The sequence below is a fragment of the Pelophylax lessonae genome, assembly GCF_965119305.1.
Source record: "Pelophylax lessonae genome assembly, chromosome: 7".
NCBI lineage: Eukaryota > Metazoa > Chordata > Amphibia > Anura > Ranidae > Pelophylax > Pelophylax lessonae.
Window position 1 is genome coordinate 73,537,179 of NC_138774.1, and position 144,179 is coordinate 73,681,357.

The following is a 144,179-nucleotide window of genomic DNA, read 5'->3' on the forward strand; positions in this document are numbered from 1 at the left end:
TGTTTATTGAAGGACTATGTTAGTTGATACCGGCATGCACACTCAGGAGCTGAGAGACAGTGTGTGAAGAAAGTTGTATGCAGGGCAGCAACTGTCAGATGTCAGGTGATCTCTTATCCCTGATTATCAAGCTGAAGAGTCAAATACAGGCAAAGTAGATAAAACTAAATAATTCAAAAATAAATCTTTAATTATCCACTCTGCATATTTTGAATATTCAGATTCCTGTAAAGGCTCAGTTCTGACTTGTTCACATTAAAGTCATAAAAGGTAGCAGAAGCACTGAAACATTACAGAAAATATAGCACCAGGATCCCATGGTGGCTAACAAAGATCATGCAATCCAATACAAACAATTCTTTGCACCGATCTTGAAGACAACTGCTTGCAGAGAATAGCATTACAACAATTTGGAAAATTATTTTGACCTCTCAGCAAACTTTTTCTACCTAACATGCTGGAAATGTCTTTGGGTTCTATAATTCTTGTAGAATTGTCTGAAAAAATGTCCATTGGAAGACCATCCTCAAGCCCATGACGCATCAGCACTCTGCTGCCAGAACATAATGTATACTTCTAGTGGCCAAAGCCACCGGCAGTAATCACATGCCAAAAATCCAACTAGGTGGTTGTATCGAAGTCGATACATGGATCAACTTGGGTACAATCAGTCTGCCTAAACATTGATCGAAATTCAGCCGGTCCCTGCTGAACGAGCAAAGTTTCGATCCATATATGGCCAGCTTTAGGCAATCATGTATGATGCACCCTTCTATACAGACACCACCCCTTTTTAACCAAATATATTATAAATGATAAAAGAATGCCTGTTTTGCTCTTAAATACTTTCTGTGTATGGACCCACTGTATCCTTCTTACCCCCTTCAGAAGTCTTTCTCAAACTTTTTAACACTTAAACTCTTAAAATAACTTTCTGGTCTCAGGGAGCCATTGGTGACAATTACTATATGTACAGCTCAGAGGGTACATTAGTGTGATGGTCACTGGGAAGAATCCCCCCCCCCCTTCCTTACATATATATAAAAAGATCATTGGTATCAGTGATTACCTATCTGAGAGGCAGAAATTGCTCAATGCTCAAGGAACCCCTGGCAACTCTTGGAGGGACCATAGGGTTCCACAGAACCTTGGATGAGAAAGACTACCCTTTAGAGCATGGGTGTCCAACCTTTTGGCCTCTCTGGGCCACATTGAGTGTAGAGAAATTTTCTCGGGCCGCATATAAAATATATACTATAGTTAAGGTATGTAATAAAATGCCACCGCGCCCCCCTGCACAAATTTAACACAACTAGAAGATGATCAAATTAAATGGAATTAGTATACAGAGGTTTACTTCTTCTGAGAGATAATAAAGGAACACTCTAACCACCATGACCACTTCAGTGATTTGAAGTGGTCATGGTGGTAGGAGTCAGAAACACTGCACATGCTCCCCCCCCCCTCCCCTCAGCCTCTGCCTACCGTTAGTTGGAAGCTGCTGTGGCTGTGCCCCCAACCCGACTTCCTTCCTCCCCATCAAAAAAAAATTGTCAGGGGGCAGTGGGCCGCATTGCCTGCGGTTCTGGGCCGCATGTGGCCCTTGGGCCGCAGGTTGGACATGCCTGCTTTAGAGCAAGGGCAGATGTCTAGATTTTGCTAGATCTATAAAGAGTCGTGTCACTCCCTCAAAACTTATGTTGTATTTAAATTTTGCCCACTCTTATGTTGGCAGGCAAAGTACAGACCCACATGTGTCTTTGTAATTATGACCTTTATCCCATCCCATGGCCACCTTCATGTGCTTGGGTTGTGCAGTCATGTCATTGTCAGCGGGAGGAGCTATGTGGCATTACTGTTAAATGATGTTAAGCAAGGGTGCTTAGTAAATATGCCACATCTGTCCAGAGGGGGATACAGAGCCTGACATATGGATTACAAGGGATTAAACAGAAGAGATTTGTATGGGCAGGATTAACCCTCTAGAGCGTAGGAGAGCTTTTAAAAAGCAGCCACTTGACATTTTTAGGCAAGATGTTGTCACAGGCTGTATAAGATGAACAAATCCATTAGGAGTATGTGTGTTCAATTCTAAAGGGCAGGTCACTTAGAGAAAGACATTGAGGATTTGATGATCCCCCCAGAAGCTTGCAGTGTTTGTCAACAGGAGTGCAGTATGGTAGAGAAAGGGTTAGTAGCAGCAGCACCAGCGCAGCATCTTTTACTCCCTCCCTCCTTTGCTAGCAGAGAATCAGAGACACTGAGAGAGGAGGACAGAGTACACAGCAGATCCCAGCATCTAGGTATGTGACGGGGACCCGCACACAGGTGAGGAGGGGTGAGGGAGTCTGGGTTCTATTGGACTCAGTTGGACTTGGGCAGAAGGACTAGATATGTATTCTTCAATGTTCTGCACAGTCTTTATATTCTACACTTATTGACCCTACTGATCAAGAGAACACTTGTTCAGTCAACTCTCAAATCATATAGTTTGTACCTGACTGTTAATCCTTCAATGTTGAGTTTAGCTCTAATATTTAGAATGTTAACTGCAATATTCTGCATTGCTATTACGTATCTAACCACTGCATACAATATTGTCATACTTAACCACTTCCTTCTGCCTTGAATTATACTCTTATACTAACATGTTTTGTATATGACCAATACTTACTCCAGCTCCAAAGACCTGCCATGCCATGCTTAGCCCTAATATATATATAACCTAACTGTTATATCCTCCAATTTTACATCCGACTGTTACATCCACTTAATTCACTGGAGTATATGTAAATAATTCCTAGACGCTGTACTTCAGTGAAAAACAGCCAGTATTTCTTAATCCAGCTACTAAATGCTATAATGTTCTGCCCAAGCCTTACACAAATTCCAACTTAACTTCTATTGTAGATTTTGCAATATGCAAGACCATTCTATCCATCAGTACTCCATTTAAACCATTTAAATTGCAGATGATCCTATTATCTTATGCTGCAATTCTTAGTATAGTGCTTTAGTCGAACACATATAGAAGTTATTATACTTCCTAAATTGTGCATAATTCTTTATTGTGAACTCTCGATCTTGCAAGTTTAGGTATTATCTACCTTGTCTACCCTGTACATTATCCACAGTTTGGTCATTTAAATGAATTTGTCTGCTGTATAACACACACTACTTTTAGTCTTCTACATCCTATAAAATTCACATAAGTAGTAGTAGTAGTTTGTATACAATTTATCTACACCCAACATTATTCTACTAATCCATATTACAACCAGATGCTTATAAAGATTTTATCATCTATTGTTCTGTAAAGAATATACTATCTGTACTTGATGAATAATTCATGTGTATTTATGTAGGTTATCACTCTCTAAAAGGGTCCCCTCTGTTCTTGAACTATGCACGTCTTAACTTAGCTGCAGTAATTCAGCACCTGCTCAGATGTCAGATTTCTTGTTACATGTTAAACTTCAGTTCCTCCTAAGCGTGCTTTTGTCAGTGTATCTGTTCCGTGGAGCTCACTCTTGTTTCATCAGCCGTTACAGAGTGGGAAATAATTGTCTCGTCCAAGGTCACAAATGGGGGACAACTGAGAACAGAAGCGGAATTAGGTTTTATAACAAGAATGTCAAAGCTGTTGATTCATAGCGGTCTTCTTCAACAAGGGTTGATCATTCTTTTGTATTATCATCTGATAATATACAGCTATGTATGAATCAGGCATGTATCAGCAAAGATGCCACGATCTGCTATTTTGCTTTAATGTGTTAATAAATGATCAGATATGTTTCCCATTCCATAGTTTCATATCAATTTATCTTATATTGTACACATCAGTCTTCATTACACTGATATACTGAATGTGGAAATCGTAGACCCTTGTGTCATTGCTGGCTAGAGGACAACAATGGTGTTGTATTGTGCTATTGTCTCAGCTTTGGGATCTCATTTTTTATCTCCAAATGTGTTGACTGTCTGCTCAGATCTTCTACTCAAGCCTCCTAACTATCCTCTGTGAGTTTGCATTTCTTCAACCTTCTTTATTTCATGGTGTCTTCCCAGTCTTTCCTGATAATCCCACTCACAGATTCTATCCACCATCATTGAGTGAGTCTTCCTTTGCACAATGTGTCTTTCCAGTCATCCCATAGTGTCTAACAGCCAACAACCATCCTCTCTGAGTGTGTCTTCACATCTTTGTTCTCTAAGTGGCTTTTAGTCAAAGAACATAGTACAGCAACCCATAGCAACCAGAATCTTTATTGATGTCAAACTAGTTCAAGTAAGATCCACACTGGTTGCTATGGTTTTTGGACTTTGCACTTGGTGTTTTTTATACCTTGCATTGATTTATTGAATAGGCTGGAGTGTGAAGCTTAAGACTTTCAGTGCCTCAGTTATAGTCCATCCCTTCTCTTTCCATCTTTATCATTGATGCGTTTTAGTTCTCTTCAGTAATTATGTCACATCATTTACTCACAAGTGTTTTAATCAAAACCAGGAACCAGATACACTAGAACAGCCTTTCTCAACCAGGGTTCCATGGAACCCTAGGGTTCCCTTCTGAGGTTGCTATTGGTTCCTTGAGCTGGAATCAATGGAGAATTGATTTTCTACCTACACTGACTATCACTGCAAAGGAAAACGTCTACACTGAGCAGTAATTTTAGGGGACACCAAAATGTTTACGGTTTGCATTTTCAGTTGTTATTATTATTCATGTCATTTCCAAAAAGGTTGTTGCACAGAACAGTAGGGTCTAAAATGATCTTACCAGGATGTCAAATATACTAGGTATACCGTATTACCTATTTTTATATTTAAAATGTTCTAGAATTTACTGGTCATGCTGCTGTACCCCAAACTGTAGGTATATAAATATTTTTTAACAGGGGTTCCGTGAGAAAATAAAAATATTTCAAGGGTTCCTCCAGGGTGGAAAGGTTGAATATGCTGCAATGCCTGGAGTGTGCCTTACCATTTTTTTTCTGTTTTATTAAATGCTTATGGATTTTCTGTGCTTAATAGGAAATTTTGTGAAAGACAGCTGGATAAACAGGTCTCAAACAAAGATATAGAGTAATGAGTATTTATAAGTGGAGGTAGAAAGAGAAGGAGACAAAAAATTACGTTTTCAGGCAAATCTGCAATAAAAACTGGATTAACAGCAAAAAAAAACCCTTTGGGGTACAACATCGCACCTGTAGTTGGGTTCCAGCCAATAAGAGAGCCAATTCATTAATTTCAAGGGATTTCATGGATAAACATGACACTAAATTAAAAGAAGGAAGTTGACCCCAGGGTAGTAATCTCATCTCCTAATTCTATCTACTCAACCCTTGAGTGTTTCACTTATATACCCCAATCTACTCGAGTGTCTCCTCATTTGCTTTCTAGCTTATCTTCTGCCTCCCCATTGCCGATACATCCACTTCTTAATTATCCTGCTTTTGTTTTGCTGAATATGTCTTCCTAATCCTTCCCAAATGTCTCTCTCACAGCCAACAGGAATTTTGGATGTGCCTCTCTGCTTGTTTTATTGAGTGTGTCTTCTCAATGCTTGCCAAGTATTTCACAGATTTTCGATAGAGAAAATGTATTTGCTCAGTGTTTGCAGAAATTTTCCAATAAGCTAAAAGATTTCCGCAAACAATGATGAAGGCTTGTAAAGGTTCGTTATAGCTCACAAGGGGACCCGTAGTATAAGTAACAGTACAATGCTGAGACTATCCCATGTATAGACAAGAAATGATTGAGGCCATCAAATCAGCATGACAACTAGTATTTTTAGAGGAGGAAGTCAGCAAAGGCAGCCTTCTTATTCTTTAAGCACAGGTTTCCTTTAACACAATGCATGTCTGGTATGGACAAGCCCTCCATTTACAGTATACAGATTATTTAAATTGTCCAACTGTTACTTCTAGTATGTGCTGCCTTCTCCACAGTAATTAAAGTTTCATCACATCATCTGAGTGTGCCACCAGGGCTTCAGTTTATTATGTGTCCCTTCAAGTCTCCTATACACTCATTTAATTTGTCTTGATCTTCTTTGATTAATACATTATAGTTGATAGAATTAGTAAGTTTAATTTAAACCACAACATCCTGGTATATACATATTTGGTAGGGTAAAAGGCATTGATTATCAAATGGGCACAATTTTGCCAGCAAGTGGTAAGGCATTAATACTGAATTTCAGGGCTGCCGAGGCTTGGGAAGTAACTCATCATATTTTCATATGAGACAAGACATCTCCTGGTGACATAAACTACCATCTGCCAATGCATCTGCCCGCTCTCCATCGCACCCATCACCCTTCACTCAGGTGTGTCATCATACAAGTGTTCTATATATTATTACAGGGTGTCAGTTGTCACCCTCCCTCTATCTCTCTAATATCCTACCCATCTCCCACTATTATTATTTATTGAGTACTTAATCCCCTCTCATTTATTGTGACTCAGATACTTGTCATTCCTCTGTACTCCTACTTTCTCTGCTCATTTTTTTCTTAGGTCTTTTTAACATTCCATTATTTCATATATTCACTAGATGACTCTTGGATCACGGGTTTCGGATGTAGTCGTGTACATTATCATTCCTTTATCTAAAATGTTTTTCCTTTTATTCTTAAAGCAATTTAAAGATTTTCCCCCTATAAAAAGCTAAATGAAAACAATATGTTGTAATTTTTATGCTTAACTGCTATCTGCCTGAAATAGAGAACTTTTCCTTGAGGTTTAAAAAAAAATCTTTATCGAGCAATACTGCAGAGAGCCTCTGCATGAAAAAAAATGTTTGCATCCAGTATATATACAGTACTGTGCGAAAGTGTTTGACAGGTGTGACAAAATGCTGTAAAGTAGGAATGCTTTCAAAAATATTCATTTTAATTGTTTACTTTTATCAATTTACAAAATGCAAAGTGAGCGAACAGAAGAAAAATCTAAGGAGAAGGAGAAAGAAAACAAATTAAATGATTTTGTAAGATTAGAGTTAGGTGTATGAATAACCAATTTTACCAGGCAGATGCTAATGATCATCAATTCATATGTAGGTTGAAACACAGTAATTAAATATAACCGAAACAGCTGTGTAGGGGACTAAAAGCGGTAGTATACCCCGCTTTCCTATTTTTATCTACAGGTAAGCCTATGATAAGGGTTACCTGTAGGTAAAATGAATATCCCCTAAACCTGCACTGTTTAGGAGATATTCACTCTGCATGCAGCCGCTGACGTCAGTGGCGCATGCGCTCTAAAGTTCCAGCGTACCGTGCCGAAACTTCAGAGCTTCTTCCTGGAACAGAGGGCTCCCATGCTAATGTGTGGGAGTGACGTCATCACCACTAACAGCACCGGAGCCCACAATCCCAGAAGAAAGGATAGGAGAAGATGTCAGCCCTCTCGGTGGTTACCGGGCGCCACTAAGAAGGCTTCGTTCTAAGGTATTTAATAATGTGCTAGTATGCTATGTATGCTAGCCTATTATGCCTTTATCTTGCAGGTTTTTTGTTTTCCAGCAGGTTTACAACCGCTTTAAAACTGGGTGAGGAACAGCCAAACTCTGCTACTAACGTGAGATTCTGGAAGACAGTTTCATGTCACAGGTCATACACCATGGCAAGACTGAGCAGAGCAACAAGACACAAGGTAGTTATACTGCATCAGCAAGGCCTCTCCCTGGCAGAGTTATACTGCATCAGCAAGGCCTCTCCCTGGCAGAGTTATACTGCATCAGCAAGGCCTCTCCCTGGCAGAGATTTCAAGGCAGACTGGGGTTTCAAGATGTTTTTTTTACGCTCCTTTGAAGAAGCACAAGGAAATGGGAAACATTGAGGACAGTAGATGCAGTGACTGGTCAAGGAAACTTAATTCAGCAGATGAAAGACACATCATTACTTCCCTTCCATATCATAAGAGGTTCAGCAGTGCCATCAGCACAGAATTGGCAAAAACCAGCAGGACCCAGGTACCTAAATCTACTGTCCGGAGAAGTCTGGCCAGAAGTGGTCTTCATGGAAGAATTACACCCAAAATGCCATAACTCCCATGTGGAAACAGAGCTAAGTGACTCAACTATGCATGAAAACATAGGAAATGGGGTGCAGAAAATTGGCAGCAGGTGCTCTGGTGTTATGAGTAAAAATTGTTAAATATTTGGCTATAGCAGGAGGCAGTTTGTTCGCAGAAGGGCTGGAGAACGGTACAGTGTCTGCAGGCAACAGTGAAGCATGGTGGAGTTTCCTTACAAGTTCTGGGCTGTATTTCTACAAATGGAGTTTAAGTTTTGGTCAGGATCAATCCTGTCCTCAATGCTGAAAAATACAGGCCATACCATTAGGGAGGCGTGTGATTGGCCCCAAATATATTCTGCAGCAGGACAACGACCCCAAACATACAGCCAAAGAACTATCTTCAGTGTAAAGAAGAACAAGCAGTTCTGGGAGTAATGGTTTGGCCCCCACAGAGCCCTGATCTCCGCATCATCGATTCAAGTCTGTCTGTGATAACATGAAGAGACAAAAGGATTTAAGGCAGCCTACACAGAAGATCTGTGGTTTGGAACAACCTACCTGCTGAGTTCTTTCAAAAACTGTGCACAAGTGTACCTATAATTGATGCTGTTTTGAAGGCAAAGGGTGGTTACTCCAAATATTGATTTGACTTTGATTTCTCTTCTGTTCTTTTACTTTTCATTTTGTTATTTGACAAAAAAAAAAAAAAAAAAAAACTATTAACACTTCTATTTCTAAGAGCATTCCTAATTGACAGCATTTCTTCACACCTGCCTAAAACGTATGCACAGTAGCACATATACACAACAGTTTTAAACCACTTGTATTCCAATTCAGGCATCTGGCATGCTTCCGTACCCTGGCAAACATATAAACCTAAATAGAAGGGATGAGGCACAGGTACTCTTGCTTTTTCTTTACTTAATTTTGTGAAACACAAGAAACATTAGAACAGTTTCAAGTGCCCCTGCTCTTTCTTGGGCAGGGATGCCCGAAATAGTCGTTCTAATGTATTGGCCACGGTAAACCATGCACGAGGCAGGGACACCCAGAAACAGTTTAACCCTCCTCTTGTGTTAGGGTCAAAACTGACCCGTTTTCAGGTTTTGAATGTCTATAAGTATCACATAAATTTGTTTATTGCATCAAGATTTTTTTTACTTTGTCAGGAACCTCTATTTAAACAATGTAATAGAAAAATAATCCTTTTCACTAAATTATAAAATACTGTGGTGAAAATTAAGACGTTCATGGTGTTAGGGTCAATTCTGACTCAGTTATAATATAGGATTATAGGACACTAATAAGTTTCAAAACTGAAATCATAAACACTCTCTCTGCTTAGTAACAGTGACAGCCAATCCCCTCTCAACCCTGTGAGCTGTAGTTAGGGAGGGGCCTATCTCTTTTCCTGCTTGTCTGCTTCTCTAAATAAAGTGAAGAAACATAGGACAAATTCATTTCAGAGTTGCTGACTTTATTTTACCATTTTTTAAATTTGACAATGAGAGGTATGCTATCAAAAGAAAGGTCTAGGGGTCACACCAAAAATATTAAAACCAATCTTTTCAAGGATAAAGAAGCCTAACAAGGTAACCAAGAGGTAAGAAACACATTTGATGATAAATAATTATTCAGAGGGTATTTTATGGCTGATTTAAAACGCGGGTCAAAACTGACCCTAACATCATGGATAGTAACGGAATTCTAACATAAGAGGAGGGTTAAACAAGTTTTATTCAGCAAGAGAACAAACACAGCTTTTTTTATTTTTAGTGTTCTGTCAGTAGTCAGCCTTTTCACCCAGTAGCAGGCTCCCACAAGTGAGAGGGAGAGAAATAAAGGTCTGTGGAGAGCAGAGTCTAATATTGAGGTCTGGCTACCTGTTAAGATTTGGACCTAGGGATGGAGGTTTTATCCCACCCAAAGCTCTACAAAGCCTCTGGGTTCAGCTACCTGCCTAGTAATACATAGGAACCTTACCCAATAATAAAATTTCTTAGCCCTAACTCAGCTTCTTGAATATAGAAACTGTCAGATAAACACAAGATCCAATTTGTTTGGAATATAAAGGTGGAATTTTGATTCAGAGAGGTGCTGGAGCCACTAGAGGAATCTTTGTACGGGATCAGTTAATATCTTTGAACAGCCTTAGCTTCAATGTAGAATATTGTAAACCCTCCCTGCTGCAAGAAAACATTCATTTATACCCTTTAGGGGTTTGTTTCATTTACAGAATATGAATTTGAAAAATGACTAAAGATTCATTATTGATGTGTTATTGTATACTAGCTAAAATTGAACTTTCAGTTTAAACTAAATGTTCTACTGAGCTTCAAAATCTGAGCACCTTAAAGAAAACCTATCTTCCATTTTTACATTTATAAAAACCCTGCCTAAGAGCAGGCACTGACCGCAAGATGTCTATTATATTACATTATTTTTATTAACTAATATTTGTAATTTACTATTACAGTAAAATTTCCTCCATGTGCTTCCCTGATTTAGCTCCACTTTGTTACATGGGGTCTGGGTTTCATGATTTCACAGTTAAGCCCTACCCTGCTACCATTCCACTGTCCAATGGGAGAACTTCAATGCCTATTAAAGAGTAAGAGTGGTCTAAAAACTGTTACCCTAGTCAAACTCCCGGCCCCCTTTTTTCTGCTCTGGCAAAGATTATGCTCTTGGCTTTAATAGTAACAAGGTTATATCCAATGTATGAAGTAACTCTTAAGGAGGCCCTGTACTGTGGCAGCTGTGCCCAAAATGGGCAGGCAGAGGGCAATGGACTAGTTAACAGTATTGCCTATGATCTCCCTGCAGCTGATCTTTTCCTTTTACTGACTTACAATGTTTTGTTCTGCATGGTGGCTATGTGTTGAAGTGGCCATCTTGGTAGTATCAGCAAGGTGAACAGTGCGCATTCAACTATGGTCTGTAAACTGGAACCTATTTATGCTGTTGAGGGTTAGGGTGCTGGGCACTTTATTCAGTAATAGTCTGCAGGCAGATGGGTAGGGCTTAGTCCATAAATCTGGGAAGTCAACCCCCTAGAACAAAGTCAAACGAAAACAGAGAGGTGCAAAGAGGATCACTTTCTGTCTTATAAAGCAAATTGTTCAACAGCTAACTACTTTGCAATTCGCCAGACTGCAGATGACCTTGTTTCCCATTCATCTCCCCTTCTTTCTAAAACATGCGCTCCTTACCTCTACTTTTCACAGTTGCAGCCTCTCTCCTTAAACTCGCTTTCCTTTACCCCTCTTCTCCACCCCACCATCTGTATATATCACCCTCACTTCGGCCTTCTTCTTTTTACTGTACTCATCACCTCCTTCTAATTCTAATCCCACAATCTGCTAATAAAACCCAGGGGATGCTGAGGCATGTCCCCTCATATAAATCATATTCTCATATTACTTCTCTCACTCTTCTGCTTCTCCAAACCTCTGGAGATATACCCCCAAACCTTGGGCCTCCCTCATGTAACTGTATACAACGAACCAATCACCATCACCCCACATCTTCTGGCAGCAGTCATAGTCAACACAATTTAGTCTCCATTCCTCTTCTTCCCAAAAACCAGCCTCCCCTTCTCTTGTGCCCTCTGGAATGCCCGCTCTGTCTGCAATAAACTCACTGCTGTGTCACTAACTCCTTTAATCTACTTGCTGTCACCAGAACCTGGCTTCATGAATCCGACACTCCTTCTCCTGCTTTCCTCTCCCACGGTGGCCTTCTCTGGACACACTTCCCTAAACCTAATGAACGCAAGGGAGTTGGAGTGGGATTCCTCCTATCCCCACAGAGCATCTTCCAGGTTCTTCACTCTCCTTCCTCTCTGTCCCTCTCATCATTTAAAGCTCACTGTATAAGTCTATTCTATCCAATTTCCTTAAGAGTTGCTGTGATTTACCGAACCCCTGGACCATTATCAACTTTCCTTGATGATTTTTCTGCCTGGCTACCCTACTTTTTCTCTTCTAAAATTCCCACAATCCTTCTTGGCGGCTTCAGCATCCCTGTTAATACAAACACTCCTGCTATTTCTAAACTTCTTAGTCTAACCTCCTTATTTGACCTGAAGCAATGGGTACAAGCTTCTATTCACTCTGACGGCAATACCCTTGACCTTGTATTCCACTACCTATGCGCTCCATTCAACCTCTCCAACAATCCTTTTCCTCTCTCTAATCACCACCTTATTAGCTTCTCTCTCTCCCTGTCTTCCACCACCGTTCCCTCCAATCGCCTAACACTGACACGTAGAAACCTTCGCCATTTTAACCCTTCTCTTCTCTTTTCTGCTACTGACCACCTCTACGACAAAATCTCACCCCTGTCCTGCCCCAATCTAGCCACTTCTGTCTACAATAAAACGCTGTCCTCAACCCTGGACAAGTTTGCCCTCTTCACTACACACAGAGTCAGGCCTCGACCCCTTCAACCCTGGCAAACAGATGACACCAGGAATATCAAAAAATATAGCCGTGAGCAGTGGTGTATTTAGGTTTTGTGCTGCACTAGGCCTGACTAAACTTGGGCACCCCTAATTTAAATATGACCCACCCTTTCCTGTAAAGGCCATACCCTTTCCTGTTTATGACATGCCCTGTCATCTGTAAACCACAGACCACAACCATCAGTGCGGCCTCATCAGTTCCCATAAGTTCAGCTACATCAGTGCAGCCTTATCAGTGCTCCTCATTGCAGCCTCATTACTGCCCATCAGTGCAGCCTCATCAGTGCGGCCTCATCAGTGGCCATCAGTACAGCCCCATCAGTGGCCACCAGTGCAGCCTCTCAGTGCCCATTAATTCAGCCTATCAGTGCATCATATCAGTGCCCATCAGCGCAGCCCTATCAGTGCAGTTTATCAGTCCTGCCTCATCAGTGGCCATCAGTGCAGTCTATTAGTGCCCATCAGGGCAGCATATCAGTGCAGCCCCATCAGCTTTTTTGCTGCCCCCCAGCAAAGTGCTGCCCTAGGCCTGGGCCTTGTTGGCCTAGGCCAAGATACAGCACTGGCCGTGAGTGTCTGTGGCATAGGACTAAGTCTCTCAAAGACTTCAGTCAATACAAATCTGACCTCCAAAAATACAATTCTTGTCTCACACTGCCAAACAGACCTATTTTATCACTCTCATTAACACCTTCTCATCCAGTCCCCATCAACTCTTCTCTACCTTTAACTCCCTACTTTGTCCTCCCCTGCCTCCACCTACTAAATCACTCACTGCGCAAGAGATTGCTAATCACTTCAAAAATAAGATTGATTCAATTCGTGATGAAATCTCCACTCTGCAGGTATCTCTGCCACTTAACACCCCACGTCAACAGGTAAAATCAACACTCTCCTTATTCAAACCTGCTACCATAGACGAAATTGCTAAACTCCTTTATAACTCCCACATAACCATTGGTCCCCTAGACCCTATTCCCTCTCAAATACTACGGTCACCTTCTGACTCTTTTCTACACTCTCTAACCCACATCTTCAATCTCTCCCTCTCCTCCGGCATTTTCCCCAATGCTCTAAAACAGGGGTGGCGAACAAGTTCGACAAAAGGAGCCAAAATTTTAAACTGTGAGAGTCAGAGAGCTTCACCACGCAGTGACCTGCCAAAACAGACAAACACACATAAATGTCCCCCATCAGAGACCCCCACACACATAAATGTCCCCCATCAGAGACCCCTGCACAATAATGTCCTTATCAGAGACCCCCACACACATAAATGTCCCCCATCAGAGACCCCCACACACATAAATGTACCCCATCAGAGACCCCCACACACATAAATGTCCCCCATCAGAGACCCCTGCACAATAATGTCCTTATCAGAGACCCCCACACACATAAATGTCCCCCATCAGACACCCCCACACACATAAATGTCCCCCATCAGAGACCCCCACACACATAAATGTACCCCATCAGAGACCCCTGCACAATAATGTCCTTATCAGAGACCCCCACACACATAAATGTCCCCCATCAGAGACCCCCACACATATAAATGTTCCCCATCAGAGACCCCCACACACATAAATGTCCCCCATCAGAGACCCCTGCACAATAATGTCCTTATCAGAGACCCCCTCACACATAAATGTCCCCCATCAGAGACCCCCACACACATAAATGTCCCCCATCAGAGACCCCTGCACAATAATGTCCTTATCAGAGACCCCCACACACATAAATGTCCCCCATCAGAGACGCCCACACACATAAATGTCCCCCATCAGAGACCCCCACACACATAAATGTCCCCCATCAGAGACCCCAGCACAATAATGTCCTTATCAGAGACCCCCACACACATAAATGTCCCCCATCAGAGACCCCCACACACATAAATGTCCCCCATCAGAGACCCCCACACACATAAATGTCCCCCATCAGAGACCCCTGCACAATAATGTCCTTATCAGAGACCCCCACACACATAAATGTCCCCCATCAGAGACCCCCACACACATAAATGTCCCCCATCAGAGACCCCCACACACATAAATGTCCCCCATCAGAGACCCCTGCACAATAATGTCCTTATCAGAGACCCCCACACACATAAATGTCCCCCATCAGAGACCCCCACACACATAAATGTCCCCCATCAGAGACCCCCACACACATAAATGTCCCCCATCAGAGACCCCTGCACAATAATGTCCTTATCAGAGACCCCCACACACATAAATGTCCCCCATCAGAGACCCCCACACACATAAATGTCCAACATCAGAGACCCCCACACACATAAATGTCCCCCATCAGAGACCCCTGCACAATAATGTCCTTATCAGAGACCCCCACACACATAAATGTCCCCCATCAGAGACCCCCACACACATAAATGTCCCCCATCAGAGACCCCCCCTCCTCACCTGCTGCTGTTGATATGCGCAGGGGAAGATGTCAGCGGGCGGCTGTCTCGGCTGAGCTGAGCTCTCGTCAGTCACTCAGACACGTGACAGGCAGCTGAGGCGGGAGGGAGACACACGGGTCCCCACGCTCTCTGGCCCGTGCAGTGTTGGGAGACGTGATGTCGCAGCCTGGGGGCGGGACTACGCGCTTGGAGATCTCTCCTCAGAGGTCCCGCAGCATCCAAACTTGGCAAAGACTACTAGAGCCACAGTATACCAAATAATAATGATAACCAAAGAGCCGCATTCAGTTTGGTCGGGAGCCGCATGCGGCTCGAGAGCCGCGTGTTCGCCACCCCTGCTCTAAAACATGCACTGGTTAATCCCATACTTAAAAAAAGCCATCCTACCAATCTTAACAATCTACGACCTATCTCCTTGCACCCCTTTTCCTCTAAACTCCTCAAACGCCTGGTCTACAACCAACTGAGTGAACACCCCATTAAGAATAACCTTCTTGATCCCCTTCAGTCCGGATTTTGACCTCAACACTCCACAGAAACTGCTCTTTTAAAACTCACAAATGACTTACTAACAGCAAAATGCAACTATTCTGTACTCCTACTTCTGGATCTTTCGGCTGCCTTTGATACTGTTGACCACACCCTCCTACTCAAAAAACTGCACTCCTTTGGTCTCCGTGACTGTGCTGTTTGCTGGCTTTTGTCCTAATTATCCCACCGCACCTTCAGTGTCACTTACAATTCTACATCCTCCTCTCCTCTTCCTTTCTCTGTCGGGGTCCCCTAGGGTTCTTTTCTTGGACCTCTCTTATTTTCAATCTACACCACCTCCCTGGGTCAGCTGATAGCCTCCCATGGCTTTCAATATCATCTCTACACTGACAACACCCAAATATTTCTCTCCACCTCTCAGCTCACTTCATCAATTTCCTCATGCATCACTAACTTACTAACAGGCATATCTATCTAGATGTCACACCACTTCCTCAAACTCAACTTGTCCAAAACCGAGCTCATAATATTTCCTCCCCCACATGCCTCTTCCTCTGACTTTTCTGTCAGGAGCAATAGCACAACCATCCACCCATCACTTAATGCCAGGGTGCTAGGTGTTATCCTGGACTCTGAACTCTCCTTTCAGCCCCCCATCGAATCACTTTCTAAGGCTTGCTGCCTCAACCGCCACAACATCTATAAAATACGTTCCTTCCTAACCAATGAAACCACAAAGCTCCTTATTTACCCCCTGCTTATCTCTCGCCTCTACTACCGCCACTCCCTTCTCATTGGCTTACCTTTAAATAGGCTATCCCCCCTTCAGTCCATCATGAATGCTGCTGCCAGACTCATCCACCTTACAAACCGCTCAGCGTCTGCTACTCCCTCTCTGCCAATCTCCCATTGGCTCCCACTCACCCAACAAATTAAATTCAAAATACTAATAATAATTTACAAAGCTATCTATAACCTGGCCCCCAGCTACATCACTAACCTATTTTCAAGATACACACCAAATCGTCCTCTACATTCCTCCCAAGACCTCCTGCTCTTTAGCTCCCTCGTCACCTCCTCCCATGCTCGCCTCCAGGACTTCTCCTGAGCCTCTTCCATCCTTTGGAATTCCCTACCCCAATTTATCCGACTATCTACACCTTTATCCACTTTTGGGCGATCCCTGACAACTTTTCTCTTCTGAGAAGCCTGTCCTGCCCCCACCTAACAACTTTTCTTTTATTCTCGTCATCAGCTCATCCCCCACAGTTATTACTTTTTGTATCACTTGACCCTCCCTCTTAGATTGTAAGCTCTAACGAGCAGGGCCCTCTGATTCCTCCTGTATTGAATTGTATTGTAACTGTAATGTCTGCCCTAACATTGTAAAGCGCTGCACGAACTGTTGGCACTATATACATCCTGTATAATAATAATAATAAAGTAAAAGCAGAAATCCTGTGATGTTTTATCTTAGGTTGAATGTTTCACCTAAGCATTTACAATGTATGGCAAAGTACACCTACACCCAATAGCAAAAATGCAACTATTGCAGCGTACCTGTCCTTAGACTCTTCCTGCGTTAGTTTTCTTTTTTTTTTCAGGATTGTTTCCTTTTAATTTTACCCAGTGATCCTAACAATAACGCTCTTCCCATCCTAGGGGGTGGGGATTGCTCTGTAGTTCACAGAGGTGAACAGAGGAAGACTAATAGCAATGCTTACTTTTTCAGTGCAGCAGAGGCCCGGATCACAGGTAGTTGCATGGGCACGATCAACCAATGTTTTTGTACATGAACAAATACATAACTAAAAAGACCAAGAGGGAGCAAATAATATATATTCATTGTTAGAGTTTACATTCACTTTAGAGTGCTACAGCTAATAAAGTGCAAGTTTACATTCTTAACATTTTCCATTTATTCAAAATTCTTCACCTTGCTGTATATTTATTGGGCAACCCAAATAATCACATGTTGCTGCATGCCATGATGAATGTGTCAACACTAGTGAACAGAGCAGATGACTTATGGAATTACAGTACCTTGCCCAGAAAGTATCTGCCAATCATGGATGCTCTAACACCTTGAAAAGGAAAGCAGAACAGAAAATGATTTTTTTTTACATTAAAGTAGTTGTAAAGCCTACATGTTTTTTACCTCAATGCATTCCTTTCATTAAAGTAAAAAATGTTTAGGTGTCAGCTTCCCCCCCCCTTTTTGACTTACCTGGGCCCTCATTCCATCCAGCGCCATGCCCCTCTGCAGCTTTTCAGGTCTCACTAGCTTTGCTGGGGCACCGGGTGCCATTGACTCCTAGTGCTGTCAATCAAAGCTAGTGACGAGGGAGCAGGGGGCAGGGCCAAGTCCCGCTCTCTGTGTCAATGGACGGAGCAGCAGGGCTTGGGTGCGAGCGGCTTCCCATGGGGGAATAGACAGAGGGGAGGGGCCAGGAGAGCCGGTGGGGACCCGAAATTAGGAGGTTTGCGGCCGCTCTGTGCAATTCTATTGGTAAGTATAGACACGTTTTGTTTTTGTTTTTTTGTTTTTTTTACCTTTACAAACTTTACAATCATTTTAAAGTGTATGTAAACCCTAACAATGAACTTCTCATACTTGGCCCCTTTATTCTGTTGAATATACCATGGAAATTTTCTTGTTATATCTATTTGATAAGTAAAAAAAAAAGGTTTGATCTTGCAAGATCCAAGTGAATATAAGGAGAAAAATTTGAATAAAGAAAACAAACACTGCCCCAACATCTTAGGCAGCCATTCCCAACTAGCGTTCCTCCAGAGGTTCCTGAGGATTCCTTGAGCAGTGGCTAAAGCCCACTACACACAATGAGAAAATAAGGCAAAAAACACCACTTTCGATAAGATCATACAATAATGTGATCATTAGTACACAGCTTTCGAGAGTCAATCACGACAGTTCATGCAAAATTATCCGAAGAGACAAACATGAAAATTTTTCTCGTTCAATACCAGATTGTACGATTTTCTTTTAATCGTTACAGTATTCATCCAAATAAAATTGGAGACCAAGATGCTAGGAGATTAAAGAATACATTACAATACAATACATTACATCACTTCTGAAGTTTTATTCTGTCATACAAGAATTTTTGTAACTTAAATAACCTCTTCACTTTTGATATGAAACAGCATGCAAACAAAAAAAATGGACGATCATTCGTCCAATACTCTCATCATGTGTACGAGGCTTGACCTCCCATTTGAGAGTGCCTACATAGTTCCAGGGCCATTACATTAAGTCAGCAGAATGACACCAATGAACTTTTTAGCAGGGTAACATACTCACAATTACTCTAAAATGCATTCTTCTCAGTAGCCAGCACTGTAAGGTGCATTTTTCCCCACTAACGCCTATTGAATAGTTTTTAGCAGGAGTTCCCCAAGACCTGAAAATAATTTCAAGGGTTTCTCTGGTGTAAAAAGGTTTTGACTTGTAAGATGCATTATACTTTTAATTGTGGGTTTATATATGCTTTAGGCAATCCCACGTTATATCCAAATCAAAGAAAACTAGTATCTCCACAAATGGTATTTCAAAATATGAAGTATAAAATACATGTAAAAGTAAGAATATAGCTAAATATAATGTAGATAAAAAGGTTAATTTACACTTTGTATATTCTTAAACTAAAAACAAGTTAGGCATTTAAATATATATATATATATATATATATATATATATATATATATATATAAAAATATTATCTATTAAATTAGATTTAGTAATATTGAGTAGAAGGGTAAGTTGCCCTATAATTCTAGAATTATTATGATGAGCATTTTATAATTAGACCACAAAAATGTTTTTTTCAGTTGCAAAGTACTGCTGTTGGTTTTGCTGCCACCTTCAAACATACAAGCAGTATGGCTCCTTGCTGGTTTGTTACTGAAAAGCATTTGGCTTTGATATACAAACAAGCATTTGAACATGAAACTCTAGTCCATATGTGTTTACTTAGTTATTTGGAAGGACAGAGGTCTGTTCCAGATCTCTGTGGTCTCTCCTTTTAAAATGCCTTCATAGCACCATCACACAAGCAGTCTCCACATTTTAGCTTATGCTGATTTTCTCTATGTGTCTGTTTAGTCCATATTAGCTCCCAACGTTCAAAAAATCACAAACCTTGGCGAGAAGTCTTCTTTCTAAAGACCCAAACAACGAGCCATCTTGTGTAGTGGCAGAACCAGAAGAGGGGTCAGATGCCCCCTGAGCATATAGACATACTTCCATATTACCTGGGAAAAAATTAAAGTGGTAATTTGAGAAACACACATCTTATAATTAAAATTGCTGAATATTCCAATTACCAGCATAGATAATTAAATCAATTATCTTGATTGTTAGATAGACCAGATAATTAGCACATACATAAATTAAATGTAGCACCACCCTGACCCCAGTGCATGTAACGTACCTCAGAGGCAGGGTGGGCAAGCATTTCACCTCAGGGTATAGTCCTCATCAATAAAGGGGCAATATGAACAGATAGGTACCAGTCATTTTCAATGCAAGAAATATAGTTTAATGGCTATAACTATTCTGGAAGAAAGGGTTAGGGCACATGATACCCATGGACTTAGCAGATTCCAGACGAGGGGCAAAAAGCACTTACTGTCGTCACAGGTAAACGACCTTCAAGTCTACCTGAAGGTCCCGCAAGCCCACTCCTTAGAGAGAGGGTACCACACTTCAGTTGAGGACCAAGCTTCTGCCCAATATCTCAAAGTCCCAACCGGGCTCAAATCCCTCCATGGTGCTTCAGTTTGCTTGTTCAGCATACTATGCTTCAAACCTAGGGCTTTATCCAAGCACATGATCACCTCCCTCAGACAGCAGGCCTAGGAGGATCCAACACCCATCTCCAGCCTTCCCAAGGCAGGAGGCCTGGGGGGAAACTGACTTTCCAAGGTCATTCCTGAATACTATTACCCTCTTCTAGCCTGCATAACTGGAAACATACCTCCTAGTGTTTGGCTAGCAAGATATAAATATTCAAATTCCCCATAGCAGGCAGAAGCAAACAATAACGAGAGTCCAAGATAGACCCAAGAGCTAATCTATTAATCCAGCCCAGGCTGACTACAGCCAAGCAAATACTAAATTTAGATAGACAGTCCTGTTTAATGTGGAATTTCACTTTTTCAATCAACATTGACTATTTTAATCCTTATGCTGCTAACATTAGTAAAAAGATAGGAACATATAGCATATTTACACGTTTTTAAAAAATTTCTTTAGTTACTTCCTGGTTTCCAGGCCTAGGCAAATGATTGTCATACATCCCAGGAGTCTTCAAGTGAGGGAGGAGAGGTTTTCTCAGCTAAGCATACCCTCCTGCCTGTATGCCTGAGCTAAGGACAGATGGGTTTCAGGAAAGTACATGTTACATGTATGATTTGCCCTTACTCAAATGCTAGGGGGTGTTTTTCAAAGTGATTTCTCAGCAAAATAAAGCATGGAGACATGAATGGATGAGGGAGTTTGCTTTGAATATTATAAATGAAATAGCATTTTTGGTTTGCGGTGCTCAGATGCAGTGTAGTTCCATTTTAAAAAGGGCGGCAACATAAAACAAAGGATAAAAAGTTAAATAAAAAAATAAATCAAGAGAGTAACAACAAAAGGAAGAAAGTGGGAAAGGGGATTGAAGGAAAAGAAGAGAGAGGGGAAAGAACTGGGGAAGGAAGAATTGAAAGGGAATGACAAAAGGGGGAAGGGAGGAAATGAGGGAGAAAGGAAAGAAGGACATGACATAAGGGGAGTGGAATGGATGGAGGGAAAAAAGAAACAGATAGATAGATAGATAGATAGATAGATAGATAGATAGATAGATAGATAGATAGATAGATAGATAGAATAAAACTACCTAGGCAGAGACATAACTAGAACCTTCAGAGCCCCAATGCAAGAAACCATGAAGGGCCCTCCGGACCCCTGGCCGGGGCCCTTCCCTTCAAGCCTGGGGCTCTTCCCACTGATCCTGGGGCCCTTTACTCTTGTTGCGGGGCCCTTTATTACAATCCCGCAGTGGGACCCTTTCACAAGTTCTGCAGTCTCGGGGCCTCCCCACGGTGGTAAAATGCCAGGGCAGGGTCGCAAGTGTGACCTTTGCGATCCTGGAAGTTCACCCACTGGTGTCAGTAGTTTTTATTTTTTGGTATTTTAATTTTATTATTCTTTATCATTTAATTTCATTTTTTTACAATGTTACTGACTATGATTCAGTCCATTCAGAAAAGAAAGGAGACGGTAAATTACTTTTTTACCGACCCCTTCCTTGTTGTCTATTGGGACACATCCTCTGCAGCTGCCGGCAGGAGAGGGGAGGGAGCACAGTGGGGCCCAGGGACAGCAGAACACAAGTGAACTGGATAGGAGGAGCAGTGGGGGGGGGGGGGGTTTAGAATGCAGAGGAACCAATCTCCTCCATTTTCCTCCTGAAGCTACAGGAGGAAAAAGGAGGACAGTGATTTGTCTACATGCTGCCCCCGCCGCCCCTCCTATCCAGGTGGACAGGGGAGCTGCACAGGCCCCCTGGAGCATGGGGCCCAGTTGCAATTGCAACCCCTGTAGTTACGCCCCTGTACCTAGGCAAAAAGATACATGAATAAAGGAAGGAAGGCATCATAAGAGGAAGGACAGAAGGGGAATATATTGGGCGAGGGAAGGAAGGAAGGAATGAAGGAAGGAAGAAAGGAAGGAATGAGGGAAGTAAAGGAAAAAGGATAGAGGGAAGAGAAGAAGGAAGGACAGAGGGAAGAAAAGAAGGAAGGACAGAGGGAAATAAGGAAGAAAGGAAGGAAGGAGGGAAGTAAAGAAGAAAGTAAGGAAGGAAGGAGGGAAGAATAGAAGGAAAAGGGGAAGGAGGAGACAAGTAAGGAGGAAAGCACAGATTTCTCAGAAAGACAGACAGACAAAAGGCTGATTTTCTTCTCATATAAATGCAGAACAAAGCAAGAAGGAATTGTTATCGGTTATCAGATGCAATGATAGCTTTGCTTATGTAATGGGATTGCTATTGATTGTCCATTGCTGGGAGTGTAATAATGAGCTATGGCAGCGATGTGGATGTGAGGTGCTGCAGTCCCGCTCACATCTGTATTCCTGGGCAGAGAAAGCCGACTAATGGATTATCTGTAATGAAGCAGAAAGTCGAGAGGTCAGCTCTCTATACATCCTCCTCGCCTCTCCGCCTTCATCGTTCACAAATCCCCCGCAGATGCATGGTTAAGAATAGTAACAATAAATTGGATTTTTTTCCCCTTTTTTTCTTTTTCTACACGAAGCAGATGAGGTCGGGGAAGGAATATGGGATAAAATGAGGCTTATACTCCAAAGACAAATGAGTTCTCCATCACCTAAAACTATGACAAAAGAGCAATTTACAAAGATTAGGAGAAAATGAGGCATTACAAGGGACTTCTATAGATCTATTCTGCTGCCTACGCAGCCTTTGTACTCGGGACTGGAGGGAGAACCTGGGGCTTTGTCTTCCCTACAGAGATCACATTATATTGATCTCCTTATGTTACAGAGTGCAGAAGGGGGCTTATCCTATTAAAGTCTATTAGGTGAAACAGCATTACGTTGTAAAGATCAGGAGTTAATGTAAAGGTATCCTATTTAAGCTCATGTTGGTTGTACTGTATTAGGAGGATGGCATGCTATTCAACCACCTAGGGGCAGAAGTGAATGTGAAATGTGGCATCTTATTCAATGCCTAGGGGCAGCTGTGTTTGTTAGAGGCTAATGTAAAGATTGGTTTTGAACTGAAGCCATGTATACAGAAATAGAAATCCTATTAAAACACCTATTTGTAGCAGCTCAAAAGAAACATTCTATTTTAGCTCCTGAAAGCAGTGGTGTAGATGGTATGGAATGTGCTATTCAAATAATTATCCTACTGGAAGCACGACACATATATAGGTATCTTTTTTCTGTGCTTATGGATGGGGGTGTAGGTAGGAGGCAAGAAATATAATTTAAAGTGGTTGTAAACCACCTACATATACCCAGTGAAGTGACTGGCTGGGTGATACACAGAAATGTACCTGTTTATCTGCTGTCTTCTCTACATCCATTTAAAAATGCAGATTTTATAAAGCTTGTCAGAGCTGTCAGAAAAGAATGGGGCAGGGAGTTTAAATTACACTCTACAGAGCTTAATAAAGAGGGCTCTGAGAGCTGATTGGAGGGAAGGGACACCCCCTCAACATAGGAACAAAGAAGAGGCTGTCAGTCAGCTGGAGGTCTCTCCCCTGTCACCTTTTTTCTCTTTGTGTAAGGAAAACTTGTCAGAAGTGATTCAAGCTGATAGCAGAAGAATGGGGCAGCAGACAGAAATTACTCTTGGTGCTTTTAATTAAGACAAATCTATTTTACAGCTGATAATGAAGAACTGCAAACACAGTACAGAAATTTTTTTTTTTGTTAACCACTTCCATACAGCTGGATGTAATATGACGTCCTGGGCTTTGAGTGAGGATATTTGAATGATGCCTACAGCTGCCGGCATCATTCAGATATAATTTTATTAAGCCTTTTTTTTTTTACTCTTCACCATAAGAATAATCATAGCGGCTGTTCAGCCCCTTGATTGTTCTTACAGGCGGTGGGAGGAGACTCCACCCCCCCTTCCGCCACTCTCTCTTATTGACCCCAGATCTCTCTATAAAGAGGACCTGTCATGCACTATTCCTAATACTAGGGATGTTTACATTCTTTGTAATAGGAATAAAAGTGATAAAAAAATTTAAAGGGAAAGTGTACAAAATAAAAAATAGGTGTATCACCCTCCTAGGTAGGTGCTAGGGAAAAGCATATATGTGGCCCTGTCTGCTTATCAGGGGGACCTGATCGTTTAGTTAGGCTGTAACATGTTTTCAGGTGTGATCTGTTGAGTCTGGGGAGTCTCCCCACTGTATCCAATGAGGGCTCTTGTTGGGCAGTGGAGGAAACCTGACCAATAGCACACCAGGGCTCATAGCTGTCTCAGTGGGCGGAGTTTGCCGCCATGCACCCTGGGATGAGATATAAGTCTGAGGGGAGCATGTGACAGAGCGTCTTCGGCGGGAAGCAGAGTCCCAGGAGGAGGGTGACGGCTGTCACTCCTCCTGTCAGGGCAAGTGAGGGTGCCCTGGGCAGTTGGCCTAGAGGACCGGAGGTTGAGCTGGGTGGCAGGAAGGATCCAGAGTGTTGTGGACCGAGTGGAGCTGCTGGGCAGAAATTTCCAGGAAAAACAGTGTTGTGAGTACTCGAAAACTGCCCAGGGGTCTGCCTAGGAGAGCCAGCTAACCAGTAGTTGTGATTGATAAAGGGGGTGCCAGTGTCTAAGCCCTGAAGATTAGTGAGAGAAAGAGGGCGCCGGTGCGGGCCCTTAAGTGTACAGCAGTGCAGCAGTGTATTCAAATAGCTACCTCAGCAGGAGTGCTTAGGGGAGCTTGAAGAGGACTCTTTTACTCAGGAAAGCAGTCACAAGTCAATTCAGCGTTAACAGGCATCTGGCCAGCGTTAACCAGCGTCAAGTCAGCATTCATAGGCATTCAGCCAGCGTCAAGTCAGCGCTAAACAGCAGTATTCAAGTGTCTCCGCCAAACGAGCCTAGTTTAGTTCAAGGAGTATCCCACTCATCCCTTTTCCTATCCAAGTTACCAAATAAATACAAAACCCAAAGATACTGGACTGGTCATTGTCTCACACTTGGAGAAACATGCTTAAATGTGCTGTTGTTGCTAACAGTAATCCAGGGAGACCCAAATCCAGCAAAACGACTGAAAATTGTGCTACATAAAAATAAAATAAACAATAAAAAAAAAAATGAAGGTGTCCTCGTCCCCGCATGCTCATACGCAGAAGTGAACACATATGTACATCGCGCCCACATATATAAACGGCATTCAAATGTTTTTTTAATTCATGAAATTGCTGCACAAATACTGTGTGACATAAAAAGTTGCAATGTTGCCATTTTATTCCCTAGGGTCTTTGCTTTAAAAAATATATATATAATGTTTGGGGGTTCTGAGTAATTTTCTAGCAAAAAAATTATGATTTTTACATGTAGGAGCGGAGTGCCAGAATTGTCCCGGTATGGAAGTGTTTAAACATTACTCCACAGGCCCCTTCCCAACAATAAAAACCATGTAAGTATTTTTAAGCAAATAAAAAACACCTAAAAAGGTAAACAGACATTTTTTACTTTTTTTTAAGTTATACTATGTTAATGGGAAGATACTTTTGACTGTAAAAGTTGGAATATCCTTTAACATAGTGAAAAATCAAGAAGATAAAATGCCCATGGGACTTTTATGAGTGGTGCTAGATAAAATGGTACACCAAATGTAAAAAATTACAAAGTTTATTTCATATTACATAAAAAAACATATACAGTTCAACATTAATTGCATCATCATAAGAAGCAGATCACCAATGCACATTCAACATACCAACGTGATTACTGAAACATTAAATTCCTAGTTTTCAGGAGCAGTAATCTCTACGCGTTTCGTGGGACAGCGCCTTTAACATGGTGGTCTGATGCACACTGCTTCTATGAGTTTGTCTTTGAAAACCTTACCACAGGTTTATTTTAACACTTGAGTATATACATGCTTTAACCGGTTGCCGACCGCCGCAAGTACATATACTGCGGCGGTCAGCCCCGGCCAGGCAAAGTGACGTATCGGTACATCACTAGCCTGGGAGCCAATAGCGGGCGGGCGCACACTGTCGTAGGAGCGCTCCCGCCTCTGCTCGTTCACGGACACCTCCGAGCGTGTGACCGGCGGACCCGATGTCAGCCGGTCACTCGCGATCGTCCGCTATGAAGAGAGAAAGGCAGGCGGCTAATGTAAACAAAGCCGCCTGTCATTCTTCCCTGTGTAAAAGCACTGATCTAACGGTCCTGCTATGTAGGACCATTGATCTGTGCTGTTACGCACACAGCCACATCCCTGCACAGTAAGAAGCACGCCCCTAGGGACACACATAGTCACTGCATCTCTAATAAAGTTAACCCCTTCCCTGCCAGTGTCATTTTTACAGTAACAGTGCATATGTATAGCACTGATTACTGTAGTAATGTCACTGGTACCCCCAAAAGTGTAAAAAATGTCAGTCAAGGGTCCGATCTGTCCGCCGCAATGTCACAGTCCCGCAAAAAAAATCGCAGATCGCCGCCATTACTCGTTAAAAAAAAAAACAACAAAAATGACACAAATCTTTCCAGTAGTTAGAAAACGCAATAACTTTTGCGCAAACCAATCAAAATATGCTTATTGTGATTTTTTTTTACCAAACATATGTTGCAGAAAACAAATTGGCCAAAAATTTTAAAAAAATTTGATTTTTACATTTTTTTTTGTTGGGGAATTTCATATAAAAAAATGTGAAAAATATTGTTATTTTTGCAAAATTGTCGCTCTTTTTTTGATTATAGCGCATGATCAAAAAATCGCACAGGTGATCAAATACCAAAGCTCTGTTTGTGGGGAAAAAAGGACGTCAAATTAGTTTAGGTACAGCGTCGCACGACCGCGCAATTGTCGCGCAAATACCCCCGGGTCAGAAAGGGGGTAAAATCTTCCGGGGCTTAAGTGGTTAAAGGGTAACTCGACGTGTGTGGGAAAAAAATTGCAAATATAGAAATGTATATAGCATATACAATTGTTACACAAGCCATATTGCAATTGAATGTTATTAAAAATGATCTTTCATCTTCAACCTGCAACATTGTCATTTTATGAATGATGCAATGCAATATGGCAACCTGGAGGCATTCTGTAGACAGATTATGTACAGCCCCCAGAAATGTAATTTCCTGCTTGTGTGATTGGCTCACTTATTTTCCCAGAAGTCTGCACTAAGATACAGGTCAGATTTGGGCATCCCCTGCAACACAGATATGTAATTTTTTGTGAGATACTCCCAAAGGGTAATAACATCTAAAGGGATTCAGACCCTGCCAATTTCTCATTAGAGCCCTGCAAGGGTAGCAGCTGACTGATAATTATATAATCACTCCCATTCACATTGCACATGGACACAGACAAACAAAAACCTATTTCTTCAAAATAACAAAAGATAGCAATCTGCAACACAAAGGTTGTTAAAATCCCTGTGATGTACATAGATCACCCAGAGGGGAATGATTTTTCCCCAACAAAAGTGGAGTTACCCTTTAAATTTCTGTGCAGGGACGTCCACAGGGAAGGCTTTGCATTCAAGGCTGTGCCTCATGAGTGCTAATAAAAGGTGATTGTCCAAGAGATGTTCTATGGGAGGCAATGTGAGCAAAAGTAGATTTGTATGGAGCCCTGTATATAATATAAACTAAATTTAAAAATGCTGCATTGGAGCATCAATGTATATAGGAACTGAGGTTTAGAACATATCTCCATCTACAGTATATCCTCATAGCAATCTGCGAATAAAGAGTAAGAATAAAAATCATTTTTTGATCACGATGCTCAGAATGGCTGTATAGTAATAGTAGACATGGGACCTCAGAAGGCCATCTGAACATCAATGATCTGCAGAAATAATGTATGGAAATACATAAACCCAGATGGCAGTTCTAGGCTGGCAGGGTACCAGTGCAGCTGATGTGAGTACCAGGAGATGCTTTAGAATTATATTGGAACTCTGTTCTTTTCAGGCTGCTACATGATAGCAAGCAGAGAAGCAGTTCTATACAGAGCATCTGGTACAGGAAATACTTGACTTCCAATATATGAATATTTTATAGAAATTTACAAGGTAAGTGTTATCCTGTGCGCTGAGCACAGACAGAGTGACCTATATATTCCCAGCATCAGGGACACCATATTGATAGGTTATCTATATTAATGGGTTCCCCCCAGGGCTGCTGTCTGCATGGATTTTACACATCACTGGAGCTCATTTCACACCAAGGTGCTTCATCTGGAATGACATAGTTTAGGAGGACAACCAGTATTTATGCAGAAGATAGAGTGCTAGCTCCACTGGCTTCTAAATGTTACCTGGTTGTTTCTTTTTATCTTTAAAGCTGAACTCTAGGTAGATAAAAAAAAGACACAAATCAAGGCAGCTCTGTACTCATCACTACATCATTTTATGTATTTTTAATGCAAGCAGTGCAAGTATCTGAAGTACAGTCCCCATACTACATGGCTGGAGAGCGAAGGAAGAAGCAGTGCAGGGAACCAATCAGCTCATCTGCCAACAAGATGATGGAAGGAGAAAGCAGACTGACAAAAGGATGACCTCATCACTGTTCTGCTTCTCCTTTCACTGTCCAGTCGCAGGCAAGGACAGGTCCTGAATGACCTGGGTTCAGAGGAAGTAGGTTGAATGATGCTGGTCATCAGACTAAGGACATCTAGTGGTAGTAAAAGAGTACTGGGGAAACCTCTGTGAGTTGGGCAGCAAACACTTCTTTCATTTATGTTTTTTATAGACTGTTAATTTATTTTTATTTTTTTTAAATAAATTGTGAAAATGAGTGTCTGATGTACAAAAAAGAATTGCAGTAAAAACTATTTTTTTAGCTTTGAGAGAACTTCTTTCTCCAACTTCCCTTCCCTGTAAATTACAGAGTATACCAGGTTTAGGAGGCACAAATTGCTGGCAATATTTTAATTAAAAGATCGTCAGAAGGTTTAGGTAAATTGGCAAAAAAATTAGAAAAAAAAATGCCCACAACGCTTCATGCAATATATTAATACAGTAGATGAAAAAAATGACACATGATTGGTTCTGATTTTCTATTAATGGACCATGCAGTAGGACTATACATAAGCAAAACTCATACTGAATCAACGTATGGGTATGATTCTTTTCTTCATGTCCTAATCACCATCCCACCCACTGTAATTTGTTTTTTCAAAATTGGTCCAATGAAACTCATAAAAAAGAATGAGGCAGGCGCCTTTCTGTTTCTCCCATGCAGTCGGGAGGAAAGAAGCGTAAAGCCATCCACACACATTACAGGTTGATGGTGATGGTATGATCTGTGCTAGATTTACAGTGCAGACCAAGGGCATATCTGATTGGATATACATAGTTACATAGTTTAGTGAGGTTGAAAAAAAGTCCATCTGGCTCAACCAAAAAAAATAAATAAATAAATAAAACAACAGTAATGAAAACCCAACCATACAATCCCATATACACAAGCCTATCCTTGTTCCAGAGGAAGGCAAAAAAAAAAAAAACAGCAAATGATCTAATTTGCTACAGCAGGGGAAAAATAATTCCTTCCTGATCCCCAGAGAGGCAATCAGATATTCCCTGGATCAACTTTACCTATAAATATTAATACCCATTTATATTATGTACACCCAGGAAAGAATCCAGGCCTTTTTTAAAGCAATCTAGTGAGCTGGCCAGAACCACCTCTGGAGGGAGTCTATTCCACATTTTCAGAGCTCTTACGGTGAAGAAACCTTTCCGTATTTGGAGATGAAATCTGTTTTCCTCCAGACATAAAGAGTGCCCCCTTGTCCTCTGTGTTGACCTTAAAGTGAACAATTCAACACCAAGTTCACTATATGGACCCCTTATGTATTTATACATGTTGATCATATCCCCCCTTAATCTCCTCTTCTGAAAAGAGAATAAATTCAGTTTCTCTAATCTTTTCTCATAGCTGAGCTCCTCCATGCCTCTTATCAGTTTGGTTGCCCTTCTCTGCACTTTCTCCAGTTCCCCGATATCCTTTTTAAGAACTGGTGCCCAAAACTGAACTGCATATTCCAGATGAGGTCTTACTAATGATTTATACAGGGGAAAAATCTCTCTCTGGAGTCCATGCCTCTGTTAATACAAGAAAGGACTTTGCTCGCTTTGGAAACCGCAGCTTGGCATTGCATGCTGTTATTAAGCTTATGATCTACCAGAACACCCAGATCCTTCTCCCCTATGGATTCCCCCAGTTCTACTCCCCCTAATATGTATGATGAATGCATATTCTTCCCCCCCAGGTGCATAAATTTACATTTATCAACATTAAACCTCATTTGCCCCATAGTTGCCCAATGAAACAGTGCATTGAGGTCAGCTTGTAAGTTGGAGACATCCTGTAAGGAAGTTATTCCACTGCAAAGCTTGGTGTCATCTGCAAAGACTGAAATGGTACTTTTATTCCCAGACCCTATATCATTTATAAAGATATTAAAAAGTAAGGGTCCCACACTGAACCTTGGGGTACATCACTGATAACCTTAGACCATTCAGAGTAAGAGTATATACAGTGAATAGATTATTTAAGCAGGTCCTTACACTATATATTTCCTGGAAAATCGAAAGGAGATTGTATGAAAGTGTTACTGGATACTAAAATTTATAGGTAAAGTTGATTCAAGGAATATCCGATTGCCAGGTTGGGGCATCAAGAAGGATTTTATGTTCCCTGCTGCAGAAAATTGGATCATGCTCTATTGTTTGTTTGTTTTTTTGCCTTCCTCTGGATCAACTATGGGTATAGGATTGTGTATATGGAGGTTTTTAATTTGTGTGTGTTTTGAACTAGATGGTCTCATTTCAACCAGATTAACTATGTAACTACAGTATATGTAACTATGTAACATATGTAGTGAAGCTGGCTGTGAAGCAGGGATGCACTTTAGGCCCCTTTCACACATGCTGTCTGTTTGTCCGTTTTTCATCCATCCGTTGACGGATGAAAAACGGACACCAATGTATCTCTATGTAAAAACGGATGACAACGGATGATCATCAGTTAACATCCGTTTTCATCCGCTTCTGTCAATGTCCGTTTTTTTGAACGTATGAATGCCCTATTTTTCATCCGTCAAAAAAACGGATCGGACGAAAAACGGATGACAACGGATGAAAAACGGATGACAACGGATGAAAAACGGATGAAAAACGGATAACAACTGACGAAAAAGAGATAACTGACGAAAAATGGATGAAAAACGGATAACAACTGACGAAAAACAGATGAAAAACGGATAACAACTGACGAAAAACGGATGAAAAACAGATAACAACTGACGAAAACTGGATGACAACGGATGAAAAATGGATGGAAAAGTGATACATTTTGACGTGACTGAACTGATGAACTGAACGGACTGTATGTGTGAAAGGGGCCTAAGGCCCCTTTCACACAGGCGGACCGTTCAGATCCACCTGTTCATTTTTTTGGCGGATCTGAACGGTCCCCCTATGCATTCCTATGGGGCATCGGATGGCAGCGGAGACATGTCCGCTGACATCCGACCTGATCCGATCCGTCAAATCTGGACGGATGGAAACCCTATTTTCCATCCGTCCAGCGGATGGGATCGGATGGGATCGGATGAGAATGGACAGACGGTTGGTTCCCATCCGATTTCCCCCATAGAGATGCATGGGGAACTGACAGCTGTGTCTCCGCACACAGCGCAGAGACACCGCTGTCCTCCTGCTGCTCAGCGGGGGATCGGCGGCTCGACGGACGGATGGATAGTGTGAAAGGAGCCTTAAGGTTCGAATCAAGCTTTTGCATTGCTGCAATGTCCAATACATTGTGTTTTTGCATTGGTGTGGCGGAGTGCCATTCATTTTGAACGACATCCCAACGTACCTCACCCAACACACTAACATTGTAATACGGCATAACTATAGTCAAGAGATCGTTAGGCTTTGCTGTACGTCGCATTACAAAAAAGGGCAAGATTTTGGACATGCTGGGGTGCTTTGGCAGCCCATTTAAAATGAACATTATGCAGATGCATTGGGGGACGGCACAAATGTACATGGGCCTTTCAAATGGACAACTCATCTAAGCATTGCTCTCCCTATTTACAGGAAGATCTCCAAAATCTGTAAGCCCCAAAACCCATGCAAGATGATTGGGGTTTTTGTCATTTGCTAATGATTCTTATTTTTTTAAAGTCAATAAGAATTTGCTTTTCTTATGATTGGATAGAAGTGAATATTCACACAATTTATCGAGTGGAGATTCTTGACTCAGCATGTCATCCCATGTTTCTATAGAAAGACGTAAAGGAAAATAACAGACTACGTGTATCTGGCCTTGAGTCATGAGAATTACACTGTAAGATGTATTTTCGATTGCCTGTGATTCATAGATTTTCTGTGTATATTGCCCTACCTGACATCACCAACAATCTCTCTTTTCCTATAATTAAAGGTGTTTTCACACTACCCCACCCCCTGCTGCAACTGTTTCTTGTAAACCTCCATCTTCTCATTAGTTGCCCTCTGCTGCAAGGCATTCCACCTTCAGGTGATAGATTCACCATTAATAATTACTCTCATTATCCCCATTCCATCTCCCCATGCCATTAATCACATCTCTCTACGTCACTTTTTCTTTATTATTAATGAGGATCTGTCCCTAACCACCTACACTGCGCTGCATAATTAACCCTTTATGGGCTAGCGAGTTGGCTTAGTTCATATATGATATCACTTAAAGTAAACCTGTTTGAAGAACATAGGTAGGCTGCTATGGTTGCCTGGCTGTCCTGCTGACACTATTGCTTCAATACTATGAGTCACAGGCCTTAAAAATAAGGCAGCTAATGGCTTCCCACTTTACCCCTAAATACTTGTTCCAAGTCAGTGACTCTGGAAACCTTGAAGTCACAAGCTGCCAGGCCGGTAGCATTTCTACTTGCCAATGCCAATAATAAAGCAAGGTGTCAGGGAGAATGCTTCAGTGAAGTAATATGTTTCGGAGCATTCGTAGCCCCTTCAACCGACCTCTGCCCGCTGAGGATCCATCGAAATATAAAGACAAATGGGGCCTGGAGATGGGAGGGGCTGGATGATTACTTCATGCCTGCTCGCCAAAAGACAAAAAGGGGGAGGATCGGGGAGGGGCTGGATGATTACTTCATGCCTGCTCGCCAAAAGACAAAAAGGGGGAGGGGCTTGGAGGGGCTGGATGGTTACTTCAAGCCTGCTCATCAAAAGACAACAAGGGGAGGAAGGACAGGGAAGGGAAGGAGCAGGCACACATGTCGGCATCGTACTGTATCTGTATCTATCATGATCGATCCTATATTGACAATTTAAATAGAGAGAAAATTCTACAATTAAAAGGAATAAAAAGGAATAAAACTGAGGGATTAAAACCAAAAATATATAGGAGGCAAATAAAGGGGCAAAAAAATATTTATTTCTAATTCTTCGTTTATCCCTCCTGGCGATAAGAGGCGCCTTGTTCTTCTCCACATGTCAGGGAGAATGCAACCTAAATTGTTTATATAAAAATAAAGACCCTGTTAATAGCAGGGGAATCTCAGCACTGGGCGGATTGGGTATTTCAAGTTCAAATGGCTTAGTGGCTTAGCGATTAGCATTTATGCCTTGGGGTCCGTGGTTTAAATGCCACTGCATGGAGTTGGCATGTTCTCCCTGTCTTTTCATGGGTTTCCACTGAGCACTCTAGTTTCCACTTATGCTTAGAAGACATGCTGGTAGGTTAATTGACTCCTTTCTAAGATGGTCCTAGCATGAGTGTACAAATTAGCTATGTGCGTGGGTTAGTATATTATGCATGCCAGTCCCAAGCAGAGCAATTGGAAAGGGTTGAGGAAAGACCTGGTGATCTACCTTGTATAAAAAATTGCCTGGACAATTCTATGGAAAATGCTTTCATGCATTAGATTCTGCATGCCAGTCCAAAGTCAACCAATTGGGGAGGGGTGAGAAAACTACCTTGTGAACTACCTTGTAAAAAAAAGAAGTTCCTCAAGAAAATTCTTTGAAAAAGACTTTTAGGGATATCAGACATGGTGCCCATAGAATGAGAGAGTAGTATAGGACTGAACAGGTATTGGCTATGTGTATGTGTTATTACATACTCCATGCCAGTCCCAAGCCTAAGCAATTGGGGAGGGTAAGGAAAGACCTAGTGACATATCTTCTAAACAAATTTGCCAAGAAAAAAATGATACAGAAGAGCCTTTCAAGCATCTTATTTCGCATGCAATTTCCAAGTTGTTTAATTTAAAGGGTTAGGGAAAGACCTGGTAACATACCTAAAAAGAAATTGCCAGTAAAATTCTATTGAGAGGTTTTCAAATATCACATTTTGCATGTCAGTCCCAAGTAAAAAAAAATAGGAAGGTCAGGGGAAGACCTATGGCACTTTTCCACTGCAAGTACCGGCTAGTACCGGCTCGGCTCTACTCGGCCCTGTTTGCTTTTCCACTGCGGTACCGCATGGTATAGGGTCGGAACGGTTCGGTACGGTACGGTATAGGTTTGCTTTTCCACTAAAGTAGTACTAAAGTTAAGTGGGTGGGATAACAACGGGGTGGGTGTGATTCTCTGACCAATCAGTGGCTAGTAGTGACTGCATGCAAAGGATTGTGGGATATGGTACCAGTTTGGTACCTGTTGGAACCACAATCGAGTAGGTACTGTTTTTTCAGAGCCGTACCGTACCGTACCGTTCGGTTCCATGCAGTGGAAAAGCAAACCTATACCGTACCGTGTCAAGAAAGATCTATGGAAAAGGCTTTAAATCAGACATGATGGTCAAAGAATCAACTAGGGATGTACACAACTGAATGGGTATTGCCTATGTACATGTGTTATCCCATTCTGCATGCTGGTCCCAAACCAGAGCAATTAGGGAAGGTTAAAGAAAGACCTAGTGCCCTACCTTTAAAAACAAATTCCTCAAAAAATTCTATGGAAATAGCTTTCAAGCATTATATTCTGCATGCCAGTCCCAACTTAAGGAATTGAAAAGAAAAAGGCTCAGTCATCTATGTTATAAAAAAAACTGGCAAGAAATTATATAGAAAAGGCTTCCAGCATCATACTCTGCATGCCAGTCCAAACAGATGGGGAGGAAAGACCAAGCAACCAACCTTCTAAACAATTTTGCCAAGAAAATTATACGGAAAAGGATTTCAAATATCATATTTTGCAGGTCTTCCTAACTTAAAGAGGTTGTAAAGGCTCAAGGTTTTTACCTTCATGCATGCAGGGGTGGGGCCAAGCTGTGCTCCAAGTTTGAATGGACACACAGAGAAGCAGCTCAGGAGTGAGCCTGCTCAGGTGCCCCAATAGCAAGCTGCTGGCTATGGGTGCACTCGGCAGGAGGGATAGGCCAGGAGCCCCGGCGGGGAACCCAAGAAGAGGAGGATCGAGGCTGCTCTGTGCAAAACCACTGAACAGAGAAGTTAAAGTTGTTCTAAAGCTTTAATATTTTTTATAGAATTGCCAAGACTCATATATGACTTAGTGGTCCTTTGATACGTACATATGTTATCACATTCTGCATGCCAGTTCTAACTCGAGCTATGGGGAGGGATGAGGAAAGATCTGGTGACCTACCTTAAAAACAAATGTGCTGAGAAAATACTATAAAGAAGTCAGTTCCAAGTCAAGTAATTAGGTGGGTTTGAGGAAAGACATGCCGCAGTTCATCCTTTTCCTAACTCACCAGTGGGTTCATGAAAAGTCTATAAAGCAAAGTATAGTCCAACGCATCTAAATGTAATAATTAGAGTATTCATCAAGTATTTATTTAGTAAGCCCGAATTAAAGGCACTCAGCGTGAAGGTTGGCTGAGTCACATTGTACGCACAATACTACAGCTTAGATTGTTTAAAACAAATATGGTATCAGCAACAAGGTGTTAGTTGTAAGATCTCACTATTTTTGGGTTTCAGTAGTGTTAGCTGGACTGGTCAGAGACTGACTGGTATACGCTCTCCAATGGAGACACCAGGATGAAACAAAACAGCTTTACTGGGGGTCACAACATGTTTTGAGGTGGTGTTCTGTCAGAAAACCCTACCCCATTACATTTCCCCACCTACGTCATTTCCGGTGCAGGCTCATCATGCACCAGCTGTAGCCGCGTCACACGTCCTACTGCGCATGTGCGGAATAGGTAGGGAATTTTGATAACATCGTAAGGGGGTGAGGCAAAAGTCCTACTGCGCATGAGCGGGCGCATGCGCACCAACGGATCGGGTAGCGGCATTTCTTATAAAAAACATCCATCCGATCTCCGTGGCACACACTGCACCGAGCCGACAATGGGACAATCCTATTCCCTACCCACACGCGCACGCCCACTGTCTCATTGTCGGGTCGGCGCAGTGTGGGGGATGGAGATCGGATTGTCGGGTCGGTGCAGTGGCGGCTCGGCGCAGTGTCGGGTCAGCGCAGTGTGGGCCATGGAGATCGGATGGATGTTTGTTATCAGAGATCCCGCTGCCCTACCCGTTGGTGCGCATGCGCCGGCGCATGCACACTAGGACTTTTGCCTGACCCTTACGATGTTATCAAAATGCCCTACCTATTCTGCACATGCGCAGTAGGACTTGTGACGCGGCTACAGCTGATTCATGACAAAGCCACAGCTGATCCGCAACTGGAAATGACGGAGGTATGGAATTCTGATAGGGTATGGTATTCTGACAGAACAGTGGCACTCCACTTTTCGCTAGGTGAACATTCATTGTGTAGCATTGTGTAGTCACATTCAATCACTGGCTCTAGGTCAGGGATCTCTTTTACAAATGTAAAAAAAAAAAAATTGACGGAGTTTCCACCCTCCCCCACTCCATCTGAACTGAAAACATAGTTTTGGCTTTAGATAACAATTCATATTTTTATTATTACATTATAGGATTTATATAGCTCCAACATTTTTCTCAGCACTTTGAAATAAACGGAAACAATACAGATACAATAAAATTCAAGGCAAGAGGATTGGGAGGGTTCTGTTCACGAGAGCTTACACTCTAATGTTGTTTGCCCATTGGGCGTTCCAGCTGCACAGTATAGCCCTAAGCAAAAATAAATAAATAAAGCGTAGGGCTGGCATGACTGGGTAGACAGGGTAATCAGGGAGAGATAGGGTTAACTAAGTCGTTTTTTGGTCTCTCACCCAATTGGTGGTTTTTAGAAGGACGGAGGGGCTGCAAAGGGGTCTTCAAGAAGTTTTCACATCTTCCCAGCATCCGGTAAAACTCGTGGGGGAAGATAGATCCTCCCCACCCGCCCCTACATTGAATTTGTTCATCTGTAAGTGGTCTTCACGATTTGGCAGTTGGGGTCTTTGGAGGCGTATAAAAAAACCTGCTGTGCTTATCAGTTTAGGGACTCATCTAAGGTATGGAGTCCCCCTGTGGAATGCCAGTTAATGGTGGGATAACTGGTAGGTTACAAATTGTGAGGTATCTGCAGAAAGTTGAGGTCGTCCCCGAGCCGGTGTGGTGTGGCTGTGTAAGTAGTTACGCAGATACAACGTGGATAATTGATACTTGGTGCCTCCAAAGATCGGCAACCTTATGCTTCTTGTTATTGTATTATTATTTTGGTTCCTGTTTTAAGGAATGTTTGTTATATTTTGTTAATAGTTTATTAAATGGCCGTTACGGACAATTTTTCTCCATCAATTGTGTTTTGGTATTTTTCTGCAGGTAGTTGGGGTAAAAGGGGTTGGGTTGGTTAAAGGTTACGATGAGGTTGAGGATTACATCTGGGGTGCCTTAGTCATGTGTCCCTCCCAGGGCTTTAGTGCACCAAAAAAGGACAGGTGCAGCGTCCAGCCCCTCTGCGGGCAGCCTGTCAAAGTCTATGGCAGGCTGCAGCTGGATGGGGCTGAACATCGTACTAAGTGGTACCAATGTTTACGGCTCTGTCTGTTCGGGGAGGAGGTTCGGGAATGCTGGAACAGTCCAATGTGCCAAAAGAGTATAAGTCTTCTGGCCCATGGCTTTCATGTGTATTAGGAAGAACCCTTTCCTTTCGGGAGCTTTCATTGATTGTAGGCTTTTGCTGAGATTAAAATACACGACCCGTCATACATTGTACTAAAGCTGATTCAGCTCACATACTAGCACATAGCATTATGTGTGAATTTTGCAGGCTGCCAATAATGACGTTCCTATAAAAATGCCAGTTTCCTAGCTGTCTTTGGCTTTTGTACAATTATCACTGAAAACTGACTTAAGCAGTAATAAACCCCTAAAAGCAAATATTTAATATTTTACAGCTTACCAATTCTTAGATGTGATGACTGCTTTAGTTTTCCTTTGTAGGCTTGCTTTCCTTTATCTACACCCGGTGATCTGGTTTAAAAATCTGTTGTTTTTTAACAGAACAAGCTGTTCTGCATATGTAGCAATTACAAGGTTGAGATAAACCACTCATTTCTGACAGGGGTGCTTATAATGATCATCTTTTATTTATTTATTTATGTAAAACTCTTATCCTAAAAGGGGAAAAAAAAAACAGTTTGCTGTGTAGCACTGCCCCCTAGGGGACTGCTGAAAATTACACTTTCTGCATTCCCCTGGGTTACCCATAGCAATAGTCTATGGAAACTTACCACTTTAAATGCTTGGCTCAGACAATGAACAATCCAGGGGATGTTGTTTTGTAGTTTATTGTAGAACTGGGATAGGAGAAGGGATAAGTGGGATACTCCAACTGATAACTATTCACAATGTTGAGGACAACTGACTTAGGATGCAGGAAGGCCGCTGCTTCACCTTGCCACTGAAGTGAAGATACTTTAATACTTGAAGTGTTCCTGCTTGAATTATCTCTTCAGGGTTCTAAACTCGGCTCCTACTTTCTCTCTTACTGTGTGTGCTGACACCCGTCCACTGACTCTATCCACTGGAGTGGTCCCCTTCCTGGGCAGACCCACCGGCAAGCTTCTCTGTACTCACGGACACTGTTTTTCCAGAGTCACTCTGCTTTAAACTCCACCAGTCAGCTTTCCTGGACCTCTGGATTTAGCCCCACACTCCTTGCTCACAAGGCTGACCGCCTGTGACCACCATCCACAGAAACAGAAGGAGAGACAGCCATCACCCTCCTTCCGGGACCTGGCTTCCCACCCAAAGACCCCCTGCCTCATATGCCCTTGGCTTTATACCCTATCCCAGGATGCACCTCTTACTGTGCCAACCCACTGGGACAGTTACAAAAGCCTGTGTGTCATTAGCCAGGTTTCCTCCACTGTCCAACGAACTTCCTCATTGGATACAGTGGGGACACTCCCTCAGCCCACATGAATCACACAGTGAGCACATAGAGCAGGCCTAACTATTGATCATGCTGCCCTGATAGGCAGAGAGATCAACTATGCTTTGCCTGCTACTCTCATGATAAGCAGGCAGAGCAAAACTATTCCTCCTACCTAGTACCTATCTAGAAGGGTGCTACAGCCAGTGCCATCTTAAGAGCCTTATAGGCCCCTGGGCAATGCAGTGCACTGGGGCCCCCTGCCTACACAATCATGCACGAGAATAAAAATGCAAATTATCGATAAGGCGATATTTATTTTTATTGGTACCTCAAACAAAATCCAATATATACTACAAGAGAGTACAACTACCTGGAGTATATACCTTACTATATACATATTACAGGGACAAATATATACTACAAGAGACAACTACCTGGAGGATACACCTTACTATATATATATTACAGGGAACACTATATACTACAAGAGAGTACAATTACCTGGAGGATATACCTTACTATATACATATTACAGGGACCAATATATACTACAACAGAGTACAACTACCTGGAGGATATACCTTACTATATACATATTACAGGGAACACTATATACTACAAGAGAGTACAATTACCTGGAGGATATACCTTACTATATATATATTACAGGGAACACTATATACTACAACAGAGTACAACTACCTGGAGGATATATCATCATCGACTGCCAGACTGTGCCATCCTTTTCCTGCCCTATAGTATATATTGGTCCCTGTAGTATGTATATAGTAAGGTATATACTCCAGGTAGTTGTACTCTCTTGTAGTATATATTGGTCCCTGTAGTATGTATATAGTAAGGTATATCCTCCAGGTAGTTGTACTCTCTTGTAGTATATAGTGTTCCCTGTAATATGTATATAGTAAGGTATATCCTCCAGGTAGTTGTACTCTCTTGTAGTATATATTGGTCCCTGTAATATGTATATAGTAAGGTATATCCTCCAGGTAGTTGTACTCTCTTGTAGTATATAGTGTTCCCTGTAATATGTATATAGTAAGGTATATCCTCCAGGTAGTTGTACTCTCTTGTAGTATATATTGCTCCCTGTAATATGTATATAGTAAGGTATATATCCTCCAGGTAGTAGTTGTACTCTCTTGTAGTATATAGTGTTCCCTGTAATATATATATAGACTATATACACATTACAGGGAACACTATATACTACAAGAGAGTATAACTACTACCTGGAGGATATACCTTACTATATACTGTACATATTACAGGGACCAATATATAGTAAGGTATATCCTCCAGGTAGTTGTACTCTCTTGTGTCGATGCAGAGAGAGTGAAAAAAAAAAAGAAAATCAAGCAGCCTGGCTGCCTTACCTTTCACAACGGCTGCACATGAAGGGAGGAGGTGGGTGGAGCCAGTCTTCTAGGCGCGGAGAGGAGAGGAGGACGAGCCGACGAGGAGGATCCTCCTCCGTTGTGCATTATGGGTCTGCTCTCAGAACGTCACTGGTTGCTAGATGCCAATTGGCTGGCCTTCCTAGCAACCAGTGTGCAGTGCAGACTCAGAGCCACCGGTGGACAACGGGGGGCCCGGCGGACAAGGGGGGGGGGCCCTAGACCACCAAGTAAACTAAGTAATCTGGCCTGTTGGGGGGACAGTAATTGCCACCATGTGTATGGGGCCCCTTGGCAAGTGGGGCCCCCGGGCAACCGCCAGGCATGCCCATTGGAAAAGACGGCCCTGGCTACAGCCGTAACTGCTTATAAAGTATTACCTGGAGTTTAGCTTCAGTTTGTTAGTGTATCAAAATCTGACACTCCCCTTACCCAAGACTGACAATGCTGCTGTCCAAGAGTGGCTCTGTTGCTCCTTCATCCAGAGTAAAGGCATTTTAATACAGGAGATGTGTTACTGGCCAGATCACCAGGTGAAAACAAAGGGGGAAAAAGCCTAAAAAATAAAACCAATGCAGCAAGCATAACTAATGATTGGTAAGCTGAGATATATGACATTTTTGGTTTTGGATTTAATACTGCTATAAAGCGGTTGTATACCCTAGAAAAAAAAAAAAACCTTCAGGACAATGGTATAATGTGCTAGTATGCATTGCTGACGTCAGCGGCTGCATGCAGGTTGAATACCTCCTAAATGGTGCACGTTTAGGAGATAATCATTTTACCTCCAGATAAGCCTTATTATAGGCTTACCTATAGGTAAAAATAACAAAGCGGAGTGTGCATCCGCTTTAAAGCTGAAGTCTAGGTATACATTTTCTTGCATAGTTACATTAATGAAGCTTGGCCCAATGTTAGTATGTATATCTCATACCTGAGGGATCTCTGTAGAAGTTGAAAATCACTGTAGTGGTCGCCGCTATTACGATCACTTCAAAATCTCCACCTTGACCAATCAGAAAATGCCTTGTATTCATTAAAAAATTACAAGGTATTCTGCGAACGGCGGCATCCCTGATCAAGCGACCACCTGTGGTTACTATACAGGACAGTGCTGGGCACTAGATCTTGAAGACAGCGGTGATCACTGTAGTAGCAGCAACTACTACCATGATTCTCCGTTTCCACAGCGGTCCCATAGGTATGGCATAGGCAAACAAGCTGAACCAATGTATCTAAACTTCAGCTTCACGTTTGTTTTCAATGTGAAGCACAGTTTTAACCTGTGCGGCGTTCTTTGTTTTAGTCGTTCTAACACAGATCGATTACTCAGTTTACCCACATCTGCCTTTCAAAAAGACCCCTTGTCAGTTGCGATTTTGTTTCACGTCTTTTAAACCACAGACAGGCTCTTCCACTAATGGATTTTTCTGTGATGTATAACCCATGACACTACATTTCTCCACTCGCTCTGTACCTTCTATATTATTCACTGCTTGTCTCTAACTGTCACTGAGCATATGCACACCTGACTGTAAATTTACATCTACCGATCATGATGTCACATTTAAATGATTCTAGGAAAACCGTGTTAGTGGCACATGCTAGAAAAGTCTTAGGCTACGTTCACATGTGGGCGCAGCGGATCAGGGCAGAATCACCGCGATTCTGCCAGTGATCCAGAAATCATTGCAAATCGCGGGACGCCTGTACGATGCCCGTGATTTGCTATGGCACCCCAAACGCTGTGCAGTGTTGCCGCGATTTCCGCCTGTCGAATCGCGGTAACATCGCGCAAACAGAATCACGGGAAGCATGACGCCCAAAAAAGGTACAAGAGCTTCTTTTTTGCGTCATGCGTCCCACGATTCTGTTTGCGCGATGTTACCACGATTCGGCAAGGGAACATCGCATAGCGTTTGGGTTGCCATTGCAAATCATGGGCATCGCACAGGCGTCCCGCGATTTGCAATGATTTCCGGATCGCGGGCAGAATCACCGCTGCACCCACATGTGAACATAGCGTTAAAGTGGAACTAAACCCTTCTATCCTTTACAGCCCAGGAAGCTGCAATCTTAGCCTCTGTTTGATCTGCAGTTGCCATGGTGCTGCACATGTGTTTAGGTATGACACCAGCCATTTGATGGCCTGACAGTTTAGTTGAGGGCACAAGCAACTGTCACTGTTATCATGCTTTGAATGTAACTATTTGGGGAAACAGTAACAGACATCTCAAGTCTGCCGCGAGTGCGGGAGTCTCCCACATTTGGGCTGCGGCTCCCTGACACCTACAAGTGCCGTGCAATATCCTGGCTGTCAGCTGCCTGAGGCCATATCCCCAAGCATTATTGTGAAGAACAGAGCCGATGCTTCCTGTATAGTCCCGGCTCCTGTCACAGGCGGAGTGATATCAAATGCACTCCACCTGTGACAGGAGCCATACAGGAAGCATCGCCTATGCTCTCTATGGCAGCCGCATGCTTCCTCCAGTGCCACTCCTGTCACACTCCGTTTGTGTCTCAGAAGAGCCAGCAGTACCCGCCAGCAGTAACCACCAGCTGTACCCATCAGCAGTACCAGCCAGCAATACCCACCAGCGGTACCAGCCAGCAGTACCCACCAGCTGTACCCACCAGCAGTATCCATCATCAGTACCAGCCAGCATTACTCACTATCGGTACCAGCCAGCTGTACCCACCAGCAGTACCCACCAGCAGTACCCACCATTGGTACCAGCCAGCAGTACCCACCAACTGTATCCGCCAGCAGTACCCACCATCGGTACCAGCCAGCAGTACCCACTATCAGTACCAGCCAGCTGTACCCACAAGCAGTACCCACCATCTGTACAAACCAGCAGTACCCACTATCGGTACCAGCCAGCAGTACCCACCATCAGTACCAGCCAGCAGTACCAGCCAGCAGTACCCACCAGCAGTACCAGCCAGCAGTACCCACCATTGGTACCAGCCAGCATTACCCACCATCAGTACCCACCATCAGTCTCAAAAGGGTTGTCACAATCTCCCCTGGTCTTATGATAGCCATTAAGGAACTCGGGTACCCAAGAAAACAAAAAGCATCTTCATAGCGTAAAACCATCACAGTTGGACTTTATTAAAAGTAGAAAACTTACATTCTCTTAGTGGTTAACAGGCAGTATAGATATAAGTTAGTGTGGTCACACGGGAATCCAAATGGTGCAATGTCATGGAGCAAACTCAATGGACCCAAGGGTTATTCTGATACACATGATTGTATTTGTCTGTATGCGACACCTCATTTCATTAGGAGTAGTTGCATATTAGTGCACATTTTGCACATTGGCATGCACTTCATAGACATTGTCATTTTGATATACATGATTGTATTTGTCTTTATGCAACACCACATTTTATTAGGAGTAGTTGCATATTAGCGCACATTTTTATGCACATTATAGATATTGTTTTTTCGACATACATGACTGTATGTGACTTTATGCAGCACTTTATTTCATTAGGAGTAGTTGTATACTAGCGCAGCACCTTTGTTTTTATTTTCCAGTTCTTTACAGCATAGTTGCGTTGTGGTGTTCGCAGCTGTTTGCACGATAGTAGCGCAGTATTCTCTATTTACTTTTATTCAATCTCACAATCTGATCATTAGAAATACGATCGTTTTCAAGAACAAAGTATCTCAGTGCTGCTGATAGATGCAAAACTGTCCATAATTCTCTGTCTTGGCTGATTGACTCAGTTTGATTGAATCTAATCTAAATCAAGTCTAAACTCATTGGAAAGGAAGTGATAGCTTTTTAATGGTTTGTAGATTAAATTGCATCAATCGTATAATAAAATCGGAGTGTGGCCATTTGTGCGGCCATTCGTGCACTCTATTTATCAATATTCAAGCAAGTTTCACACCACTTTCACTCAATTCACACAAAATTTTGTTCGAAAAACTGTGTGAATGTTGGGTGAAAATATTGATAAACAACCCCTCAGACACATCAAATGACTAAAATCTTACAGAAGAGCCATTCTGGAGTTTGCAGCATATTGGAAAATGAGGTTAAAGATGGAGTTTTCCTTTAATTATTGTGTCGCTATGAATATCACTGGGGGCCAAAATGGTGCGGACTCCCGAGTCACGCTGAGGGAGCCTGGGAGGATTTGCAACCGTGTAGAAATTTAATGGCTTCCCCAGCACACTAATGATGAATGCGTGAGGTATTAAACGCTGCTGACACAACAAAGAGAATATCTAGTGAGACAGTGAATGCTGAATTATCGCATGGAACGGTATTAGAGCCGGGGACAGTGTGGGGCCAGCAGCCCCCTACATCCCCCCACCATCCCCGCCTGCGTGGCTCTGTCATGTTCCAGCAGTGAGATAGATGTTATGTGCCCACTTGCAGTTCCACGCACTGAGGAAGCCAGGGAGCCGGGGTTTCCATCACTCAGACAGCTGCCTTAAAAGCCTATTAATATTTTATTACATGGCTTGCTTGCTCTTTATGCTCCTGTGCTCTGCCTCTGACTGACAGATTATCATGTGCTCTCCCTCCCCTAACAGGGGCAGCCCCAGGGACCTCAGAATTTCCTTTGTAAGCTCTTATTTCCACCGTAGAATAAAGCGTACTGCTTTCATTTAAGATCACCACTTCTGAGGAATGTTTATATTGCCCTTTATATGTGGTGGATGGAATATTTTAGGATTAAAAGTAGAACAATACAATCATTAAGGTTGCAGTGAGGCGATTCCAAAGGGACCAAAAAGCCCGCTTCTGTCTTCTGTGGAAGGCAATAATAGTGGATTTCCTGCGAGAAAGCTTTATTATTGTAACCTTTAACCACTTCTGGACCGGAAGATTTTCCCCGTAAATGACCAGGCCATATTTTGCGATTCGGCACTGCGTTATTTTAACAAGAAATTGCGCGGTCGTGCGACGCTGTACCCAAATACAATTGATGTCCTTTTTTCCCACAGATGGAGCTTTCTTTTGGTGGTATTTGATCACCTCAGCCGTTCTTAGATTTTGCGCTATAAACAAAAAAAGAGCAACGCCATATTTTTTACTTTCTGCTATAAAACATTTCCAATAAAAAAAAGTTTAAAAAAGTTTAGGTCAATTTGTATACTTCTACATATTTTTGGTTAAAAAAATCACAAAAAGCGTATTTGAATTAGTTTGCGCAAAAGTTATAGCGTTTACAAACTACAGGATATATTTTTTGAATTTTTATTTGTTTCTGTGTTTTTATTAGTAATGGCGGTGATCAGCATTTTTTAGCAGGACTGTGACATTGCGGAGGGACAGATCGGGCCCCTAACTGACATTTTTGACACTTTTTTGGGACCAGTGACATTAATACAGTAATCAGTGCCAAATAATATGCACTGTTACTGTATAAATGACACTGGCAGGGAAGGGGTTAACGCTGGGGGTGATCAAAGGGGTTAATGTGTACCTAAATGTGCTGACTAACTGTGTGGGGGAAAGGTTCTGTGACAGACACAGAGAGATTGAAGTTTTAGCTTAGCTGAAACTCCTGATCTCTCCCTGCCTGTCTGACAGAAGACCCGCCTGCTTTGTTTACATAAGCAGGCGGTCTTCTGTCAGTTTAGCTGACAATCGCGGGAGGCCGGCAGCAATCGCCGCAGCTCCTCCCGCGGCCCACCTCCCACTGTGTCTAAACACAGCGGGAACGCAGCTCTGGCGGTGGTCGCGCGCCGCTGAGACCTCGTGCATGAAATCACGTATTTCTACATGATTTTGCGCAGCTGAGCTCCCCTGCCGCAGTAATACTACAGTGAGCGGTCGGCAAGAGGTTAATGACCAGGCCATATTTTGCGATTCGGCCCTGCGTTACTTTAACGGACAATTGCGTGGTCGTGCAATGCTGTACCCAAATAAAATTGATGTCCTTTTTTTCCCCACAAATAGAGCTTTCTTTTGGTGGTATTTGATCACCTCTGCGATTTTTATTTTTGCACTATAAACAAAAAAATTCAGAAAAAAAAACAATATTTTTCACTTTCTGCTATATAACATTCTCAAAAAAATGTAAAAATCAAAATTTTTAACATATTTTTGGTAGAAAAAATTGCAATAAGCGTATTTTGATTGGTTTGAGCAAAAGTTATTGCGTCTACTAACTATGGGAAAGATTTATGTCATTTTATTGGGTTTTTTTTTTTGTACCAGTAATGACGGCGATCAGCGATTTTTAGTGGGACTGCGACATTGCGGCGGACAGATCGGACCCCTAACTGACATTTTTGACACTTTTGGGGGGACCAGTGACATTACTACAGTAATCACTGCTAAATATATTCACTTTTACTGTAATAATGACACTGGCAGGGAAGGGGTTAACACTGTGGGCATTCAAGGGGTTAAATGTGAGCCTAGGGGAGTGATTCTAACTGTATGGGGTTGGGCTTTTGAAATGACCATAGAGACCTGTGATCCTATATAGAAGGATCACAGGAGCTCTGTGATCATTCCAGAGAGAAGAACAGTCAGCTGTGTTTACAATGTCAGCATTGATCCTGTGTATATGATGAGTAAGGCTGCAATAGCCGAAACATGTCAGCATTGATCCTGTGTATATGAAGAGTAAGGCTGCAATAGCCGAAACATGTCAGCATGGATCCTGTGTATATGATGAGTAAGGCTGCAATAGCGAAACATGTCAGCATTGTTCCTGTGTATATGATGACTAAGGCTGCAATAGCCGAAACATGTCAGCATCGATCCTGTGTATATGATGAGTAAGGCTGCAATAGGCGAAACATGTCAGCATCGATCCTGTGTATATGATGAGTAAGGCTGCAATAGGCGAAACATGTCAGAATGGATCCTGTGTATATGAAGAGTAAGGCTGCAATAGCTGAAACATGTCAGCATTGATCCTGTGTATATAAAGAGTAACGCTGCAATAGCCGAAACATGTCAGCATGGATCCTGTGTATATGATAAGTAAGGCTGCAATAGCCGAAACACGTCAGCATTGTTCCTGTGTATATGATGAGTAAGGCTGCAATAGCCGAAACATGTCAGCATTGTTCCTGTGTATATGATGAGTAAGGCTGCAATAGCCGAAACATGTCAGCATCGATCCTGTGTATATAAAGAGTAAGGCTTCAATAGACGAAACATGTTAGCATGGATCCTGTGTGTATGATGAGTAAGGCTGCAATAACTGAAACATGTCAGCATCGATCCTGTGTATATGATGAGTAAGGCTGCAATAGCCGAAACATGTCAGCATTCATCCTGTGTATATAAAGAGTAAGGCTTCAATAGCCGAAACATGTTAGCATGGATCCTGTGTGTATGATGAGTAAGGCTGCAATAACCGAAACATGTCAGCATTGATCCTGTGTATATGATGAGTAAGGCTGCAATAGCCGAAACATGTCAGCATTGATCCTGTGTATATGGTGTAGCCAAATAAAGGACAATAACAAGGAGTTATCGAGTTGCAGGCTTAAATTATGCTTTGGATGTTCAAACAGGGGAGTGGGGATCCCCCAGCCTGAGCACCAAATCTCAGCAAGTTTCTTTCTATCATGCAGTTGAGATTTGGGTATCTTCTGCGTGTACTAGAATAAATGTACACCTAAAAACGCTTGATGCATCTAAACGCAGAATTTAGGTGCGTTTAAGTGGGTTTAAAAACATCAAGAGCTCAAAAGCTCCTCTCAAAAATGCACTTATGTGTGTGAATGAGGCCTTAAGGGTTCAGAAAAAATTAAAGGTGAGCTATCACCCTACACCCTCCCCACCCCATGTTTCCCACTTTACTTACCTCCGTGGGTAAACCGTGCCCACACAGCCGGTATAGTGATCAGGGTAATTGAAAGTCCCACTCTTTTTCCCCTTCTTTCTGTAGGGCTTCTGGGATGGATCAGATCAGTTCCCATAAGTCAAAGTGAAATTAATTGCCATGCCAAACTTTTAAATTCTACGTTTGATTTCAGGATGCACACATGCATTATACTAAGTATGACTTTTTCCAGATGACATTCACAGAGAAGATTTTTCCACCTTTCTCCTTCCATCCTTTTTGTCTCTACAGTCTAAAACAGTTGCTGATTAGACCCTACTAAAGGCAAAGCTTACCTTTTTGAAAAAAATAAAAATAATTGCACATATTTTTGCAGGACAAAGTGTACATCTATTATTTTTTTCGGAGTAGCCTGCAGAGAATTGCAACATTGATCAGTAGATTGTGAGTGCAATGTCAAGCTTCTGCAGGTGCTGCCTCCAGTTTTTCTGCTAATAGCTCTGTATGGGCAGACAGTTGCAAAGCTGGAGGAAGTGTCAATGAATTTGAGTCATGAGACTAAAATTGAATTATTTGGCCTCAGCACCAAACGATATGTCTGGTGGAAATCCAATACATCTCCCTATCCAAATAACACCATTCCTACAGTAAAGCATGGAGGCGGTAATATCCTGTTATGGGGGTGTTTCTCTGCAGCAGGGACTGGAGCACTTGTCAGGACAGAAGAAAAAAGAATGGGGCAAAATACCATCAAAATCTTAAAGAAAATCTGCAACCTTCTGCCAGAAAGTTGTCAATGGGAAGGTTTGCCTTCCAACATGACAATGACCCAAAGCACACAGCAAAATTGACCACACAGTGGTGAAAGGTGAATGTCCTTGCATGGCCTAGTCGAAGCCCAGACTTAAACCCCATTGAAAATCTGTGGAATTACTTGAAGACTGCAGTCCACAAACGGTCACCATCAAATTTACTTGAACTTGAGCCGTTCTGCAAAGAAGAGTGGGCAAATATTGCAAAGTCTAGATGTGCAAAGTTAGTAGAGACATATTCAAACATACCAAGGCAGTAATTAAATCAAAAGGTGGCTAGACAAAATACTGACAACTCAGTTATTCTGTTTTTTTTTTTGTTTTTTTTTTACATGTTTGTGTTATATCTTTCACTTGGATGTTATAATTTGCACTGAGTAAATACAGCTGGATAAAACAAAAATTGTGCCTGTCTTCATTTTAGGCTGCAAAGCAACAAAATGGGATTATTTTAAAAAGGAGGGTGATTCTTTTCTATACCCACTGTATATACTCAGATGTGAACATTGCAGTTTAATGTATAGCTTTCTCCAGTGTTTCTGTAAGCCAGAGCAGAAGAGGGACAGACGTCACATAACATATGTATGAATGCGATCTCAATCACACTGTGTACTAAATATAGAGTCTGTGGCTCTGTGCTCCTGACTAAGAAAAGTGGAGCTGCCACTGTTACATGATGAACAAAACACTCTCACTGAGAATATCATTACCCGGCATTATGGCTGTGTACAGATAGAAAATGGGTGTAGAAAGAACCCTGGATCCAACCAGGCATGGCTTCTATCATCAGATATTTTGGCTAGCCTCATAAATATTTTAATTGTTATTTATGAATAAAATTTTGGACCCTAAAGGTAGGACGCAAATTAAAATATTTCCAAAATATAACTGGCTCTCTAATGGTTCAGGAAACCTGTACTGAGATAAATATGAAGGCTGCCTTTGCTGATCTTCTGAAATTGTTAGGGAACTCGGAACCTTGGTAGTCACTGATCTATAAGAAGGACCTGGATGCTGAGGTCAGGGGAAAATCAGAACTCCTGATCTGCATACTTGTTCTGGGTCAGAGTCTCAAAGTGTTGAAGCTTTTAGAGCTATAAGAGCCAGGCAACTAGCACTTTTGAAAGGAGAGTTCAGTAATGGCAGCCTCCACATTTTCTCTTTGCAGCTTTCCTTAAAACAATAGTTAGATCACATTAGATAGGGAAAGGGAATCAGGAGAGGGGCAACAGAGGAGGAAAGGGGTTTCATAGGAAGGCAGAAGGGAAAGTGAGTATACTTTGGAGAGAGTGTAGAGTATCAGCTGGTTATACACTGTACGATTTCTCTCACTCCCTGGGCTGAGTGAGAGAGATCTACTAATTTCCCCATCCATGCTAACCAACATGGATGGATGAATCTCCACTTGTAGCTATGCCACCACCCATGGTTGTCAGAATACCCACTAGAATATCTCAGCAATGGCTGCATCTGATTGGATGCGGTTACTGTTCAAGTGACAAATTTCCACCTGGCTCCATTCATTTTCAGATCAAAGAATATTAGGTGGGATGGTGCCGACAAGGCCACCCACAACTTAAATTCTGAACAGTTCATCAGGAATCGGACAAAATTCGCTCTGTTTATGGCGAGTTTTACATAGGGAGGGGAGGATGGGTGCAATGGATGGGGGGAATTGGATTAAGAATTTCATCAGAACATGTGCAATGGAGAGAAGGGTTACCACAGCCTAAAAAGTGTTGCTGATGTTTGAAGGACCCATACAAGATTGTAGTTTCACAATCAGGCTGTTTTTATTGTTATCTAGTTACCTGCAGACAATGCCGGCTTCTCAGGGAAATTGCTCTCAGGTATTGGCTAACAGCCCCAAAGTATGCACCTTACAAAAAAAAAGGTCTTCAATGGCAGCACACATAATTCAGTCCTGACAAGTTCCCTTGAATCATGTCTTGGCCTTCATGGCTATCCCCAACCACCCTAATCCATCAACACCTTCCTCTCCTTTTAAAGTCTTGTTAGTTCCCCATGTCTTTGGTAACATAGTCAGAAGTAATTTCCTAAAACAAAAATCTGATTGTTTTTTTTTTTTTTTTTGAGTTTCCTCATTCTCATCATTCTATGCGCTGCCTATTTAAAGAGTCGGGTAATGTTCCAGCTGTCACTCTGTGCCTCTCTGCAATGGGCTTAACCCAATGGACAGATTAAGCTTTGGCTTCTTATTTCTTTCTACCATGTTAATTGCTCCCTTTGTGCTTAGTATAAGAATAGAATACTAACACTGTTTTCATTCTTTTCTCACAGAAAACAATTATATGAATTGCTTGCTTGGGAAGCCTGAAGTGACTGTCTGTTGTTTGGTCCAAAGACCAATCTGTAAAGAAACATTGAGGCATGAACACAGAAGATGTAGAAGCTGAGGTAACTTCACAGATCAAACAACACCCAAGCTTTGCTTCATGGACAATGGCTTTTCCCAGAATTTCTTGGAGGCAAAAGTAGGATAGATCAGCAATGGAGTGTCTGCATGAGTTACAGCACCCCCTACTGGACAGGTCTGTGGGGTCAGGCATGCTGACCCCTCTCCTCTCCAAAGAGAGCGGAGGAGGAGGATTCATTTGGAAATGTCTACCACATCGTTCCCAGCAGGGAGCAGAACTCACCCAACAATTCCTGGACCCGGGAAGCCTGCGTAGGACTGTAGATCCTGGAAGCGGGAGTTTTGCAGATGTGGCTTTTTGGAGATCAACTGATCCCCGAATCTGGCGGGGAAAAGACTATTCCGAGACCACCTTTGTGGACCCTCAGCGAAGCCCTGATATGTGTAAGAAGTTACTGTTTACCCCAGAGAAGGACATTCATACTGTGTCATGTGACGTGAAGGAGGACGACGTGCTGGACCTTGAAGTAAGTGATTTTAAAGGTATACATTTGTAGGACACAGCACCCTGCATCTAAACCAATTGAGTCTACCTACTCAACAGCTCAACATTTTTCCTCTATGTGCCACTGGCTGCTCAGTTAACTAAATACCAGTAACCGTTGAAACCCTTTTTTCTGTATGGTCCATGTTGTAATCCTGTGAAACAGTCTCCTGATTGTACCCCTATGTTGTTACCCTGGTAGAGACTTTAGGTAGCCATGCTGTTACCCATCGCACATGAATGATCCATTGTTGTCATTATAGAAAAAAAAAAAACAGTCCAGAGCAATGATGTTCAGATGATGCTACTGTACCTGTAGGCAGGTAGCTTAAAGAGTCTGGAGAAGATCATTGGCAGATGTAATGAAGAATGAAAAATAGGTGAAAATAGAGATGTAGACTTTCCCGAGTATTATTAGCTGGTCTCTTATTTTATGGCTGCTTGGATTACCTGTTGAACAATAAAAAGAGATGAGATCCTTATTTACAAAAAAATGACAGTTATTTTCAGTCACAGCTCCCCACTGTTCCATATTTGGAGAGATGGTCCTGATTTTGGAACCAAAATCCTCTGTCCCTCTTTCTTCCTCAGAGGTCTGATGTAAAGACCTGTATAAATAATGTATTCTTTAAAAGTTTTATACTTCACTAAATCTTTCTGGGACTCAGAGTTATCCTATCCACTCTGTGCTTTAGTCCCTCCCTACTAGTCTCTAAAATAACAAGAGTGGTAAGTAAACTCTAGTGCAATAAAAAGGTTCACTTTCTAATATACGGAGGGGTAACCACTACATACATACAGTAGCACAGACCTAGCTAATTGCCACGGTGCATGTGAAATAATAACAAAGACAGAGCCGAGATATTCTGTCTGTCACAAAGATTTAGATAGGGATGGGCTTGATGTTCGAGTCGAACATAAGTTTGACTGGAACATCTGCTGTTCGTGTGTTTGCCGGACACACAAACAAATGGGGCGCTCGGCGGGAAGTTCGCCCGCCCGCCGATGAGCACCCCATAATGCACTGCGCTGGTGCAGTGAATAAATTACTGATGATTGGCCTAAGCATGCAACTGACCTGTATGCTTTGGCCAGTCACAGCACAATGTCCTGTCAGAGCCATGATTAGCCAAAAGCAGGGTACCTTTAGCCAATCATGGCTCAGGGGCTAAGTCCACGCCCCACACTATATAAGGCTGCTGCTTACATGGCAGCCGTGTATAGTGTGTGATAATAGAGGTTAGGCAGGTAATTAGTGAATAGTGAGTTGAGTTAGTTTAGTGCAGTCAGTGAAGTGTTCAGTTTATACCCCACTTTTATAATGTATAGATATGTTGTAGTCCTGGGTCCCCTCTCAGTGCTCCCCAAGTTTTGTGTCCCTGTCAATTATAGTTTGTGAGCAGTACCATGCCAAGCTTACTAAGAATTCCTATAGACGCCAATGTTAAAGACGGGGAGCAGTGCCATGCCAAGCAGACCAATATTTCCCATAGATGCCATTGAGCGCTGAAAGCTAAAAATTGGTCTAGACAGGAAGAGGGGGAAAGTGCCCGGTATTTAAGTGGTTAAGGGGAACCGTATGACAGAATTAAAAAACCTCTTGGGTCTGGTATAGATTTTAAGGGGAACTCCAACACCAAAATTAAAAAAAAAAAAGCATGGGATTCCCCCCCCCCCCCAAATCTATACCAGGCCCTTTGGGTCTGGCACAGATTTTAAGGGAAACTCCACGCCAAAATTGAAATTAAAAAAATGGCGTGGGGTCCCTCCCAAAATCCATACCAGATCCTTATATGAGCATACAGCCTGGAAAGCCAGAATAGGGGGGGGGACTAGTGAGCGCCCCCCTCCTGAACCATACCAGGCCGCATACCGTCAACATGGGGAGGGTGCTTTGGGGTGCCCCCCAAAGCACCTTGTTCCCATGTTGATGGGGACAAGGGCCTCTTTCCGACAACCCTGGACTGTTGTTGTGGGGGTCTGCAGGTGGGGGGCTTATCGGAATCTGGAAGCCCCTTTAACAAGGGGGTCCCCAGATCCCCCCCCATGAGAATGGGTATCGGGTACATCGTACCCCTACCTGTTCACCAAAAAAGTGTACAAAAAAATAAACACAAAAGGCAGTTTTTGACATGTCCTTTATTCAAAAAAAAAATAGTGTCCCCAGATGTAAATCTCCACGATGCTTGCCGCACCCGAAAAATAGAAAAAAATTTAAAGACGCTTCCGCTTCTTCAGAGGCGCACCCGACGAATGACGTTCTTGAGCTTTGACAGCTCTTTTGAAGATACTGAAGTCCTTCAATCTGGGGTTTCTGACCCAGCTAGCAGGGACAGGATTAGATGTACATGAGTACAGCCACTTACAATTGCAGACAGTAGAAGGCAGAAGATCCGTACAATAGCAATAAAAACATATCTTCTAACTTGCTCATTTGCTTTATTTGAGTGTTATAGTATGTCAGGTGTGCTTGTGATTTCTACAGATACAAGATGGTTGGCCATTTAGTCCAAAAAAAGGAAGCTTTATACAAGCAATTCTCATTCCTCTTGCTGAATTCTACAAAAGAGAATACGATGAAGCTAGGCATCCTGTCTGAGGCTCAAATGTATGACTTTGAAAGGACACCTGTGCTTTGTCGATGTAAAGCAAAGCAACAGGTTCACTTTAAAGGCAGCACCATGAAAAGCCCATACTCACCATCCTTTAGCTTCCCCTCCCACCCAAACACACACACACACACACACACACACTTATAACCAATTCAGCCATCAGTAGCAAAAGGAAATACTTGATACTAGAGATCGTCCGATTATCAGCAAAGCCGATATATGGAGTGCCGATATGCACTTTCCCTGATATATCGGAATCGGCCACCAAGGTGCCCAATATTGCCGATATTTCGGAAAGTGCTTGTACCGGAGTGATGCCTGCAGCTAGAGGCATCACCCCAGTACCGGCGTCCATGGCCGATGGTCGGCTGTCTTGTAATGACAACCGATGCGGCTGAGAAGTCATTACAAGGAGTGGGAGGGGACGTCCCCCCCCTCCCGCCGCCTTCTGCGGCTCGCTCGGGTCTCCCATTCCACCGTGAGACCTGGGGCAACCAGCCTGCACAGCCGCCGAAGACCCGATCAAAGCCGCATTCGGCTCTGATTGGGTCTCCATGCAAAAACCCAGAAGTGATGTCATGAGTGACATCACTTCCGGGTACTGTCTGGCGCCAGATTAAAAAAAATGACAGCATTCAAGTACCTGTCAAATAAAAAAAACAAAAAAAAATGTTTTTTAAATGTACGAAAATATCAGCGCATATCGGCTGATACCGATATACATTGGCCAAAATATCGGTATCAGTAACTAAAAAACTATATTGGTCGATCACTACTTGATACTACCACTTATGTGAATTGGATGCAGGTTTCCCCACATCCAATTTGCAAGACAGAAGAGTGTGACTGGCTCTCAATGGAGCTGGTTCATACACCTCAGGGGCGGCCCCGATCCTCACTGGAAAAGGGTCCTGTGCGTTTTTGGCTCAGTTTCAGGTCCGAATTCAGGCAAAATTGTATCCCAGTGTAACGATGTGTTATTTACAGTAAACCTGGATCTTTGATGTGGCTTACTAGCCGTCTACATCCTCCCATTTTATGTCCAACTTTATCTCACTCGCTAGCTGTCTGGGACAGGGCAAGGCACTGTAAATCTTTGTCTTCCCTGCATACCCCATTAGTACCTGTTTTTTGTAATCCTGAGATGAAACCAGGGCTGGTACCTGCACCATTTCAATGTTGGCTCGAAAAAGGACTCCTACAGATAAGGGACTATATTGATGGTGACCAACCATACTCCCTACAATATTTTAAGGATAAATTGCAGATGCCCCCACCAAAACATTTTGGTATAATTATATTTTTTATAAGATCTAAACTTAACTTGTTAAACAGGCCTCTTACACTCACAACCTTTGAATCATCCTGCCAGGTTTTTTGAAGGGACAAGTATCTACAGTATATGCTTCCCTCACTAATTCGAATACCAAGCATCCTTAACCCTTGATCCAGTGGGAACGGGACTTAAATCTTTCTTTAAATTATCCAACTGGCAAGACTTTGCTTATGCTCTGTCTAATATTTCTATTATTTCATCATTAATATAATGTAATCCTAAAATACTAATGCAGTGGTATTTGGTGCCTTCCTGGATCGCAAAAATGCATCCAACTGTATCGCCTACCTGTTTCCGGAGGTGGGGACAAATAGGGACCATGCATCATATGTGGTGGCAATGCCCTATAGTGCCCAGGCTTTGAATTTGGATGTTCAATTTCATTAATGCGGTGACGGGAGTCAATGTTAGTAGATCCCCAGAGTCGGCCTTCTTTCAAAAGGCCCCTGATGGGGTCCCCAAGAAATCTGTTAAATTAATGTTCTTGGTGGCAAGGATTACTAATGCAAAATATTGGAAGCAGTTGGTGGTTCCCCTTGATTATGTGAAGAACAAGTTTAACTGGATTATGGTCAATGACAGACTCACCTGTATTCTTGATATTAATACTAAGAAGTTTGATAAAACATAGGACCTGTGGATCCAATATCTGTTGGTACCTTGGCAAGCTCCTAGCTACCATCTTTTTCTTTTCGTGGTTTATAATTTTTCTTTTCTTTCTGTGCTTTGTGTTTCATACTTGATTTATTTTTACTTCAGGTTGACCTAAGGGCCTCAGGTGGCCCTGACTGTGTTTATACTCTCCCCTATATCGCCCACCCTTTGTCCCCTCCCACCCTTCCTCTCACCCTGTGTGAATTATAACTTTAATACATTTCTGTAATAAACCTGATGCTTAGGTTTGCTGTGTTCTTGGCCCCTTGTGGACCAGATATATACCTTCTGCCTCCTTTGTCAATGAAAAAAACAGTAGATTGGCTGGCGCTCAGGATGATTACTAGAGATCAGTTGATAAGGATGAAAATAAGAATAAATGTGTAGAATAAGATTAATATTGGAAATGAAAATGAAAATAAAAATAAAAATAATAATAAATATAAATAATAAAAATAAGAATGAAAATAAAAATTAATAAAAATAAAAATAAAGAAAATAAAAAAAATGTATTTTTATTTTCATTTTTATTTCATTTTAATTTTTATTAATTTTTATTTTCATTCTTATTTTTATTGTTATTATTTATATTTATTATTATTTTTATTTTCATTTTCATTTCCAATATTAATCTTATTCTACACATTTATTCTTATTTTCATCCTTATCTTTATTTCATCTCCAGGAGTATTTCCTCCTTTTTATACTTCATATTGTTCTATCACTTCATCATATTGTTAAACTGTGAGTTTTTAATTATCTTTTATAATCCTTTGTAATCATATTATTGTATTAGGACTATAAGATATTTGGGTTTATAAGTGTGTCTTTTTATCGCACATGCACTTCGTGATGCCCCTTGTTATAACCTAATTTACTCCACTGCCTAGTGTAAAGTGGCGGTGATTGCCAAGGCACTCCCCATTCTTTCTGACGATATAAAACAGTCTCCTGTCCACTATCGGCATCCACACTTGAAAAAAGAGTGCGCATGCTCGCTGTGAGCTTGGTGCATGCTCTGAAATGCGTTGTGTTCTTCCCATTGACTTTGGTGACGTCACGCGGCGTTCCAGCCCGACACGTGGAAGTACCGGATCCCGGATGACAACGGCCAGTGTTCCGTGAGAATTACCTACCCCGTGAGAAAAACCTACCCTCGTCACTTCCGGCCAGGAACAGCTGAGCAGTGCAGCAGTGCGCATGCTCACAGCCCCGGATACGTAATGGAGCAGCTGAGGAGCTGACTAGTGCGCATGCGTACTAGTATGAAATGATCACGGTGTCCGTGAAAAAAACCTACCCACGCGGCGGTTACATTAAAACAGCTGTGCTGCAATATGAGTCATCTCCGCTCCTGTCCCTGTCACTTCCCTGTTCTTGGCTAGTAAATATAAAAGCGCCTCTAGGCTCCGTGATTTATCTTTTCATACACCCGCCGCCGCTTTCATATTTACTAGCCAGATCAGGGAAGTGAGAGGGACAGGAGCGGAGATGACTCGTATTGCAGCACAGCTGTTTTAATGTAACCGCTGCGTTACACACACTGCCGTGCAACCGGAAGTGACGAGGGTAGGTTTTTCTCACGGGTAGGTAACCGGAAGTGACGAGGGTAGGTTTTTCTCACGGGTAGGTAATTCTCACGGAACACTGGCTCAGTTTGTCTTCCCGCTGTATCCTTCAGCTTCCACCCACATTCCATCTTCGGATACTGGATTCCACTACCATCTGCCGCCATCACCGTTTGAGCCTTACATAACTGTACCCATGTGAGTTGTTATATCGTATGTGTAATCGTGGATTAAAGCATACTGCACTTAGAGGCGCTCCGTGTTTCTTTTTTCTCATCCTTTGTCAATGATGATAACCGTTTTTCTATGTCAGAGTCCTTATCTATGGACATTTCCATGCTATGGTTCATTTCTCTGATGATTTTCTGCATTGTTATTGTTAGCTGTATTGAAGACCTCAAACTGCAAATGTCGACCTGAGAAACCTTTACTGTTTCATTTGCTGCATTTTTTACAATTGTGCTAATTTTAATAAAAATATTGAAATACAGTAAACCTGTGTTCTTTTACAAGGTTGAGGTATGTTCACATATTTTTCAGAACAGCTTGAAAATGCAAGGAGTGCCCTAATATGTAATTAGTAGCTTCAGGTCCACAAGACCACCCAGTTGTGCCCTATTACTGGATCATCATTATGAAGAGCATTAAACCAATGGGGAGGTGTGAGAGGAGGCAGAGCCAAGTACAATTATGCTGCTTGCATATTAGAGTGCCCAGGCTTTGGTGATCCTGGAAATACATTGGAAGGTATGTGAACACAGACATAGGAATCTGTAAATGTATGCTGTTGACATGTGTCCACTAATCATGTCTTTATGGCCAAGCTGGAATAGAAAACGGTCTTCCTGTAACCCGTTGACAAAAAGTTGGCAGCACACACATGTTTACAATGTCTTTGAAATATGTAGCATTTACAGTACCCTTAACTTTTAACAACTGGTCTCAATAATTTAAAGAGGTGACCTTATAATGTACCATTCCTTCTCAGCCCTGCTGCTTCTGGAAGCAAGAGGGAACGCCTGGTACTTTTGGGTATGGGGACCCAATCTCATAGTTACATAGTTACATAGTTACATAGTTACATAGTAGGTGAGGTTGAATAAAGACAATAGTCCATCCAGTTCAACCTGTGTAGGCATGTGTGGCTGTAATCATCTCCCATACCCCTGAATGTTCTGATCCTTGAGATGTAAGTCTAAGAGTCTTTTGAAAGCCACCATACTACCCGCAGAAACCACCTCTTGTGGTAGAGAATTCCACAATCTTGTTGCCCTAACAGTAAAGAACCCCCCGCGTTGCACAAACAAATGAATCTCCTCCTCTCATGTCTTAGCTTTGGTGCTTGGCCCAGTGCTGTCACATGGGCACAGCCAGAGAGCTTTCATGCCCATTCAAGCTTTAAGTGGCAACTAAGAGCTTTCACAGGACTTCCTCTCTTCTATCCTGATGGTCAAATAGAGTGGTAGTGGAGTGCAGGGTAGAAGGTTAGGTTATACAGCTGGTTGACCGATTGCTAAAGTTAACTTTCAGCATTGCTTTGTGTAGTCAAAGCACAGTTTTTTTTTCCAATCCAATATGTTGACTACAGATAGGTGTTGTACACAGTTTTTCGTATTTTGAAGTTCCATACCTGTGAAAGTGCAGGTAGATATTTATCATAGGCAACTATACTACTCAGATGTCAGTTATTTACTTTGCATTGGGTTTTATACATGAATACATTTATTCTGAAGACCACAATCTGTTCTTGTTCCTTAAACTCTCACTGGTTTTATGTAGCTCTTTTGTTCGTACTGTTGATATGCAAAGATGGATTCCCTATTTTAAGCGCCAATTGTAATCCTCTTTTTTAAAAACTACAAAAACTTTATGGAAAAAAAAAAAAAAGTTTCACTTTAAGTACAGGGCTTGTGGTGGTTTGCGTTTTCCTATTTTAATGTAAGAATATGGATACTAGAACAAGTTTTTGAACTAAGTGGAGGTATATACCAGACATGAATGCAACTATTTGGATGGTATTTCTAGGGCATTTACGCCTAATGCTGCCAAGAGTGTTTAGTGCACATTCTTGCCAAGCTCTCCTTGGCACCCGCTATTCTAGATCTGTGTTAAGCCTTATGGCTCAATGCACAGGGACATTTAGCAAAGTACTAGTTTTGCTTTGCACTTCATTACACTAACATGAACCTGGACTGCTGCACACAGTCCATTCACACCACAGAATCGTTAACCCACAAGTGCCATTTTATTCATGTGTTTTACTATATAAAATGAGGGAGAAAGTTTAGGATAGGGATGATGTAGAAAAATTCCAAAAATAACATTATATAATATTGAGTTTGCCATACTGTACTTATTTAATGGGCCTGTTTTATGCACTTAAAGTAGCACTATGAGCAAAACTTTTTTTTCTTTTTCATTTTGGATAGAATAAGGGAGGGTATAACCCTCAGATTTTTTTATTTTTGCCATTTGTTTTCCATTGCCGAGATTTTTTTTCACTTCCTGTCCCATAGCCAGAAGTGAGAGGAAATCCCGGCATATCAGGGGAATCCCTTGGGGGTCAGAACTAGTGTCCCTATTGGAAAATTTCCCCTCTATTACTTTCCTAGGGAAAACCCAAAATTTAGGATTTTCTTTACTTTGACTTTGGTAAACAGGACAAATAGAGAGGGTGAATCTCCTTAATGGGGGCACAGACAGCAATAAAAACTGACAAAGGGTCTAATCCCTCTCCACTCTATCCAAAACCATAAAAATGCCTTTAGTTATACGTATATACTAAAAACACAAAAATGACAAAAATTATATATTTAAAAACTTTAAAATCCCTAAAATATTTTAAAATGTGTTTAAAAAAAAAACAGCTGAGCCCCAATGCATAGACAAAACAACCCTGAAAGCAATAAATGGGATTTCTACTTTAAAGCAGAGTTCCACCCAAAAGTGGAACTTCTGCTTTAAGGTCTTCATCCGACTCCTGTTTGTGAAACCAAGCTTTTGGGTTAGAAGGAGGGGACTATGTACCTGATTTTGACAGGTACCTGCTCCCCCTTCCGTTCCTGTCACCTTAGGCGGTCAGAAGCAGAAGTTCTCCTTCCTGAAGTCTTCTGGGACACATGGCAGGTCCTAAAAGACTTCGGGACCAGTCAGAGTGCGCAGCCCCGCTCGCGCATGCAAGCTGTAACAGCCGGATGCCCATAGTAGAGATGCCGGTGTTCTGCCGAAAACTCCAACTCGCCAACATCTCCAACCATGTCACTTCCGGCGACTCTACAGCAGGAATAATTGGAGATTTTGACGAGTTGCATTTTTTTACAGACCACCTGCAGCCAATACACTCCGGTGCATGACCAGTTGCCTCTTTTCACAGAACACTGGGTAAAGAGTAAAAAAGTTGTCGTCGCCTTTGACCCGGCCATGTTGTTGGTTAGAAGCGGCTGTTGCAAACAATGTCCATGCAATATAGCATGTACCGGAGGATAAAGGCTGCAGGTGGTCTGTGAAAACAGCAACTCGTCAAAATATCAAATTAATGCTGCTGTAGATTCTCCGGAAGTGACGCGGTTGGAGATTTTGGCAAGTTGGAGTTTTCGGCAGAACACCGGCGCCACCGAGGGAGGTCACAGGGAAAACACGGCTGGGGTGAGTGCACCACTGAACTGTGGGACAGGTGAGTGACTGTTTATTAAAAACTTTTTGTAGCTGCTGAGTTTTAACCACTTGCCGACTGCCCCACGCAGATATACTGCAGCAGGGTGGCTCGGCTGCGCATATTCACGTAGATCTACATGATTATGTGCACGCGGTCGTGCTGCCGGAGCCGCGCTCCCCCTGTGCTTAGACACACCGGGAGCCAGACCGCAGGAGGAGAGGGTGTAATCGCCGCTGGCCTCCCGAGATCTTCTGGGAAAACTGGCAGAAGAGCCGCCTGCCTATGTAAACAAAGCAGGCATTTACATTTAACCCCTTGATCACCCCCAGTAATTAACCCCTCCCCTGCCAGCGCCATTTATACAGTAACAGTGCATATTATTTAGCACTGATTACTGTATTAATATCACTGGTCCCCAAAATTCTGCTTTTTGTCAGTGTAGGAAGAGGTTGGCTGTGTGCGCCAGGGACAGATAGTCAGTGACACAAATCGCTCTGTTAAGATCCACAAAAGTCCTTTTAAGGGCTGGTATTTGGTATAGGTCTACAGTCTTTTTTGTCAGTGTAGGGAGAGGTCTGCTGTGTGCAACAGGGACAGATAGTCAGTGACACAAATCGCTCTGTTAAGGTTCACAAAAGTCATTTTAAGGACTGGTATTTGTTATAGGTGTGCAGTGCACTATATAGAGGTGTAATCCACTTATAATATACTTTGTAATATAGAAAGCATATTATAGTGGATTTGTATTGTGCACTGTGCAGCATTGTGACTGGTGTGTTGAGCGTTTCTGCAGCAATACTACAAACAGTGATAAAAGCACTTTTAAAGTATTATAACTGGTGTGATAGACCAGTGGCCTCCCCCAATACCACATATTGAAGTGGGGTGTTATCTGAGTATACTTGTATAAGTGTATTTGTGTCCTGCAACAATATTGCCTCTTTTGCTGCGTTAACTCTGCTACACACAGTGCCAAACTCACTGGCCAATTTTTTGTACAACTGGTGTCATAGACCAGTGGCCCCCCAATACCACATATTAAAGTGGGGTGTTATCTGAGTATATTTGAATAAGTGTATTTGTGTCCTGCAACAATATTGCCTCTTTTGCTGCGTTAACTCTGCTACACACAGTGCCAAACTCACTGGCCAATTTTTTGTATAACTGGTGTGATAGACCAGTGGCCCCCCAATACCACATATTGAAGTGGGGTGTTATCTGAGTATACTTGAATAAGTGTATTTGTGTCCTGCAACAATATTGCCTCTTTAGCTGCATTAACTCTGCTACACACAGTGCCAAACTCACTGGCCAATTTTTTGTACAACTGGTGTAATAGACCAGTGGCCCCCAATACCACATATTGAAGTGGGGTGTTATTTAACAGTATACTTTTCTAAGAGTGTATTTTAGTCCTGCAAAAATGTGGCCTCTTTTGCTGCGTTAACTGTGCTACACACAGTGACAACAGTTACTGGCCAATTATTTGTAGAACTGGTGTGATAAACGTGTGGCCCCCCAATACCACATATTGAAGTGGGGTGTTATCTGTGTATACTTTTATAAGTGTATTTGTGTCCTGCAACAATATTGCCTCTTTTGCTGCGTTTACTCTGCTACACACAGTGCCAAACTCACTGGCCAATTTTTTGTACAACTGGTGTGATAAACCAGTGTCCCCCCCAATACCACATATTGAAGTGGGGTGTTATCTGAGTATACTTTTATAAGTGTACTTGTGTCCTGCAACAATATTGCCTCTTTTGCTGCGTTTACTCCTCTACACACAGTGCCAAACTCACTGGCCAATTTTTTCTACAACTGGTGTGATAAACCAGTGGCCCCCCAATACCACATATTGAAGTGGGGTGTTATCTGAGTATACTTTTATAAGTGTACTTGTGTCCTGCAACAATATTGCCTCTTTTGCTGCGTTTACTCTGCTACACACAGTGCCAAACTCACTGGCCAATTTTGTGTACAACTGGTGTCATAGACCAGTGGCCCCCCAATACCACATATTGAAGTGGGGTGTTATCTGAGTATACTTTTATAAGTGTAATTGTGTCCTGCAACAATATTGCCTCTTTTTCTGCTTTTACTCTGCTATACACAGTTCCAAACGTACTGGCCAATTTTTTGTAGAACTGGTGTGATAAACCAGTGGCCCCCCCAATACCACATATTGAAGTGGGGTGGTATTTAACAGTATACTTTTCTAAGAGTGTATTTTAGTCCTGCAAAAATTTGGACTCTTTTGCTGCGTTAACTGTGCTACACACAGTGAAAACAGTTACTGGCCAATCATTTGTAGAACTGGTGTGATAAACCTGTGGCCCCCCCCCCCAATACCACAGATTGAAGCGGGGTGTTGTATACCTTGTTCCACATATACTGCGCTTCTCTAGAGACTTTTGTAACAGGGTAATTTAAAAAATGACAGGCAGAGGAAGAGGCAGGCCCTTACGCAGGAGTGGTGGGGGTAGGGCAGGTTAGGTAGGTGTAGTAGTGTGAAGTTTCAGAAGGTGCGTTCGATTACCTCAAAGGACGCACCAGACTTGGTTGAGTGGCTCACTCAGCCTTCCTCTTCTGCACCCTCCTCATCCTCTCTATGTGCACCCTCTTCACTCTCTGCTGTGTGCACCCCCAAAGACACCACCAACACCACCACCACCACCATATACCCTACCATATAGACATTGTTGGCATCAGATCAGGAAGAGGAGGTAGCAACAGCCGCCACTCAGCAGTCTGATGACAGTACCAAGATCAGCCCAAGGAGCTTAGTCCCCGCTGTTGCTGCTTACTCCGAGATCTCGAATGTTAGTGGTGGGGAATGTGACGTGGATGATGACGTGTCTATGGACGTAACGTGGGTGGCCACAAGAGAGGAAGAGGAGGGGAGTTCAGAGGGATAGACGGACCAGCAGATAGGGAGGAGAAGCAGGCGGAACTTGCATTGCACAAGAGGTACAAAGCAGACTGCAAATGCATCAGGAGCGAGCCATCAACCATGTACAGTCACATCTGGCGCTCCCTGGACGCCGGCAAATGGCCCTGCAGTGCGGGCTTTTTTTAATGTGTACGCCTAGACCGACAGGTGTCCGACTACATCGGGTTAACGGCCGATGTGGACGCTCTGAGGAGTAATGAACCCCTGGAATACTGGGTGGGCAGGCTTGACCTCTGGCCAGAGCTTGCACAATTTGCAATGGAACTGTTGGCTTGCCCCTTGTCCAGTGTCCTGTCCGAAAGGACGTTCAGCGCAGCAGAGGGGATTGTGACCAATAAGCGCACTCGCCTAGCTCATGACAGTGTAGACTACCTCACATTTATAAAAATGAATGAGGCATGGATCGCTGAGGAATTCAACACATGTGACCAGTAGACCATGTTTCATTTAAATTCCTCATGACAGGCCACAAATATCCGCCAGACCGCCATCCACCCACAACAATTCATGGTCCTTGTCTTCGCTAAATACAGTGGCATAAAAGGCATTTCATGTGCATTGAATGCCTAAGTTTTGGGGCCTTTCATGGCCAACAATTATTTTTTCTGTCAATGCCTAATGTACCTCCAGCCACAGAATACTATGTTCTCAGCTGTCAGGTAAACCCATGTGGGCTAATTTTTGGGGCCTATACTGGCCGACACTTACTTCTTTATCCTGTGAATGCCTAATGTACCTTCAGCCACAGAATACAATGTTCTTAGCTGTCAGGTAAACCCATGTGTTCTAATGTTTGGGGCCTCTTATGGCCGACACTTACTTCTGTATCCTGTGAATGCCTAATGTACTGTACCTTCAGCCACAGAATACAACGTTCTTAGCTGTCAGGTAAACGCATGTGGGCTAATTTTTGGGGCCTGGAATGGCCGACACTTACTTCTTTATCCTGTGAATGCCTAATTATTCAGACTGGAATTGAAAATCAATGGGTCTGTAAACGTTCCGCCAAATTGTGGAATGGATGTGGACCCATTTTACAGATGTGCGAATGGACCCTATATGTATTTGACATGTATTTACCGGGTGCTGTCAGTTCTGCCGGATTTAGGAAAAAAAAAATGTTTTTTGCTGTAAAAAAAAATAAAAAATTTTTAGGGCAACTTTTCCAATTGCAATACTTCTGTTATGACATTGTCCATGTGGTCGGACTATTTGTGCACAGCTAATAAGTCTTTTGTGGCTGCAAATAGGACCTAAAGGTTTTTAAAGTTCGCCTCCCATTAAAGTCAATGGGGCCCGCTGCGAACTTGCGGTTCGCTGACATTTGAGAAAATTTGCGGCTGACGTTCGCGAAGCGCCCCGACCGATGTTCATCCATCACTAGTGCTGGGCAACCATTTAATTAAAGCTGAAATAGAAATTTAACTGTATCAGATAGCATAACAAAAAGCAACCTGTTTTTACATTTACTTCCCATAATACCCTGAAAATAACAAATTAGGTTGAGCATGGTGCCAATTGCAATTTACTGGCTTGTTGCTGCCATATATACATATTTCAGGCCACAGGCATGCGCACGGGGTGTGCCGGATGTGCCTGGGTACACCCTAATCACTCTGTGCGCCTGTGGCATATCATCCATGTGTGCAACCTGTACGTGGAACACGGGGCCCAGAGGGAAAGGGGTCCATTGTGCCCTGATACACACTGTCCACACAGAGTAAATAAAAATATGTCAACCACATTTTCCTGTGACTCACAGGGGCTGTGGCTGTATGGCTGCATACAGTGTTTGCAGTATATACCAATAACAGTATAACCGTTTGACAAGTAAAGTGAATATATATATATATTTATATATATAGAGAGAGAGAGAGAGAGGTAAGGGTGCTTTCAGACTAATGCAATGTGGATTCCGGCACTATGGGTGCAGCGCAGTGTATCCGCAATTTTCGTGTAGGTTAGCTGCACTTTTTCTTAGACTTCTATTAGGTGCCACAATATTGATGCGCTTTTTGAAAGTGCACCAAAGTCATGCTTTCAGTTTTTGGTTTAAAAAAAAAAAAACTCACCAAAACCGTGGGGCATAATAAAAGTCTATGGCAAAATGCAGCCAACCCACATGAAAACCGTGGGTACACTGCACTGCACCCATTATGTGTGGGAAAACACCACCTCAGCAAAGTGAAAGCGCCCTGCTAGGGGAAGGGAAGACCAAAAGCATATTTTATGGGTACAGGAAAGCTTTTGTTTTATTTAACCATGCCCCTTTAAGCCCCTCCCACTGTAGACTCAATTTGGCCACACCCACCATTCACTGCGGCTTTGGGATTTGAACTTTGGGGTGCACACCCTAATGCTATAGGCTGCTCATACCTATGTTTCAGGCACTGGGGGTTGAAGAGGGAGATACTTAGCCAGGCTTACAAAAGGGCAGAATATAGGGAAACCTTATTAGTGGGGGGATGGTCAGCCGAACGGTTGCATGCAGGCTGACATAGGAAGCTGTGGATCTGCAGATTTTGATTTGATGTCATCTGGCTAAGCAGCGTGATGGAGTTGTGTGAGTTAAAAAAATGTCGACCAGAATTTTACAATGATTTTTCCATTAATTTAGATTACATTTAACCTGCATGATAATCTTCTTGGAAAGAGTTTTGCTTTAAATTAGAACTATAGGCAGAACTTCTTTTTTCATTTTGGATAGAGTAAGGTAGGGTTATAACCCCTGCCAGATTTTTTACGCCATCTATGTCCCCATTCCGGAGATTTCCCTTCACTTTCTGTCCCCTAACCAAACAAGAAGTGAGAGGAAATTCCTGCAAATGAAGGGAATTCCTTGGGGACCCCCAGGTCACCATAACTAGTGTCCCCATTGGAAGATTTCCTCGCTATTACTTTTCTGGGGACAACCTAAAATTTGGGATTTTCTTTTTCTTTCACTTTCAACGATAATAGTAAACAGAACAAATAGAGAGGGGGAGTCTCCCTTAGGCCCCTTTCACACAGGCTTTCTGATCAGGTCTGCCTGTCAGTTTTTCAGGCGGACCTGATCGGATGCTCCATGCACCCCTATGGAGCAGCGAATGTCTGCGGTGGCATGTCCGCTGCTATCCAATCCAATCCTGTCTGTGAAATCCAGATGGATGGAAACCCTACTTTTCATCCGTCTGGAGGATCAGATCAGATAGGATCGCCTGTCCATTTTCATCCAATCTCCCATAGAGGAGAGCGGGGATCTGACAGCTCCGTCTCTGCAAAGTAAGGGGAGACGGACCTGTCATCTGCCTGCTCAGCGGGGAACGGCAGGTTGATCCCTGCTGAGCAAAACTGAGTCTGCCAGGAGCAAAGCCCTGGACAGGAGGACCCATCCTGAAAGGACGCTAACAGGAGCACACAGTGTCGGGACAAGGTCATCCAGTGCCCAGGGCAAAGATGCCAAGCTGCGCCCCCCCCCCCCCCTTCCCTTAGGGTTAGGGTCAAGGCGCCCTTATCCCTGCAATAAACACTTGTGCCAGGGCAGCTGTCCCTCCTGCCCACTCCTTGTCCTGGCCCTGGGAGCACAGACAGCAATAAAAAATGAAAAGGGGTTCTAATCCCTCTCCACTCTATCCAAAACTAAAAAAAAAAAAACTTTTTGCCTTTAGTTATACTTTAAATGTCCTGGGCATGTGTTGGTATTCATGGATGTGTGCAGGAGCTCTTAGGTTGTTCAAAAGAAACCTGTAGTGATAAACAAGAACTGCCATTGTGCAGGATAGTGCAAATTTCACCATTGCCGGCCTGTCATCCTACTGGTCCCCACACTGTCTCCCAACTTCTCATAGCTGATCATCAGCACACATCCGACTTCAGGTGACCTTTGATCTCATGACACTCCAGCTAAAGATTCAGGCTGAAACAAAAAAAGTAAGGCCCCATTCATATCTAGCTCTGTTTATATTTCCCCTAACTAAATAAAGTGGAAATAGAATTCTCTCATAAGTCTGCACAGTTACAATAATTAAAGACGGAGTTCTGTGCAAGCACAATCTTAACTGGATCTAAGACAGTCCTGTCCACCACTGCCCACTCCCAGGTCTTCCATATCTTTCCTCCCCAGCATGTGCAGTATTAAGTTTGAGCGCACAGACAAAGATCGTTCTCTTCTCTCTGAGATAAGAGGAATAATCCTGTATGGGTCTCAGAGAATAACATTTAGAAAGATTTCTACCAAAGACAACAAGCTGTTCCAATGTTCACATGGGCTTCTTTTTGTTAGGTCATTAACCCTAATCCTGCCTAATGAATGTAATTAATGCTCAGCTCTGTGTCATTGTGTACGGTATGGGAGGCTGAGTATAGGCAGACATAGGAATACGAAGGTTTTGCCATCTACTTAACAGAGTGCACACAAATAGCCAGGACACTGAATCAATAGAAATGTCAAAGTTTATTAAAACATCACTGGAAGACTTACAGAACAGTCTCCGGGAAGCACTTCAGAAGGGAAAATTGTGAAGCTGTAAGCAGCAAACACAAACCAGAGACCGCTGGGCTGGATGGCGGTTAGCCCTTGGAAGCTGCTTATGTCTTGCCACCTATTGACTGCTACTTCATGCTTTCACATAGTGGACTTTTAAGTTGTGACACAACAATCTTTTGTGAGTGCTTGAGTATGTGGGCCCTAAGGCAATTTATTTCATTTACTTAGCAGAGTGGACATAGATTGTAAATGGAAACTTTGCCCCCCCCCCCCCCTTTCCAGGGCTTTCTATTATGCCTCCTGCCATGATGCTAAAAGAGATGATTGTCTATATAAGTGCAAATGAGTTTCGAGGGGAGCTTTATGTGGGATGACCCTCTTCTCGCAGCACAGACATACGCTCACACTGTAGCATAGGGGTGACAGGAATCCTGAGCTGGCCATACGTGGAGCAAATTGCAGGAAAGAAATTAGCTTGATTCCCCCATCAACACAGACCGTGTTGATGCGGGAATCCCTTCTGCTGGGCCATTGTCTTCTCCTTGTGGGGGGGGAGCAGGGGAGGGGGGGGGGAGCAATCCCTGCTGGGAGAAAACAGTGATTATATAATGAAGATAATATAATCACAAGAGTATCAAGCAGTTGTACTCAATTGATTGATCGATCAACTTGATATATTCAGCATACCCATTAACGGTGCAAATTTCAGCCCGTTCCTGCTGAACCGGCAGAGCTTCGAACTGTGTACGGCCGGCCTTAGCCTACTAACAGCTACTTTCCTGAGTTCTTAACCTAAAGGACCACTAGACCAACCCCCCAGATGACGTCACGTATGACGAAACATGTAGAGCGTGGCTTATGGCAGTGACGACATTACGTTCCTCGTTTCTGATTTGTGGATTACAGATTCCTCTCAGAAGCCAGTTTTTTGGAATGAACTCTGCAGGAACGCCACAGCATATGATTTTATGCTTGTACCTTATGATTTGCTGTAAGTGCATTACTTTTTAGCCTAATTAAATTGTATATCCTTATTACACTATGGGAGCGTTTTTTGTCTTTTGCTGTCCATGTCTCATGAGTTGGCTGACGGCTGGTCCCTAATGCACCCATGTCTTTTGGACGGTTGATTGGCTTAATCACTTGATTGCCCATTTAGACCACCTATAATATAGAGGTCATTGTTATCTGTTAAGGAGATTACCTTATACCACGTAGGGTGTGAAGTTATTTCTTGTCTTCCAGTCACCTTTTTTTTTTTTTCTGTATACGGTTCTCCTGGGAATGCTGGTGTTATCTACCTTCTTTCTGCTGGACTACACTTTGGGAATTACTTTATCAATCGTTTGTGGACTTTTTTGTATGATTTACATGTTTTGTCATACATTATTGATTATGCATATCTAATTTACTGGTCTTATTATCTAAGATTAGCGCTGCACTGTCTGTTAATGTTAACCTAAAGGTGTCTTGGGAAAAGAATTGGGACTTCCCTTTAGGGCTTGTACGAAGGTAAATCACACTTTCATTCTCTACAGCAGGCTTTCTCAACCAGGTTTCCTCTAGACCAGGGGTGTCCAACCTATTGACCATCCTAGGCTATTAAGGAAGAAGAGAAATAGTCTTGGGCCACACATAAAATACACTAACAGTAAGGATAGCTGATGAAAAAGTCGAGCAGTTTACAAGGTAAAGCACAAGTAAACTCCGCTTTGTGATTTTTTATCTACAGGTAAGCTTATAATAAGGCTTACCTGTAGGTAAAATGAGTATCTCCTAAACGTTCACCTGTTTAGGAGATATTTGCTTGTTTGGCAGCCAGTGACATCACCTGCACATGTGTTATGAAGAACGGGATACTCATGCCATTCTTTTAGAGCTCTGTGTCGTGGCCATGACTCCCACGCTCAGAAGAAAGAACCTATCAGCGGTGACACCGCGACACTGGAGGGCTTCATTTCAAGGAAAGTCCTTCATAATGTGCTAGTATGCGATACACATTACCTTGTGGGAGGAAAAAAAAAATTTCTTCCTTAGGTTTACTAGGTTCACGATTACTGATATAGATAGTGTACCTATGTGAGTAATAAAACTTTATTTTTTTGTAATTTTTTAATTAAATAAATAAAAGTAAAAGAGAGAAACATAAAAGTGCGATATTTGAGGCTGTTTTTGATAAACAAACACATCAATATCTGGTTCGAAGGATGTAGTAACAATTGTCATTGAATTCTCAAGATGCCTATCAGATATTTTGGTTCTAATTTTACCTTTCACGTGCTTCATCCTTGAACATAGTTCCTCACAAATATAGGTGCTGCTGAAAACTGATGCCATAAATAAGGCGTGATTGTGAAGAGTGGGAGATTTTTCTTTGGGAAAATAAAACTTATAATAGCCCAGTAAAGAGGCACTGTCACATTGTGTATATACCTCTTTTGTGTATATTGTAAATAAACAACATTTTGAATAAATACTTTTTATTAATAATTGAAAAATACATATATATTTTTTTTGCCTATAAAGTCCCACCTTCGCTTGGGTTGAGGCCCCAAAAAAAAACCCTAAATATAACTTTTTGTTTGCCATCTGTATCCCATTTTTCTTCACTTCCTGTCCCATAGCCAAACAGGAAGTGAGAGACAATCCCTACATTAGGGAAATCGTTGGGGACCTCCAGTTCACCAGAACTAGTGTCCCCATTGGAAGATTTCCCCTCTATTATTTTTCTGGGGACAACACAAATTTTGTGATTTTCTTTATCTTTCAATTATAATGGTAAACAGGACAAAAAGAAAGGGTAAATCTCCTTAACAGGGGCACAGACAGTACTATAAATCTGACAGTTGTTCTGATCCCTCTTCACTCTATCCAAAACTAAAAAAAAAATTGTGCCTTATAAATATTAAATTGTTTTTTTCTCTTAGTGGAAATTGGCTTTCTGTTCTAGCTTTCCAGAGTTGTCATAGATGCTGTCATAGATAGGTAGCAGCCACAACCCCTTGATACGTTCAGATGGTACTGCAACTCTGACTCAGGGAGCACTCCACAACAGCTAGAAATTCCAGAAACCATGATGTCACCCATAGGCTATTATGGCCCAGCTGTTGTTGGTGCTTCCTCCTCTCCCCTGCAGCAGGTGCTCACTGACATAGGAGAGCCTGAGCTGGCGGATCACATGACTGGACTGGAGTGGATTAAACATAGGTAAGTACACAGATGTTTTTTATACAGCTTAGACAAGATATGTAGGAGCAGGGTATGAGGGAACATTTTTAAGAATAAACTTAGACCAGGGTTGCGCAACCTGTGGCCCATGGGCCACATCTGGCCCTCAGAGTCCTCTGATGTGGCCCTTCGACCTCAAACCAGGGAAGCGCACTTCTATTATATCCTGTGGAATTGGTGTGCCATCTGAAAGTTTACCACACCCACAAGATATAATAGAAGTCTATGTAAACATGTTAGCTTGTTTACATTTGCAGTTTGGGGGGCAGCAAAACCCCATAATTGTGTTTTTACTACACAACCCCAACCACTGGTGTAGCATCAGGGGTCGCAATGGTAATCCTGCCCCATGCTCCAGGGGGCCCGTGCAGCCTCATTGTCACATTCTGTTTTATATTCGGATAGGAGGGGCAGCATATACAAGAACTGATCCTCTCCATTTACCTCCTGCAACTGCTGAAAGCCTGCTTCTCCTTCTCTCCCTCTCACCAGCATTCAGCGGCTGCAGGAGGAAAATGTTCATTATGCTATTCAAAATAAAAAATGTGAAATTTCGAACCATTTCAGTTTATTGTGGCCCGCGACTGGTTACCAAATTACTTAGTGGCACTCGCTCTCCAAAAGGTTGAACACCCCAGACTTTTCTTCTACTTTAAAGCGGAGCTCTGGCCTCAGAAATGGTTTGGATACAAAAATACCCCCGGGACAGGGGCTAGTGCATTCCAGAATGGATAGTCTCTGAACTGTCCCGGGTCGCACTTACCTTTTAGAAGAAATACTTACCTTGAAAATTTCTTGTCCAACGCTGCCATCTCAAGTGTGGGCAGCTGAAGCCAGGGCGTCCTCTTCAGTGTCCTCTTCCGTGTCCTCAAAATGCGCCTGCACCGGCCCCGCTCGTCACTTCCGGGGCAGGCGCGTCATCCCTGCACAGCTTTTGGGCATGCCCAGAAGCTGTTTAGCAGTGAATGCCGCGCCTGCACCGGAACTGACGAGCGGGGCCGGTGCAGGCGTACTGACTCCTGGGAGCGATGACGTTCAGCTCCCAGGAGTCAACGCAAGCAGGAAGTGACGGCGCGGCCCGCGGCCGCAGAGGGAGGAAGTAGAAGGAAGGTAAGTATACTTTCTTCAAAAACAAGGTAAGTAAAGAAAAATAGAAATCTGCACTATCCATTTTTTAGGGGATTTAAAGCAAGCGGATGGCCCAAAGGTGTTTTTGAGGCCGGAACTCCGCTTTAAGGTAGGCCCTAGCCTGTGTATCAGGCACCTCCATTCTCAGTGGATTTGCAGAACATTTTAGGTGCTCCAAAACTGGGGTTCTCTATATTCAAATTAAAAAGAACAGTTGTCACACTTCCACTCTCTATTGGCTGGTTAAGGATGATGGGCAGCTTAACTGACCAATTGGGAGGGGAAGGCGAGAGTGCAAGCATGCAAACTCTGGTTGCTTGGTCAATGTTTGCATAACAAGACACTTTTCTTTAGTTCTTTTTACCCAAGGTTGTAAATATCTGTGCTTCTCCATAAAGGAATAATATAGCAGAATGTCAACAAACGAATTCACTTAGATTTGTTAATGCTATTTGTGTGCTTGCTGCATCTATTTGTGTGTTACTGGTGTGTAATGCTCTGCACTGGCATGTCATTTTGCAGTATGTTGTGTGGCGTTATGTCTGACAGACTGTATTTCTACGCTCGGCTGCCCGACAATTGTCAGCTGGTTTACAGACTCATTCCGAAGCGAGCAGGGAGCCCAGGAGACGCAGATGGAGGGAGGCGGTCGGCGCGCAGTTCCTTTCTCTTAAACATTTTCCTTGCAGCGTTCAGATAAAATACCCAGAGGGCCTAGCTGTATAGGGTGCTAGTAATGACGGGCGCGACAAACGAGATACATCAAATGCTTCACAGCCGTTAAATCTTATTAAAAAGGGTTCATTGTTACAATTCATAACAAGCTTGCTAACACTGTTAACGTCAGCGCACCTGAAGGTATGTCACACTACGGGGATCAGACTGTAATTTTATAACCTTTGTGTATTAGCCACTTGTGGACCGGAAGGATTTGCCCCCATAAGGACCAGGCCATTTTTTGCAATTCAGCACTGCGTTACTTTAATGGACCATTGCACGGTTGTGCGGCGCTGTATCCAAATAAAATTTATGTCCTTTTTCCCCACAAATAAAGCTTTCTTTTGCTCTATAAACAAAAAAAGAGCGACGATTCTGAAAAAAATATATATTTTTTTTTCACATTCTTTTATATAACATTCCCAAAAAAATAAATATAAAAATCAAAATTTTTTAACATTTTAGGCCAATTTTTTTTTTTGCTGCATATTTTTGGTAAAACAAAAAAACGCAATAAGCATATTTTGATTGGTTTGCGCAAAAGTTATCGCGTCTACTAACTAACTAAAGATTTATGTCATTTTTATAGTTTTTTTTTTTTTTACTAGTAATGGCGGTGATCTGCGATTTTTAGCGGGACTGCGACATTGCGGCGGACAGATCGGACCCCTAACTGACATTTTTGACACTTTTGGGGGGACCAGTGACATTACTACAGTAATCAGTGCTAAAAATATGCACTGTTACTGTAATAATTACACTGACAAGGAAGGGGTTAATACTGTGGGTGATCAAGGGGTTAAATGTAAGCCTAGGGGAGTGATTCTAACTGTGGGGGGGGGGGGGCGTGTGTCTAACTGTTGGGGGAGGGACTTGTGAAATGATCATAGAGACATGTGATCCAACATAGAAGAATCACAGGCACTCTGTGATCATTCCAGAGAGAAGAACGGTCAGCTGTGTTTACAACAGCTGACCGTCCTTCTCTCTCAACGGGTAGTGATTGTGGGTGTCAGGCGGCAATCAGAGCCGCCTGCCCCTTGCAGCCGAGTCCCTGCTACAGAGTTTTAGTAAATATAAACTGCTAAATACCTTTTCTCATCAGCAGTTAGTGCAGTCTTGTGACTTCTATCAGTGTCTGGTTAAAGTTTTTAGGAGGAGTTTTCATTATCGTCTGACTGTCCTAAGAAGCTACATGATCCTTGACCCTCTGTCTGGACGGTGCTGATTGGCCCTGTGCTGATCACATGCACCCTCCGAAGAAAAAAAAAAACAACCTCTCTAGCAATACACACCAAACAGAACATGTGCAGCTTGTCCCCGAGTCTCTGTTCTATCAAGAGATGGATTAGGGAATGTGGAAGTAGGGGAGGAAGAAGAGAAGACAGGATCAAACAGCCTTTTTACACAATGCAGAGGATTAACCTCTTAAGTTCCAAAGTGATTATAACAAGTATGCTTTACTGCATATACTGACTGATTTTCCTGTTGTGAGTTTGGTAACACTTCAAGGTAAAATGTCCCATTATTTGTACTGCCCCCTCACCTCCCTATATATTTACCCCATTCTAGTCGTATCTCGATGTGTCTGTCTGCAGCAGCGCTGGTCTGGGTTCCTCTCCTCACAGGACACAAGGGCAGCAGTGGGAGCCAATCAAATCCTGTGGGGAGGGAGCAGGGGGCAGGGCTGAACAATGCTGTGTTTGTTGTCTATGGATGCACAGAGCCCAGCTTGGGATGAAGCCCCCATGTGTGCCACCATAGGAAGTGGCTTGCTATGGGGCCACACACACAGAAGAGGAGGAGCCAAGAGCACTGGCGGGTGACTCTAGAAGAGGAGGTGCGGGGCTGCTCTGTGCAATGGCATTGCACGGAACAGGTTAGTATAATATGTCCCCCACCGGCACTCCTGGCTCCTCCCCTTCGCCGAGTGCCCCTATAGCAATCCGCTTGCTATGGGGGAACTTGTGTGTGCTTGCACCCGAGCTCCGCTCTGTGTGTCTGTTGAAACACAGAGCGGGGCTTAGACCCACCCTCCACTCCCTCCTTACTGGCTGTGATTGACAGCAGTGGAAGCCAATGACTCCCGCTGCTGTCTCTGAGCCAATGGGAAGGGAGAGAGCCTCTACTCTCGTGCACATGATTGGATTGAGTTTGGGCTCAGGTAAGTTTAAAAGGGGGCTGGGGGAGGAGAGCTGCATGCAGAGAATACATTAAGGTAAAAAATCTTCTGTTTTTTACTTGGAGTTTCTTTTTGTAATCAGCATATGATTTAGAACAACAGAAACAACTTCAATAAACAAAGCAAATCAATTCCAAAAAAAATTGAGCCCATCAGAGTCCCCCTTTACATCAAGGTCCCATCAGAACCCCCTTACATTAGAGTCCCCCTTACATCAGAATCCCTGTCAGAGTTTCCATTGGAGTCCTCCATACATCAAAGTCCCCATCAGAGTCATCCCTTACATCAGAGTCTCCTCTTACAATTGCCAATAAGCCCTCAGGAGGTGTATGCTCATATCTCATTGGCATTATTTTGTATTTGTAACAATGGCCGGACATACAAGATATTGTACTATTACCAGATTACCAGCTATAGTGTTGGCTTTTAGATCTGTGCCTTTTGATGTTAGATGGATTATGTGTCTCATGGAAGCTTATGGACAATTGACTAAAAAAAATGTTTATGGGTATGAGGATGGCAAGTTGACCCTTGTTTTTTTTTTTTTTTTTTTTTTTACGGTGTTTGGTATTGTTCTTAGATTTAGATATACTTTAAATGAACCAATCACGTATTAGCTGTCACTAGTGTTGAGCGAACACGGACTGTATTATTCGTGTTCGTACCGAATAATTGGATTTTTTGTACCCGAACACGGACACGGACACTTTACTGTATGTTCGGGTAAAAATCCGTGTTCGGTCGTTTTATTTCCGGGTTTTGCATGCTTTGGCGCTCTTTTCATGGCGGGCTTTCAACAGCCAATCAACAATCGTTTAACTGGTGTGCCTTAAGCCATCCCAGCCATGCCTGCAAATGTCTCAGTAGCTGTGATTGGCCGTCTGAAGCATGTGACCAAGTCTTTATAAGTTCGAGGCAGCCGCAGCGGCGTCATTATGCTGCTTAGATTCAGGGACAGAGCACACATCAACGTGCTGGCTGCTGATTAGGGAAAGATAGGCAGGAAAAAACCATTTGTGTCCGGATAGAATTGAGGGACAGGTCGGAGTGTTTAGGCAGGGCGAGTTGTAGGCATTTTAGGGATAGAGTCTGCTGAATTATATAGGGTCAGTGTCTTCTACAAACTACAATCGATATTGCTGTGTGGGGGGTGGGGTGAATCTGCACTCAATCCTGATCTACGATCTCTTCTCAATCCTGTTAGGGACAGAGTCTGCTGAATTTTAGGGAAACTGTGTTCTACAAACTACAATCGATATTGCTGTGTGGGGGGTGGGGTGAATCTGCACTCAATCCTGATCTACGATCTCTTCTCAATCCTGTTAGGGACAGAGTCTGCTGAATTTTAGGGAAACTGTGTTCTACAAACTACAATCGATATTGCTGTGTGGTGTGGGATTGGAGATAGGCAGGTGTCAGTGATCCACATCCATTTTTCTGTGTGTGAGCTGCAGTGAACACAATCTTTTTGGGCTGCAGTGAACACAATCTTTTTGGGCTGCAGTGAACACAATCTTTTTGGGCTGCAGTGAACACAATCTTTTTGGGCTGCAGTGAACACAATCTTTTTGGGCTGCAGTGAACACAATCTTTTTGGGGTGCAGTGAACAAAATCTTTTTGGGGTGCAGTGAACACAATCCTTTTTGGTGTGCAGTGAACACAATCTTTGTGGGGTGCAGTGAACAAAATCCTTTGTGGGGTGCAGTGAACACAATCTTTTTGGGGTGCAGTGAACAAAATCCTTTTTGGGGTGCAGTGAACAACATCCTTTTTGGGGTGCAGTGAACACAATCTTTTTGGGGTGCAGTGAACAAAATCCTTTGTGGGGTGCAGTGAACACAATCTTTTTGGGGTGCAGTGAACACAATCTTTTTGGGGTGGAGTGAACAACATCCTTTTTGGGGTGCAGTGAACAAAATCCTTTTTGGGGTGCAGTGAACAAAATCATTTTTGGGGTGCAGTGAACACAATCTTTTTGGGGTGCAGTGAACACAATCTTTGTGGGGTGCAGTGAACACAATCTTTTTGGGGTGGAGTGAACAACATCCTTTTTGGGGTGCAGTGAACAACATCCTTTTTGGGGTGCAGTGAACACAATCTTTTTGGGGTGCAGTGAACACAATCTTTGTGGGGTACAGTGAACAGAATCTTTGTGGGGTGCAGTGAACACAATCTTTGGGGGGTACAGTGAACACAATCTTTGTGAGGTGCAGTGAACACAATCTTTGTGGGGTGCAGTGAACACAATCATTGTGGGGTGCAGTGAACTCAATCTTTGTGGGGTACAGTGAACACAATCTCATACTGAAGGTTTGAGGGTGCTGCCTGTTCCATACTCCCCCTACTCCTCATCTAGCCTTTTAGGGGTACAAACAATAGTAATTGGGGCCTAGTGTGGTTGTGTACGTGTGATATACATACACTTTTTTGGGATCATATTTTCTATTCCGCTATTTAATCAAAAACCTTTGGGGATCAGTTAAATTGGGGGATAGTCTGTGTTGGTACGTGTGAGAGAGATCCACCTTTCCAAGTTGTTGGGGTTCATCTCATACTTCTGAAGGTTTGAGGGTGCTGCCTGTTCCATACTCCCCCTACTCCTAGCCTTTTAGGGGTACAAACAATAGTAATTGGGGCCTAGTGTGGTTGTGTACGTGTGATATACATACACTTTTTTGGGATCATATTTTCTATTCCGCTATTTAATCAAAAACCTTTGGGGATCAGTTAAATTGGGGGATAGTCTGTGTTGGTACGTGTGAGAGAGATCCACCTTTCCAAGTTGTTGGGGTTCATCTCATACTTCTGAAGGTTTGAGGGTGCTGCCTGTTCCATACTCCCCCTACTCCTAGCCTTTTAGGGGTACAAACAATAGTAATTGGGGCCTAGTGTGGTTGTGTACGTGTGATATACATACACTTTTTTGGGATCATATTTTCTATTCCGCTATTTAATCAAAAACCTTTGGGGATCAGTTAAATTGGGGGATAGTCTGTGTTGGTACGTGTGAGAGAGATCCACCTTTCCAAGTTGTTGGGGTTCATCTCATACTTCTGAAGGTTTGAGGGTGCTGCCTGTTCCATACTCCCCCTACTCCTAGCCTTTTAGGGGTACAAACAATAGTAATTGGGGCCTAGTGTGGTTGTGTACGTGTGATATACATACACTTTTTTGGGATCATATTTTCTATTCCGCTATTTAATCAAAAACCTTTGGGGATCAGTTAAATTGGGGGATAGTCTGTGTTGGTACGTGTGAGAGAGATCCACCTTTCCAAGTTGTTGGGGTTCATCTCATACTTCTGAAGGTTTGAGGGTGCTGCCTGTTCCATACTCCCCCTACTCCTAGCCTTTTAGGGGTACAAACAATAGTAATTGGGGCCTAGTGTGGTTGTGTACGTGTGATATACATACACTTTTTTGGGATCATATTTTCTATTCCGCTATTTAATCAAAAACCTTTGGGGATCAGTTAAATTGGGGGATAGTCTGTGTTGGTACGTGTGAGAGAGATCCACCTTTCCAAGTTGTTGGGGTTCATCTCATACTTCTGAAGGTTTGAGGGTGCTGCCTGTTCCATACTCCCCCTACTCCTAGCCTTTTAGGGGTACAAACAATAGTAATTGGGGCCTAGTGTGGTTGTGTACGTGTGATATACATACACTTTTTTGGGATCATATTTTCTATTCCGCTATTTAATCAAAAACCTTTGGGGATCAGTTAAATTGGGGGATAGTCTGTGTTGGTACGTGTGAGAGAGATCCACCTTTCCAAGTTGTTGGGGTTCATCTCATACTTCTGAAGGTTTGAGGGTGCTGCCTGTTCCATACTCCCCCTACTCCTAGCCTTTTAGGGGTACAAACAATAGTAATTGGGGCCTAGTGTGGTTGTGTACGTGTGATATACATACACTTTTTTGGGATCATATTTTCTATTCCGCTATTTAATCAAAAACCTCTGGGGATCAGTTAAATTGGGGGATAGTCTGTGTTGGTACGTGTGAGAGAGATCCACCTTTCCAAGTTGTTGGGGTTCATCTCATACTTCTGAAGGTTTGAGGGTGCTGCCTGTTCCATACTCCCCCTACTCCTAGCCTTTTAGGGGTACAAACAATAGTAATTGGGGCCTAGTGTGGTTGTGTACGTGTGATATACATACACTTTTTTGGGATCATATTTCCTATTCCGCTATTCAATAAAAACCTTTGAGGATCAATTGAATTGCGGGATAGTCTGTGTCGGTACGTGTGAGAGAGATCCACCTTTCCAAGTTGTTGGGGTTCATCTCATACTTCTGAAGGTTTGAGGGTGCTGCCTGTTCCATACCCCCCCTACTCCTCATCTAGCCTTTTAGGGGTACAAACAATAGTAATTGGGGCCTAGTGTGGTTGTGTACGTGCGAGATACATACACTTTTTTTGATCATATTTCCTATTCCGCTATTCAATAAAAACCTTTGAGGATCAATTGAATTGCGGGATAGTCTGTGTCGGTACGTGTGAGAGAGATCCACCTTTCCAAGTTGTTGGGGTTCATCTCATACTTCTGAAGGTTTGAGGGTGCTGCCTGTTCCATACCCCCCCTACTCCTCATCTAGCCTTTTAGGGGTACAAACAATAGTAATTGGGGCCTAGTGTGGTTGTGTACGTGCGAGATACATACACTTTTTTTGATCATATTTCCTATTCCGCTATTCAATAAAAACCTTTGAGGATCAATTGAATTGCGGGATAGTCTGTGTCGGTACGTGTGAGAGAGATCCACCTTTCCAAGTTGTTGGGGTTCATCTCATACTTCTGAAGGTTTGAGGGTGCTGCCTGTTCCATACTCCCCCTACTCCTCATCTAGCCTTTTAGGGGTACAAACAATAGTAATTGGGGCCTAGTGTGGTTGTGTACGTGCGAGATACATACACTTTTTTTGATCATATTTCCTATTCCGCTATTCAATAAAAACCTTTGAGGATCAATTGAATTGCGGGATAGTCTGTGTCGGTACGTGTGAGAGAGATCCACCTTTCCAAGTTGTTGGGGTTCATCTCATACTTCTGAAGGTTTGAGGGTGCTGCCTGTTCCATACCCCCCCTACTCCTCATCTAGCCTTTTAGGGGTACAAACAATAGTAATTGGGGCCTAGTGTGGTTGTGTACGTGCGAGATACATACACTTTTTTTGATCATATTTCCTATTCCGCTATTCAATAAAAACCTTTGAGGATCAATTGAATTGCGGGATAGTCTGTGTCGGTACGTGTGAGAGAGATCCACCTTTCCAAGTTGTTGGGGTTCATCTCATACTTCTGAAGGTTTGAGGGTGCTGCCTGTTCCATACCCCCCCTACTCCTCATCTAGCCTTTTAGGGGTACAAACAATAGTAATTGGGGCCTAGTGTGGTTGTGTACGTGCGAGATACATACACTTTTTTTGATCATATTTCCTATTCCGCTATTCAATAAAAACCTTTGAGGATCAATTGAATTGCGGGATAGTCTGTGTCGGTACGTGTGAGAGAGATCCACCTTTCCAAGTTGTTGGGGTTCATCTCATACTTCTGAAGGTTTGAGGGTGCTGCCTGTTCCATACTCCCCCTACTCCTCATCTAGCCTTTTAGGGGTACAAACAATAGTAATTGGGGCCTAGTGTGGTTGTGTACGTGCGAGATACATACACTTTTTTTGATCATATTTCCTATTCCGCTATTCAATAAAAACCTTTGAGGATCAATTGAATTGCGGGATAGTCTGTGTCGGTACGTGTGAGAGAGATCCACCTTTCCAAGTTGTTGGGGTTCATCTCATACTTCTGAAGGTTTGAGGGTGCTGCCTGTTCCATACCCCCCCTACTCCTCATCTAGCCTTTTAGGGGTACAAACAATAGTAATTGGGGCCTAGTGTGGTTGTGTACGTGCGAGATACATACACTTTTTTTGATCATATTTCCTATTCCGCTATTCAATAAAAACCTTTGAGGATCAATTGAATTGCGGGATAGTCTGTGTCGGTACGTGTGAGAGAGATCCACCTTTCCAAGTTGTTGGGGTTCATCTCATACTTCTGAAGGTTTGAGGGTGCTGCCTGTTCCATACTCCCCCTACTCCTCATCTAGCCTTTTAGGGGTACAAACAATAGTAATTGGGGCCTAGTGTGGTTGTGTACGTGTGATATACATACACTTTTTTTGGATCATATTTTCTATTCCGCTATTTAATTTAACTGGGCCTCCATGCGAGACCTGTGTGCCTTGTTGCGCTGTTTTGAGTACTCCACCAACATGGCCAGTGGCAATGACGCCGTTCTCAGCTTAACTATCCCACTTCTATGCCTCCTTGAAAAAACAATTCGGGCGATGATGGAAGAGGATGTGGCACAGGATGAGGAGGAGGAGGAGGATGAAGAGGTAACATTTCCAAGGCTTTCAGGGCAGTCATTCGCAAGGGGCTCCGAGGGTGGGTTCCTGCACACGCAAACGCCAGGGACGCAATTGTCCAGCAGGGGCACAGTTCTGGAGGATGAGGAGGATGAGGAGGAGGAGGAGCTGGAGGAGGAGATGGAACCATGTTCACAGCAGGGTGGCACCCAGGCCAGCTCATGGCCATCACTGGTGCGTGGCTGGGGGGATACAGAGGACACGGACCATACACCTCCCACAGAGGACAGCCTTTCGTTGCCTCTGGGCAGCCTGGCACACATGAGCGATTACATGCTGCAGTGTCTCCACAACGACCGCCGAGTTGCCCACATTCTAACTTGTGCTGATTACTGGGTGGCCACGCTGCTGGATCCCCGTTACAAGGACAACGTACCGTCCTTAATTCACTCACTGGAGCGCGATCGCAAGATGCGCGAGTACAAGCGCACGCTGGTAGACGCCATGCTGCTGGCATTCCCATCTGACAGCGGGGCCACAGTGGAAGCACAAGGCAGAGGAGGAGGAGGAGGAGGTCGCCAACGCAACCAGGGCACCGCCAGCACCTCAGAAGGCAGGGTTAGCATGGCCGAAATGTGGAAAAGCTTTGTCAGCACGCCACAACAAACAGCAGCACCAGCAGCTCAGATGGAACGTCTTAGCAGGAGGCAGCATTTTACCAACATGGTGGAGCAGTATGTGTGCACACGCCTACATGTAGTGAATGACGGGTCTGCCCCCTTCAACTTCTGGGTCTCCAAATTGGGCACATGGCCTGAGCTTGCCCTTTACGCCTTGGAGGTGCTGGCGTGCCCTGCAGCCAGTGTATTATCTGAACGGGTATTTAGCACGGCTGGGGGCGTTATAACAGACAAGCGCAGCCGCCTGTCCAGAGACAATGTGGACAAGCTCACGTTCATTAAAATGAACCAGGCATGGATCCCACGGGACTTTTCCGTACCTTATGCAGAATAGCAATGGATACCGACCTTACCCACCCATTGTTCCATTTTTGCTCTTTCTCACTCTTTTGGGGTGTACCCTCATTTAAAATTTGTGAAAAGAAGCAGTGTTGGCTACCTCGTCCTCCTCCTCAGGGCCAGATTAATGTAGGGTCTATTGGAGCTGCAGCTCCAGGCCCCTACCTTTTATATAGGCCCCGGGTTGGCCATATTCACTGTTACCGCTCTTCTGTCACTTGTAAACACAGAAGTCTGGCTTCTATGCTCGCTTCCCCAGGCAGCACCCTCAGAACCTCCCCACACAGCGTGAAGGCCGGACAAGGAGGGACAGTTGGCGATGCATGGATGTGTTTATGGGCTTCAGAGACAGCATCCCATGTTGAATTAGGCATGCATGGCTGCACCCTTCCTCCTCTGGGTGCATGGCAAGGCACGGCCCTAAGGCCCTTCAAAATCCTCAGCACCAAGCCCATGATGCTGTTAATCCGGCCCTGGTCCTCCTCCACCGCCGCTTCCACCTACACCGCCCATAGGTGTGCGCAGCCTATTGCATTAAGGTGTGCACCCCAAAGTTGAAATACACATGCATGTGTTTGCCAGCAGGGAGAGTAATGTATCGGGGCCATGTACCTGTAGGCAAGGAGAAATAGAGCAGAGCAGGTCCCAGGGAGATCTTTCCCATCTCCTCACTGGCAATGCTATGTGCCCTAGGTGATTAGGGTGTGCCCAGGCACACCCAGCACACCCTGTGCGCACGCCTATGTCACCGCCACATCCACCACCACCTCAACCTCCCTCCTACTCCATATGGGCCTCGTCCTTCAGAGATGAAGAAGAACATTGTTTTATTTTTCTGTTTTTTTTTGTTGTTTTAAGTTATTTCCCTATCCACATTTGTTTGCAGAGCACTTGCCATGCTCTTAATTACGTTTTGCTGCCATTTGCAGCACTCTAGCCCTTTCCTTTGGTGTTTTAGAGCCATTTTAGTGCCTTAAAGTTCGGGTCCCCATTGACTTCAATGGGGTTCGGTGTCCGGGAAAAGTTCGGTAAAAGTCCGGGACACGGACCCGGACTTTTTTTTAAAGTTCGGCCGAACCCGTCGAACACGGACATCTAGGTGTCCGCTCAACCCTAGCTGTCACCTTTCTCCTATATGTAATAAACAAACAATTTATTTGGTTATAATTGGCAAAAGATTATGTTTCCCTGTGCTTGTATTCAAGAGCATTGTGTATTAATAAGCTATTCAATTTTATCAGTTCCAAAATGGCTATTAAAACTCTACAATATTTAAATTTTTTTCACAATATACATTTTTATTAAACTCTTCATTATTTATCATGTTCTTGCTACATTTGCCCCTGAATTACCCACATAAGCAGCCAAAGACGATTAATTTATGTAATAAATAATGTAACCTAGGACTTTCCTTTAAGGCCAATCTGTATAAATTATTATTTTTTTTTTAAAAGAGTATACTATGGATACACATTGCTAAAATTATGTATGCTAATGTGTTAGATTTATATCGGGCTTTTTCTGTGTATTTGTCATGCTGATATATATAATTAAATTTTAATACGTCTGTTCCCTTTAGTTTTTGACTACTCTTGTGAGAAATACTGTACATTTGTTTTCTGATATTCTACATCAGCGCTAATTATAGCCTAGCTTCATTAAAAAATAATTAGACATTTTTGCATTTTTGCAGATTTTTGTAAGCCTATAATGCACTTGTTTATGTATTTTACTTTTCCCCTTACAGTAATGTAGATGTTAATTGCATACCAGGTAGTTATACTCATCTGCAATGTGGAACTATCAGATAATATAAGCCTGACACATCAAGATGAGTTATCGCATATTTTATGCAAAAAAGTGACTTGGCAAGCGTTGTAATTACTAGTGACAATATTGCTTGATTCATTGAACTATTCATGGATAAGTGATCAAAGTGTTTATCATTAAAACTGAACTTTAGGCAAACAGCTTAATACACAGTTGATATATTGTATATATATATATATATATATATATACAGTATCTTTGAGAGCTGTTTTACCTGCCAAAACACTTCAATTAGTGTTATAATCTAGGAACCCCTGCCAGACAGCTTGGTATGGTTGCTGATCTCCGTTTTCTCTTCTGCAATGTACTGTAATATAGCTTGGTCACCAGACTGCCCCAACCTGTATTTGACTGACATCACTATGCAAAGCTATATACAGCTATGAATTGCTGCTAGTGCTGCCTCTTTCTCTCCCATTTTAAATCTTGTAGGTCAGGATTACTGGGGGTTATTATCATGACCTTACTGGGTCATGAATCATTTTCGGGTTTTACGTTTTTTTTTTTTTTTGCACACACATGTTAAAAAAATTATTTCAGGCCTTAAGTTTAGTTAAAACCCCCAAACGTATATTTTCTGAAAGCAGATACCATGGAGAATAAAATGGTGATATGTCCAATGTTTTATTTTGCATTATATTTGAAAAATAAAGAGTAAAAAATACACTAAAGTTAACTCTAGGGCACACAATTGTAATACATTGTTTGATATTTTGGGTAAAATATAAAAGATGAAGTTGGGTCGAGTAAATAGATACCCACAGGGCTTTTTTTCTCAGAAAAAAGGTGCAGGAACCCAACCACGACCCCCCCCCCCCCCCCAAAAACCCCCCTCCTAAAACTGGACAAAAATTTCACTTACAGTGGGAGGGTCCTAAAGAGGCATCAAATACCAGGAGTGCAGAGTATAGTGGGGTTACACACAGAGTGCAGGGTTGTGCTACGTACAGAGTTTGGTAGTGTGCTACATATGCAGTGCAGAGTTCAGGGGTGATCTACGTATACAGTGCAGAGTTCAGGGGTGATCTACATATACAGTGCAGAGTTCAGGGTTGTGCTACGTGCAGAGTTCGGGAGTGTGCTACGTATACATTGCAGAGTTCAGGGATTATCTACGTGTACAGTGCAGAGTTCAGGGTTGTGCTACGTGCAGAGTTCGGGAGTATGCTACGTATACAGTGCAGAGTTCAGGGGTGATCTACGTATACAGTGCAGAGTTCAGGGGTGATCTACGTATACAGTGCAGAGTTCAGGGTTGTGCTATGTGTAGAGTTCGGGAGTGTGCTACATATACAGTGCAGAGTTCAGGGGTGATCTACGTATACAGTGCAGAGTTCAGGGGTGATCTACGTATACAGTGCAGAGTTCAGGGTTGTGCTATGTGTAGAGTTCGGGAGTGTGCTACATATACAGTGCAGAGTTCAGGGGTGATCAACATATACAGTGCAGAGTTCAGGGTTGTGCTACGTGGAGAGTTTGGGAGTGTGCTACATATACAGTGCAGAGTTCAGGGTTGTGCTATGTGCAGAGTTCGGGAGTGTGCTACATATACAGTGCAGAGTTCAGGGGTGATCTACGTATACAGTGCAGAGTTCAGGGTTGTGCTACGTGCAGAGTTCAGGAGTGTGCTACGTATACAGTATAGAGTTCAGGGGTGATCTACATATACAGTGCAGAGTTCAGGGTTGTGCTACGTGCAGCATTCGGGAGTGTGCTACATATACAGTGCAGAGTTCAGGGGTGCACTGCACACAGAGTACAGAGATCAGCCTTCTTCCACAGCTGCTCGGATCTGCATCCCCATCCACATCTCACTTTTACCTCTCTTCTCTAGTACCTCCCCTCACACTGTAGATTGCTTCACCTCTCTCACTTGCAGGGAGATCATCCAGTGGGGGTGTCAGCATTCGCACTGAACCCCAGGCACTGGCATCTCCTTTGTCCCCATACTGCCCTTGGAAAACACAAGAAGTCAGACCTCTGTGTGTATGAGTAATAGTGGTGAGCAGGGAGCAGAGGGCCTGAGCCAAAGGTGGTGGAACTGAGTTCCACCAAGTTCCAGCTGAAAAAAGCATTGGATACCCAATATGTCAAGCTTTAAAATTGCAAGTGCCCAGAAGATGACAATGAAGTTCAGTACCCTGTATCTTTCATAGGTGGAGCTTTAAAAGCCCCTACAGGTCATCACTTTAGAGTTAACCATGAATTATTGTTCTAGAATTTTTGATCTTACTCCATCCTAAATTGTGATACAGTATTTAACATGTGTAGTGCAAGTGATCTTTGTATACATAGTTGCCCCCGATTGTTGTGTTTATGTTCACATGTGTGCATGCATAGTGGCAGGTCAGGCTCCAAATTTTTTTGAGGGGGTTCTAAGTGCTTGAATGTAACTTTTTTTTTTTTTTTTTTAAACACTAAAGTTATATATATATATATCATGTGGGGTTGATCAGCTTCTAGGTATTATTGTCAAGCTTACCTGAAGAAGCTGAAGTTAGAAGCTGATTGGTTACTACGCACAAATGCACTAGATTCTGTATGCATCCCCCATAGAGGCTAAAAAGTCCCCTATGTGATATAAACTCTTTGTGACAGGTTCTCTTTCATGAGACCAAATGGGTCTTTCAAGCCCTTGATGTCTCACCTGCTATACATTGAAGCTAATGAAGCACATATTGCACTACATCAGCTTCTTCCCCGCCTGCAATGGCCACAGTAAATGTCACCAGAAAATAGAAGTAACATTTTACTCTTTGCTTCTGAGTTCTATACAGCAAGGGAAGATCAGCGCTTGTTCATTGGTCTCCCTCCCCTCCACCCAGCAGCACCCACCAAGCATGGCATGGGGGCACAGAAAGCTAACAGATGGCCAACAGTCTGCTTGTAGAAAGGACAGCCTCTGTAGGAAGTTCCAGTGGGCACTGGGCTGACACTTCTCTTCAAACTGTGAAAGAATCAATGTAAAAAAGGGATACCCTTAGACTCTGGTGGAAACTGGTTCTCTTTAAAATTTCTCCCCGGTCAGGATCTTTTTTCACTCTCCAGTGGAAGATTAGGGCAGGCCATACACGTTTCGAATCCTGACCGGTTCAACTTGGGTACAAACAGAATGTTGGGTTTTACCTGCTACTATAGCCGCTACCAATAATCACTGTCTTCCCCTGGCAGGGGTGGCTTTGAGAATATTATGGAATGGTAGGCCGGAATTTTAAAATAACAACATAAATAATTAAGAATCAAACCAAGGGAAAGGAGGGAGGGGGACACCACAGTTCTGATTTCTGAAACGATTGAGCTCAGCTAGTTGAGGCACCCCTTTAAGTACCCCCAGAACCGGTTCTGGAATAAACCAGTGGGCATTAGGGGGGAAAAAAGAGCGGGAAGGGGGCTATTTTGACCTAAGAATAGGGGTCAACCCTAAACTTCCACAGATACACTGTCTAATTTTTCCAGATACTGGGATAAAGAGCGGGAATTTTGAGCGGGAAAGATGCTATTTGACCTCCCAAGGAAAAACGTCAGCCTGACCTCTTTCCTCAGAACGATAGCACCCTACACTGTCACAGCTCAATGAGGTATAACTCAAATTTGAATTAAACCTTTAATAAGTTTTTCTCCAACCACCATCCCATAAGGAAAAGGGGTGCAAAAAGCTCCCATTTTCCCCTCATTTCATATGGTATATTTGTGTTTTTCAGCAACAAGAGACACATACATGTTTGCAGGGCTGCTGAAAGAAATCACGGGGCCCCATACAGCCTACCTGAGAGGGCCCCCTCCTCTAACAATATCAAATTATTTTTTTCAACTCCCGCAGAAATGATACCCCCATCGAACAAGACCCATTCAAGTGAATAATGGAATAGAGACAATATCTGCACTTCCACAGTGAGCGATCGGAACTGATTCATTCAGGGTGATGTGTTCATTCAGGATAGTGAGCCCCACCCACACTCACCATCCTGAAATAACCCACCTGTGTGCCCTCAGCAGCTGCCAGCAGGAGGAGGGAAGACTGCAGCACTGCGGGGGAAAGGGGCACACAGGGGTCCCAGATAGCAGAGAGAAGGGGGTGCAGATACTAGAACCGATCCTCCTGCAGTGCAGCCGTAGGAAGAAAAGAAAAGTAGAAGCCGGTAGCACTGCAGCAGTAAGGAATTACTGCTGGCCCTCCTGGCAGGTGTCCGGGCCCCCCTTTTAAACTGATGAGACCTGGGCCCAGTACAGGAGGGCTGGCTGTACTGCCTTATCAGTGCCCCTACATGTGTGCATGGATGAGGTCCCTTTTGCCAGTTCACTAAGGAGGTAGTGGCAACTGACTTCCACTATAGGTGAGCTAAGTAGGTATCAATTAAATCCCTCCCCAGGCTGGCCTCTCATCCTAGATATTAGTAACGTGGCAGAGACCCCAGTCCATAAGCTTTAGAAAGGATAGAGTACTCTTTTTTTAAGGACCTCTCTAAATGCATTTCCTCCCATGATGAAGGCTATGTGGTTGGGTATCAGCAAGCCAGATGGCTTCACCCTTACCATGGGAAGATGCCAACCACCTGCATATCTGGTGTTCCAGGATGGTAACAGGTGGAGAGATACATTTTTTAAAAACAAGATAAAAAAACAAAACCCTCCTGGATATTACCCTGTAAGACACAGGATCAGCACCATGGACAGCGCATAGCATTCACTTTTCTGCCCTGCATGCAACTTCCTCCTCACCCTCTACGCATTGACTATCACACACTGTGAAGGTGGGGACTGGTGAAGGGGAGATACTGTCACCTGAAGCCGATTTTCGTATCGGCTCTTGGGTGCTGCCGCCGCCATTCAGCGTAAGGCAACCCGGCAGTTAAGCCTTTCGGCTTCACAGCTGGTTCCCTACTGCGCGTGTGTGAAGCGAGCTGTGCTTTCTAATCTGCCCGGTAGCGGAGGAAGAAGAAAGGTGGGCGAAGTTCCGAGGGAAAGTGCCGTGGCGCTGTCTCCCGGAAGCGGGGAAGGGTACCTGTCAAAAACAGGTACCGTTCCCCCTTCCCCCCTGAAAGGCGCCAAATGTGGCACCAGAGGGGGGAAGAAGCTGTGCATGGTGCGCAATTAGCTTCTAACTTCAGCTTGTTCAATTAATCAGTGATCGGTGTATAATGCTGCTTTCAGTGGACATATAGAAAGGTGTTGATTTAGAGCCGGTTCACACTGGGGCGACCTGTCAGGCGACCTGGTCGCCTGACAGGTTGCCTGCCATAGAGAAGCTGTGGACCCGTTCTAATAGGAGCGACACAAGTCGCTCCGACTTAGAAAAAGGGTCCGGAGCTTCTTTGGGGTGATGAAGTCCATGCCGGCCGCTCCGAGGTCGCGGTGCGAGCAGTGCACCGCAACTTGTGAGGTTGCCCCGGCAAGTCGGATCGCTCTAATGTGAACCGGGTCTTACTAAAACTGGAGAGTGAAAAATCTGGTGCAGCTGTGCATGGTGCGCAATTAGCTTCTAACTTCAGCTTGTTCAATTAAACTTTGACAAAAAAACTTGGGAGTTGATTGGTTTATCTGCAGAATTGTACCAGATTTTGCACTCTCCAGTTTTAGTAAATCAACCCCTGAGTGTCGGCCTCTTTTAACCTGCGCACTATGGAAGACGTGTAGTTATGCACAACCCATCGGTGTTGCCGGGTTCGATGTGCTGATCGACTTTTATTTCCAATTTAGCAACTAAATTAACTCGCGAATACAATCAAAACCTTCAGTCAAATTAAAAGCAGAAAATGACAGCTGTGCTCCAGCAACTATGGGTAATACTGCCATTCCTTCCTCCATTTTCATAGAATAATAGAGCACGGTTCACAGATGGTTTGTATAAAATCTGGTTACTATGGGCTACAAGACATTTCACCAGACGGCCGTGCTTCAGTAAGCCTTACATGTTTTCCTGTTGCTGAGGACAGTGAAGCATGACAAACGCTAACTGCGGCGGCGGTCACTGAGTCTGAGCGACAACAAATCAGCATGCCAAAATATTATGCCATTATCAGCTCAGCACGTCCAATGTACAATGACTTGTTTATAAAATGCCCTTTACCTCCTGTTTCTGCCCTTTATCTCTGTAGAATGTAAGCTTGTACAAGCACCGAGCGGCCTCCTAATGTATTTTCTTACTCTGGTATCAGTTTTACTACACAATTCTATATACAGGCAGTCCCCGGGTTACAAACAAGATAGGGACTGTAGGTTTGTTCTTAAGTTGAATTTGTTTGTAAGTCGGAACAGGTACATTTTTTTTAGTGTAGCTCACTGATGATCATTGCCCTGATTATCAGTGTAAATGTCCCCTGTCACAGGAAAGCTGACATTTGTTTATATGTGATGAGCTGTGATTGGATAACAGAGCACACCCAATCTGTTCCCTGAGGGTTGGCAGGGGAGCGGATTTCTGGGAGGACGTTAATATGCACCCACCCAGAACTGTGCTGTAGCCATCTTTCGGCTATAGCGAGGCCTGCAAGTTATATATACCTTATATCTATCATTAGCAAATAATTAATGTACTAAAGTATTCTGTACCCCTGTGAAGGGGGTGACAATGGAGGGTCCAGTAATGCCACTGTTGTTGTGATATAGCCTAAGGGCCGATGCACACCACAACGCAGTTCGGGAAAAGTGCTCAAAACACACAGTCTTTGTGATCTGCTGCTGGTGCCAAAAACATTTTTTAATGGCATCCCAAACAGGTTTGCAGTTCTGCAGTACCATGCGATTTTGTGCAGTGTGCTTTTGAAAAGTAGTGCATGTACTACTATTACTATGTCCCGGTCTCATTTGCAGCCTTTTCTGATGAATGGGCTGCAAAATTGCACTGCACAGGAATGCGATTCTGGTGTGAATCGGCCCTTAGTGTTAAGCTACACAAGCAATTTCTCATGTCTTTCTTTTGCGATATGTAACCACTTGCTGGTAGCCACCTCATTTGGCTGGACCTACACAGGAAATGTTTTTTCGTTTAATCGTGCTGCTAAAATCGCTAGAGACTAATCTCTGGGAGTATCAACTGATTGCTAAACAGATGGAACAAATGGCCCCCTATGGAAAAAGTTACACAAGTGGAATGTAGTGGAGATTAATTCAGCATGATTGAACAATGCGTGAGAGTAACTTCTACACGATGCCAGGAAGCAATGTGTCTCATCTATTCACTGATCAATTGCTACTCCTATATAGCATGACTAATCTACCAAAAAAATCCTCTGTATCTTTAGCCTCACTGAGATGGCTGCCAGCAAGTAGTTAATTCTCTCAGCTAGAGATTAAATTCACTCATCCCTTTTTAGACAGCTCATTTGAAGGTTTTAATTAAACAATGCCAGCAGCCAGGCAGGCTGCTACTGCTGTGCTGTCATTTTCGCTAGCTTATAGTGCTCTGGATATCCTTTATTTATTACAATCTGTACAACAAAGACTGTATAAATATAGAAAAATAACAGATATTAGACAGTTTAAAATTTATTTAAAAAAAAATGCCCCCGAAATGTGTTATAGCCTCCCTTTAAAAATGTAATATGTCATTTTAGCTAGCTTATAGTGCTCTGGGTATCCTTTGGTATTTATTACAATTCGTACAACAAAGACTGTATATATATATATATATATATATATATATATATATATATATAGTGAAATAGGCCCCTTTCACACATGCAGACCGTTCATTTCATCAGTTCAGTCACGTCAAAATAGATTAAGGGTCCTTTCACACAGGCGATCCAATCCGCCTGTCGGTTTTTCAGGGAGACCTGATCAGATGCTCCATGCATCCCTATGGGGCAGCGGATGTCAGTGGTGACATGTCCACTGACACCCGCTGCTCTCCGATCCGATCCTGTCTGTGAAATCTGGACGGATGGGATCGGATGGGATCAGATGAGAACGAACAGGCTGTCCGTTCTCATCCAATCTCCCCCATAGAGAACAGCGGGGATCTTATAGCTCCGTCTCAACACACAGAGCGGAGACGGAGCAGTCATCCGCCTGCTCAGCGGGGATTGGCGGATCGATCCCCGCTGAGCAGAATGGACTCCGTGAAAGGACTCCGTGAAAGGAATTGCGCCCCTGTGAAAGGACCCGAAGTATTCATCAGTTTTTCATCCGTTTTTCATCAGGGATCATCAGTTTTTCATCAGTGATCATCAGTTTTTCATCAGTTTTTCATCAGTGATCATCAGTTTTTCATCCATTTTTCATCAGTGATCATCAGTTTTTCATCAGTTTTTTTTTTGTTTTTAAATCCACTACCAATGCAAAAACAGATGCAAAACTGACCATTCATGAGTTTACATCCGTTTTTCGTCCGATCCTTTTTTTTTTTTTTAACAGAAGAAAAATAGAGCTTTGTTCAGTTTCAAATAACGGATGATGACGGATGCGGATGTAAACTGATGTAAATAGATGATCATCCATTTACATCCGTTTTTCCATAGATTGATGGCTGTTTTTCATTTATCAACAGATGGATGAAAAACAGACAAACAGACAGCATGTGTGAAAGGGGCCTAAATAGATATTAAACAGGCTAAAAATTATAAAATAAATAAATAAATAAATGCCCCCAAAATGTATTATAGCTTCCATTAAAAATGTAATATGTTGGGTAAATGGGGGCCTCTGTATAACATTGTGTGCGTTATATGGCTTTGGAGTATGGTTACACTGTAAAGAAATACAAAGAAGTATTCATAAATTTGGGTTCAATGAAAAAGAGCTTTTGATAATAAAAGTTGTCATTTTCTTGCTTCTATGGCTCCTATCGAATTGAGAAAAAGAATAATATCATAATAAAGGAAGGAAAGGAGGATTTAGGGAATAAAAATTCACTTGGCCATATTTTGCTGTAGTGTTCATAACAATGCTACAACGTTTCAAAATTGCTTCATTATATGGTATAAAGAGCTGTGCGCACATAGACGTCCAGCTCTGTAATTACTCCTTACCTCTTCTGCTTCAAAGGGATCTTTCAGAAAAAAAAGAGCCTCCTATCTGAATGGAACCCCCTCCATATGGCACCCCATGGCACTATTTTACATTACTTTGCAGACTGGACTCAGCCGTATTTTACAGCTGCAATACCAAATTTTACCTGGAGGTGCATTGAACCTGTAATTGCGGGTCACGGGTCTGTTAGAACTATTAAAAAGAGTATGAAGCCTGCCATGTGTCTTTTTAAGAATGCCAAGACATGGCACTTTTTCACTACGCATCAGGCCTTTTGGCCGGAAGATTGCGCACATTAAGTAATACATTTTTCATATGATTTTTCTATGATTTTTATATGCTTTTTATATGTTTTTATATGATCTTTAGTATATTTATCATATGTTTTTACTTATGAGCACAGTGGGTGTAAGGGGACAACTTCTTTATTCACCTTATATGAGCATAATATAATTTTACAAGGACTTTAAAGGTATATATCTCATATAATATTTTTTTTATTATTTCAAATTATTTATAAAGAACTAGCGCTGTTGACCGCATAGAGCACACTCATCGGCACACCAGTTGGTTGCAGCAGCAGCAGCAGCAGCAGCTCCACAGTGTTATTTATTCACATATTTCTTTGTTTTCTTCGAGTGTACTCACTGAAATTATAAGAATGCTAAGTGCCTGAATCAGGGCCGGTGCTAGACTATTTTGCTTCCTGGGCAAGACCAGCTACTTGCACCCTCCCTCCTAGAAAAATATATATATAAATACAGTATATAATCATGATGATATCATTATATTAACAAAAAAAAAAGCATATGATTTCCAGTCGAAGTCCAACTGCTGAAAAATCTCTTAACATATCAGCAAATATCAAACAGTATTTGGGCACCAGTTTTTCATGCACAATTTTTTGGGAAAAAAATACACTTTTTTTAATTTTAAAAATGTTAAGCCCAGTTAATAGATACCAAAGACGTTGCGCTTTAAAATTGTTCACGTCCGTTCCATAGGTGACGTTTTAAAAGCCTTTACAGGTTACTAGGGTTGAGCGGACACCTAGATGTCCGTGTTCGACGGGTTCGGCCGAACTTTAAAAAAAAGTCCGGGTCCGTGTCCCGGACTTTTACCGAACTTTTCCCGGACACCGAACCCCATTGAAGTCAATGGGGACCCGAACTTTAAGGCACTAAAATGGCTCTAAAACACCAAAGGAAAGGGCTAGAGTGCTGCAAATGGCAGCAAAACGTAATTAAGAGCATGGCAAGTGCTCTGCAAACAAATGTGGATAGGGAAATAACTTAAAACAACAAAAAAAAACAGAAAAATAAAACAATGTTCTTCTTCATCTCTGAAGGACGAGGCCCATATGGAGTAGGAGGGAGGTTGAGGTGGTGGTGGATGTGGCGGTGACATAGGCGTGCGCACAGGGTGTGCTGGGTGTGCCTGGGCACACCCTAATCACCTAGGGCACATAGCATTGCCAGTGAGGAGATGGGAAAGATCTCCCTGGGACCTGCTCTGCTCTATTTCTCCTTGCCTACAGGTACATGGCCCCGATACATTACTCTCCCTGCTGGCAAACACATGCATGTGTATTTCAACTTTGGGGTGCACACCTTAATGCAATAGGCTGCGCACACCTATGGGCGGTGTAGGTGGAAGCGGCGGTGGAGGAGGACCAGGGCCGGATTAACAGCATCATGGGCTTGGTGCTGAGGATTTTGAAGGGCCTTAAGGGCCGTGCCTTGCCATGCACCCAGAGGAGGAAGGGTGCAGCCATGCATGCCTAATTCAACATGGGATGCTGTCTCTGAAGCCCATAAACACATCCATGCATCGCCAACTGTCCCTCCTTGTCCGGCCTTCACGCTGTGTGGGGAGGTTCTGAGGGTGCTGCCTGGGGAAGCGAGCATAGAAGCCAGACTTCTGTGTTTACAAGTGACAGAAGAGCGGTAACAGTGAATATGGCCAACCCGGGGCCTATATAAAAGGTAGGGGCCTGGAGCTGCAGCTCCAATAGCCCCTACATTAATCTGGCCCTGAGGAGGAGGACGAGGTAGCCAACACTGCTTCTTTTCAAAAATTTTAAATGAGGGTACACCCCAAAAGAGTGAGAAAGAGCAAAAATGGAACAATGGGTGGGTAAGGTCGGTATCCATTGCTATTCTGCATAAGGTACGGAAAAGTCCCGTGGGATCCATGCCTGGTTCATTTTAATGAACGTGAGCTTGTCCACATTGTCTCTGGACAGGCGGCTGCGCTTGTCTGTTATAACGCCCCCAGCCGTGCTAAATACCCGTTCAGATAATACACTGGCTGCAGGGCACGCCAGCACCTCCAAGGCGTAAAGGGCAAGCTCAGGCCATGTGCCCAATTTGGAGACCCAGAAGTTGAAGGGGGCAGACCCGTCATTCACTACATGTAGGCGTGTGCACACATACTGCTCCACCATGTTGGTAAAATGCTGCCTCCTGCTAAGACGTTCCATCTGAGCTGCTGGTGCTGCTGTTTGTTGTGGCGTGCTGACAAAGCTTTTCCACATTTCGGCCATGCTAACCCTGCCTTCTGAGGTGCTGGCGGTGCCCTGGTTGCGTTGGCGACCTCCTCCTCCTCCTCCTCTGCCTTGTGCTTCCACTGTGGCCCCGCTGTCAGATGGGAATGCCAGCAGCATGGCGTCTACCAGCGTGCGCTTGTACTCGCGCATCTTGCGATCGCGCTCCAGTGAGTGAATTAAGGACGGTACGTTGTCCTTGTAACGGGGATCCAGCAGCGTGGCCACCCAGTAATCAGCACAAGTTAGAATGTGGGCAACTCGGCGGTCGTTGTGGAGACACTGCAGCATGTAATCGCTCATGTGTGCCAGGCTGCCCAGAGGCAACGAAAGGCTGTCCTCTGTGGGAGGTGTATCGTCCGTGTCCTCTGTATCCCCCCAGCCACGCACCAGTGATGGCCATGAGCTGGCCTGGGTGCCACCCTGCTGTGAACATGGTTCCATCTCCTCCTCCAGCTCCTCCTCCTCCTCATCCTCCTCATCCTCCAGAACTGTGCCCCTGCTGGACAATTGCGTCCCTGGCGTTTGCGTGTGCAGGAACCCACCCTCGGAGCCCCTTGCGAATGACTGCCCTGAAAGCCTTGGAAATGTTACCTCTTCATCCTCCTCCTCCTCCTCATCCTGTGCCACATCCTCTTCCATCATCGCCCGAATTGTTTTTTCAAGGAGGCATAGAAGTGGGATAGTTAAGCTGAGAACGGCGTCATTGCCACTGGCCATGTTGGTGGAGTACTCAAAACAGCGCAACAAGGCACACAGGTCTCGCATGGAGGCCCAGTTAAATTAAATAGCGGAATAGAAAATATGATCCAAAAAAAGTGTATGTATATCACACGTACACAACCACACTGGGCCCCAATTACTATTGTTTGTACCCCTAAAAGGCTAGATGAGGAGTAGGGGGAGTATGGAACAGGCAGCACCCTCAAACCTTCAGAAGTATGAGATGAACCCCAACAACTTGGAAAGGTGGATCTCTCTCACACGTACCAACACAGACTATCCCCCAATTTAACTGATCCCCAAAGGTTTTTGATTAAATAGCGGAATAGAAAATATGATCCAAAAAAAGTGTATGTATATCACACGTACACAACCACACTAGGCCCCAATTACTATTGTTTGTACCCCTAAAAGGCTAGATGAGGAGTAGGGGGGGTATGGAACAGGCAGCACCCTCAAATCTTCAGAAGTATGAGATGAACCCCAAAAACTTGGAAAGGTGGATCTCTCTCACACGTACCAACACAGACTATCCCCCAATTTAACTGATCCCCAAAGGTTTTTGATTAAATAGCGGAATAGAAAATATGATCCAAAAAAAGTGTATGTATATCACACGTACACAACCACACTAGGCCCCAATTACTATTGTTTGTACCCCTAAAAGGCTAGATGAGGAGTAGGGGGGGTATGGAACAGGCAGCACCCTCAAACCTTCAGAAGTATGAGATGAACCCCAACAACTTGGAAAGGTGGATCTCTCTCACACGTACCAACACAGACTATCCCCCAATTTAACTGATCCCCAAAGGTTTTTGATTAAATAGCGGAATAGAAAATATGATCCAAAAAAAGTGTATGTATATCACACGTACACAACCACACTAGGCCCCAATTACTATTGTTTGTACCCCTAAAAGGCTAGGAGTAGGGGGAGTATGGAACAGGCAGCACCCTCAAACCTTCAGAAGTATGAGATGAACCCCAACAACTTGGAAAGGTGGATCTCTCTCACACGTACCAACACAGACTATCCCCCAATTTAACTGATCCCCAAAGGTTTTTGATTAAATAGCGGAATAGAAAATATGATCCAAAAAAAGTGTATGTATATCACACGTACACAACCACACTAGGCCCCAATTACTATTGTTTGTACCCCTAAAAGGCTAGGAGTAGGGGGAGTATGGAACAGGCAGCACCCTCAAACCTTCAGAAGTATGAGATGAACCCCAACAACTTGGAAAGGTGGATCTCTCTCACACGTACCAACACAGACTATCCCCCAATTTAACTGATCCCCAAAGGTTTTTGATTAAATAGCGGAATAGAAAATATGATCCAAAAAAAGTGTATGTATATCACACGTACACAACCACACTAGGCCCCAATTACTATTGTTTGTACCCCTAAAAGGCTAGATGAGGAGTAGGGGGGGTATGGAACAGGCAGCACCCTCAAACCTTCAGAAGTATGAGATGAACCCCAACAACTTGGAAAGGTGGATCTCTCTCACACGTACCAACACAGACTATCCCCCAATTTAACTGATCCCCAAAGGTTTTTGATTAAATAGCGGAATAGAAAATATGATCCAAAAAAAGTGTATGTATATCACACGTACACAACCACACTGGGCCCCAATTACTATTGTTTGTACCCCTAAAAGGCTAGATGAGGAGTAGGGGGGGTATGGAACAGGCAGCACCCTCAAACCTTCAGAAGTATGAGATGAACCCCAACAACTTGGAAAGGTGGATCTCTCTCACACGTACCAACACAGACTATCCCCCAATTTAACTGATCCCCAAAGGTTTTTGATTAAATAGCGGAATAGAAAATATGATCCAAAAAAAGTGTATGTATATCACACGTACACAACCACACTAGGCCCCAATTACTATTGTTTGTACCCCTAAAAGGCTAGATGAGGAGTAGGGGGGGTATGGAACAGGCAGCACCCTCAAACCTTCAGAAGTATGAGATGAACCCCAACAACTTGGAAAGGTGGATCTCTCTCACACGTACCAACACAGACTATCCCCCAATTTAACTGATCCCCAAAGGTTTTTGATTAAATAGCGGAATAGAAAATATGATCCAAAAAAAGTGTATGTATATCACACGTACACAACCACACTAGGCCCCAATTACTATTGTTTGTACCCCTAAAAGGCTAGGAGTAGGGGGAGTATGGAACAGGCAGCACCCTCAAACCTTCAGAAGTATGAGATGAACCCCAACAACTTGGAAAGGTGGATCTCTCTCACACGTACCAACACAGACTATCCCCCAATTTAACTGATCCCCAAAGGTTTTTGATTAAATAGCGGAATAGAAAATATGATCCAAAAAAAGTGTATGTATATCACACGTACACAACCACACTAGGCCCCAATTACTATTGTTTGTACCCCTAAAAGGCTAGATGAGGAGTAGGGGGGGTATGGAACAGGCAGCACCCTCAAACCTTCAGAAGTATGAGATTGTGTTCACTGTACCCCACAAAGATTGAGTTCACTGCACCCCACAATGATTGTGTTCACTGCACCCCACAAAGATTGTGTTCACTGCACCTCACAAAGATTGTGTTCACTGCACCCTAAAAGGATGTTGTTCACTGCACCCCACAAAGATTGTGTTCACTGCACCCTAAAAGGATGTTGTTCACTGCACCCCAAAAAGATTGTGTTCACTGTACCCCCCCAAAGATTGTGTTCACTGCACCCCACAAAGATTGTGTTCACTGCACCCCAAAAAGATTGTGTTCACTGTACCCCCCAAAGATTGTGTTCACTGCACCCCAAAAAGATTGTGTTCACTGTACCCCCCAAAGATTGTGTTCACTGCACCCCACAAAGATTCTGTTCACTGTACCCCACAAAGATTGTGTTCACTGCACCCCAAAAAGATTGTGTTCACTGTACCCCCCCAAAGATTGTGTTCACTGCACCCCACAAAGATTCTGTTCACTGCACCCCACAAAGGATTTTGTTCACTGCACCCCAAAAAGATTGTGTTCACTGCACCCCAAAAAGGATTTTGATCACTGCACCCCAAAAAGGATGTTGTTCACTGCACCCCAAAAATGATTTTGTTCACTCCACCCCAAAAAGATTGTGTTCACTGCACCCCACAAAGATTGTGTTCACTGCACCCCACAAAGATTCTGTTCACTGTACCCCACAAAGATTGTGTTCACTGCACCCCAAAAAGATTGTGTTCACTGCACCCCAAAAAGGATGTTGTTCACTGCACCCCAAAAAGGATGTTGTTCACTCCACCCCAAAAAGATTGTGTTCACTGCACCCCACAAAGATTGTGTTCACTGCACCCCAAAAAGATTGTGTTCACTGCACCCCAAAAATGATTTTGTTCACTGCACCCCAAAAAGGATTTTGTTCACTGCACCCCAAAAAGGATGTTGTTCACTCCACCCCAAAAAGATTGTGTTCACTGCACCCCAAAAAGATTGTGTTCACTGCACCCCACAAAGGATTTTGTTCACTGCACCCCAAAAAGATTGTGTTCACTGCACCCCAAAAAGGATGTTGTTCACTGCACCCCAAAAAGGATGTTGTTCACTCCACCCCAAAAAGATTGTGTTCACTGCACCCCACAAAGATTGTGTTCACTGCACCCCAAAAAGATTGTGTTCACTGCACCCCAAAAATGATTTTGTTCACTGCACCCCAAAAAGGATTTTGTTCACTGCACCCCAAAAAGGATGTTGTTCACTCCACCCCAAAAAGATTGTGTTCACTGCACCCCAAAAAGATTGTGTTCACTGCACCCCACAAAGGATTTTGTTCACTGCACCCCAAAAAGATTGTGTTCACTGCACCCCAAAAAGGATGTTGTTCACTGCACCCCAAAAAGGATTTTGTTCACTGCACCCCAAAAAGATTGTGTTCACTGCACCCCACAAAGGATTTTGTTCACTGCACCCCACAAAGATTGTGTTCACTGCACACCAAAAAGGATTGTGTTCACTGCACCCCAAAAAGATTGTGTTCACTGCAGCCCAAAAAGATTGTGTTCACTGCAGCCCAAAAAGATTGTGTTCACTGCAGCCCAAAAAGATTGTGTTCACTGCAGCCCAAAAAGATTGTGTTCACTGCAGCCCAAAAAGATTGTGTTCACTGCAGCTCACACACAGAAAAATGGATGTGGATCACTGACACCTGCCTATCTCCAATCCCACACCACACAGCAATATCGATTGTAGTTTGTAGAACACAGTTTCCCTAAAATTCAGCAGACTCTGTCCCTAACAGGATTGAGAAGAGATCGTAGATCAGGATTGAGTGCAGATTCACCCCACCCCCCACACAGCAATATCGATTGTAGTTTGTAGAAGACACTGACCCTATAATTCAGCAGACTCTATCCCTAAAATGCCTACAACTCGCCCTGCCTAAACACTCCGACCTGTCCCTCAATTCTATCCGGACACAAATGGTTTTTTCCTGCCTATCTTTCCCTAATCAGCAGCCAGCACATTGATGTGTGCTCTGTCCCTTAGCTAAGCAGCAGAATGACGCTGCTGCGGCGGCTGCCTCGAACTTATAAAGACTTGGTCACATGCTTCAGACGGCCAATCACAGCTACTAAGACATTTGCAGGCATGGCTGGGATGGCTTAAGGCACACCAGTTAAACGATTGTTGATTGGCTGTTGAAAGCCCGCCATGAAAAGAGCGCCAAAGCATGCAAAACCCGGAAATAAAACGACCGAACACGGATTTTTACCCGAACATACAGTAAAGTGTCCGTGTCCGTGTTCGGGTAAAAAAAATCCAATTATTCGGTACGAACACGAATAATACAGTCCGTGTTCGCTCAACACTACAGGTTACCACTTTAGATTTACCCAGGAGGTCAATCATCTTTGGATGTAAACATCCTTGTGACAGCAATAGGCAGGTGACAGGTACTCTGTATGGAGAGATCTGGGGTCTAAAAGACCCCAGATCTCTTCTCTCCCCTTAAAAGCATTCAAAACACCAAGATCTGTGTTTTTGAATGCTTTAGATTTTTTATAAATGGTCCCGGTGACCTCTGGGCAAACTGCAAGTGATGTCAGCTCATCAAGCCAGGGGTTACCATAGTGGAAAGCCGATCAAAGCTGACCCCAGATCACTGTGGTGGGATGAGAGAGCCAGAGCAAGAAGGCAGTGGGGTAATCCCGGTATAACTGTTTTTGGTCCATAAACATCAGGCATGTGCAGAGGGGTGGGGGCGGAGGCTGCTTGAGCACCTGTCCCTTTGCTGCTTGATGCCCAAAGTGCCCTTTTGTCAAGGCAAAAGTTCTGCAGCGGCGCCTATAAACAGTATGGCTGCGGGCCGACTGCAACTGCGCCACCTGGCACCATTTTTTAAAGTCAGGCAATCGGTCTCGGCGCAGTGACAACACCTCATTGTCACATCAGCATGTAAGACCAGACACTCCACAGCCTCCGACTACCCCCTGCCCCATGTCCGCAGCCTCTGACCAGACCACCACCTGAACCATGTCCACGGCCTCTTACCACCCCCTGCACCATGTCCGCAGCCTCTGGCAAGACCACCACCTGCACCATGTCCACAGTCTCTTACCACCCCCTTCACCATGTCCGCAGCCTCTGACCAGACCACCACCTGAACCATGTCCACAGCCTCTTACCACCCCCTTCACCATGTCCGCAGCCTCTGACCAGACCCCCCTGCACCATGCCCACAGCATCTGACCACCCCCTGCACCATGTCCGTTGCCTCTGACCAGATAACCACCTGCACCATGTCCACAGCTGCTGACCACCACCTGCACCATGTCCACAGCCACTGATCTCCCCCCGCACCATGTCCAGAGCCACTGATCACCCCCCGCACCTGCCCTATTTAAAGCCCTGTTTCATGTGCCCCTTTTATACTTTGAGCACCTGCCCCTGCAAAGATCTCTGCATGGCCCTGAGCGACATACAGGTACATCGCTTGTCACCAGAGGCCGTGGCTGTGCCCTAGGCGGCAGTGCACCCCGGGGGCACGCAGAGCAGCGATCGGGGACGAGGCTCGTCCCTCGGACAGAGCCAATCCCCGATCTAGGTAAAGAGCCAATGAAATTGGCTTTTTACCACGTGACCGGCTGTGTCCAATCACAGCCGGTCACAAATGTCAACAGAAAACAGGTAACTAGCTGTCACCGTGTTCTCCTCCTCACACACTGATCCTGTGTGAGGAGGAGATTGTGGTAACAGCTAGTTACCCATTACAGTGCACCCCAAACACACTGATTGCCCCTCCCCCAATAAAGAGCACCTGTCACTAGCCCATCAAAGTACCTGTCACTAGCCCATCAAAGTACCCGAGTACCTGTCACCAGCCCATCAGGTACTCTGCTGACAGGTACTCGGGTACTCTGATGGGCTGGTGACAGGTACTCGGGTACTCTGATGGGCTGGTGACAGGTATTCGGGTACTCTGATGACGGGTACTCTGATAACGGGTACTTGGGTACTCTGATGACAGGTACTCGGGTACTCTGATGATGGGTACTCGGGTACTCTGATGACAGGTAATCAGGTACTCTGATGAAAGGTACTCGGGTACTTTGAGTACCTGTCACCGGAGTACCTGTCATCAGAGTAGCCGTCATCGGAGTACCCGAGTACCTGTCACCTACCCATCAGAGTACCCGAGTACCTGTCACCTACCCATCAGAGTACCCCAGTACCTGTCACCTACCCATCAGAGTTCCCGAGTACCTGTCATCAGAGTACCTGATGGGCTGGTGACAGGTACTCGGGTACTCTGATGGGCTGGTGACAGGTATTCGGGTACTCTGATGACAGGTACTCGGGTACTCTGATGACGGGTACTTGGGTACTCTGATGACGGGTACTCTGATGACGGGTACTCTGGTACTCTGATGGCGGGTACTCTGGTACTCTCATGACGGGTACTCGGGTACTCTGATGACAGGTACTCGTGTACTCTGATGACGGGTACTTGGGTACTCTGATGACGGGTACTCTGATGACGGGTACTCTGGTACTCTGATGACGGGTACTCTGGTACTCTGATGACGGGTACTCGTGTACTCTGATGACAGGTACTCGGGTATTCTGATGACAGGTACTCGGGTACTTTGAGTACCTGTCACCGGAGTACCCATCATCAGAGTACCCGAGTACCCGTCATCAGAGTACCCGAGTACCCGTCATCAGAGTACCCGAGTACCTGTCACCTACCCAGCAAAGTACCCGAGTACCTGTCACCTGTAAACCAAAAAGGTTTATATATGTCCTCCGTTTAAACCTAAATACCGGTGTTATGGCAGCAGATAGCTGCCATAACCCTGGTATTTTTTTAAACGGTGGACGGTTGGCTTTCCGATAAAGGTGGTCCCAGACCCGGATTTGCCGTGGGATCACCCTTCCGGGATGGCGGAAAAGGTGCCCCCCCTCGCGCCACGTTCCAGTCCTTTTCCCCGCTTACCTGAACCGCCGGCAGCGGGGAAAACGATCCGGTCCCGGATCCTCACAGACAGGACGTCGAGTGAGGGCAAGCTTGCCCTCACTCAACTCTATGGTCTTGGAGGACTGGAGCTACGGCGAACGTTGTTGCCTAGCAAACAGTTTAAAGGTCCCTTTTTTTTTTTTTTCATTTTATATAATTTTTTTTATTTATTTTTTTATTTTTTCTATCTTTTAGTGTACTTGTGAGATCTGAGGACTTTTTGACCCCAGATCTCACAAAAAAGAGGTCCTGTCGTGCCTATTTCTATTACAAGGAATGTTTACATTCCTTGTAATAGAAATAAAAATGATCAAAAAATTAAAGCGCCCTGTCCCCGTAAGCTCGCGCGCAGAAGCGAACGCATACGGAAACCCTGCCCACATATGTAAACGGTGTTCAAACCACACATGTGAGGTATCGCCGCGATCGTTAGAGCAAGAGCAATAATTTGACCCCTAGACCTCCTCTGTAACTCTAAGATGGCAACCTGTAGACATTTTTAAATTGTTGCCTATGGGGATTTTTAAGTACCAAAGTTTGTCGCCATTCCGTGAGCGTGCGCAATTTTGAAGCATGACATGTTGGGTATTTATTTACTCGGCGTAACATTATCTTTCACATTATGGAAAAAAATTGGGCTAACTTTACTGGTTTCTTATTTCTTCATTAAAAAAAGTGATTTTTTTCCCCAAAAAATTGCTTTTGAAAGACCGCTGCCCAAATACGGTGTGATAAAAAATATTGCAATAATCTCCATTTTATTCTCTAGGGTCTCTGCTAAAAAAATATATATAATGTTTGGGGGTTCTATGTAGTTTTCTAGCAAAAACAACAGATTTTAGCTTGTAAACACCAAATGTCAAAAATAGGCCTAGGCAAGTGGCTAGGATGCATGATGGTGCTCCTTGGATGTTGGGCCCCTCTATATGGCTAGGCTGTGAAAAAGTTTCACACATGTGGTATTGCCATACTCAGGAGGAGTGGCAGAATGTATTTTGGGGTGTAATTTTTGCTGTGTACATGCTATGTGTTAGGAATATCCTATAAATTGACAACTTTGTGTAAAAAAAAAAAAGTTTTAATTTTTTTCCCACATTTTCCAAAAACTTGTGGAAAAAAATGACATGTTCAAACGACCCATAATGCCTCATAGAATATACGTTGGAGTGTTTGCTTTCCAAAATGGGGTCATTTTGTGGACTTTTCCATTGTATTAGTGCTCTAGGGCCTTCAAAAGTGTGATAGGTAGTAAGAAAGTTTTATGTGTATTTATGCTCCTAGAACGCCTGAAGGTGCTACTTGGATGTGGAGTCTCTTTTTGTGGCCAGGCTGTGTAAAAGTCTCACACATGTGGTATCACCATACTCAGGAGTTGCAGAATGTATTTTGGGGTGTCATTTTTGCTGTGTACATGCTATGTGTTACAAATGGCTTATAAATTGACATCTTTATGGGAAATAAAGGGAAAAAAACATTTTCTTAATTTTCCCAAGAATTGTGGGAAAAAAATTATAACTTCAAAAAACTCACCATGCCTCTTACTAAATACCTTGGACTGTCTACTTTGCAAAAAGGGGTCATTTGGGGGGTATTTGTACTGTCCTGACATTTCAGGGCCTCAAGAAAGGAGATAGGCAGTCAGTACATCTGATGTGAATAATTTTCAGCAATTGGTACCATAGCTTCTAGACTAAATAACTTTCACACAGACTAAATAATATACACTAATTTGGGTTAATTTTACCAGAGATATGTAGCAGTATAAATTTTGGCCCAAATGTATGAAGAAAAATTTATTTTTTGCAAAATTTTATAATAGAAACTAAAAAAAAGTGTTTTTTTTTTTTTTCAAAATTTTTGCTCTTTTTTTGCTTATATCACGAAAAAAAAAAAACCCCAGTTGTGATCAAATACCACCAAAAGAAAGCTCTATTTGTGTGAAAAAAATGATAAAAATTTTGTTTGGTTACAGTGTAGCATGACCAAGCAATTGCCATTCAAAGTGTGAGAGTGCTGAAAGCTGAAAATTGGTCTGGGCAGGAAGGGGGTCTAACTGCTCTGTATCGAAGTGGTTAAAAGCAAACCAATCCTTCTATGTCAACATGCTTTATTTTGATGAGAAATCATTTTGAATAACACCCACCTTGCATTTCTTGCTGTGACCATCTTAAGTAAGGGCAGATGGTTCATGTAGCATTTACTTCCTGAAATCCATCTGCCCAGGCATGCAGGAAGGAGGGTAGGAGTGCTTAGCTGAGAAACCCCTCCTTCAGATGAAGGAAAAAAATGCCCATAAAGACTCCTGGAATGTATGACATCATTTTGGCCTAGACCAGAAACCAGGCAGCAACTGAAGAAATGTAGAAAAAAAAGTATAAAGCAAGAAAACATAATGTACATTCCTATCTATTATCTATATATAGTTAATATTGACTGATAGGTACACTGCAGTCAACACAATAATCCATCTCTCCATTAAAGAGACCCCCATCTTTTCTACTCTTCACCTCCTGTACCCTAATTTCCTCTAGACATGTGTTCTACTAAAAAATTCGTTTTGTGTCTTTTTTTTTTTCATTTATCAGATCATTAGTTATGATCAGCATGTGTTACTTTGGACCATTCTAAACTTCGGATGCATTCGTATTCTTTCTGTTCCATTTGTTTACATGCGGCATTCGTTACTTTGGATAATTTGTAACTTCAAATGCATTTGTAATAATTTATCTCTCACTTTCTGTGTCACAAAAGACACACAAATCCAACAAAACCATGCCATCGGCCCACCACACCCTGTCTGGACTCTGGATGGAATGCAGTCTGACACAGAAACACACACAAGGGCATAAGGCTCATTGGCCAGAGATAACACACTAACACTTCCCATCCGAAAATTGAATGAATCCGAATTTATCCAAAAGAAAAACAAATGCATTCATCAATTATTTCTTTGTATTCAGCAATAACGAATAGTCAGAAAGAACAAAAATACGAAAAATGAAATTATCCAAATGTAATCAATTAGTTAAACTCATTGATTAATTTGTTTTTCGTTCTTTCGGATTTTTGTATTTTTGTTCTTTTGTATTTTTGTTCTTTCGGGTTTTCATTCTTTTGAATTTTCATTCTTTCTGACAACTGGTTTTTGTATGCTTTCGTCAAAAGAGTCTTTTGTTCATTCGGATGCTCCTGAATGAACGAATATGTTGAATTTCATCCAAAAAAGATTTTGTAACAAAACTAATTGCACATGTTTAATGATCTCCATTGACATCACGGATTTCTCTAATCTGGTCTTCATGACATAGCTTCTACCCCCTGTAAAGGCCCACCCCTAAAAAACAGCCCTTCTCCACCTCCCAACCAGCTCCCCACTGCACCATCAATGTCTGCCCCCCTCTTCTATCATCAATTCTTTCTTTCCTGAATGGACTGTACACTTAAGTGCCCGGAATTTTAAAATGATATTCATGGCCACCATACTGCAATGCCCACTTTTATTGGAGGTGGGGCAGGGAGTGGGGATAATAGTGGCATGCAAAGCATGCCACACCAAATGTTGGGTGTGGCCAAATTGTGCTGACAGTGGGAGGGGCATAAAGGGGTATAATGTAATAACACCCTAGCTCAACCGCATATCGGAATTAATATGGAACTGAGTGTCGGTGCTCAGGCTGCAGTGTCCAGATGCATGCAATTGCTTCCAAGTAACAAGAAATGCTGGCACATGAATGCTTTGTTTTGATGCGATTTATTTCAGCATGACAGCAGTGTACAACATGGTAAAACGCGTTTCGACCATAGCCATGAGTAAGCATTTTACCATGTTGTACACTGCTGTCATGCTGGAATAAATTGCATCCAAATGAAGCCTTCGTGTGCTGGCATTTCTTGTTACTATAATGTAAAAACACCTAAGCCTAATTTGCTCTAGGTAAAAGTGTAGGCCCAGGAGTGCACTGAAGGTGATTGTCACAAGCAAGAGCAAGGTGGCGAAATACTGTATCTATAACTTCTCCTCCAGCAACAAAGTTTCTACAAGCTGAGAGAGAAGGAACTAGGAAGACCATGTAGTATTGACATGTGACATCATCAGAAATGGCCAGGAGCAGACACACCCCTCCCCTCTCTCCTGCTCCAAGCCAATCATAGAAATGTTGATAAGATGGATTACACTGCAGCCACCCAGGCTGAGAACGCCATTACTAAAGTGGAAAAGAAACCGGGACATAATCTTTTAACAGGGGAGGAAATCATGGGATTTTTTCCCCCAAAATCAGGGACTGTCCCTGAAAATGGGAACATCTGGTCACCCTACTCTACACACTATACCAGTGATGGTGAACCTTGGCACCCCTGATGTTTTGGAACTACATTTCCCATGATGCTTATGCACTCTGTAGTATAGTTGAGCATCATGGGAAATATAGTTCCAAAACATCTGGGGTGCCAAAGTTCGCCATCACTGCACTATACTATACAAGACCTGTATAAGAAACCATATACAAGTAAAGATGTCCGTACACATTTCAATCATATTTATTACTAATGGAACCACTCGTGGGCATAATTTACTTTCAATCAATTTTCCTGACACCACATTAAAAAGGAAGCAATCTGATAGATTTAGAGAATTTTCAATAAAGTTGTAGCTTTATGTGCGCTTTAATCATTTTTTCCATTCAATATTTTTATCATACATTGTGATCACACTGACTTTTACAATATACCTACCAGGATTCTTATGTCAGCCCAGATTATGATCTCCCATTTAATATATGACTCCATAGTAAGTATTGTGATATCACATGTAGCGTTGTGACAGCGTATTCAATAATATGATGCTATGATAGATATTAGGATGTCAAAGTCAATATATTGATGGTGTAGGATGTATTTTGATGTAAAAATGTGACGGCATTTTTCTAGCATTGTGATTGTCAATATTAGGATAGTAGAGCTAAAGTATGATATGTTATAAAGTACTATACATTGAGCAGCCATAACATTAAGATCACTGACAGGTTAGAGCGGTTGTAAACCCCAGTAAAAAAAAAAAAATGCCTGTAAGACCAAGGCATAATGAGCTAGTATGCCCCGCATATTAACTACTTACCTTAGAACAAAGCACTCCAACGACACCCACTCAACGCTGAGACAGCTGACTTCTTCCCCAGTGTTTCTTCCGGATCCGCGGGCTCCAGCGCTGTGAGTGGCCCGGAGCCGCCATTATGTCATTCCCGCGCATGCGCGTGGGATCCGCTATTTACAAAACGGGCTATGAAAGTTCGACACAGTAAGCCGGTGTTCTATCAGAATATCGCTACCTATCAGAGTCTGCCACCGGAAGTGAGGTTCGGTTCGGAAGAGAACAACTTACTGCGCATGCGCCATGCATTCCAACATGGTCGCAATTGCGTTCCAATAGGTTTCCTAACGTGACAGAACAGGAAGCAGAGGCAGACATCTTACACCCACGCAAGTCTTGAATTTTACATTTATTTTAGAACCAAACTCATCTTATATACTGAATCACAGTATTACATTTCTATTATTATTGTATTCTAGTAAATATAGCGAGAAACCTGCAGGCAGAAGGTGGCGGTGGCCATCTTGGTACACCCCGCACTGCTCAGCGACAAACTGATTATATAGTGAAATAGACTATTTCACTTGGTCGTGGTGAAATAGTCTATTTCAGTATATAAGGAGAGTTTACTGCTAAAATAAATGTTGAATTGAAGACTTACATGGGTATAAGAAGATGTCCGCCTCTGCTTCGTGTTCTGTCACATTAGGAATCCCATAGCTCCCAACTGTCCCTGATTTGGAGGGACTGTCCCTCATTCAGAACAAAGTCCCTCTGTCCCTCTTTCCTCCTCATGTGTCCCTCATTTTGGTCTGATCTATATAGTTGTATATATAATGCACTATTTATCTTTCAGAAAGTGTTCCCCATCCAATTTCATCCAATTGGTAAATTTCAAAAGCCAATATATAGGAATAGTAGTGGGAAAAAAGCACCTGTGGGTTTAACCATTCATTTTTTTGTAGAATTCTCCTTTAAAAGGGGCGTGGCATGGGGTGCGTCCTATGCCTTCATACTTTTGCTAATAGGTGTCCCTCGTTCCGATCTCAGAAAATTGGGAGGTATGGAATCCTATCGGAACGCATAGCGGCCATGTTGGAACACATGGCACATGCGCAGTAGGTTGTTCTCGTCCGAACGTCACTTCCGGTTGCAGAATCTGATAGGTAGCAGTATTCTGATAGAACACCGGACCTTCTGAGCGCATGTGCATCAGTTGCATGCACTCTGAATATCTCCTAAACTGTGCAAGTTTAGGAGATATTCACAGTACCTATTGTGAAGCCTTATTATAGGCTCACTTGTAGGTACAACTAAAACATAAGAGTTTACTTCCTCATTAAGTGAATAACATTGAATGTCTTGTTACAATAGCATCTAAAAGTTAGTGGGATATATTAGACAGCAAGTAAACATGTTCTCCCTGAAGTTAAAGAGGAAGTAAACTCCTCAAAATGTTTTTTATTTTTTTCTTCCCTGCAAAGTAAATGCATAATGTACTAGTATACATCGCATACTAGCACATTATGTGACACTTACCTCCAACGAAGCCCGCGTTGTCCCCGCTGCTGGCCGCATCCGTGTTCATCCGTTTTCTTCCGAGTCTGGGAACTCCGGCAGTATTACTGGCATGTGCACGGGGGGGCCGCCAGTGACGGCACAGGGCTCTGAAGAAACGGCACGGGCGGCCTTTCTTCAGAGCGCATGCGCCAATGACGTCATCGGTTGAATGCACTGTAAATATCTCCAAAACGGTACATGTTTAGGAGATATTTATAGCACCTATAGGTAAGCCTTAATATAGGCTTACCTATAGGTAAAAGTCTTTAAAGTGGGTTTAAAACCACTTTAAAAGCAGAAAAAAATGGGCATCACAGTTTATGTATAGGGCTGCGTAGCCGCAGACCAGTCAGGGTGCCCATGCTGACCCGTGTTTACAGCCAAAAGCACAGAAAAAAAAAAAAAAAAGTCCTGATTGGTTGCTTTGTGTTTTTACGCTTTGCATAACATCTCTGATCTTTGCACATCCTCGATGGAGAAGCCTGATTGAGTATGCATTGTGGATGTTTGTCTTTTGCTGTTTCCACTAATGAGTTTTATTCCTCTCTTCTAGAATGATTCCTCCAGTGACAGCGACACAGACAGTGAGAGTCACTTTTCCCTGCTCTTCCCCCAGGATTACTTGGGCCTAGCCGTATTCTCCATGCTCTGCTGCTTCTGGCCCCTGGGCATTGCTGCGTTCTTCCTGTCACAAAAGGTAAGTGGCAGCTAACATTGCCGCAGGCATTGCCTATCCAAGGTCTGCTGATGGAAGGCCATGTAGAGGCTAAAACTGGAGCACTCTGTATATTCCAGGGGGGGGGGGGGTGTGATTTAACTACTTAAGCCCCGGAAGATTATACCCCCTTCCTGACCAGGGGGTATTTTGCGATACGGCACTGCGTGACTTTAACGGACAATTGCGCGGTCGTGCGACGCTGTACCTAAACAAATTTGACTTTTTTTCCCACAAACAGAGATTTCTTTTGGTGGTATTTGATCACCTGTGCGATTTTTTGATCATGCGTTATAAACAAAAAAAGAGCGTAAATTTTGCAAAAATAACAATATTTTTCACATTTTTTTATATGAAATTCCCCAAAAAAATTAAAAAATCAAAATTTTTTAACATTTTCGGCCAATTTGTTTTATGCTACATATGTTTGGTAAAAAAAAAATCGCAAAAAGCGTATTTTGATTGGTTTGCGCAAAAGTTATCGCGTTTACTAACAAAGGGAAAGATTTTTGTCATTTTTGTTGTTTTTTTTTTTTTTTAAACGAGTAATGGCGGCGATCTGAGATTTTTTTTGCGGGACTGCGACATTGCGGCGGACAGATCGGACCCTTGACTGACATTTTTGACACTTTTGGGGTTACCAGTGACATTACTGCAGTAATCAGTGCTATACATATGCACTGTTACTGTAAAAATGACACTGGCTGGGAAGGGGTTAACTGTATTGGAGAGGGAGGGGTTAAGTGTGTCCTAGGGGCGTGCTTCTAACTGTGATTGGACAGGGCTGCTCCTGAACAACCAGCTATTGTTAAAGACGCCGGTGGCCGCTGGTTTCCGAAAATTTGCATCTGAACCGCATCTGAATTCGCAGCTGAACCACTGAACAGCTGCTTTGGAAATTCACACTGAAACCGAAGAGGAAATTTGCATCGGACATGTGTTAGCGGAACCTGAAGAACATTTTTCCAGGCATGTAGTGAAGGCTCTCTGTAATACAGGTGACCAGTGGAGGACACCATAGCAATGATGCAGAAAAGATGTTTAAGAAGTGAGATCACCAGCTAAGTTTAATAGGTCCGGTTGACTTTCGTTTTCTAAAGCCAGACTCACAGGAGTAGCCAACCCGTTTCGGGGGATCACCAGTCCCCCTTCATCAGGGCTTGCAGTTGCAAAATAAAAAGCTAGGTGCAAGTCATCCTGGGACCCAGCTTCTGTCAACTCCTGTTATCACTGTAGATACTTGTGGACTTTTTTCCCTCCTCCCTCACCCTTAGCCTGCCCCCCCCCCCCCCCCCCAATTTTTTTTTCTCTCCCTTCCTCTTTTGCTGCTCCTGGTTATACTCTGTCTGCCAATCTTTTATTATAGTAGGTTTTAGAGGTGCTCTTTTTCTAGGATTATCTGTGTTAATATCACACCCTCAATACACTTCTATAGGGATCTGTTCTCTCACCTGCTTTTATGATCCGTGCTTCTGTACATCGTACGTTCTTGATTGTATTTTGGATTGGAACGAGGGCTTTTTTCCTATTTCTTATGCTTGTGGATTGATTGTTCTTGATATTCGTACCCTTATTATGCATTACTCACATGTGCAGGCACAGATATGATAATTCTCCTCTGATCTGTTTGTATATCATTGATACATTATGGCATTTGTCTATATGTTTATTGTAATGGCAAACTCAATAAACGAGAATAAACATGTAGCACTGTCCCTGTAGGGCCTGCTGGATGATAACTTGACGGGCTCCCCCAGTTACCAGCACACAGTTACCTTGAGCTATAGCTCATTGATCCCTCCTTGCTCCTGCTGGCTCGTCACACAATAAAGAGTCTAGGAGTGTTGCTTCTTTGATGTTTATTGGGAACTTGGATTGGAAAAGGCAATAGTGGGATACTCCAATTCAAACTATATACATCAGCTGAGGACATCTATCTCTAGACCTCATAGGTTGATTGGAATCAGCTAGGCTGCTTGATCCACACCGTCCCAAGTGTGAAAAGGGTTAAGACTCTTGCTCTTCACTTCCTAGCAAGCAAGCTACAAGACTCTGGTTCGGCCACATCTGGAGTATGCTGTCCAGTTCTGGGCACCGGTTCTCAGGAAGGATGTGCTGGAATTGGAAAGAGTCCAGAGAAGGGCAACAAAAATAATTAGGGGAATGGAGGACATCAGCTATGAGGAAAGACTACAAGCACTGAACCTATTCTCTCTAGAGAAGAGAAGATTGAGGGGGGATATGATATCAATGTACAAATACTGTACTGGCGACCCTAGCATAAGGAACAAACTATTCAGAGAAAGGGAATACAATAAGACACGTGGCCATTCACTAAAACTAGAGGAAAGGCGGTTTAACCTTAAAATGCGTAAGGGGTTCTTCACTGTAAGAGCGGTAAGGATGTGGAATTCTCTTCCACAAGCAGTCGTATCAGCGGGGAGCATTGATAGTTTCAAAAAACTATTAGATGGACACCTTAAAGACCACAACATACAGGGGTATACAATGTACGGTTAAAAGCAAACACACACATCATAGGTTGAACTGGATGGACTGATGTCTTTTTTCAACCTCACTAACTATGTAACTATGTAACTATGTAACCTAATGGATGATAACTTATCTTCAGGACACTCTCACTAGCATCCCCTTTCAACCGACACCGGTCCACTGATTATCCTAGAAGCAGGGGTGCCCCCCCTCAGGTCAAGCCCCTTGACACGAGATTCTGTACTCACTGTAGTGCAGAGCCAGATCCTGCAGTGTCTCCCTTCTCAGTCAGCTCCTCTGGACCTCAGGGTTCAGTTCTTCACTGCTACTCTTCAGGCCCTCAGGACGTCCTTCCTGAGGCCTCGTGACACCTCTACAGAGGTAGAGGCAGCCGCCCCCTCCCTCCAGGATTCCGCTATCCAGATGAAGGACCCCAAGCAACTGTGCTCCTGGCTTTTATGTAGTATCCCAGCATGCACCGATGCAATTTGCCTCTGCGAAATCATCAGGGCCGTATCAAAAGCCTGTGCACCCATTTGTCAGGTTTTCTCCCACTGTCCAATATGCCTCCCTATTGGACCAGTGTGAAACACTCTCCAGACAGAACGAGTTGCATCCTGAGCACAATGAGCAGACCTCACTAACAGATCCTGTTCTCTGGTTGGCAGAGAACAATAGAGATTTACCTGCACCCTTTCTGGTAAACAGTCAGAACTCAAAACTAAATTTTCTCACTAGCACCTACCTAGGAGGGTTCTACAAACATAAAAGACTAGGCTGCAGTAAATACCAGTCCCTGGGAGCTTAAATCTTTGCAGTAAGGGCCCCACCAGATCCCATGGGAGCCAACTACGCAGCTAAGCTCCTACAGTATCTCCTTCATTTCCCACCCAAACTCCTCCCACCCTGTGACCACTTACTATAGATATACTTGTGTCTAAAAAAACTAACTATTAGACCAAGATGAAATGGCCTCAAAGTGGCTCAAATTTCAATTTAGTTGTATTCATAGTCTTTTGACTAAAATAACATTTTAGTTTTAGTCTTATTTTAGTCTTTTGACTAAAATACCAATTTAGTTTTAGTCATATTTTAATTATCTTAATTGTTTTAGTTTAAGTCGTATTATAGTTGACTAAAATCCCCAGTACATTTTATTCAACTAAAATCAAATGGGTTTAGTAATATTGTAATTCATTATTTAAGCATTTCTTGAGAATTGCCCAACTCATTATATACTTCTGGAGTAAAAATCTAATAGCATGTTATTATTTATGGTATTAAAGAGGTCATTTACGTTTTTTTTTTTTACAACCTGAAAGAGAAACACATAATGAGCATCGCATACTAGCTTATTATGTAATACTTACCTTAGAACGAGCCCCCGCCGTGCCGCTCGCTTACCTCTATGACGGGCGACATGTTCAGTCGCCCGTCTTCCGGGATCGCGGCATCCGGCCATCTGATTGGCCGGAGCCGCGGTAAAGTCACGCACGCGCGCGGGAGCCGACGGTCGCGGCACGGGGCTCTGAAGGAACGGCACGAGCGGCCGTTCCTTCAGAGCGCATGCGCCAGTGACGTCACTGGCTGTATGTAAGGTAAATATCTCCTAAACGGTACATGTTTAGGAGATATTTACAGTACCTATAGTAAAAGCCTTAATATAGGCTTGCCTATAGGTACAACTTGCAGAGGAGGGTTTACTTCCTCTTTAAAGAATTATAGGCAAAACATTTTTCTATTATTTTATTTTGGATAGAGTAAGAGACGGTTCTAACCCCTATCAGAAGTAAGAATCATTAACCACTACTCTCCAAATTCTATATTTTAGTCAATTTTCTATCCATTTACAAACTGATCTTTCCAAGCCTGTAGACTTTACCTTACACATTAGCCGTGTGTGGGAACTGTGTCCAATGCTTTTGCAAAAATCCAAGTATACTACATCAGTGTTCCTCAACCCTGGTCCTCAGGGCCCACTAACTGGCCAGGTTTGCAAGATAACTGAAATACATCCCAGGTGATATAATTTGCTGCTTAGTGATTGCAGTATTCTAGTCTGCATCTCCCCAAGGTAATACTTAAAATCTGGCCTGTTAGTGGGCCCTGAGGACCGGAGTTGAGGACCACTGTACTACATCCACAGCCACCCCTCTGTCCAAGGTTTTACTTACCTCCTCATAAAAAGAAATCAGATTTGATTAACAACGTTGGTCTTTCATGAATCCATGCTGACTCTTGCTTAAAATATTTTTTCCAGCAAGAACTCATCAATGTGGTCTTTTTATTAAACTCTCCAGTATCCCAACTATAGAAATGAAACTAACAGGTCTAAGTTACTTGGTAAAGACTTTGATCCCTTTTTAAATATAGGCACCACATTGGCTTTACGCTAATCCAATGGTGCTATGCCAGTCAATAAATAGTCCCAAAATTTAGAAACAATGGCTTTTAAATGACAGAGCTCAATTCTTTTAGGATTTGTTGGTGTATACTGTCTGGTCCAGGTGCTTAAAATTAACTATTAAGAAAAAAATAAGAAAAGCCCTTTTCTTAATTTTTTTTTCTTTCAGCAGCTTGGTAGATTCCACCTACGCATTCTTATGTGGTAGTGCAGAGTTAATTTTGATGTCAAATTTCGATTTAGTTTTTGTCATAATCTTTTGACTAAAATGCCATTTTAATTTTAGACTTCTTTTAGTCATCTGTCGACCAAAATACTGTTAATTAAGCCAACTAAAATATATTCCTCTATGAAATTTACACTGTTTTAAAGACAATGTGGTATCTGCATTCAGGCCAACTGCAAAGCCTGATGAAGGGGGACTGGCAAGACCCTGAAGCACGTTGGCTACTCCTCAGATTCTTACCTTGGCAAAAAAAAAATATTTAATCTATTAAACTTATTTGGTGCTCTCACTTATTGTCCATTTCTTTTGCATCAAAAAAAAAAAAAAACTTTGACATTAATCTTTAAAGCCCAATTGTAGTCTCACACCATTTGTATCACTTTATAATCCAATACCATGGCATGTAATAATTTCTGACTTTTGCTTGGAAATTCCTTATAATACCTTGCTTCCTGATCTCACACTCCAGTGCTTTGTGCCAACTATAAAAATGAAGGTTGTCGGTAAAATGTCCATCTGATTGCATTATTAATTCCTAAACTTTAACTGTGATTTAAGGAAAAGCCAGTGTATTTCTATTTTTGTAACCAGTTTTTCCTTTTTCTATAGACCAACAAAGCTTCAGCTCAAGGCGACTACCATGGGGCCATCGTGGCCTCCCGACAGACATTCTTGTTGGCCGTTCTCTCGATCTTCCTGGGCATTTGCACCTATGTGGGTGCTGTGGTGGCACTCATTGCCTATCTATCCAATAGAGCTCCCACCTAGAGGACCAAATCTTGGATTGGACAGCCAGACTTCTCACTATCATGACTAGAGCCCTCCTGTCTGCTGGTTTCCCAGAAAACAACAAAGATAAAGATTGAGGGTTCAGTGGAAATCTACTTTTTTTTCTTCATTTTACTTTATTCAGATGTGAAAAAAATCAGAAGTGTCCTGATGCATCTCATACTCCAGCCAGTTCCTTGTTGAAGAACTTTGGGCATTGTGTAAAAAAAGGTCCACATGTATATTCACTGGAAATATGGAAAGCTTATTTTTAAATTGTGCAATGTGTAATTCTCTGTAATCCTTTATAATAAAGTCCCATCATTCCGTATCAAGGAGCTGACAGTAAAAGTGACTACAATGGCTGATGAGGGAGGAGAGCGATGTGAGTCCTTCCGTGTATGCCAGTCCCTCCTGGGATTTGTTGATGTACGCAAACCTAAAGTCTATATGGCTCAGACACTCTGGGAGATACATTTGTTTAAAAAGAGTTCAGGCAGAGTTTAGATGTGAAAGAAGGCAGAGCATGGACCAGATATTAGAGAAACTGCAAGCTCAGAAAATGCTGACGCATTCTCCAAGGGAGACACATACAGCTGAGCACAGGGCGGCCATATTGATTACATTTCTTAAGAAATATGTTTTTTCTGCTTAGAGGTAATCTGTTGCTATAAAAGAAGGCACAAGAAGCTAAATTTCAAAAATGAGTCAAAGCAAATATTTTTTTGCTAAATCTGACAGCATCCAATTATACCTACAACACATTCGAGTAATATTTTCTCCTAGCATTCTTTTGAGGGCACAGACTTCTACAACTGGAAGCAAGACACTTGGCAACATCAAAGGCACAGCCCAACCTACTGGCTATACCACTGCATATACTGAACATTACCAGTTTAGCCTAGTGTCCTCGGGCCCCTTTCACATGGGTGCCTCCTCTAGGCGGAATCCACTTGCTCAGGGGAGGATCTCTCCACTGATCCCCGCTGAGCAGGCGGATGAGAGGTCCATGTCTGCTCCACTATGCATGGCGGACACAGTCCCGCTCTCCTCTATAGGGCAATCAGATTGAAATGGACCACCTGTCCGTTGCCATCCCATCTGATCTGCTGGACCACTATCTGTTTTTGGCAGACAGGATCAGATCGGATTTAGGTGGTGTCAGCGGACATGTGTCCCCTGACATCTGCCACTCCCATAGAAGAGACTGGAAGGTCTGATCAGGTCCACCTGAAAAACTGACAGGCAGATCTGATTGGACAGCCCGTCTGAAAGGAGCCTTAGAAAGTAGGACTCCTTCTTCCATCTCTGCTGGATCAAGACATAAGGTGACATTTTTTAAGTACTTTCAGCTGCTGATTAAATCACTTATCACTTATTGAGTATGCAGCTTCTTTATCTTTTATTCCTTGACTACATTCCAGTTTACGCTGGTGCCGTGGCCAATTCCCCAGGGTGGTCCCTTTCTCTTGCAGTATTCTATGGGGCCACCATTGCATGCACCAATAGAAACACAAAGCCCCATAGCCTAAGATGGCAAAGCACTTCCCTGGTTCTCCCTTTTCTCCTCCTCCCTTCTCCAAGCTACAAAAGCAACTGTAGACTGCACTGTCGACTGTTTTCCCTTTTCTGTGAAGATCAGAAGTTCAGGCAAACAGCACTGAGGGAGTAAGGGCCTGCAGCATTAAAGACTGTAAAATGCAAGTGCTCGGGTAAGACTTTTACCAAATAGTTTACTTGGGAATGTTTATTTTATTGTGCCCAGTGTGATAAATCCACTTTAAACTAAAGATTATTCTATCAGCAGCCACTAACAGTAAAATATTGGACCCACAGGTCTTGAAGATTGACATCGGCAGCCAACATTTTTTTTGGTATCATACTGTATTCCCTGATTTGGACATTCGCTGTAGCTGTCCAGCTTCTCTGTTATACCAGACCCCCCAGATACAGACTACGGTATTGTATTAAAGTTTCAGTCCACCCAAAGCTAATATTTCAGTTTATGGTAGAAGTTGGATTATAAAAACACCCAACAGTTTCCTATAATTTCAGGGGACTCCCCGTGGAATCTTCTATTTTTATATTATGGAAAATGTAATAAAAGAAGCTGCAACATGCAAGGGTGGGTGCAAAAACTCAAAAGTCTCAGCTGAACAGAATTACTTGTAAGTTTTGGCAAGAGGATCTCACTATGTTATTAACAGAGCTGGAGGCTAGCTCAGCCCAGGTTCTACCTATTACTAAAATGTCTCTAGGTCTAGGGGTATCGGTGATTAGACTCCATAATATGCCACATCCCTAAAATAGAATATAGAAATGGAAATCCCCCTCTGGTATCCTCCACCCTTATTGGGGGATGTATCCATAGGTCATCTAGTTCTTTGCTAACTAGTTTTAGAAAAGTTGTAATGTTTGGGTTAGAATTAGGGGCCATAAATTTGTCTGATTTTTTATTCTTTAGTTCGGATCTATTAGGCCCCTTTGACACATATGGTTTGTTCAGTTTAAGGCCCCTTTCACACATGCTGTCCGTTTGTCCGTTTTTCATCCATCCATTGACGGATGAAAAATGGACATCAATGTATCTCTATGTAAAAACGGATGACAACGGATGATCATCCGTTAACATCCGTTTTCATCCGCTTCGGTCAATGTCCGCTTTTTTGAACAGATGAATGTCCTATTTTTCATCCGTCAAAAAAATGGATAGGACGAAAAACGGATGACAACCGATGAAAAACGGATGAAAAACGGATGAAAAATGGATGGAAAACGGATGGAAAACGGATGGAAAATGGATGGAAAACAGATGGAAAACTGATACATTTGACGTGACTGAACTGATGAACTGAACGGACCGTGTTATAGTTCAGTCACGTCAAAATGCATCAGTTTTTCATCCATTTGTCATCCATTTTTCATCCGTTTTTTTTTTTTTACATCCACTACCAATGCAAAAACGGATGAAAAACTGACCGTTTGTCCGTTTACATCCGTTTTTCGTCCAAACGTTTTTTTAACGGAAGAAAAATAGGGCTTTCATCCGTTCAAAAAAACAGATATTAACGGAAGCGGATGAAAACGGATGTAAATGGATGATCATCCGTTGTCATCCGTTTTTCCATAGGAATGAATTGATGTCTGTTTTTCATCTGTCAACGGATGGATGAAAAACGGACAAACGGTCCGTAAGTGTGAAAGGGGCCTTAGAGATGTCTGAATCTGGAGTAGTATGTCCTTCGGTAAGGCATAAAAGCTGTAAAAGGTCCAACCGGTGGTCCAGGGTGGAGGATACCAGTCTCTAGTATCATTTTACACTCCAGTTGGTGTATTTTCAGCTACTCATACCATGTATATTTTGTGTTTCTAGTTTTTTATTGTTGATTTATAAATAAAACCTGTTTTTATGAATATATTTGCTACATGATTGAAGTGCCCTCAAAGTCCCACAATAGGGGAATTTCCATTTCTATATTACTAAAATGTCACTCTTGGTTGGACTGACTCTTTAATACTGCTATGCAGTATCTGGATACAGGTTTCCATATAGCTAATATGCTGCTCTCTGCAAAAGTATTTTTTATTTGTTTTTCCATATCATGTTTAAGTTGATTGAACCCCTGTTTCTAAAGCTACATTAGAGTCACCTCTTTGCTGAAAAACCTCATCTGCATTTATTTGCTTATTCTTCACAAAATTGAAAATGACATGGATGGATGGGGGAGATTGCTTTGAATAATACAAATGAATTAAATAGTATTGTTGGTTTGTGGTGCTCAGATGCAGTGCAGTTCCACTTTAAGTAGTGGATTCTTTTTGGAGAAAGAATATTGTTTATTGTCACTTTAAGGGCCCTTTCACACGGGCGCTCCGTATGTGCGCAAATCATCCTATTTTTTTGCGGATGATTTGCGGACATAATGTAAGTCTATGGCATTGCGGATGTCAGCGGAATACCATCCGCTGACATCCGATTTTCCTCCTGTCAGTTCTGTTCCGTTTTTTGGAACAGAAAAAATCCTATTTTTGTTCCGTTCAAAAAACGGAAAGGAAGGAAAATTGGATGTCAGCGGTGTCATCCGCTGACATCCGCAATCCCCCATAGACTTACATTAGGTCCGCATATCATCCGCAAACGGATGGGATGATATGCGGACCTACGGAGCGGATGACAGAAATGTCATCCGCTCCGTGAAAAAAAAAAAAAAAAAAGTCCCGCAGCGGACCTTTCACACGGAAAGCCCGTGTGAAAGAGCCCTAAGTGCGATAACACATAGCAGTCTACTAGAATTTATCTTCTACTGATTTGAGTTTTAACACAGTGCTATTGGATTGGCTGCAATGGGTCACTTAGGAATAAGAACTCTTTGTTGTTAAAAAAAAAAAGTCTTTTATGTCAAATCGATTACATAAGTGTCTTCATTTTACACATCTTATGAATAGACGGATGATTTTCAAAAGCCCTTTGAAAACTTTTCATTTAATTTGGAATTGAAGCTGAAGGGTTGAACCACACACTGACTGATTATACCTCTACAGAACCACAGAACCACCTGCTATGGAGCTTTACGATGAGCCCACACATACAGACTGAAACTGCAGATACATTACAGATTTCTACCGCTTACAAAATGCCTACAAATCATTAGACCGTGCGATTAGTTTTGTTACAGATCTAAACTCGGAGAAATTTTTCATTATTCAGAGATTCGAATGTATCCGAATCACAATAGTAACAAATTTGAATGAATCCAAAATAAATTGTAATGAAACAATGAAATTTATTTGTATTAAATTCGTTTAGTTCAGACGTTATGTTAATGTTTGAAGCATTTGAAAAACAACAACTTAACGAAGGATCCAAATTGATTTGGATCCATCTCATTTTTATGTTACGTTTGTATTTTTCATTGTTATAAAAATGCACTACATATAAAATGGAAACTTATTGCAATAAATGCCCTTGCACCTCTCCTGCAGCTGCTGCACCTCCCTCATCTCTGCCCCCACCTTGTCTTAGCAGACGGCAGCAGAGAGAACAGAACTCCTCTGCCAGATCCTGTACTTCCCCGTGCACTTGCAGAGAGCACTACCCCCCCCCCCCATCTCAGCAGTTGGCAGCAGAGAGGAGGACACAACTCCTCCTACAGATCCCGCACCTCTCTGTGCAGCTGCAGCACCTCAGAGACTGCTGAATGCTGAGACCAGTGGTGGCGGAGATGAGGGGGTGCTGCAGCTGCACAGAGAGGTGCAGGATCTGTAGGAGGAGTGGTGTCCTCCTCTCTGCTGCCAACTGCTAAGATGAAGGGGGTCCTCTCTGCAACTGCATGGGGAAGTACGGGATGTAACGCATGTCGGGGCTTGTAGTTCATTCACACACAGAGCTGTGTGAATGAATGATGGGGCCATGCAAATTTTAAAAAATGACAGCTAGTACGGGGGAACTTCTCCCCCTACTGCTGTCACGGTGGGGGCGGGGGTTCAGGCAGTATTGGGAACATGTTACATGTTCCACCTTAATAATGGGTGGAATGTGTAACATGTTCCCAAAGGTGAACTCATCCTTTATATGTGATCACAAGCACCCCTGTCAGTAGTAAATGGTTTGTTTCATCCCTCTAACTGCTACTTTGTCTGGACAGCCTGACCTGTTACAGGAATATAAGAGATTCACTAGCCAGATTATCAGGTGAAAAAAGCCTAATAAATAGAAAAATAATGGCCGCCACATCTAAAAGATCAGTTTTGGTCAATAATTGATTGGTGATGAGGAAATAGCATAGAATAATTTTAGATCACGCAATAACTACTTGAGTATGTTTGAGCATATTAATTTAAAAAAATCGAAAATATTAGAAGAAAACGAATTAAAATCAATTGACTATCAAATTGATGATTCGAATTTTGAAGCTCATTCTTAATCTGTTTAATTTACCGTAATCTGAGCTCAATAATTCTACAAATGATTTCTTACAAATGTACATATGGCCTCCATCACTCCATCTGCTTCAATCCACAGCAATGGTTAAAGCTGAACTCCAAGGAAACTGCTAAATGCACAGATGAAGCACATATGGATATTTTGCATGTGTATATTTTATCTGCAAAACCGCAAATGATTTATATCTCTGTTTACTTCTGAGGTTTACACAGCTCTGCCTGGCAATGGGACCTGATTTTTCAATGCTGCAGTTTCACTTTCACTTACGGGTCTCCTCCCCACCCCTGTCCTACGAATGGAAAGTAAAAGTAGGAGTGGCAGACTAATGCGCCTATGTCACTGTCATCCTTCTTTTCCTCCTTTAGCATTCCTCAGCCACTGATCAGAATATTCTGATAGCAGAGAGTCCTGCTGTCAGAATACAATGTCTCGGGGGACAGATTCCTTCATTCACTTGGCTTGGATAGATGGGGAAATCCCTTGTTTTTTTTTTTTTTTAATTCGGCCCGCTGGCTGATTGAATAAATAAATGACCTATCTATGGCCAGCTTTACTGCCCGTGGCCCTCTCCTTTCATCTATCGGATTTCAGTCATTTCAATCATGGATGCTCAGCGACACCCGGGGTGATCTGCATGCAAAAACAATCTGCCTAAGAACTCTCACTCCTCCAGACTGATATCCGCCCATTGAAAGTAGTTGTAAACTCTTCCATATACCCAGTGAAGTGGCTGGCCTCAGGTGATACACAGAGATTAAACAAATCCTACTACATACGTTGTGCCTGTTTATCTGCAGTCTCCTCTTCTCTACATCCATTCAAAGTGCTGAATTTATGAGCTTATCTGAGTGTTCAGGAAAAAAAAGGGGGGAGAGAGCTGAAGTTACACACTGCAGAGCTCAGTGAGGAGAGTTCTGAGAGCTGATTGGAGAGAAGGGGACACACCCCCTTCACACAGCACATAGGAACAGAGCCGAGGCTATCAATCAGCTGGAGGTCCCTCCTCTGTCAACTTTTTCCTCTTGGTGTCAGGAAAAATTGTCAGAAGTGATTCATGCTGACAGACAGAAATGACACTAAGCTCCGTTCACATTGGAGCAATTTGACATGTCAAATTGCATGCCAAATCGCAGCCAGCATATGCACTGTCTAAATCAGTACGACGCCGACTTTGCCGCACTGATTTACAAATGTAGCTCCTGCACTACTTTTGGCGTTTCGGGGGTGATTTGAATAAACATCTGTGCATGAACCCGCACAGATGTCTCAAATCGCCCCTGAACTCGCACTGAAATGCAGGATGGAACTGGCACAATTTCAACACGCCTCCAATGTGAACAAGGGCTAAGGCTGGTTTCACAGGGTCTGTCCGATCGGGTACACCTGTTTTTCAGGAGGACCTGATTGGACCATCCATAGCCCTCTATGGAGTAGCGGATGTCAGTGAACCCACTAACACCTGTCAGCATCCGATCCGATACTGTCTGCCAAAAACAGACAGATGAGGAATCCATTCCCACATCCGTCTGGTGGATCGGAACAGTCAGATGGAGACGGACAGGTGGTCTGTTGCCATCTGACAACCCCATAGAGAAAATTGGGCTGTGTCCGTGTCTGCTCTACATAGTGGAGCAGACACAAACCTGTCATCCTCCTGCTCAGTGGTGATCAGCGGAGGTCCCTTGCTGAGCAGGAGGATGCGCATTACAGAGACCGGCCGTGGGAAACCAGCCCTAGGGGTTCATTTACTAAAACTGGAGAGTGTAAAATCTGGTGTAGCTCTGCATGGTAGCCAATCAGCTTCTAAATTCAGTTTGTTAAATTAACGGCTTCTGGACCGCCCACCGCTGATTTACTGCGGCAGGGCGGCCCTCCTGCGCGAAACGACTTAGACCTACGTCGGTCACGCGCCTGCAGCTAGGGGGCAAGCGTGCACCACCAGCGGTGCGTTCCGGCCCCCACTCGGCAGCAGGGACCCTGATGCATGGGGCAGGTGGCTCTGATTGCAGCCTGACACCCGCGATCGCTCCCCGCTGAGAGAGAAGAACAGTCGGCTGTTGTAAACACAGCTGACCGTTCTTCTCTCTGCAATGATCACAGAGCTCCTGTGACCCTTCTATATAGGATCACAGGTCTCTATGATCATTTCACAAGCCACGCCCCCCACAGTTAGAATCACTCCCCTAGGTACACATTTAACCCCTTGATCACCCACAATGTTAACCCCTTCCCTGCCAGTGTCATTATTACAGTAACAGTGCATATTTTTAGCACTGATTACTGTATGTCACTGGTCCCCCCAAAAGTGTCCATAATGTTAGTTAGGGGTCCGATCTGTCCGCTGCAATGCTGCAGTCCCGCTAAAAATAGCAGATTGCCGCCATTACTAGTAAAAATATTTCCCTTAACTTTTGCGCAGACCAATCAAAATACGCTTATTGTGATTTTTTTTTACCAAAAATATGTAGCAGAAAACAAATTGGCCTAAAATGTTAAAAAATTTTGTTTTTTACATTTTTTTTGGAGAATGTCATATAGCAGAATGGGAAAAATATTGTTTTTTTTTTTTTTTTTTCAAAATTGTCGCTTTTTTGTTTATAGCGCAAAAAAATAAAAATTGCACAGGTGATCAAATACCACCAAAAGAAAGCTCTATTTGTGGGAAAAAAAAGGACATCAATTTTATATGGGTACAGTGTCACACAGCTGGGCAAAAAAAAAAATGGCCTGGTCATAAAGGGGGGTAAACCTTCCGGAGCTGGAGTGGTTAAGGTAATCTCTTGGGCCCCCAGGTCACCAGAACTAGTGTCCCCTTTGGAAGATTTGCCCTCTATTACTTTTCTGGAGACAACCTAAAACTTGGGGTTACTTTCACTTTCATTGATAATGGTAAACAGGACAAATAGAGAGGATGAATCTCCCTGACAGGGACACGATAAAAACTGACAGGGGTTCTAATCCCTCTCCACTCCATCCAAAACTAAAAAAAGTTATAGTTTAACCCATCAATTTTATTTAGGTACAGCGTCGCAAGACCGCTCAATTGTCTTTTAAAGTAACGCAGTGCCGAATCGCAAAATATGGCCTGGTCATTAAGGGGGGAAATCTTCCGGTCCAGAAGTGGTTAAGCTTTGAAAATAAAACCTGGAAGCTGATTGGTTACCATGCAGAGCTTCACCAGATTTTGTACTCTCCAGTTTTAGTAAATCCCCCCCCCCCCCCAGTGCTCTGGATTGAGACAAGCACACACTATAAAGGTATGTGCTTTGTTCATATTTCACGTCTAAGGTTTACAACCACTTAAGGGCATTTTAATATTTGCATAACTCCTCCCAAGAGCCGGCCTACTGTTTTCATCAGGACATATGTTAACGCACCGCAATGTAGGGAGATAATGAGCTGAGCGTCGGTGCTCAGGTTATCTCGTCCAATATAAAGCCATGAGATCACAAAGCCAGCAACACTAATGCTTCTTCTTTACAAATCTTTATTCCAGCATTTTACAGCAATGACAACATCATGAAATCTAACGCGTTTCGGCCGTGGCTTTCCTCAAGCCTGAGGAAGGCCGAGGCCGAAACATGTTAGAATTTCACGAGATGTTGTCATTGCTGTAAAGTGCTGGAATAAAGATTTGTAAAAAAGAAGCATTTGTATTGCCGGCCTTGTGAACTTATGTTTTCATCAGGACCAAGGGTTCTTGAGAGGAGTGCTGCTGTGATGCCTTCAGGAAGCTTTGTACAGCGCCCCCACCAGCCATGATCTGCCTGCAGTGCATCAAGAAGCACAGAGATCCAGTGGCGATGTCATAAATGCGATATGTAAAATGAAAACAGAAAGGTTTTATTCCAAAAATGTCATTAGAATGTTGATGAAGGGGGTGGGGAGGAACCAGGGAAGGCAAATTATAAGCAGAATAAACGTCAGATTTAAATATTGGAACAATTATTCCATATAGGGCTGCTTGTTTGGATTGTTTCTGACCGATGTTTGCCAATAAAGCTTATTCCGGAAGGAAAATACCCAATAGATTGTCAGTCTCTTGCTGAGAAATGCTGTCACGGTGCTAATGACTTAATAACATGTAATTAGTGCGGATATACCTGTCACCGGCATGGACATGGGTTATTGCAGCGCTGACACTAAATGTTACATCTTCATCTTTCTGTGTCCTGACACGGCACTAGGACTGATAAATACATTTGTTACTTACACTTTCCTTCCTCCTTCTGCCCTTGGGTGTCTATAATTAACAAGCCGTGGCTTATCCCCGATTATCTGGATGACAAAACTCTTTAACTCTGATTAGAGAGCGCGGAGTACGCGGGGTGCACACCTCTGTGAATCGGCAGAGGAGAAAGAAACCTGCAAGGAAAATAATATCAAATGTATATTCCCCGAGGAAACTGGAAATGGATGCAGCAGGGAGAGATACAGGTTTTGTAGCACAACCCCAGTTTACATTAGCCTAGCCCTCTGAGGAGTGATCGGCGGTGGATTGCTTTTTATAGGGCGTTTGACTGGCAGTGGGACAGCAGAGCCTGGGAAGAATAGTGGAGGAGGGTGGTGGCGTTGGGGACCAAAGTCCGGGGGCTCAGGGAAAGCGATCCGAAGGCTGCACAGCCACTGGATTGCCTTCATTAGTAAACCAACAGCTGGCTTGTGAAGTGTACAGGGAGCGTGTGTGTGTGTGTGTGTGTGTGTGTGTGTGTGTGTGTGTGTGTACCCCCCCATAGAAAGAATATGACCATCCTTTTTGAATAGAATACATTTTAATTCAAATAGAATAGAATAGAAAATAAGAGCATAGATTAGAATAGACTAGAATAGAATAGAATAGAAAGAATACAACCATCTTCGGAAATTCAAATTTTGAATAGAAAAGATTAGAATAGAAAATAGTAGAAAAGAATAGAATAGAAAATAAGAGAATAGAATAGAAAAACAAATAATATAGAATAACATAAAATAGAAAGAATATTCCTTCTATTTCATTTTATTCTAATCTATTGGTTTTCTATTCTATTCTCTTATTTTCTATTCAATTCTTTTCTATTATTTTCTATTCTAGTCTTTTCTATTCAAATTCATTCTATTCAAAATTTGAATTTTGGAAGCTGGTTACATATTCTTTCTATTTTATTCTATTCTATTATTTTTCTATTCTATTCTATTTTCTTATTTTCTATTCTATTCTTTACTATTCTATTCTAATCTTTTCTCTGCTAATTTGAATTCATTAGTTTCCAAATTCAAATTTTGGAAAAAAAATTATATTTTATTCTAATTTTCGAATTGTCAGACAGTCAGTATCAATAGCCTAATGCAACAGCTGTATTTAAATGGATATAAATTTTTAATGCGATTCACATTCTAACGATTCGAAAAAAAAATTTGATTTTTTTTTTTTAATGCAGTCAGATTTTTTAAAATTTGGTTGAATTTTTTGAATTCGAATATGAAACTAACGAAACCGAAATAGAACAAATTTAACTAAACTAATTTATTTAAATACCGAATCAAAACTAAACACATTTTTTCTTCCTTCACATGTCAACCCCCACCCCCCAACGCCAGCACCGTAAGCTGCATGTAGGTGGCAGTAACAGTGTGGATGGCCCACTGCAAGGGTTAACCACTTCAATACCGGGCACTTTCACCCCCTTCCTGCCCAGGCCAATTTTCCCCTTTTAGCGCTGTTGCATTTTGAATGACAATTGCGCGGTCATGCAACACTGTACCTACACCAAATTTATGTAATTTTCCCCCCACAAATAGAGCTTTCTTTTGGTGGTATTTTATCACCTCTGGGTTTTTTCCTTTTTGCTAAACAAATAAAAAAAGACCGAAAAGTTTGAAAAAAAAAAAAATGTTTTTGTTTGTTATACAATTTCGTAAATAAATACGTTTTTTCCTGCACTGATGAGCACTGATGAGACTGCACTGACAGGCACTGATGAGGAGGCACTGATGGGGTGGCACTGATGGGGTGGCACTGATAGGCGGCACTGATATGTGGCACTGATAGGTAGCACTGATATGCAGCATTGGTGGGCACTGATAGGCGGCACTGCTGGGCACTGATAGGCGGCATTGATGGGCACTGATGGGCCTTGATAGGTGGCACTGGTGGGCACTAATGGGCACTGATAGGCGGCACTGGTGGGCACTGATGGGCACTGATAGGCGGCACTGATCGGCACTGACGGGCGGCACTGATGAGCACTAATGGGCACTGGTGGGCGGCACTGATAGATGGCAATGATGGGCACTGGTGGGCAGCACTGATAGGGAGGGCACTGGTGGGCAGCACTGATGGGGAGGGCAATGGGGGGCTCAGGCACGAACTAAGGAAAGCCGATCAACCGCTCTTCCTGTTTACTATGTGACCAGCCGTGATTGGACACGGCTGGTCACATGGTAAAGAGCCTATGTCAGTACCGAGATCGGAGGTGCAGGGAGTCAGACTGACCCCTCGCATCACCGATCGCCGCTCTGCGCGCCCCCGGGGGGCACGCAGAGCGTATTATCCTGTCGCCGTCATATGACGTCCGGTCAGGATAATACAACCACAATCCCGCCGTCAAACGCCTATATGGCCGGCGGGATGTGGTTAAACTATAACTAAAGGAAAAATCTTTTTTTTTCGTTTTGGATGGAGTGGAGAGGGATTAGAACCCCTGTCAGTTTTTATTGTGTCCCCGTTAGGGAGATTGACCCTCTCTATTTGTCCTGTTTAACATTATCAATGGAAGTGAAAGTAACCCCAAGTTTTAAGTTGTCTCCAGAAAAGTAATAGAGGGGAAATCTTCCAAAGGGGACCCTGGTTCTGGTGACCTGGGGGACCAAGAGATTACCTTAACCACTCCAGCTCCGGAAGGTTTACCCCCCTTCATGGCCAGGCCATTTTTTTTGCCCAGCCGTGCGATGCTGTACCCATATAAAATTTATGTCCTTTTTTTCCCACAAATAGAGCTTTCTTTTGGTGGTATTTGATCACCTCTGCGATTTTTATTTATTGCGCTATAAACAAAAAAGAGCGACAATTTTGAAAAAAAATAATAAAAAAACATATCTAATAAAAATTTTTAAAAAATCACTTATCTTCATCAATTTAGGCCAATATGTATTAGGCTTCATATTTTTAAATAAAATCCCAATAAGTGTATATTTATTGGTTTGCGCAAAAGTTATAGTGCCTACAAACTATGGGATATATACTGAAATTTTTATTTATTTATTTATTTTTTACTAGTAATGGAGGCGATCAGCATCTTATAACGGGACTGCCACATTGCGATGGACAAATTGTACACCTAACTGACACTTTTTGGGGACCGGTGACACCAATACAATGATCAGTGCTAAAAAAATATGCACTGTCACTGTACTAAGGACACTGGCTGGAAAGAGGTTAACATCAGGTGCAATCAAGGGGTTACATGTGCGGCCATCATGGGTTACAGTTTACTGTGTGAGATGCTCTTACTAAGCAATGTGCTTTGCAGAAAGAAAAAAAAAGCACATTGCTCCTGTCAGAAGTGAGCCTTGTTTGTTTACCTACACCGGGCTCTTTTTAGTAGTGTGCGGAGCCGATTGTCGGGTGCCCATGACCAATCAGCAGCTGCCAGCCGCGGATTGTGCGGTGCTTCAGCCAATTGCAGCACAGCTGGGGTGCACAGGCGCACTCCCTACCCCGGAGCGTGTATCACGTACTAAGTACCTAACCCAGCGCAGAGCGGCCGCCCTGCCGCAGTATATGTATATTATGGGGTATGATTATGGCACTTGCACTTTTTCTAAGATAATAGGGTAGGTAGATTTGCGCTGATTTATAGTTTATTGACCCGCAGTAAATGTGCGGTGGGCCTGTCATATGGTGGTTGATTTGCAGGGGTTTCCTCTCACTTCCTGTTTTGGCAACAGGACAGGAAGTGAAGGTAAATATCCCAAATGGGACACAGATGGGGAAAATCTGACAGGGGTTATAACCAGCGATATAGTTTTTTTTAATGCCGATACCAATATTTTGGTCATCGGATATCGGTATCGGCCGATATCTGCCGATATTTTCAGACATGTAAAAAAATTTCTTTTTTCTTCAGGTACTCCTTGTGGAGGGATCTGGGGGTCTAAAAGACCCCAAACCCTCCTCTGCACCGAAAAGCATTCAAAATGTCAAGTTTGGCTGTTTTGAATGCTGTCAGTTTTTTTAATTCGGCGCCGAGTACCCGGAAGTGATGTCATGACATCACTTCCAGGATTTTTACATGGAGACCAGGGTCTTCTCTTTGGCAGCGGCTGCGGTGGAGGTAGGAAGCCCGGGTCTCCCCGTGGGACGGGAGACCCAAGCGAGCCACGGGAGGGGGTGGGGAGTCCCCTCCCGCTCCTTGTAATGACAGCCGAGTGGCTTCTCAGCCGCATCAGTTGTCATTACAAGACAGCCGCTGGTCGGCTATGGACGCCGGTCCCAGGGTGATGCCTCTAGCTGCAGGCATCACTCCGATACAGCACTTTCCCTAAATATCAACAATATCGGTAACCTCAGGGGCCGATTCCAATATATCAGCCCCCGATATATCGGTGTTGCCGATAATCGGTCAATCCCTAGTTATAACCCTCCCTTACTCTATCCAAAATAAAAAAATTAACACAGTTTTGCCTTTAGTTCTTCGTTATTGTTTTGATAATTCTGAAGGTGGCCTTTTTTTTTTTAGTGGGGAGGGTCGTGAAACTCTGCACTCACAAGATGACACTGACTGCCATTTGACCCTGAAAACTGAGGACATCTTGTGGCAGAAAAGAAGTATTACAGAGAGCATCTCCAGACTGAGTGGAATGCATGCATATGCGTAGAGATGCGCTATTTTGTTGCGTCAACGTGCATTTTCTTTGTGCATGAATTCTGCAGTGTGATTTTCAGTTTAGAATTTGGAGTCAATAGGGTTCAATAGGCCAATGGACCAAAATTAATGTTATATACGTTTTAATGCACTGCCGTTAACATCTATGTGACTATATGACTCCCAATGCACTAAATGCAGAAATAAAAAAGGACATATTTTTCATAAGGCACTGCACTGCACCACTAGGATGATGTAAAAACGCTAATTTTCATGTATAAAAGTTGGGTGCATGCGCATTGCAACATGTGCATTAAAAAGCAACAGTGTAAATGGTGGGCCCTGAAGACAGGTATGCAGTGAGAACTGATTTTTTTTTCTTCTTTTAAACTAGCTGGGGTTCCTTTAAAAACTAAATTGAAGTTGCCCTTAAAAATCCGTTTGTTGATTATCTGGTTCACCGTTGCGCAGATACCAACTTGACAAACATCTACGAAAACAGCTGGCAAGCTAGAAACAAATAGAGGATTGATAACTTGAGAATTAGAACTATTTTACAGCTTCCTAATGGATCCAAGGCCATCCAACAAGAAATCTTATAGCTTTGGATATTTTACTAAATAAGGCCCTTAGGGTTAAACCCGACGCTCCAACTCTTCTCTGTCACTGTATTCTTCTTCATTATGTCTGTATGAGTAATAGTGATGCCCGGCTCCTCGCAGGGACATATAGACTTGCAATTTAATATTTCATTATCCTGTAATGTTTTGGGGTTTCTTTACATTTTCAGCTATTGTGTGTGATTTATGTAGATTTCACGCGGTTCTGCGCGGGCAGCTTACATAATGCCCTCATTATAAGGGCTGACATGTTGAAAAATGTTTTTAATATGCGGCTTATTACCATAAATGAGCTGGCTCTTTTGTTATAGATTACGGCTGTGCTGAGATTATTGCATTTGTACAAGAGCCTGCTATGTCAGCGGTATGCAGAGAGCCTCACAGTCAGGGCTCGCAGCTGTATGCTGGGATGTGACCATTATATGTGGAGTGCTGTTGGCGCCCCCTTGTGTATCATTTAGGGAATGAGCGTTTGTATATAATGGATGGTGATCCAACTGTTGGGCAAGCCCAGTTGTGGTTCTTCATCAGCAGAAGTGCTGCTCTAAAACCAGATCTGTGCTGTAAAACAGATTGCTATGCCATGAGCTACTTTACTTTGAACATTAGCGTTTGTCTTCTTAAAATGCAATAAGAGAGCTATGTTAGTGCTTTTGGCCCGCAGCACAGGGGTCCTAGTTTGTGACCCCACCAGGGATCCGGTCTGATGGAGTCCATGTATTCTGCATGACATCTCAGTGAATTGGTCCTAGTGTGTATGAGCAGTGGTGTATTTTGCTTTTGTGCTCCCCTAGGCAAGACTAAAATTGGGCGCCACCCCCCCCCCCCAACCACATTTGTCCCACCCCCACCGCGGTATACCATTCTTCTCTCAGGGTCTGATGAGAAAGCTGAAGACATTTAGAGTGAACAGCTGCAGCTTCCTCTTCAGACCCTGACACATGATTCGTCCCAGTGCCATATATAGAATTACTGCCCATGATCTGACGTTCGTGGAGATACCTCACATGTGCGGAACCGACACCCGAGCATGGGAGGGCAGAGGCACTTTAAAAAATTGTTTTCAATTTTTAATTAATACATTTATTTATTTATTTTTACACTGTTGCTTTATTTATTTTTAATTTTTTTATCACTTTTATTGCTGTCACAAGGAATGTAAACATCCTTGAGACAGAAATAGGCAGTGACAGGTACTGTTTATGGAGAGATCTGGGGTCTATAAGACCCCAAATTCCTCCTCTGCACTTAAAAGCATTCAAAACACAAACATTTGTGTATTTTGTACCTGAAGGGTGCCAATCATTTTGTCCAGTCCATTTTTGGAGTTTTGTGTCAGATTTGACTTTTTGTTTCTCCACTTTTTTGTGCCATACCAATACAAACAAAAGAAATAAACAGAATGCCTAAGCATTTTATATGCCGCCCCCCCCCCCCCCATCCATGCGTCCGGCCCCCTAATCTACATGCAGGGCATCAGACGCATGGATTCCAATGGGTTTTTTTGTCACACCGATTCACCTTCTAGCCAAACAGGAAGTGGGTCCTGAGACCCGTTTCCTGATTGGCCGAAACAAGAAGCCATGCTATTGGCCAAGGAGGAGGGAGGAGACACAGGGGAAGCCCGACCCACGGAAGAGACTGAGGGGGAAGCCGCCGCTGCTGCCTGCCATTCCAGGGTGAGTGAGCCGCCTTAGGTAAAGCCCACAAGTGATTTTGGGCCTCCATGTATAAAAGAACAGAAATCTAATGAATGAAAGTGGGGGCCAGGGACAGTCAGCTAGCTGGCTAGGAAATGAGACAGTCTCAATTTGACTTGTTGAAACTTCTAACGCAAACTGTGAGAAGCTCACAGTGTTCAGCCAATTCAGAGCAAGTCATTTCAGTACAGGAGAGAAGCCTGTGAAACTGTGCAAGACTAAAGGTAAACCTAGGGTGCAGACTTAAAGCGGAGTTCCAGCCATTTACTCACCTTTCCAACGGTCCAGCGATGCGGCCGCCGGAAGCCTCGATCCTCTCCCTCGGCGCCGGCATCACTGCTGTGGGCACCCGGCTGTTACAGTTTGCGGCTTCACAGCCGGGTACCCACTGCGCATGCGCGAGTCGCGCTGCGCGCCGTGATTGGCCGGCAATCTTCTGGGACCTCTGACGTGTCCCAGAAGATTGCAGGGAGGGAGGGGGAGAGGAGAACTTCCGCTCAGGGCGCCGCGGCGCTCCGAGCGGAAGTGGGAGCGGGTACCTGTCAAAACTAGGTACCCGCTCCCCCCCCCAAAAAATGACATGCCAAATGTGGCATGTCGGGGGGTCAGGACTCCCTAAAGCGGAAGTTCCACTTTTGGGTGGAACTCCGCTTTAAGTTTCCTTTTTTTTTTTAGAGTGTGTAGTGGGATAAAGTCTCTTGTCATAAACCCAATTCCATTCATACAAAGGCAATGCGATTACTGTGCCTGATCAGCATGTATCTCACATCCGTCCAGAGATTAATGTCATTCTTCCTGTCATTCCCATAGCGTTACTACTACACAGGGGATCTGTGACCGCAGAGCGGGGTGACAGTGGCGCACAGGCAGCCCGGAGATAATATGCGTAAGACTCAATTGGAGATGATTTGGACACTGTGTTTTCTAGATAATTTACTGACACAAGCAGTGACAACTGCCTGCACTCCGCTGTTCCTGGGCTGACAGGCCCCAGCGAGTTCCTCGTCAGGGACCATCCTCGTACCAGATGCCGCAATTTAAAAATAATCAGCGAGACTTAATAATATGTTAATATTATGCAGACAAGAGACAGGAGCGGGCGAGGAGGTGCTGTAATATGAAGAACAGCGATACAGAGAACAGGTCAATGCCCATGGCGTGATGCCACGCTGACAGTCCGCGCACAGTGATGTCATGCAGGTCACTGGAAAGCTGGCGAACAAGGAGCAGTCACAAGGATCTATGTACCAAGCAAAGAAAAGTATAAACTTTATACAAAGTAACCAACAGGGCTGATTTACTAAAGGAATTGAACGTGAGAGTTTACTGAGCTTAGCAACTAAGATAAAGCTGCATTCCCTTTAGTGTTCTCTGAATCGCTGATACAAAGTGATAGTGCTACATATCATTCCCAATACATTTGCTCCCCCTATCCCTACACGAGTCCCGCCATGTTTCCATATCATATCAACTTGTTTCATGGGCCTGCTGAAAGGGAAGTTGAGCCCTTGAAATGAGTTGGACTCATCTTCTGACTTTTTATAAAGAATAATAGACATCAACTGGACTGGCACTAAGGCTCAGTTCACAACTTACTGTTGATGTGCGATGTGTAAAATGATGATAGAGCCACATATCATATCATTCCCGATAAATTTTCCCCTCCTACCCCCACACACACATGGCTCGCCATGTTTCCATACCATATCATATCATTCCCGATACATTTTAGCAATGTTTCCATATCATATCATATTGTATCGTATCTTATCGTATCATATCATCTTGTTTCTTGGCCCTGATGAAGGGGGAGTTGAGCCCTTAAAATGAGTTGGACTTATCTTCTGACTTTTTATCAAGACAAATAAACTTCAACCGGATTGACACCAAGGCTCAGATCACAACTAGCTGCTGAGGTGCCAAGTGTAAAAGGATGAAAGGGCCACATATCTTATCATTCCCGATACATTTGTCCCTCCTACTCCCACACACGCCTCGCCATATTATATCATATCATCTTGTTTCTTGGCCCTGATGAAGGGGGAGTTTAGCTCCTGAAATGAGTTGGACCTACCTTCTGACTTTTTTATCAAGAATAATAAACTTCTGCTGGACCACCTCTATTGTAGCTCACCATGTTTTCCATATCAGATCATCTTGTTTCTTGGCCATGGTTAAGGGGGAGGTGAGTCCTGAAACATGTTGGACTTCTGACTTTTTATCAAGAATAACTGCCGAGGTGCCGTGTGTAAAAGGATGAAAGGGTCACATATCATTGTATCATATCGTTCCCGATACATTTGTCCCTCCTACCCCCACACACACACCTCGCCATGTTTCCATATCATATCATCTTGTTTCTTGGCTCTGATGAAGGAGGAGTTGAGCCCCTGAAATAAGTTGGGCTTACTGTATCTTCTGACTTTTTATCAAGAATAATAAACTTCAACTAGACTGGCACTAAGGCCACTCCATGTGCAGGATATTACCTTGTAAAAGTAGCAGTGTGCTTTACATAGCCTGGCCAGAGCTGTGGGAGGGGCCAAGCAGGCTCACCCACTACAGGCTGCTTGTATTGAACTACAAAAGGGGGTGGAGACAGGACCAGTCACCCTGCACAAGGCGAGAGATCAGCAGTGACAGGTCTGCTTTACAGGAAGCTCCTAAGAGCAGAGAGGTGAAATTTCACACTGGATTACTGCACAGATCTGGAAGAAACACACAAATCACACCAGGATTGAAGAAAGAATATACAGTATATGACTTTTGTATTTAGATTCTATTTGCTTATCCTGGAGTTCAGCTTTACTATACCCGGGGGATGTGAGAATATCCAATTCTATAGGTAAGAGATCTGCCAGGCAGCCAATTCCTTTCTAGTAGGATCTTAGTACAGGCTGAGGTTAGTTATTCCTCATTATAAGGCCTCATGCACACGGGATGTTTTTACAGCGGCTGATTTTGGCGTCAGACGTTTTTTCCTGCAGCCGTAAACTCCCCAGCATGTTCTCCTATGTCTCCATGCACACACAGGCTGTATAGCGTTTTTTGGCAGGGGCATTTTCTGGCTGAAAACGAGTGGCTTTTGGTTGGTGTTTTTCAGCTGTAAAAACGCTCTTACGTCAATAAACGCTGATCATCGCCAAAAAACGCTGCTAGCTGGCATTTTTTTACATTTTCTTAGTCCATTGCTTTTTTTAAGCCTGGGTTCTGTTTCGAGGTGTCGTTCATGGAACATAGCCTGGGTTCACACTGGTGCATGCTGAACAACGCATGTGATTTGCACCAAAAACGCACCGCATTCCTGTGCACATCACATATGATGTCTGTGCGATGCGATTTGAGCCGTATATTTTGTATGGCTCAAATTGCATCACATTTGCACCAAAATGTTGCAGGACCCTTTTTTCTCCACACCTAATCGCATTGCATTGGTGTGAACACCCATGTGATGCGATTCTGGCAAGCGCACTGCATTTTGCAATCTGTTTCGGGGTATCATTCATGGAACATCAAGCCCTGTTGACATTGTGCAGATTTGGCATCCAATTTGTCATTTCAAATCGCATGTCAAATCAGAGCCTATTGCCAGCAACGGCACTGGTTCACACTGAGGGCGGGTTTGAAATCATTCAGCTGAACGCGCACAATTTCAAACTCGCATTTCAGTGCGACTTCCGCGGTGATTTGACAGACATCTGTACGGGTTCATGCACAGATGTCTATTGAAAGCGCCCTGAAGTCACCAAAAATAGTGCAGAAACGACTTTCGGGAATCGGTGCGGCCCCGCAAAGTCAGACAGATTGCCAAATGCAGTGCGCTTGACAGAATCGCATCTCATGGGTGTTCACACCCATGCGATGCGATTAGATGTGGAGAAAAAAAGGGTCCTACAACATTTTGGTGCAAATGTGATGCAATTTGAGCCAAACAAAATATATGGCTCAAATCACAACACCCATGTTATGCGATATATCATGTGAACACCCATGCAATGCGATTTTGATGCAGGGAAAACAGGGTCAACATTTGCACCAAAATGTTGTAGGACCCTTTTTCCCCCGCACCTAAATCTTATTGCATGGGTGTTCACATGATATATCGCATAACATGGGTGTTGTGTTTTGAGCCATTGATTTTGTATGGCTCAAATTGCATCACATTTGCCCCAAAATGTTCTAGGACCCTTTTTTTTCTCCACAGCTAATCGCATGTGAACACCCATGCGATGCATTTCTGACAAGCATTTGTGGGAAATTTGGAGTTACTAAAATAGCAGAAAATGATTTTTAGCTAAAAACGCCAAGAAAATTCTGATGCTAAAAAAAGCTGAAAAACGCTAATGCTAAAAAACGCTGAAAAACGCCAATGCAAAAAAGCTAAAAAATGCTGAAAAACTGAATACAAAGCTACTGGCATTTTTATAGCGACCAGTGTGCATGAGGCCTATCTGTCAAGACGTAACCCCCCCCCGCAGACAGGGATCCAGTCAAGCCTGCAGCCGTCAGTCCTATTCAAGGTGTAACTGACAGGTCCTTGGATGGCACTGCCAAAATTTACATTCCAGCTGTAATTTTATGATATAATAATATATGATGTGTGATAATCTCTTACTGAGTGCAATTTACTGAGCATTAGTCACAAGCCGAAATCTCTTCTCTGCCTATGGATCAGCTCACAACACTGAAATCCCAGAGAAAACACTGAAAGGGCTGCAAAATCCCAATTACAAGCTGGTGACTTACTATTAAGGGGATTAAAGAGAAAGTCACACTTAGATTTAGGGGAGAATCTGAATAACGATTCTTAAATGATCAGACATGTGGAATTTATAGTCATTTGATTGGCTAATAATGGAGAGTGAGAGAAACACTGGCTGCAGCTGCGCTCTGAAGCTGCTGCCTGCAGTGCTAAACTGGTTACCAGCTATTTCAGCAAAAGGAGGGCGCTGCTGAGCAGGTAGAGTTTAAAGCGGTTGTAAAACGCTGCACTTTTTTTAACCACTTCTGGCCCGGAAGATTTTCCCCCTAATGACCAGGCCCTATTTTGCGATTCGGCACTGCATTATTTTAATGGACAATTGCGCGGTCGTGCAACGCTGTACCCAAATGAAATTGATGTCCTTTTTTCCCCATAAATAGAGCTTTCTTTTGATGGTATCTGATTACCTATGCAATTTTAATTTTTTGCGCTATAAACATAAAAAGAGAGCGACAATTATGAAAAAAAAAAACAATATTTTTCACATTCTGCTATATAACATTCTCAAAAAAAAAAAAAAAAAGTAAAAATCAAAATGTTTTAACATTTTAGGCCAATTTTTTTTTTCTGCTACATATTTTTGGTAAAAAAAAATCGCAATAAGCGTATATTGATTGGTTTGAGCAAAAGTTATCGCGTCTACTAACTAAGGGAAAGATTTATGTCATTTTTATTGTTTCTTTTTTTTTTTTTACTAGTAATGGCGGCGATCTGCGATTTTTAGCAGGACTGCCACAATGCGGCCCCTAACTTAGAAACATAGAATGTGTCGGCAGATAAAAACCATTTGGCCCATCTAGTCTGCCCAATATATCTGAATCCTTTGAATAGTCCCTGGCCCTATCTTGTATGAAGGATAGCCTTATGCCTATCCCATGCATGCTTAAACTCCTTCACTGTATTTGCAGCTACCACTTCTGCAGGAAGGTTATTCCATGCATCCACTACTCTCTCAGTAAAGTAATACTTCCTCATATTACTTTTAAACCTTTGCCCCTCTAATTTAAAACTGTGTCCTCTTGTGGTAGTTTTTCTTCTTTTAAATATGCTCTCCTCCTTTACCGAATTGATTCCCTTTATGTATTTAAAAGTTTCTATCATATCCCCTCTGTCTCTTCTTTCTTCCAAGCTATACATGTTAAGGTCCTTTAACCTTTCCTGGTAAGTTTTTTCCTGCAATCCATGTACTAGTTTAGTAGCTCTTCTCTGAACTCTCTCTAGAGTATCTATATCCTTCTGGAGATATGGCCTCCAGTACTGCGCACAATACTCCAAGTGAGGTCTCACCAGTGTTCTGTACAGCGGCATAAGCACTTCTCTCTTTCTACTGCTTATACCTCTCCCTATACATCCAAGCATTCTGCTGGCAGTTCATGCTGCTCTATTACATTGTCTTCCCACCTTTAAGTCTTCTGAAATAATTACTCCTAAATCTCTTTCCTCAGATACTGAGGTCAGGACTGTGTCAAATATTCTATATTCTGCCCTTGGGTTTTTACGCCCCAGGTGCATTATCTTGCACTTATCCACGTTAAATTTCAGTTGCCAGAGTTCTGACCATTTTTCTAGTTTTCCTAAATCCTTTTCCATTTGGCGTTTCCCTCCAGGAACATCAACCCTGTTACATATCTTTGTGTCATCAGCAAAAAGACAAACCTTACCATCGAGGCCTTTTGCAATATCACTTATGAAGATATTAAACAAAATTGGTCCCAGTACAGATCCCTGAGGTACCCCACTGGTAACATGACCTTGTTCTGAATGTTCTCCATTGACTACAACCCTCTGTTGTCTGTCACTCAGCCACTGCCTAATCCACTCAACAATATGGGAGTCCATGCTCAATGACTGCAGTTTATTGATAAGTCTTCTATGTGGGACAGTGTCAAAAGCCTTACTAAAATCTAGATATGCAATGTCTACTGCACCTCCACCGTCTATTATTTTAGTCACCCAGTCAAAAAAATCTATAAGATTTGTTTGACATGATCTCCCTGAAGTAAACCCATGTTGTTTTTCATCTTGCAATCCATGGGATTTAAGATTTTCCACAATCCTATCCTTTAATAGGGTTTCCATTAATTTGCCTACTATTGATGTCAGACTCACTGGTCTATAGTTGCTCGATTCCTCCCTACTACCTTTCTTGTGAATAGGCACGACATTTGCCAATTTCTAATCTTCCGGGACGACTCCTTTTACTAATGATTGGTTAAATAAATCTGTTAATGGTTTTGCCAGCTCACCACTAAGCTCTTTTAATAATTTTGGGTGTATCTCATCAGGACCCTGTGACTTATTTGTCTTCACTTTAGACAGCAATCTTAGAACGTCTTCCTCTGTAAAGACACATGCATCAAACGATTCATTAGTCATCCTTTCAAGTGGAGGTCCTTCTCCTTCTTTTTCTTCTGTAAAAACTGAACAGAAGTATTCATTAAGGCAGTCGGCTAGCCCTTTATTCTCTTCTACATACCTTCCGTCTGCGCTTTAGAAGTTCTTATAACTTGCTTGGCCTCTTTCTGCCTAATCTTGTAGATTTCCTTATCTTCATTGCTCTGGGTTTTTTATAATTACAAAATGCTAGCTTTTTATTTTTAATGATTTGGGCCACTTCTGCTGAGTACCACAGTGGTCTCTTCCTTTTTTTGCTTTTACTGACAAGTCTAATGCAATTTTCTGTTGCCTTCAATAATGCACCTTTTAAGTAGTCCCATTTCTCCTGACATTTTTTACACTTTTGGGAGAGACCAGTGACATTACTACAGTAAACAGTGCTAAAAATATGCACTGTTACTGAAATAGTGACACTGGCAAGGAAGGGGTTAACATTTTGGGTGATCAACGGGTTAAATGTGAGCCTAGGGGAGTGATTCTAACTGCGGGGGGTTGGGCTTGTGAAATGTTTATAGAGACCTGTGATCCTATATAAAAGGACCACAGACGCTCTGTGATGATTTCAGGGAGAAGAACGGTTGGCTGTGTTTACAACAGCTGACCATTCTTTTCTCTCAGCGGGGAGCGATCGCGGGTGTCAGGCGGCAATCGGTGCCGCCTGACCCGTGCATCGGCTTCCCCGATGCAGAGTGGGGGCAGGAGCGTGCTGCTGGCGGCGCGTGCTCGCCCCCTAGCTGCCTGCGCGTGACCGACGTATACCTACGTTTGATTTGTGAAGCAGAGCCACCTTGCTGCAGTAAATCAGCGGCGGGTGGTCAGAAAGCGGTTAAGGGGATTAAAGAGAAAGTCACAATTAGGTTTAGGGG

The 144,179-nt window shown here is 43.0% G+C and overlaps 1 protein-coding gene across 2 annotated transcripts; it reads left to right on the plus strand.

Annotated features, from left to right (window-relative positions):
• Positions 1–2,168: 2,168 nt before the first annotated feature.
• TMEM91 (transmembrane protein 91) lies at positions 2,169–119,378 on the plus strand. Of its 2 annotated transcripts, none has more exons than XM_082263383.1 (4): positions 2,169–2,303; positions 51,729–52,331; positions 112,995–113,138; positions 118,889–119,378. In XM_082263383.1, exons 2-4 carry the CDS (start codon positions 51,939–51,941, stop codon positions 119,045–119,047), a joined length of 696 nt encoding a protein of 231 aa, XP_082119509.1. In that variant the 5' UTR covers positions 2,169–2,303; positions 51,729–51,938; the 3' UTR covers positions 119,048–119,378. The 2 variants fall into 2 exon arrangements, with proteins under 2 accessions (XP_082119509.1, XP_082119508.1); XM_082263382.1 differs by having other exon boundaries at positions 2,189–2,328.
• Positions 119,379–144,179: the final 24,801 nt, after the last annotated feature.

Coding starts and splice junctions, on each gene's coding strand:
- TMEM91 (XM_082263383.1), top strand. CDS start 51,939: ATGGAGTGTCTGCATGAGTTACAGCACCCCCTACTGGACAGGTCTGTG. Junction 52,332..112,994: donor ACGACGTGCTGGACCTTGAA/GTAAGTGATTTT, acceptor CCTCTCTTCTAG/AATGATTCCTCCAGTGACAG. Junction 113,139..118,888: donor CGTTCTTCCTGTCACAAAAG/GTAAGTGGCAGC, acceptor CTTTTTCTATAG/ACCAACAAAGCTTCAGCTCA.